The 137,224-nt window shown below is 47.2% G+C and overlaps 32 protein-coding genes across 32 annotated transcripts; 11 read left to right on the forward strand and 21 right to left on the reverse strand.

The window, feature by feature from the left end:
- Positions 1 to 14,295: 14,295 nt before the first annotated feature.
- LAJ45_07626 (uncharacterized protein) lies at positions 14,296 to 15,627 on the forward strand (the record flags this gene model as incomplete). Its single annotated transcript, XM_046117182.1, has 2 exons — positions 14,296 to 14,509; positions 14,576 to 15,627. The coding sequence occupies 2 exons, from the start codon at positions 14,296 to 14,298 to the stop codon at positions 15,625 to 15,627; spliced, it is 1,266 nt and encodes a 421-aa protein (XP_045969478.1).
- Positions 15,628 to 15,997: 370 nt separating this feature from the next.
- On the reverse strand, positions 15,998 to 16,873 carry LAJ45_07627 (uncharacterized protein; the record flags this gene model as incomplete). The annotated part of the gene is made up of 3 exons (XM_046117183.1): positions 15,998 to 16,380; positions 16,492 to 16,783; positions 16,862 to 16,873. The coding sequence occupies 3 exons, from the start codon at positions 16,871 to 16,873 to the stop codon at positions 15,998 to 16,000; spliced, it is 687 nt and encodes a 228-aa protein (XP_045969479.1).
- A 633-nt stretch (positions 16,874 to 17,506) lies between these two features.
- LAJ45_07628 (uncharacterized protein) lies at positions 17,507 to 18,618 on the forward strand (the record flags this gene model as incomplete). The annotated part of the gene is made up of 2 exons (XM_046117184.1): positions 17,507 to 18,058; positions 18,187 to 18,618. 2 exons carry the CDS (start codon positions 17,507 to 17,509, stop codon positions 18,616 to 18,618), a joined length of 984 nt encoding a protein of 327 aa, XP_045969480.1.
- A 3,950-nt stretch (positions 18,619 to 22,568) lies between these two features.
- Positions 22,569 to 23,604, forward strand: LAJ45_07629 (uncharacterized protein; the record flags this gene model as incomplete). Its single annotated transcript, XM_046117185.1, has 4 exons — positions 22,569 to 22,595; positions 22,660 to 22,846; positions 22,913 to 23,285; positions 23,343 to 23,604. 4 exons carry the CDS (start codon positions 22,569 to 22,571, stop codon positions 23,602 to 23,604), a joined length of 849 nt encoding a protein of 282 aa, XP_045969481.1.
- Positions 23,605 to 24,504: 900 nt separating this feature from the next.
- On the reverse strand, positions 24,505 to 27,063 carry LAJ45_07630 (uncharacterized protein; the record flags this gene model as incomplete). The annotated part of the gene is made up of 8 exons (XM_046117186.1): positions 24,505 to 24,610; positions 24,685 to 24,935; positions 24,996 to 25,781; positions 25,833 to 26,106; positions 26,175 to 26,552; positions 26,603 to 26,676; positions 26,730 to 26,951; positions 27,004 to 27,063. 8 exons carry the CDS (start codon positions 27,061 to 27,063, stop codon positions 24,505 to 24,507), a joined length of 2,151 nt encoding a protein of 716 aa, XP_045969482.1.
- An 857-nt stretch (positions 27,064 to 27,920) lies between these two features.
- On the forward strand, positions 27,921 to 28,849 carry LAJ45_07631 (uncharacterized protein; the record flags this gene model as incomplete). Its single annotated transcript, XM_046117187.1, has 2 exons — positions 27,921 to 28,660; positions 28,711 to 28,849. 2 exons carry the CDS (start codon positions 27,921 to 27,923, stop codon positions 28,847 to 28,849), a joined length of 879 nt encoding a protein of 292 aa, XP_045969483.1.
- A 1,832-nt stretch (positions 28,850 to 30,681) lies between these two features.
- On the reverse strand, positions 30,682 to 32,388 carry LAJ45_07632 (uncharacterized protein; the record flags this gene model as incomplete). The annotated part of the gene is made up of 8 exons (XM_046117188.1): positions 30,682 to 30,874; positions 30,924 to 31,308; positions 31,362 to 31,538; positions 31,592 to 31,888; positions 31,947 to 32,026; positions 32,103 to 32,108; positions 32,188 to 32,286; positions 32,363 to 32,388. 8 exons carry the CDS (start codon positions 32,386 to 32,388, stop codon positions 30,682 to 30,684), a joined length of 1,263 nt encoding a protein of 420 aa, XP_045969484.1.
- A 592-nt stretch (positions 32,389 to 32,980) lies between these two features.
- On the reverse strand, positions 32,981 to 34,253 carry LAJ45_07633 (uncharacterized protein; the record flags this gene model as incomplete). The annotated part of the gene is made up of 4 exons (XM_046117189.1): positions 32,981 to 33,200; positions 33,253 to 33,399; positions 33,463 to 33,917; positions 33,984 to 34,253. The coding sequence occupies 4 exons, from the start codon at positions 34,251 to 34,253 to the stop codon at positions 32,981 to 32,983; spliced, it is 1,092 nt and encodes a 363-aa protein (XP_045969485.1).
- A 1,283-nt stretch (positions 34,254 to 35,536) lies between these two features.
- LAJ45_07634 (uncharacterized protein) lies at positions 35,537 to 37,932 on the reverse strand (the record flags this gene model as incomplete). The annotated part of the gene is made up of 8 exons (XM_046117190.1): positions 35,537 to 35,891; positions 35,961 to 36,361; positions 36,419 to 36,549; positions 36,607 to 36,705; positions 36,757 to 36,807; positions 36,858 to 36,893; positions 36,942 to 37,172; positions 37,227 to 37,932. The coding sequence occupies 8 exons, from the start codon at positions 37,930 to 37,932 to the stop codon at positions 35,537 to 35,539; spliced, it is 2,010 nt and encodes a 669-aa protein (XP_045969486.1).
- A 360-nt stretch (positions 37,933 to 38,292) lies between these two features.
- On the reverse strand, positions 38,293 to 39,031 carry LAJ45_07635 (uncharacterized protein; the record flags this gene model as incomplete). Its single annotated transcript, XM_046117191.1, has 8 exons — positions 38,293 to 38,343; positions 38,396 to 38,410; positions 38,477 to 38,497; positions 38,551 to 38,607; positions 38,676 to 38,752; positions 38,813 to 38,838; positions 38,905 to 38,966; positions 39,029 to 39,031. The coding sequence occupies 8 exons, from the start codon at positions 39,029 to 39,031 to the stop codon at positions 38,293 to 38,295; spliced, it is 312 nt and encodes a 103-aa protein (XP_045969487.1).
- Positions 39,032 to 39,255: 224 nt separating this feature from the next.
- LAJ45_07636 (uncharacterized protein) lies at positions 39,256 to 39,938 on the forward strand (the record flags this gene model as incomplete). The annotated part of the gene is made up of 4 exons (XM_046117192.1): positions 39,256 to 39,516; positions 39,620 to 39,677; positions 39,740 to 39,803; positions 39,872 to 39,938. The coding sequence occupies 4 exons, from the start codon at positions 39,256 to 39,258 to the stop codon at positions 39,936 to 39,938; spliced, it is 450 nt and encodes a 149-aa protein (XP_045969488.1).
- A 287-nt stretch (positions 39,939 to 40,225) lies between these two features.
- Positions 40,226 to 42,164, reverse strand: LAJ45_07637 (uncharacterized protein; the record flags this gene model as incomplete). The annotated part of the gene is made up of 6 exons (XM_046117193.1): positions 40,226 to 40,294; positions 40,357 to 41,370; positions 41,428 to 41,672; positions 41,729 to 41,803; positions 41,901 to 41,934; positions 41,994 to 42,164. The coding sequence occupies 6 exons, from the start codon at positions 42,162 to 42,164 to the stop codon at positions 40,226 to 40,228; spliced, it is 1,608 nt and encodes a 535-aa protein (XP_045969489.1).
- Positions 42,165 to 44,015: 1,851 nt separating this feature from the next.
- Positions 44,016 to 48,830, reverse strand: LAJ45_07638 (uncharacterized protein; the record flags this gene model as incomplete). The annotated part of the gene is made up of 7 exons (XM_046117194.1): positions 44,016 to 44,235; positions 44,289 to 44,626; positions 44,686 to 45,019; positions 45,075 to 45,325; positions 45,400 to 48,029; positions 48,083 to 48,242; positions 48,300 to 48,830. 7 exons carry the CDS (start codon positions 48,828 to 48,830, stop codon positions 44,016 to 44,018), a joined length of 4,464 nt encoding a protein of 1,487 aa, XP_045969490.1.
- Positions 48,831 to 52,088: 3,258 nt separating this feature from the next.
- On the reverse strand, positions 52,089 to 53,623 carry LAJ45_07639 (uncharacterized protein; the record flags this gene model as incomplete). The annotated part of the gene is made up of 5 exons (XM_046117195.1): positions 52,089 to 52,433; positions 52,493 to 53,156; positions 53,215 to 53,244; positions 53,325 to 53,445; positions 53,524 to 53,623. The coding sequence occupies 5 exons, from the start codon at positions 53,621 to 53,623 to the stop codon at positions 52,089 to 52,091; spliced, it is 1,260 nt and encodes a 419-aa protein (XP_045969491.1).
- A 1,326-nt stretch (positions 53,624 to 54,949) lies between these two features.
- Positions 54,950 to 57,777, reverse strand: LAJ45_07640 (uncharacterized protein; the record flags this gene model as incomplete). The annotated part of the gene is made up of 10 exons (XM_046117196.1): positions 54,950 to 55,162; positions 55,219 to 55,457; positions 55,519 to 55,633; positions 55,693 to 55,846; positions 55,903 to 56,040; positions 56,093 to 56,311; positions 56,368 to 56,581; positions 56,648 to 56,701; positions 56,756 to 56,964; positions 57,032 to 57,777. The coding sequence occupies 10 exons, from the start codon at positions 57,775 to 57,777 to the stop codon at positions 54,950 to 54,952; spliced, it is 2,301 nt and encodes a 766-aa protein (XP_045969492.1).
- A 48-nt stretch (positions 57,778 to 57,825) lies between these two features.
- On the reverse strand, positions 57,826 to 64,032 carry LAJ45_07641 (uncharacterized protein; the record flags this gene model as incomplete). Its single annotated transcript, XM_046117197.1, has 8 exons — positions 57,826 to 57,847; positions 57,921 to 57,971; positions 58,473 to 58,897; positions 58,951 to 59,520; positions 59,577 to 62,033; positions 62,096 to 62,665; positions 62,720 to 63,577; positions 63,634 to 64,032. 8 exons carry the CDS (start codon positions 64,030 to 64,032, stop codon positions 57,826 to 57,828), a joined length of 5,352 nt encoding a protein of 1,783 aa, XP_045969493.1.
- A 1,988-nt stretch (positions 64,033 to 66,020) lies between these two features.
- LAJ45_07642 (uncharacterized protein) lies at positions 66,021 to 67,357 on the reverse strand (the record flags this gene model as incomplete). The annotated part of the gene is made up of 4 exons (XM_046117198.1): positions 66,021 to 66,215; positions 66,341 to 66,468; positions 66,709 to 66,819; positions 67,198 to 67,357. The coding sequence occupies 4 exons, from the start codon at positions 67,355 to 67,357 to the stop codon at positions 66,021 to 66,023; spliced, it is 594 nt and encodes a 197-aa protein (XP_045969494.1).
- Positions 67,358 to 70,585: 3,228 nt separating this feature from the next.
- Positions 70,586 to 71,425, reverse strand: LAJ45_07643 (uncharacterized protein; the record flags this gene model as incomplete). Its single annotated transcript, XM_046117199.1, has 5 exons — positions 70,586 to 70,600; positions 70,680 to 70,700; positions 70,952 to 71,144; positions 71,240 to 71,330; positions 71,392 to 71,425. 5 exons carry the CDS (start codon positions 71,423 to 71,425, stop codon positions 70,586 to 70,588), a joined length of 354 nt encoding a protein of 117 aa, XP_045969495.1.
- Positions 71,426 to 71,697: 272 nt separating this feature from the next.
- Positions 71,698 to 72,019, forward strand: LAJ45_07644 (uncharacterized protein; the record flags this gene model as incomplete). Its single annotated transcript, XM_046117200.1, has 2 exons — positions 71,698 to 71,731; positions 71,811 to 72,019. The coding sequence occupies 2 exons, from the start codon at positions 71,698 to 71,700 to the stop codon at positions 72,017 to 72,019; spliced, it is 243 nt and encodes an 80-aa protein (XP_045969496.1).
- Positions 72,020 to 74,517: 2,498 nt separating this feature from the next.
- On the reverse strand, positions 74,518 to 76,700 carry LAJ45_07645 (uncharacterized protein; the record flags this gene model as incomplete). Its single annotated transcript, XM_046117201.1, has 4 exons — positions 74,518 to 74,754; positions 74,883 to 76,362; positions 76,432 to 76,556; positions 76,617 to 76,700. The coding sequence occupies 4 exons, from the start codon at positions 76,698 to 76,700 to the stop codon at positions 74,518 to 74,520; spliced, it is 1,926 nt and encodes a 641-aa protein (XP_045969497.1).
- A 1,371-nt stretch (positions 76,701 to 78,071) lies between these two features.
- On the forward strand, positions 78,072 to 78,813 carry LAJ45_07646 (uncharacterized protein; the record flags this gene model as incomplete). The annotated part of the gene is made up of 3 exons (XM_046117202.1): positions 78,072 to 78,177; positions 78,234 to 78,490; positions 78,550 to 78,813. The coding sequence occupies 3 exons, from the start codon at positions 78,072 to 78,074 to the stop codon at positions 78,811 to 78,813; spliced, it is 627 nt and encodes a 208-aa protein (XP_045969498.1).
- Positions 78,814 to 79,730: 917 nt separating this feature from the next.
- LAJ45_07647 (uncharacterized protein) lies at positions 79,731 to 80,879 on the reverse strand (the record flags this gene model as incomplete). The annotated part of the gene is made up of 1 exon (XM_046117203.1): positions 79,731 to 80,879. One exon carries the CDS (start codon positions 80,877 to 80,879, stop codon positions 79,731 to 79,733), a length of 1,149 nt encoding a protein of 382 aa, XP_045969499.1.
- A 3,136-nt stretch (positions 80,880 to 84,015) lies between these two features.
- Positions 84,016 to 88,329, forward strand: LAJ45_07648 (uncharacterized protein; the record flags this gene model as incomplete). The annotated part of the gene is made up of 6 exons (XM_046117204.1): positions 84,016 to 84,031; positions 84,155 to 84,478; positions 84,577 to 84,734; positions 84,863 to 86,668; positions 86,759 to 87,263; positions 87,317 to 88,329. 6 exons carry the CDS (start codon positions 84,016 to 84,018, stop codon positions 88,327 to 88,329), a joined length of 3,822 nt encoding a protein of 1,273 aa, XP_045969500.1.
- A 3,447-nt stretch (positions 88,330 to 91,776) lies between these two features.
- LAJ45_07649 (uncharacterized protein) lies at positions 91,777 to 94,947 on the reverse strand (the record flags this gene model as incomplete). Its single annotated transcript, XM_046117205.1, has 2 exons — positions 91,777 to 94,201; positions 94,406 to 94,947. The coding sequence occupies 2 exons, from the start codon at positions 94,945 to 94,947 to the stop codon at positions 91,777 to 91,779; spliced, it is 2,967 nt and encodes a 988-aa protein (XP_045969501.1).
- Positions 94,948 to 98,469: 3,522 nt separating this feature from the next.
- Positions 98,470 to 99,846, forward strand: LAJ45_07650 (uncharacterized protein; the record flags this gene model as incomplete). Its single annotated transcript, XM_046117206.1, has 5 exons — positions 98,470 to 98,524; positions 98,595 to 98,636; positions 98,731 to 98,748; positions 98,817 to 99,713; positions 99,773 to 99,846. The coding sequence occupies 5 exons, from the start codon at positions 98,470 to 98,472 to the stop codon at positions 99,844 to 99,846; spliced, it is 1,086 nt and encodes a 361-aa protein (XP_045969502.1).
- Positions 99,847 to 103,070: 3,224 nt separating this feature from the next.
- On the reverse strand, positions 103,071 to 103,628 carry LAJ45_07651 (uncharacterized protein; the record flags this gene model as incomplete). Its single annotated transcript, XM_046117207.1, has 1 exon — positions 103,071 to 103,628. One exon carries the CDS (start codon positions 103,626 to 103,628, stop codon positions 103,071 to 103,073), a length of 558 nt encoding a protein of 185 aa, XP_045969503.1.
- Positions 103,629 to 108,623: 4,995 nt separating this feature from the next.
- Positions 108,624 to 109,358, forward strand: LAJ45_07652 (uncharacterized protein; the record flags this gene model as incomplete). Its single annotated transcript, XM_046117208.1, has 1 exon — positions 108,624 to 109,358. One exon carries the CDS (start codon positions 108,624 to 108,626, stop codon positions 109,356 to 109,358), a length of 735 nt encoding a protein of 244 aa, XP_045969504.1.
- Positions 109,359 to 113,843: 4,485 nt separating this feature from the next.
- Positions 113,844 to 115,039, reverse strand: LAJ45_07653 (uncharacterized protein; the record flags this gene model as incomplete). Its single annotated transcript, XM_046117209.1, has 3 exons — positions 113,844 to 114,319; positions 114,377 to 114,604; positions 114,682 to 115,039. The coding sequence occupies 3 exons, from the start codon at positions 115,037 to 115,039 to the stop codon at positions 113,844 to 113,846; spliced, it is 1,062 nt and encodes a 353-aa protein (XP_045969505.1).
- Positions 115,040 to 116,535: 1,496 nt separating this feature from the next.
- LAJ45_07654 (uncharacterized protein) lies at positions 116,536 to 120,690 on the reverse strand (the record flags this gene model as incomplete). The annotated part of the gene is made up of 12 exons (XM_046117210.1): positions 116,536 to 116,609; positions 116,679 to 116,958; positions 117,256 to 117,354; positions 117,430 to 117,556; positions 117,646 to 117,771; positions 117,840 to 117,961; positions 118,032 to 118,121; positions 118,196 to 118,341; positions 118,402 to 118,493; positions 118,688 to 119,270; positions 119,342 to 120,149; positions 120,232 to 120,690. The coding sequence occupies 12 exons, from the start codon at positions 120,688 to 120,690 to the stop codon at positions 116,536 to 116,538; spliced, it is 3,006 nt and encodes a 1,001-aa protein (XP_045969506.1).
- A 1,687-nt stretch (positions 120,691 to 122,377) lies between these two features.
- Positions 122,378 to 123,151, reverse strand: LAJ45_07655 (uncharacterized protein; the record flags this gene model as incomplete). Its single annotated transcript, XM_046117211.1, has 3 exons — positions 122,378 to 122,479; positions 122,547 to 122,943; positions 123,039 to 123,151. The coding sequence occupies 3 exons, from the start codon at positions 123,149 to 123,151 to the stop codon at positions 122,378 to 122,380; spliced, it is 612 nt and encodes a 203-aa protein (XP_045969507.1).
- Positions 123,152 to 126,925: 3,774 nt separating this feature from the next.
- On the reverse strand, positions 126,926 to 128,492 carry LAJ45_07656 (uncharacterized protein; the record flags this gene model as incomplete). The annotated part of the gene is made up of 6 exons (XM_046117212.1): positions 126,926 to 126,995; positions 127,213 to 127,237; positions 127,378 to 127,386; positions 127,441 to 128,115; positions 128,176 to 128,323; positions 128,400 to 128,492. The coding sequence occupies 6 exons, from the start codon at positions 128,490 to 128,492 to the stop codon at positions 126,926 to 126,928; spliced, it is 1,020 nt and encodes a 339-aa protein (XP_045969508.1).
- Positions 128,493 to 130,270: 1,778 nt separating this feature from the next.
- On the forward strand, positions 130,271 to 135,688 carry LAJ45_07657 (uncharacterized protein; the record flags this gene model as incomplete). The annotated part of the gene is made up of 6 exons (XM_046117213.1): positions 130,271 to 130,784; positions 130,910 to 131,393; positions 131,464 to 133,357; positions 133,416 to 133,854; positions 133,908 to 134,107; positions 134,165 to 135,688. 6 exons carry the CDS (start codon positions 130,271 to 130,273, stop codon positions 135,686 to 135,688), a joined length of 5,055 nt encoding a protein of 1,684 aa, XP_045969509.1.
- Between the last annotated feature and the right edge of the window lie 1,536 nt (positions 135,689 to 137,224).

Raw genomic sequence — 137,224 nt, forward strand, 5'->3', positions numbered from 1 at the left:
AATTATTAATTTAATAACCTTCTTGAGTTAAATGCTCTTGAGACTTTTTGTCAAAAGCCTTTTTAAATTGATAAAATCACCTACCTTAGAGATATAAGTGGTATTTATAAAAAATCTACATTACTTGTAATCTTTAATGATTCTATTGCACAGAATCTTTACCATGTTTATGAATTTTACCCACGCCTCAAGAGGATTGAATTTTTTCCAATAAGTCAGTATCTTTTTTATGAAGTCCTATAGAAAAAATAGCTTTAATTCTTCAATTAGTTTTATAATTAACATTAGGTTGGATTAAAATAGAAAAAGAACCCTCTGCATCTCTGTAAAACCCGTTAAAAATCAAGGATTAATGCTAGATTGATGAAGAAGTGGCTCGTGGGTTGTGATTGAAGAATATGTCCTTTTTTTATTTATTTGATTAGAAAGGATTTTGATTTGATAATTTCTTTTCGAGAGAAAACCTCATCCATCTCAATCAGACCATACCAGAGAGGACCGGAGGCAACAGACAACCATCAAGAGACGCAAATCTTTTCGGAAAGAGATTTCATAACCACTGATATCAAAATCCTTTCTAATCAAATATAATAAAATAAGGACATATTCTTCAATCACAACCCACGAGCCACTTCTTCATCAATCTAGCATTAATCCTTGATTTTTAACGGGTTTTACAGATGCAGAGGGTTCTTTTTCTATTTTAATCCAACCTAATGTTAATTATAAAACTAATTGAAGAATTAAAGCTATTTTTTCTATAGGACTTCATAAAAAAGATACTGACTTATTGAAGAAACTTCATAATCTCCTCTTGCACAGCGCGTGGGTCACTATATCAACCTTACCTAAACAATTCGAGTCTCAAGAGAATTACTGTTGTCAACTATCGAAGAGACGTTGCACAATCTAGCTTAATCAACGATTTATCAACAATAATAGTACACCTTGTAGAACTGTGCTAAATATATAGTTATAAGTAGTCTCCTCGCTTTCACTCTTTTTTTTTTCTTTCTCACCTTAAGCTCATCATCGCTAAGCGTAGGCTGATCTCTTCAATTCTATGTGGTATTTAACAAAGGGCCTCTTTTTGCACCATTCAATCTCTAACAACAGCCTTCATACCAAGCCGCAGCACTTAATAGAAATGCGTATTCCTCTCAGCACACGCGCTTTCAACATATAATAAGTTAAGTGAAGCGGAATACGTTCGGTAGAAGCCTCTCTTAAGCTTTACGGATCGCTAATCTCTCTAGCTATACTTCTTTCAACAGAGAAGCATCCTCCTACTGCGTTTCCTTAACCCTCTAGAAAGATAAAACACTATGTCGATTAGAGGCTGGTATCTAACTCGCCAATAGAATGCCTATTGCTATTTACGTGTGGGTATCGAAATTCCGATACTCTCTCTCTTGCCACTGGACACTAACTTATGAAGTAAAGTGTAGGACTCGTGGGCTATTATATCGAATCTCGTTCGGACCAGATGAGGAGGACTAGTTATATCATATCCTCAAACCGGGAACGATATTATAGTAGCCTCGCAACAGCCAGATCTAAAACTATAACCCTCCATTATCGATAAGTAGCTGCGTGAAAGACCTAAGATAATTTCACAATCAAGAGATTTTCCGACCGATCCCAAATATTAGCGAACGCACATAAACAAAGCAGAGGAGTCACTCTCCTCCCCTTACTTCTTCACAGCCGCAGCCAATGGTACTCCCTGCTATATTCCCGCAGGATCACCGAATTCTCCCCCAACACTCAAAGATTGGGTCTTGAACCTGGCCTTCGCAAACCCCCGCCGCCCTCGCAACCTCTTCCAATCATGGTCCACAGGCCCTTAATGCAGGCTCCCGACCACACCCCAATCAAACTACGATTACCCTCTCTCCCGGCATGACATACCTCACCACACACACCCCCGACTGGAAAAGGCCCCCTGGCCCGCAGTTGTAACGGGGACTATGGAGCGTAGAGACTAATGGGTGCCGAGAAGAAGTGAGCACTTAACTGAGGTCGCGAATAATCAGTGGCTACATTGAGGGTTTTATTCTCAAGGATCTATGTCCCTTTAAATGGCCCACGTTGGCTTCTATACTCCAGGGTATTCTCAAGATGATGACAACTTAAACCGTTTATGAACTCCTTAGTGAAGACGACGCTTGTCGTAGAAAAAAATCTTAGTTATTACTGGGTAGTATAATTTAAGCGAAAGAGAGTTTCTGTGGTGAAAAGATGCTATGAAAGGCAAAGGGAATGACTAGTAGAAAAGAAGACAATTCAGAGCACATTATAGCGACCATATAATAACTCCCTTATATATATTCACTCTTCTGGAAACTGTTGATGACTAATATCTTGCGCTAACGGAAAACCGGAAGAACATAACAGAAAACCATCCTACAAATATTACAGTCACAAAGAGCTCAAAGAACACAGCGCATTTTACCTGTCTCTCTCTTTTTGCATTATACCCAAAGATATAAGACCTTATGTGTCCCGAGAGTTGATAATTAATATTAACTAGCACACGAACATTAACATTCAGAAGTTTTAATTAAAATATTAGATATCTAAGTTACAGAATTCGCAGTGACAACCCTGCCGCAACTAATCCCTTCCTCCACCCGATCTCCCAATACCTACATCGATCACTGGTTGGGAAATGGGGTTTGAGGGCGGAGATTGGTGCGAACCTGGCAGCACCCAGTTCCCTACGCCTGGCGCGCGGGGGATCGCCGCTAGAAAACTCGGGAAACCAGAAAAAGAAGTAGTACGCTCCCTCGCCAATAGCGCTCAAATGCATGGGTGGTCACCCACCTCTCAAATATTCGACGGTCTTTAACTCCGTCGCCAGAGCTATATGACACTAAAGTGCTATCTTAGAAGCAGCTACCTAACTCGATTTTGATACAAAGTCCACTGGCTTAGCATATGTCATTTATATTTCTATCTGTATTCCTAGTATGATCACCAGAGCATAATGAATGGAGCATCGCTATTAATAGTTGGTGGGCTAAATGGACCTGTTGACCTACAGCTTCATAGCCGCTCTCACCTCACAGGAGAACATGCATGAGATTGGGCCCATACATGTGAAATATATCGCATCAATCGCAAGAATTAAGAGGCAGAGTAGACAAGCCTACTCAGCCGAATATAAAGTTTCAGTAATGACGCCTACTCCCTCCGAAACTCAACGGATGAAACACAAGTCACAGCGAATATTAATCAGATTTCATATCCTCGCGTCCCGATACATAAACCCCCACTCGAGCTCTCACCGGATGAATTTCTCTGGCTTCTTCGGACCAGGAGCACTCATCTTCCAAGAAGTAAACAGGTCAACATGGGAAGTTCGCTGGACAAAAAGAGTGCTTAGCGCAGCTACTCTCAAACACTCAGCCAATAAGGACGCTGTCATGTTGTAACGGGTCCATAGCCTGAGAGTATGAATTGCCTAGCCTTAAGGTATAATCTCTCATCCCTCAATCCCCGACCAAAGGCGGCTGCCGCTGCAAGCAAATCTTCCTCTCTCTACACAGTATAGTCAGTTAGCAACACCGATTAGCGCGCGAGAGAGATGCTCCCTTGTGAGGGTGATTCTCTACAAAGGGCTGTCCCAGGAAGCGCCCACCTAGCTCTTAGATGTCAACTTTGTCAGGCGACTGACACCGCCTAGTTCCTGCGCTGAATCATTCATGTCATAATTCGCTGGGGAAATAACCGTCTCCTAAAAATACATCGACAGCGGTATTCAAACTAAGATGAATAGCGATATGGTAAATATTTCTGGGCACAGGTAAGCTCGTGATACCGAGTTCCTTAAGTGTAGCACATTCACCTCCATGAAATTGGGATGCACTCCGACCATACGAAATTAGGGACTTTCCCACTGCACGACAATAGTGACCCGGTTTCAGAATTTGCAAAGGTGACGTGTCCATCACAGTTCATGCGCAAGATACATCATAATCGTTTAATCACGTAGAGGTCCGCCAAGCTATACATCAATTTAGCGCTCCAGAAACGCGCCGACGCCCTGATAAGAGGGTGTCACTCCTGCCGCACACATTCATATCCTAGGATTAGCATACAATTTATTAGCTGCGCGTTTTAAATGGCCTAGTTAAATATACTGATTTCATTCCCTGTCGCTATGAAGGATACCCTTACCTCCTGCTAGAGGCTAAAGTAAGAGTTTGATAAGTCGCTCAATAATTTCGGTTCGGCTCGGCAAGAACAGTCGGTACAAGACAGACAGCGTCGCAGAAAGCTCCTTGGGCCCTTGTATTAGTGGAGTCCAATGGCGTAGATCACTCGTACTCCTTGAGGATCGGACCGAACTCGCTACAAATCACTCTCCAACATCTTTTGCCGGGAATACCCCACGAGCCTCTACTACCAGGTCAATTTCAAGACACAGGCGGGCTACGGGAAGCTAGTCAGCCTCGTGGCACAGGTAAATGACTCGTGGGTAAGGCTAGGAGACATCTCCGACAACATATGAACTTACTGCTCAAACGATATACATGGAACACTTGAGTGTTTAGGACATCCATCTACACATCACGCGACAGCCGCAAACGCCCGGCATATCATGTCCTTATCTTTTAGGTAGGTTGTCGCGAGAGCTTCATGAGCTATTCTGCATATAATCATGTTTGCGATTTCCCATGGCGCACCAACGCCTAAGATAAACATGAAACATGTTGAGCCCCTACTGACACATGCCCCATATCCCTCTCAGAAAGAACGAAGCATGGCCAGCAGGGACCAGACATCCAAGCAGGCTCATTACTTCCACTCCTGCTTCAAACTTCGAACTCCAAAAGAGCCTACATTCATTATGTACAGCGTGAGAAGCGTAGGCCACCAGCGGCTGATAAGAAAGCGTACCACTTCCTATACGCGCTCCCATCTCGCTTATACAACTCTGCTTTAAAACGCGGAGTACATCCTCTATAGCGACCACATAGTGCGAACTTGCGCTGGATTGTAGGTTAATTAATGAACATACCCCAAACAAAAAACATTTGCCTTTCTTTCCGTCAGCTAAATACTCTATTGGAAATTTTAGTGCGTTGGCCTAATTGGCAAGCCGTCGTACTACGGATATGTCATGATGCAAGTTCGAGTCTTGTACGTGCTTCCGTACGGCCTTTCGAAAACCTGCTTCAGCTTAATGGCTGTATGAAACAGACCAGGAAAATTGAAAGGTTTTCAATCCCAAAAGGTGTGCCTGGAGATCGCAAGGGCACGCTCTCGCCATATCTATGATGGCGCCACCGATTCGCCTATCTCCACGGCCAGCACAAGTGCTTCCTCATCTCTCTCTAAACTTATTTAGACGGACGCACCCCTAGCATACTCATGCGCCAATCTTCATCTCCTCACACCTCACTATGTCTCACAATCTCGGTAGGGAGTGGCCGATCTCTCACCTGTGCGTGCGGGAGGGGGAAAGCCTCAGCTATTGGGTAGAAATGGAAGAGCTTGGCAGAGAGCCGTGGAGGCAGGGGGGAGGGGGGGACGCACTATGGCAGGCGTACCCAGTCCTTAGATGGATCACCACACGTGCTTCCGTCCCACCATCCGCTCTTATACTACAAGCCGAGACATTATTCCCTCTCCGCTCGCCCTCTAACAATCCCCTGCCCTCCACAAGTGAGTCGTTGAATAACGCCGCGAAGTAATGCATCAAGCCACATCATCCCCGCATACACCAGTCCACCGCACGGAGGCCATTTTACCGATGGGGTCACTGCATGACTCAACCCACTGAGAAACTCAATCCACCTACTTTGAGCACCACCCTCTCGACGACGCTCTTTAGAAGAGGTAGAGACGGCTAGGACGGTGCCAACCGCGCCCCTCCTTTCTGAACTAGTCTAAAAGAAGCAGGGCAGGTATCAAGGTACGCCTTATGACACTGACACAGTTTCATAACTGGAAACTAAACACGATCTCACCACAGGAAAATAGGGAGGTAAGAAAACACTTAAACTCTCATGCTAACATCGCTGCACCATACGACGATACCTTATGCCATCTTCCACGAGAGAGAGGGACTGCATAACCCTCTCCCTCACCTTCTCCTCCTAGCGCAGAACGTATGGGGAAGCATCAGTCCTCGGAATCGAGTTTGAACACATACAGACGATGGCTGACTGTGATATATGTAAACATAGTAGGAGCACCCTGCAAATACTGCAGATATTATAGTATCCTTCATCCACGAACTAAGACTCTTTATAAATTCCCAAGTCAATAATGCCACCCCCCCGATATCTACACTAATATTGGTAGATTCATATATGTATCAATCAACCAGAAATGACTGGTATACAATAAGGTGCCACGAGTCTATCGTTGAACCAAATAAACGGATATAGAATGATATATGGGTGTCGGGTGTTCGTAACGGTACAAGTACATTTAAGAGAAGGACTATTAGCTTCTGAGAGATACTTTCATTTTAAGTTCCACAAAGCAAGTACCAGCAATATCTTGGTTACACAACTGTCATTAGACCTTTCCTTCTATTCCACTATGAGGAGAGAGGTCAAGCCACTTTTTACTAGATACCGGGTGGATCTCGCGTCTTTGCGCGCGGTAAATGAGTGCCAGAAACTATATCTCCTTACCTCTTACTCTTGCGCCCTTGCGGGACTCCGCCTCTCTCTCTCGTGCCTTATATTGCTTTTGAACACTAGAGACAGTACCCGAGAGAGGTGGGAGGAGACCTTTATTCTCAAGCATAGTACATCTCGATTCTTACTATCTACACACAAAATTTTCCAACCTAAGAATTCTTGTCTAACAACTGTGAAGCGAGATATCTTGCTGGATCTAAACTTAGAGCAAGCAAAGAGATTATAACGATTTAGATTAGCCAGACATATAGATCTTCTGTAGAATCGCGGGTCTAGTTGGGGGCGTATTAGCCACAGAAGAGACTCGTAAAAGACTTCGAACTGTTGACGATCTGATAGGTTATCCAATCCAACTGAGGAGGAGTCTCCCTCTTCTGTAACGAATAGGGCTCAGACAACTAGCATTCGAGCCTTGGAATATAGGTCCTGCTGGCACCGCTATAGATTTTAAGTAATACAATACGGGCCGGCTCGCGCCGGCATTGACTCAGAGAAGTTTAAGCGGAGATGAGAAGTTAGCTCCCGAGGATACAAAAAATAATTTTTCTCTGTTTTGAGAGAAAATAACTCAACATTTTGGCGCTCTCAACTCTCTCTTCACTCAAAATCATTTCTTCGATTTAGTTTATTTACGAATCTTCTTTTGCTAACTGACGGTGATAAGTAGTTCGCGAGCGTGGGGGGGCTGCTTCTTCTCGTCTACCTTGTACAGGCGTTACGCGTCGCGAAGCTAGGGATAGTGCTCGGATAGGTAGCATACCACAGTTACTAAACCGGGGAAGATCGGAAGGCGAAATATGGGGATACATTGGAAGGTTGATTTGAACTCTTAGTACATACGGAGTAACAACTTTTTGCTTCTGCCAGAAGAGCTGGGGAGTTTCTAAAATGCAAGTAATTCTACTATTATGAACAAAATCAAAGGAAAAAATAATAAAGCCTTACAAAGAAAGATTTATTATTATAAACTTCATAGAGTGTAGTGAACTTGCTCACGGGGAATTGATTAATACTACATACCACCACACCAATCAAATTAACTCTCATCTCGATAAAGTCAAACTCGACACAATTGCATTTTTCTATTCACTCTTGTGCCAGGAACGCATAATCGCTCTGGATTGGCATATCAGCAGAGGAGCACATAAAGACTAGCATGCAGTTTAGCCCGCTCGCCCCGCACGCACCGTTCTGTAATCGCAAAGACGCGCGAGAGGGGAGTGAAGTCATTGCCGCGCCGATCATGCCAGATGTCTTCTCAGGAACAGACGAAGTACGTCCGCGACACGATGCCGACGACGCTTCTTTGGTGTTTCTTTTGGCTTAAGGTTTATACGTTACTCGCGGCCCCGAGCGTGCTAGCGCCCAGAGGGCAACCTACATACCTTGAGTGCAAAATCCTCGCTTTTGCGGAACGACACTGCTTCGGTCTGCAAGTTTACCGTCATCCGATGACCGGGAAGAGTGAATCGGGCTTTAGGAAAGGACGCATCAGAGCTTTTACATTGTCCTTTACCGATAAGGGCAGCCCAACACACCGGCGCTCACATTCCCGTAATTACGCCGCTTCAGATAGGGTAGTGGGGGGGGGGGACATCCCAGAGCACAGGTGGTTCGGGCAATCCCATACTCTGTCCTTGTGATACGAATGGGGGTAATGCTACACTTGGTACGATAGGGCTATTTCCTAGTGAGAACTGTAACGGATCCAAGTTTCTTACCTCCTTTCTGAAATCAAAGAATACGGGTGCCTGACGACCCTCAATCCTCACAGGCGCTCCTAGTGGCCACAGGAAACTGGCATCAAATAAGAGAGCAGGGAACCCATCTAGCGCAACCTCAAACACCTAAAGCTGTGCGCCTCTCCTCGCTCTTCCTTAGTTCTCCTCTCTTCCTATGGTCTAGTCATAAATTAACGGGTAAGACTGGTACGTCTACATAGTTCATAAACAGTCAACCCAGATCTCCGGGGATCTCGTCCGTCAATTCTCATATAGGTATGGGATTCTCTTGTGTTCGAGAGCGCGTGAGCGAGTTGAATAAATATGGTCAGGTTCTTCTCACGACGTCGCTTCATGTCACTACTCTTCATACTATCTCTCTCTTGTACTTGTCTCTTTCGGTTCAGAGTTTGGTACGGGCAGAGTGGCGTTGTTCACATTCCATCCGACACATGCTTAACTCTCACGATGATATTCTTGTCCCCAGAAATAAATTGAAACAATGATTAAAAAAAAAAAAAGAACGACAGAGAAATCATCAGATTCCTGTAAGCTTTGAAATCGCGCACCTTTGTGGGTTGTGTACTTTACATCTAAGATCAAGGTCATATCTGGCTGAAAGGGTTGAGGGGCGGACTCGGAGAGGGGGTAGTCTAACACGGTCTTTAGCCAAAAGGTCGCGCCCTTTTAAAAGCCGGGCGCGCTACGACATAGCTTAAACGTGCAGAAAGGCTTCGAAACCTCATAATGTACAAACACACTGTAGTGAGGTCTGCGGACATACTAAGACCACATTGCCCTTCAGCGGTGCCGGGGAAAAGAATTTACGCGCTGAGGATACGAAGAAGTTCGTGAGCGAGACTGTTGTGAATTTGCAAAGTGATATTATTTCGTGTTCAGCAATCGTTCTTTTGGATTAACAACTGCAAGGATCACAGATTAGGCGTACGATGGCCCATATATTAGCGTTTTGAGAATCGTTAGAGGGGGCCTTGGTTAGTTTTCTGTAATCTATGAACAGCGTGCATAAGTGGGTTGTGTGATCAAAGGAGCTGACATAGGTCGAGGAAGTGTCCACTCTGAAGTTCATGTTTCTTTATGAGCTTTCTTTATAAAGAAAATAAATAAAAATAATGGATCACTTAAATAATTATCCCGGAGATGTTCTCAATGCGCCGAGGGTATGCCTGGCCCCCTGTGTCACAACCCTTACACAATACTGGTAGATCCGGGGCTCCTAGTGTTCTTGAACTTTTTCTTTTCTGCGGACTTCCACAAATCTGAACACGCAGATATGTTCCGGTCGTGTGGAAGTTGCACCGCGCTTCTCAGCGCCCCCTCCCAAGGCATCCTCTCTCCACCCAAATATGTACGTCGCGACACAGGCAAACTCAACGCAACCTCGTATATGATATGCCAGAGCTGCAAGTCTTTGTGGAAGTTGTATTGACTTCTACTCGAGCCGGGGAGGGACCAATGGAAGTTGCAGATTAGGACGTGCATTTTTCGGGTTCTTGTTGCTGTTATTACGGCGAGAGGGAGGGAGGGGTCATAGTATTGCAACACAAGCATTGCGAACGTGAGTCACATTGCGCAGGTGGGGGACACTGTCGGTTAACTATAACAATATGCTTGTGGTTGAGTGGAAGTGCAGGGGGAACGTGGGAGTTCGCTCGAATTAGCACCAGGCTGATGGTTCGTATTTGATTTACGCTGAGGTACTTGGGATTGCCCCTTAATCTACTTTATACACTTTGATAGATTCAAAGACCAGGTTTACTGACAGCTCCCTCTTTCATTTCAGCAGTGGGCGCTTCACGAGAAACTCGGAATTGATCACAAACAAACTGCTTAAACACGCCCTTGCTCGTTTCGAGAGAAGATACTACACTCATATTGTATGAGGACCCAGTCTAGAATCCAAGTGCGCGCCATTTAATACACGCGGGAGGCTCTCCCTCGGCTTGTCAAGAACGGACGGATCAGAAGGCAAGGGATATCTCTTCTCAAATAGCACTCGAGGTCACATACCGGTGCTGGCTAGTTTACACGCTTACGCTTATTCGTGAGCAACAAAGCGTCCCACGCCAAAACTAATTTATCTCTAGATATATTTTTGTGTTGCTGGGTATCTTTTTTGTACTGGAAAGGACCTAGGGGGCCCAGTCAGCTCATAAGATCTGAAATGTAGTTCCCCACCGGGTGCCACTGTTAGGTAGTAGTACAAGTGAGTTACTGTAGATTTGGATTGAAGGGGGCTCCCATGGAAGCAGGAGAGATGTTTGCGCAGGGGCTTCGCGTTCGAAGTAATCAAGCGCCAGTCTGGTTGTCGTGAATCTGGATAGGCGCCATTGCCCATCGCCACCCAAGACATAAAAAAGATCGGAGAGGGGGGGGGGTTATATAGAATATCAACATTATCTCCTTTATCTGGAGCCCTAAGTTCAGAACAAATAAAATTACATCAACTCCACCGAGCAACATAATTAGGTTACACTATATATAGGACATATTATAGTTGTAACCCTGCTGGGGCTGGTCATGGGGTCGAGAAATGGCCTGCTTATGCTTGAACAGTGGAATAAAGATTCTTTGGCCTGCGGAGCCCGGCCATGGAGGAACTTAGGCTAATAGATGCAGAGAGGTCTAAGTTATGATAAATTGTTTAAAGCGGCCCCCCTCTCTCTCGAGAGAGGGGGGGGGCTGCATCCCCTCTCCCTCCGGGAGAGGGGACGCTCTCAAGGATTGTGCAGATCTAAGACATCGTACCGAAAGTCGTATTAAAGAAATAAAAAAGTTTAAACTGTGGTATTTTATAACCGTAAAGGTTATGACATATTCACAAACTTTATTACTTAATTACCAGCGTCCGCCTCACCCCCGACCTGATTTTAGCGGGGAACAAGCCAAACTAAAAAAAAAATAATTTTTGCCTAGCTCCGCTGTCCCGGCTCCCAGCATACTTCGTAAGCAGGGGTGGTATATATTTTTTTAATCTAAATATTGGTCAGCATGCCCTAACGAAGTTGTGCATGCAGACCAAGGCTGGAAGGGGCGCTTTGCAGGCTCGGGTTTGCCACCTAACGAAGGCCCCCGACCAAGGACTCTTTTTAATAAAAAAAAAAATTAAAAAGAAAAGTTGTGTAACCATAGAAATGTAGACATAGATATGTAGTTGTAACTTACTACGCGAGCAGGGAGGCTAGGGGTGTTCCTCCGGACCTCCCGGGAAACGAACGGTAAATATTAAGGGTGCAGCATTTATATTCAGACCTGGTCTGAATATAAATGCAGAAAAAATCAAAAAAGGGGTGGAGTGATTTAAGGAAGGTTCCGTTATAGGTAAGGTGGGTTGAGCTGTAAACTCAATAGCGATAAGCTTTTAAAGGTTCGAGTCCTTTTCTTCCTATTATACCCAGATTACCTTTTTTTATAATCGGCCCTTCGCTTGCAAAGCGACCAGGATACTACTAAAGGGCTGCTCCTCACCCACACCCCTTCACCCCCCGATCCAAGTGAGCGAGGCTAGGGGGGGGGGGGTAGGCTACAAGGTATATATAGATACAACTTGCTACGCTGGCTAGCCTGCGAGGGGGGGGGGGGGGGGTGGTAAGGTAATAAAATAGTTTAAAGATTTATTCCTTGTCTCTCCAGTGGCCAGCCCCAATACCGCAGCAGCCCTGCGGGCTTCAAGGAAGCTGCGCCCCTTCGGGGTGCACAACCTCCGGAGGTTGATGCGACCAGTCGCATCATCCCCACCCCCTGCTCCAGCCTCATCTTCCCGGGATGCAGTCAATAAACTTCTTCCCTCTCCCTCTCTCCAGAGGGGCCAGTTCCAGTGGAAAAAGGGAGGCTACAGGGGTCTGAAAATGGACCAGGAAAGCAGGGGGGAGGCTCCCTACCTGCTCGCCCCTCCCCTCTCTCTTTTTTTACCCTCTCGGGCGCCTAAGGGGCCCAAAAAAAAACTTCTCTCTCTTTCAGAGAGAGAGAGAAGGCTGTTCGAGAGAGGGGAGGCTTTAAAATAGAAAAGGTGGTAGGTGCAGGGAGGCTAGGGAGGCTAGGGGGGGGGGGGGTAGGGCTTTGCTGCGCTGTGTCCAGCATGCAGTCCTTTTCCTATTCACAACTTCGTTAAGCAGCAGGGAGACCCTACAGGGACAGGAACAGTAAAGGGGGGGGGGGGGTAAGGTGGGGGGGGGGGGGGGTGAAGGATTATTTAATTGGCGCTTCGCTGCTTATCCGAAGGATGTGCTGCATGCAGCCCTGTGACTGAAAAATAAAGGGGGGGGGGTTTATAATGACCCTATCACCTCCGCCCTGTCTATGCCCACCTTACGGAGCCTCCACCTTCTCCCGAGGGTGGAGAGGAAGGGAGGGTGCCCTATAAGGAAGGGCGCTTCGCAGGCTCGGTTTTGGGACCTGACGAAGGCCCCCTTTTCTTCGGGGGGGGGGGCGCCCCCCCGACCAAGGACTCTTTTTTATGCTTCCGAAGGAGCCCCTCCTTTCTCATTTATTTCCCTGCTTTGCTGGGAAATAAACGTAAAGGAGGGGGCCCGCCCTTGAGGCCCCTCGCCTTTTTCTTTTTTATTTTTTTTAACAAAAAAAATTAAAAAAGAAAACGTATAAATGGGCCCTCCAGCAACAGGGCGGAGCCCTACGGCGCCGCCCCTCCTTCTCCACCGTACTACGCGAGTAGTAGGTGGGTGGAGGAGGAGGGTTATATTAAGCGGGGGGGGGGCAAAATTCAAGATGAAAAGGGCGCCCCTTTTCTTTTTAATTTTTTTGGTTAAAAAATTCCAAAAGAAAAGGGCGCCCCTTTTCATATTTATTTTTTTTTTAAAAAATTAAATATGAAAAGGTTTTAAAACCGATGAAAAGGCCCCCCGACCAAGGACTCTTCGGGTCGGGCGCCCCGAAGGGGCGCCCCTCGATGAAAAGTTGTGTAACCATAGAAATGTAGACATAGATATGTAGTTGTAACTTACTACGCGAGCAGGGAGGCTAGGGGGGGGGGGGGGAAATAGAAGACAAGGGGGGGGGTGGCTGCTTAGCCTCCGGGAGCCGGGTATACGTCCACCTTCGGAGAAGAGGGTGTATAGCGCAAGCATGCAGTACTATTCGGGAGCTATGGGTCGGCTTGTTTCACTATTAAGTTAGCGTCGCCCGGGGCGGAGCCGCGGAGCGATGCATCGCGGCGCAGGCGCCGCGACGCTAAAAAAGAATTCAACTTGCCTTGTCCCCCGCAGATCTGCGCAGTCCTTGAATGTCCATTGCCTCCACCTAGGACCAATTGGGCGCATGCATGCACAACTTCGTTAGCGGAGCCAAAACCGAGCCAGTAGCTGAACCAGTTCCCTACCTACATTTTCCAACCCACCCATCCATCCATCCAACTACACGCAGCCTTGGTCGTAGTTGAAAAGGATGGGTGGGGAAGTGTAGGGTCCTGCCCTTTCGGGGCGCAGGAAAAGGACTGCATGCTTGCGAGCGGTCGCATGCACGCGGAGCCAAGATCTGGGGGGGGGGGCAGCCATGCAGGACTAATACCTAATACCCAATTGGCGCTTCGCATCCAAGTTCCCTCACCTTCATGCAAGACCAGTATTGGTCTTGCATGAAGGTGGGAGCCCTAGGGGGGGAGGAGTCAGGGGGGGAGATATTCCGTCCTTGTATTCCGTGTATGCCCTGCATGCAGGTACAAGCCATGAACTAAGGTGAAAAGCTAACTAAATTAAAATAATTCCCCTTATATCTTGAGATCTTCATATAATAGAAGCACAATACTTTATACTTATTGAGGACATTCCTCTTGGTATAACAGAGTATAAACATCCCTCCGGAGATGGCGGAATACATATGTGTTAATGAATCTTTTTTTGAGGTTTCGAATTCTTGGCTGAGTATGCGATACAAGTATGCCAAGCTCCCAAGCTGTCCCATCCCCATACAGGAGAGCTGTAGCTAACACCCCCAACCTTGACCCCTCCCACCAGACCGACTTTAAAACCTTCCAACGCCACCACATTGCCGTCCGCCGGCGTTTCACAGACTTTGTCTTCCTGTACAAGGCGCTCTCGCGCGAGTTTCCGCAATGCGCCGTCCCGCCGCTGCCAGACAAACACAAAATGGGTGCGCTCATCTCCAAGACCCTCCAAGCCACCGCTCCTCGCGCCGCGCCCACTGACTATCTCCCAGAGTACGTCCGAGGGGACCGATTTGGCCCCGACTTTACCTCGCGCAGAGCACACTCGCTGCACCGCTTTCTGAAGCGCCTCACGCAGCACCCGGAGCTCCGCAGAACTCCGCTGCTGTTTATCTTTCTAGAGACACCGGACTGGAATGCTCACATGCGGAAGAGGCCTGCGAGGGGTGCTCCGGCCAATGCTAACGACCAGGGAGGTGTGTTTGAGGGGTTGACAGACACATTCTTGAATGCTTTCAGCAAGGTGCATAAGCCCGACCGGCGCTTCATTGAGGTAAGAGAGCGCGCAGATAAGCTAGACGAGGACCTCGGCCATGTCGAAAAAATCATTACCCGTGTGGTCCGCCGCGAGGCCGATTTAGAATCGGACTATGCAGACCTATCGAAGGAGTTCTTGAAGCTGGTAGGCCTCGAGCCGGAGCTGGCGGGACCCATCGCGGTATTTGCAGGTGCAGTGCAAGCGACAAGTACGGGATTAAAGACATTGAAAGAACACACGGACCAGGACTACCTCGGCTCACTCAGGGACATGGAGAGCTACATCGTTGCTCTCAAGTCTCTTCTCAAGACCCGGGAGCAGAAGCAACTCGACTACGAAGCACTGACAGACTACCTCACCCGCGCCGCCGGGGAGCGAGACCAGATAGCCTCCGCGCCCACCGGAACCACGGGACTAAGCGGGCCCACGGGCTTCCTGCGGTCCAAGATCGAAGACGTGCGCGGCGTGGACCACGAGCAGAGCCGACGCGACCGGATACGGAAGCTCGAGCTGAAGATCGAGGAGCTGACGCGGGAGAGCGAGAATGCGCGGAACGTGACGGAGATGTTTGACGAGGAGGTGGTCAAGGAGGTGGCCAACTTTGAGCGGATCAAGAGCAACGAGATGAAGGATACGCTGGGCGGGCTGGCGGCGGCGAATGTGGACTTTTACAAGGGCATGATTGAGACGTGGGAGCGGATGCTGATGGAGGTGGAGAACGATGTGGTGGAGCATGAGCAGCAGCAGCAGCATCAGCAGCAGCACCACCGTGAGGTCTCGCCATAGGAGGAGGGGCTGGTTCGTGTGGGTGTGGATGATGCGGATGCGGGCGTTTGGGATTGGGATTGGATGGAATGTTAATGGGGGCCTACGAGGGCCAATATTGTAGTTTTATCTTTACAGGACCTCGGGGGGGGGGGGGGGGGCTGAGCTGTAGCGCCTCTTTTTCTTTCTTTCCACTTGTTTGTTTACGATTGTTCTTTCTCTCATTTGCAAAAAGGGTTGTTTCTTCTTCAACAGGATAATGATGGGTCTACTACATGTTGCTTTTTATCTCCCTCTTTCCTCTCCACAGTAGTCATCTAGAACCTCTCGAAAATAAAAAACCTCACAGATTCTATTTATATTTACCTATGTACCTCCCACCACCTCCCCTCTACGCCCCAAACCCCCCCACCCGATCCTCCACCCGAACCTCTATCCTCCCCTCCTCAATATCCCTGCCACCAACCCTTATCCCCGCACGCATCACATCGCCGGCCACCACTTTACCAACACCCTTCGGCGTCCCCGTGAGCACAAGGTCGTCCTCATACAGCGTCGTCACGCCCGTGACGTGCTGCAGCAGCTTTGGCACGCCGAACAGCATCAGCGCCGTGCTGTCCTGCTGCCGCACCTCCCCGTTCACGCTCAAGTACAGCTCTGCGTCCTGCGCGTTGGGGATGAGTGACTTTGGGATGAACCCCGAGACGGGGAGGAAGGTCTTGAAGCCTTTGCAGAGCGTCCAGGGGAGGCGCTTGGATTTGGCGGTTTCTTGGTCTGGGATATTCACGCCCTGGTGTCAGCGCACCGCCCCACAGAACACACAGAACACACAGAACACACAGAACACACAGAACACACACAGAGGGGGGGAAGAAGGGGCCATACAGTTCCGCGCCGTCATATCAATCCCCACACACCACCCCTTCACGGCGTCCAACGCATTCTCAGCAGTCAGGTCGTCAGCCTCGCGGCCAATGACGGCGGCTAGCTCAACCTCGTAGTGCAGGTCCACGCCGCGCGGGCACAGCACGGGCCCGGCGTTGGGGTGTAGAAGGGTGCCGGGGGGCTTGAGGAAGAAGAATGGGACGCTGGGGGTGGTGTTGTTGAGCTCTTTGATGTGGTCGGCGTAGTTGCGGCCGATGCAGGCTATTGTGTGCGGGGTGCGGAGAAGGGTGCGCTGTGGGGGGGGGGGGGGTTAGCGGGGTGTGTGGAGAGGGGGAGGGGGAGGGGGGGAGGGGGGGAGGGGGGGAGGTACGGTGAGTGACATGGTGGGGTGGTTGGTGGTGTAATTGGGATTGGAATTGGTGGTGTCGTTACTAGTGGGTGTTGATACTGAGACTGAGACTGAGACTGAGACTGAGACTGAGACTGAGACTGAGACTGATATTGTGGGGTAGAGAGCGGGCGGCGCTTCTAAATTTGTAGCTGGCTGGCTGCTGCGTCGTCGTCGGGGGGGGGGGGGGGGGGGAGGTGCCGAGGTTGTTTCTGCTGAGCGCGGGGTGCTGCCCGGGTGAATTTATAGCCTGGGACCGGGGAATTGGTAACGAGTTGCAGCTTTGGGGATGGGGAGAGTATTACGATGGGTAAGAATTGGGTAAGACTAGCTAATGGTAATGGGGTAATGTTTATGGATGCTCTAGCTAGCTGCAGTGAGAGCTGTTTCAGTAGCTGCATCAACGGAAACTGCAGTGCAGTGCAGTGCTGCAGCTGCTGTTTTCTTCACTCCAGGTTCAGATCGCCAGTGGTGCCCGTGTAACCGCCAAGGCCGTCAGGCTCAATCTTCAATCTTCAACTTCACTCCGATCCATCCACCTCAACTCTCACCACTCCACAACCCCACAACACCACCACTTCTACAACACCCACCCCCCCCCCCCCCCCACAAACACACACACACACAATGCCCTCCACCGAAGCCGACGCCGCAACCTACGCCACCACATCCACCACCGACTTCTACACCCTCCTCTCCATCCCCACCACCGAGACCTCCCCCAGCGCACTCCGCAAAGCCTTCCGCCAACAATCCCTCAAATGGCACCCCGACAAGAACCCGGACCCCGCGGCAGCAGAGACCTTCCACCTCCTCACCGTCGCCTACGACGTTCTCTCCGACCCAGGCACGCGCGCCGCCTATGACGCCGCGCGCAACGCCCGCCTGGCACGGAAGCGCCGCACAGAGGCCTTCGACGTCGACCGCCGCCGCATGAAGGAGGACCTCGAGAGCCGCGAGCGCGGCGCGAAAAAGGCACGCACCGAGGTCGAGGAGGCGGAGGAGGCGTTTGAAAGGATGCTCGGGAAGCTGCAGAAGGAGGGCGCGGAGCTGCGAAGGCGGCGCGAGGAGGCGCTGAGGGCTGCTGCGAAGGAGGCTGAAGTCGAGGCTGAGGAGGAAGCGGAGGCGGAAGCGCCGGTGGGCTCGACGAGGTTCACGGAGCTCGACCGGACGCTGAAGGTACGCTGGAAGCGGCGCGGCGGCGGCGGCGGCGGCGGCGGCGGCGGCGGGGAGGGGGCGGCGGGGAGGGGGGCGGGATGACGGCGTCGCGGATCTCGGCGCTGTTTTCGCGCTTCGGGGAGGTGCAGGATGTTGTTGTGCCGCCGCTGACGGCGCCACGGGAGGGCGAGAAGGAGAAGAAGTTCCGCACGGCGCTGGTCGTGTTTGTGTCTATTGTTTCTGCGCACGCCGCTGTCTGCGAGGCCTCTTCCGGGGGTCGCGGGGGGGAGCTGGCGGTGTTTAGGGATGTGACGTGGGCGTCGGGGAAGGAGCCGGATTTGACGCATGAGGTGGGGAAGGGGAGGAGTGAGGTGCCGGAGGCGAAGGCGGGGCCGAGGTTTGCGTCTTTTGGTGGAGGAGGTGGTGGGGGTGCGGGAGTGGGGACGGGGCAGGGGACGGACTATGAGAGCATCACGTTGATGCGCATGAGGGCGGCGGAGAAGGCGAGGATTGAGGCGGAGATACGGCGGCAGGACGAGGAGGCGGAGGCTGCGGGGGCGGAGGCGGAGGCGTTGTCGTAGCGGGGGGTGTTGCTTTGTGGTGGTGGTAATGGGTTAATGGTTTCATGGTTTCATGGTTTAAATTAGATTCCCCTTTTTCTGTTTCTTTTCCTCTTTTCCTCTTTTCTTTTTCTTTATAGCTGGCTGGCTGGGGTTCGTGCGTGGGTCGTAGTATAGCTATCATGAAATCTATATAGCTGACGAGCTCGTAAAGACCAAGAGACCCGCATTCATGAATCATCTACACAGTCTGGTAGAATTATTGCGGAAGTCAGGACTAAAAGAGTGGGCTTCTTGGTCCGGCCGTGCTTACTGCAAAAAAAAAAATGCATTTAAGGGCCAATAGGACTATCGGGTCACGGGGGAACCCACTTCTGCAATAATTCTACCAGACTGTGTACCATACTACATCTACTATACTGTATAAGAATATGGTCTGAAAGAGTTTCACTAAACCGGCCTAATCCACCATCCGGCCCTGACATGGGGGAGACAGACAGATTGGCCAAATAACGAGCAGGATACTCAGGTAGTTTAATCTGCGATTGTAGGCCAGCAGCTCCAATCGATATCACACACACCCCACCTTGGCCCTCCTCCCTCACGCCCCTCCAAAGAAAAGAAAAAAAAGAAAAAAAAGAAAACGGATAAAAATCCACAAAAAGTGATGCTGCAACCATACGCTCCCCCTCACGGATCTGCAGGCTACCATGTCGCGACATTTAAGCTCTGCTAACCGTCGTCGCACCCCCCCAGGTCAGGCAACGCAATCACTCCCACCCCCGGAGTCGAACCCACGACCTCCGGACGTCTCCGGGACCCAATCGTGTCTGGGCGGTCATGGTGGTTCAACCCACGCGGTGTAGCAGGCGAGGCGTCTACCACTAGACCACGCACTCGCCCGCACGATTGTTAAGGGCCGGAAGTAATATCTAAGGGGGTGGAGGTAGAGAATTGTGTGTGGTGGTCCATGCACTCTTTGGGGTGGTCATGGGTTATCACTCGGTCGATGGTGGGGTTCTACTTCCTGCAGTATCTTATTGGGGGATTCGCAATTCCTTTTTACTCCTATAGGATACATATGACCCCCCATGGAGCAGATGATGCAGCGCTCTCGGCGCTCGATGAGGGACAGTGCTAGAGTGGCACTTTGATAAGAAACGTAGCCCTCTCCCCTCTTCCCACACTTCTTCACCACGCAAAACAACACAACACAACCACCACCCCAATTTTCTCCACTCACTCTCTCTATCTCATGGTCCTAACTATCCTATGACTCGGGTTTGGGTCTGTCCTCCTCTTTAGCCCTCCCCCAGCTCTTGGGTGCCGGCCCTTCCCTTGGGCTTCATCTCCCCCGGAACCAGCGTCTCCACAGCATGACCAACGGGGACTATATTTGAATCATGGCTCTCTTGGTTCTGTGTGGTTTCGCCTGAGTCGTCTGTTTCCATCTTTGGTGTCCTTTGTTTGGCATGGAGAGGATTATTTGGCCATACAGGGAGGTCTGTAAGGGTATCCGGCTTTTTGGGGTTGGGGGTTGGCTGCTGGGTTTGGCTCGTAAGGTTCGCCAAAGATCGTGGGTGGCTCTCTGGGGCTTTACGGTTCTATCAAGTGGGGAATAATGGGATGGGGTGATATTATAATTACACTAGGGGTATCATAGTGGGATTTGGCTTTTGAGATTCTTGTGCGGCCTCTTCAGGCTGTTGATCTTACTGGGGTTTGGTTCTTTCGACCATTTGCTCCGATCCTTCATAGAGTGGTAACCTGGATGGACATCACTGTCATAGTGAGGACTGTGGGTTGTTGGCTATTGGGATTCCCGTGTGATTTCTCCTGTACAGCGGGGTCTAGTTATACCAGTACACGTAGCCTTCATCTGGCGCGAAGAGGGACCTGATTGTACAGGGAGATCTGTAATGAGTATCGTGTAGCCCTTTGAGATTGGGGTTTGGATTTTTGTGGGTTGGGTTCGGTTCGTGGGGTGGCTTTCTAGGGCTTTACGGTTAACTTTTGTTAAGTATTTAACCAGGGAGAGGGGGGGGGGGGGGAATAATCGTCGGATTTGGCTCTGGGGGGGGGGGGGGGGGTTTCCTTGTGTAGCACCATGAATAGCACTGGGATATCTTGACTACATGTTTAACACTAAGGGAATTATCGCGGGCCTTGTATAGAAATGGTTGTATTTGACAAGGAGATCTATAGGAGGTACATATCTAGGTCGACTCTTTCTCTTTATTTGCCATTGCTGTTTTGTGGAGCCTTGTGCTGTGTATGGAAAGATATGTCTGTAATATAGCAAGAGGAGGAGGAACAGAGCTCTGGTACTGAGCTTGCTAATGCAGGAAGCGGGTTGCAAAGTGGGGGTCCCGAGTACCGGGTTAATTCCGGGAATAAAGGGGAGTAGCGAAATATGTATATGTATACCACGGGGAAACCGTTTATGATAGGGCAGGGGAGAGTTTAAAAGTTGTGTCCACATGTGGTACTTATGTGTAACACAGGTTCGGACTTCTGGGCATAGGATCGACGTATATATATCCTTGAGCTCATGATAAGACCTCAAATGGAGTTCCTCAAGGTTGTCTGTACGATTGAATCTGGGGTTTTCTCTGCAAGCTTCGCTGCAATGAGGGGATTCCTCTTGGATTTAAAGCATGGGGGAAAGCATTTCCATAGCAATGAAGCTTAATTGGCCGATCATGATGCATCACTCGTGGCACGAGACACTAATGAAGGCAATTTAAAAAAAGACTCTCACTAAATCTAACCGCACTTGTACGTGGGGGGGCTTATAGGGCTTGAGAAAATGAGGTATATTCAGTTGAAAACGTCTTGCAGTAGACTTATTTGTAAGGTATTTCTTGCTTATTGGTGTCGAGAATGGGCCCTATTGAGTATTCAGAGGACTGAGAGAGCCTAGCTATACCTTTCTTCTCAAAACCCAAGCTAGAGTTGTAATGTTTAGCATAATGGAACCAAGGTGTGGGTGAGGTAGATATCGTGTTCCTCGCGAAGTCATTATATAGCTCTCTCAGATGAGATAGATTGTCAAAGACATCCATGGGAATTAAGCATGAGACCCGTTTCCCTCTAGAACGCGGATAGTTCTATATAGAAGAGTCGCACGTCTTTTATACATACGATACTACGAGAATATGCAGTTCTTCAATATGACTACGTGTAATTCTGCATTTTCCAGCTTGCTTTCTTTGATGTACTAATTAAGTGGTTAACTTGAAGCCTACTTGAATTCAGGATCAAGCTTGAGTAAAGAGAATATGTTTAGGGATTGTTAGAAGACCGTATGATTGTCGTTCACCCCGGATCTCTCTATTAAAGGGTCGATTAAGCTTCAGATAACGATAAATAGACCCACTACTAGCCACCTTGCACAATAAAATAGGTAACTTAGCAGCAGCACACGCATACGTGGATATTTTGGAGGAGATGATGAGTACATGCCACGTAAGTACGTTAAGATTGAGTGTACCTACAGCACCGGTTTCTGATCTTCTCATCTTCTTCTTGGATTGACATCCGGCAACTACCAACAGCTACTTAATGACGCAATGGAAAGGTAAGTCTTTAACGACCTAATTAATCTAATTATATGCTTCGTAGCTTCGTATTAATTAATTATCCTAAAGAGTCTAGATATTCCGATGCAGGCACGGTCGTGAATATACTCAAAGCATTCACACCTTGATACAAAGACCGTCGAATCAACCACCAACGACAACTATTCCCAACAAACGAAACAGCTTCAACTTCAGGAAAGATCGGCGTCCAAGACCAGCTACCCCGGTATATGTAATCCCTCGTGCATAAGCCTCGGGAACAACCCCAGACGCCCAAGTACTTTAGAGTAAATACCCCACACACACACAGACCATGGTAAGTACTATACATAGCTCCATGTATTCCTATATCACTCCTACTTTCCTCTGCCCGTGCACAGATCCCATAAGATGACCGCTCTATCCCCTGCCTCCGCGGTACCTCTCCCCCCCCCCCCCCGCCTTCCCCTCCCCGCACTGCAAACCCCGCTAACCCACCCAGCAAGCCATCGCCAACCTCCGCAACTATGCAGCTCCCCTAACCAACATCTACACCGCCCTCCCCCTCACCCGCCGCGCCGCTGTCCTCCTCCTCCTCTTCGCCGACCGCCGCGGCGACCTCAGAGTCGTGCTCACCGTGCGCAGCGCCAAACTCAAGAGCTTCGCCGGCCACGTCGCATTCCCTGGAGGTAGCTAGCTCTCTCTCCTCTCCACTCCCCCGTACATACGAGCACAGCTCCTAACACCCCCCACAGGCAAAGCCGACGCCGGCGAAAGCGCATTCCACACCGCGCGGCGCGAAGCCTTCGAAGAGATTGGTCTCCCGCTGGACTCGCGCGCCTTCACAGTCGAGCACCTCACTGAGCTTCCGCACTCGCTGGCCGTCACGAACCTGGGCGTGCGCCCGTGTGTCGCCTTCCTGCACTGGGACCGCCGGAGCAACGTCGAGGAGGCGCTGGTCCCGCGCGTCGACGAGAAGGAGGTGGCAAAGGTGTTTACGGTGCCGCTGGAGCGCTTCCTGGGCGTGCGGTACGGCGTTGATCCCGCGCGCGGGGTGGACCCGGAGGTGACGGACGGCGTGGGGTGGTATCAGGGGAGCTGGGTGCCGTGGAATGGGAACAAGTGGAAGTGAGTTTTGCTCTCTCTCTCTCAGGCTCCCGTTCTCCACAACTCTAACACCTGTAGAATGCACGAGTTCCAAGCACCAGTCTGGGACGCCGCCACCCTCACGCGCTACCGCGTCTGGGGCATGACGGCGCGCATCTTGGTGGACGCTGCGCGCATCGCGTATGGGCGCGACCCCGAGTTTAGCTTTGTGCAGCAGGTGGGCGACGAGGACATGATCCGAGAGCTGCTGGAGGAGGGCGAGCTGAGCAAGCCGAAGGAGAAGGTTGAGAGCAGCATGATATATAACAAGGCCGAGAGGAAGAGTAAGGAGAAGTTGTAAATTGCCCGTAGTCTCTGGATTGTTACGTTTTTTTTTCCCTAGATTGTTCTGTTTTTTCTTTGGTCATGTGCTGTCACTCGGCTGTGTTGGTGGTGGTGTGTAACGAGTGCTTGATTTTCAGGCTTGGTGATGTGTAGTATGTGGAGGAAATGAGTAGAACTACGGTACTGTGGTAGAAGTAATTACTGCTTGTCAAAATGGTTGTCGTATATACAAGTTCATCCGGCGAAGGTGGTCTCTGCACCACCGCCAATACACTTATCCCCCGTGCTCCCCGCCCCTCCTTTCCTCGCTAATGTATCTCCCTCTACGACCATACCTAATTCGCATTATAATTCAGTAGCTGTGTGGACACGACAAGAGCAAAGGCCAGAAAAGGAAGTTCACCACTATAAATACCCGCCATATAATATGCGGGGAAATATAATATCAATGACCCCACACATCCACTTTCTCTATATATGGATCTCGCTCTCCAGCTATTCTATATTCCGTTTGGAAATCAAGAAAAATGAGCGTCCTGGCCCGACCTCGACCATTGGTGTAACTACACCATAGTCTCTTTTTTCTTTCTTTCATATGAAGCACCAATATCGGAAATGTAGTCCTGTAAAGAGGAAGCTACGGAACACAAAGATCAGGTCTAAATGTAGCTATATGCCTAGACCCCCGCTCGCTCTGGTATCATGTCGATCATCGTGGGGCTTTACTGATATGATGCATTATCTAAGTTCCATTGCTACATTCCCTCCCCATATCTCCTCCTCTTGCAAAAAAAAAGGGGGGTATGCTCTAATCTTACAACCTAACATAAAAATATAAAAATAAAAATAAAACACGCTAAACGAATTTGTTTTCGATTCACCCACCCCTGATAGTCCCATTCTGCCATCTCTGCTCTTACAGCCCCTTCCACGCCAACTTTGCCAAATGGTCTGCCTTCTTCTTGGTATGCTTGACCAGCCCCAAGAACCGCATCTCTGCCAACGCCCTGTAAAATAACGCTCTAAGAAATACAGCCCCATTAGACTCTACCCTACATTCATGTACTTGTGCGAGAGGGGGAATATTGGTACTTACTGTGCAGTCGCCTCGTCGCAGTCCTCGCCCTCGTCGCCGCCGATTACTTGGTAGAAGGCCCTCCACAGGTCAAAGATGTTGATCAGCGCGCCGGATTCGAGGTATAGCTGGTATATGATGCTGGCGGGCGGCTGGGTGGCCTTGATGCCGACTTCCTCGCCGCTCTCGTCGGTGCAGCACTCGCAGCCGAGGTAGTCTTGTGGCGCTGATAGTGCTCGTTCGACGGTTGAGCGGGATCGTGGTGCGAATACCTATAGATGTGCTTTGTTAGATGACTGGGCCACGAGTCCATGGGAAGGGTGCGTGCGTACATCACGATGCGGGGATATCAGATCGTAGAAGAATAGCTCGTGTAGGAATAGTCCTTGTAGTCCCTTTAGGTGCTCCTTGAAATAGGACTCGGCGACGTCATGCACCTGCTGGACCAACTTGGAGTACTCCGTGTCCTCCTTTGTTAATGCTGATTTCTGCTCCCCGAGCTGGATCCGCTTTGATACAGCCGTAGCGCGAAGCGAATCTTTCGTCACATTAAATTCACTGTTGAGGGTTTTCTTCCCGGAGCTTTCGGCTGCTTCTACAAGGGCTATAATTCTCTCACGTAATGGGGCCACATTCTCAACGAGATAGGGTACCTGTACCTCTTCGGTGACTTTGTCGAGGAGGTTTAAGAGCGAGGTAGAGTTCATCTTCTTCATTGATAGTAAGAGATCTCGAACCAAGGTGGTGCCACTATGAAGCTCTCCCGAAAGGACCTGTGCGTATAGCTCATATCGAGGGATCCGGTTCTGGTTCATCTGGCAGCTACGGGCGATCTCAAGTACCGTTAGGGCCTGGCCTACACAAACTGCATACGAACGGCAACCGGCAGCAGATGCTATGACAGTTGAGCGGACGTGATCATTGTCCCCGAGAAGCTTGCGAACTTCGGTGGCGTCTCTGTTGTTGAGCTTTTGCTCAACGTATCTTTTGAACGAAGGAACATTCCTGATAGCTTCAATGTGTAATGGCGTCAATACTTCCCCTAGGCTATCCAAATTATCCATAAATGCAAGAATGATGCTGAGAGGGTTGGCATAGAAATGTGACATATATGCATACTTTTACTCGTTAGCAAGAGATAACATGTAGATATTTACGGTGCGCCATACCTTAAGCGCGCCTACGAAGGCCTGAATGCTCTGGTTATGGTCTCTATACCGCGCAAGCAAGAAATCACAGACTGTTGGGCCAAGCCTCAAGATCGGGTTTTCTCCGATCATCGAGTCATTGAAAATCTGTGCGAGACATTCCTCAGCACGCTCTACGTCGAACTTGTCGCCTTTCATCAAACGAATGGTAGACTTTGGGAGCTTCTCGTGGAATATTTCAACGGAGGTTGCAATTCCCATGAGTAGAGTGAAGGGTATGCGATCCATGTAGGCGCTGTTTTGTCGGGTTAGTATCTTTTTTTTTCTTTCTTTTTTTCCTAGAGAAAGCCTCAAGATGCAAACCTGAATAGAGAAACCAAATCCGAGAGGATGGTTCCATCAAATGCTTCCGTGTCTTGTATCGCGATAACGACCTTCTGCCCTTCATGCAATTTGCACCAGTTTTGCAAGATCTGAAGGTCGTAATTGAGAAGCTTCGAGCCCTTGCGCCCCACAATCTCTTCCTCTTCATCGTCTATACCTTCGTCCTGTTGCGTAGCATCTCTGATCAACTTTTTCAATATGCTCTTCAAATTCGTCGCATCTTTTGAGGTGAGGATAACAACCGGCCCAATCTTCTCTTCGTCCCGTATACGACTAGCCAGTTGTTCAAAAAGGGGAGTATGCGATGCGATGTTTGGGCCAGTCAAAATTAAGGCTGTAGGTATTTTCCCATCACAACTACCAGGTGTTAACAGAATACATGCGACAATCTCAACAAGATCAATTACCTTTCCGCTGTAGGGCTTTTAACGAATCCGGAAACATCTTCGAGCGTTTTATTGTTGAAAGATTGAAGAATTGCCTACTCCGGTGGTCAGTGCTAATCACTCTTATTATTATCACACACTCCCTTACATTTGTCCTCTCCTGTTGCTCCCCCCATAGTCGGCAATACGTCTCATATCTCAACTTGACCGTTTCCTCCTTTTCCTCTCCATTGAGCAGAACTGGAAATGGACATTTGTTGCTTGGTTCTTGTACACTTTCTGTCTCGGTTTGTTTGGTTTTCCCTTTTACTGTGCGGCGACGTTTAGTTGGTCGGTCATCTCGGTCTTCTGGCGTGTAGACGTAGCAGGCCTGTTACAACAGTCAACACAATTGAACTAAACGCATCTCTAAGAGATATTACCTGATGCTCCTTGGAGTCAAAGTCATCGTCCTGCAGCTCTTGTGACGACAATCCTTCCATGCTTTTTTTAATTTTTTTTGGCTTTGTCGCGGTTTTTGAGCTTGGTATTGACACGCTCACGCGTATGGTCGTGTTACAACCCCGACGTTGCGTCTAAAGCAACCCTAGCCCTTAATAGTGCCAATTAACACGTGCTTGCAGACGTCACTTCTGCTTGACTAAACCGCGATTCCTTTAGCGTCCTCCCTTAGACATTGGTACCAACCCCTGTGAGCGCGTTTAGACGATTCCTCTGTGTAACAGGGCTGAAACCAGGGATTTGGAGACTGGAAAATAAGTTACCGTAGGTCATGGTTCCAAAGAGAAAGAAAAACCGTTCACATATCCCCTCGTAGTACTCACCATACCCCACGAGCGTACGTAACTAGTAGCACTTGGTAAAGAATTCCCGTTTTCTGAATAACAAAATCTGAGCTAGGTGTGCATGCAGATAACTGGAGCTTTTGGATGAATATTACGACACCAATATCCCAAAATCGATTAAGCGTATGAGTAGATAGATACTATTCCCCAGGTGTCATGCTATCTTCTCGAATTTCCAATCTAGGATTATTTAGACTCCGATAGTGCTAGGTGGCTTTGATACGTTCTACATATACCTTACCTGTAGGCCTACCTAGAGTTCGGCATTCTTACATCAAGGAGGTTTGACCAACCGCATCTCTCTTTACTCCACTATATTTTTTCCACCAGGCCGGTCAATCATTAATCTACAATTCATACTTCTGCAAGTGGATAGTTCTTGCAAATCAATATTATTATTTCCTATGTAAGTAAGTACCCCCCCAATATAATACAGCCCGAAATTTTCCAACTGCCTACATGGCCTAATAACCTTAATTTTAGTTTTTGACCTAATGCTTACCCTCCCCGGTTTACCCCCCGAGATCCTCGTGAAAATCGGGTGCCAGCTTGATGCCAAAGACCTTTGTCGTCTCATTCGCGCAAACAGAAGACTTGCTATGGTTCTTTGCCCAAAACTTCAGCGGATGGCAATCGATTGTCCTGAGCTGGGGTTCGCCGCCCTTCTCTCAGCAGCAAGCAACGGAAACATACTGCTCGTCAAATTGTATATTAATCATGGCTTGAATGATGCCCGGCTACAGCCTTTGAAAGGGATGAAAAGGTTATATGATTTGCCTGATGATTACACACCATTTTTTCCGGGGTTTCTGTTTTCAAGGAACCACCAAACTGCATTTCTCACAGCGGCTATGGAAAGTAATGAGACTACTGTCAAAGTAATATATGAGACTGGCATCCAGAAAATCGTGTCAAGGAACTATCTTCGGCAAAGCGCTCTCCATATGGCGGCATCAAATAAGGATATCGGTCCCTTGGAGTATCTTATACGGAACGGCGCCGATACAAATGCTCGTGACCGGTATAAACAAACGCCTCTCCACCATGCCGCGGCAGGCTGGTCCGGGGCTAGCCACAAGCACTTGAGGACGCTCATACGAAATGGAGCGAGAGTCGATGCATTGGATTTTCGTAAACGAACACCACTCCACATGGCTTGTATTGGGGGTTCATGGCCAAAAATCAAAACACTGTTAGAAAACCAGGCGGATATGTCTATCAGAAATGATACAGGGTACAGAGCAGTTGATTACCTGACAGAGTTTATGCATTATAAAGTCAAAGTATGGCCAGTAATGAGAAGGTTGACAGAACGGTTCCGGAGGTGCTACCAGAGGTGCCGCTGTCATTGAAGTCTTATAATTCGTTTCTTCAAGGGCTTGAGAAGGTCGGGTTGGAGGAGAAAGTTTCTCGACTCTTTTAATGTCGGAAACTATCTATATCTTATTGTTATGTTATAACACCAACATCTCCATATACCAAATCAACGAGTACGCCTAGGCTAGAATGAAACCACAATGAGACCGGTACTCTATGGCGAGATAATCCCATGGAACCATTAATAATTGACACCAGATGTATCGTTTTTAGATGTACATTAGTTAGTCATAAAGAAATAAGCTCGGGGATTTCTCAGTATATCCATCTTCAAAGCCTCCCGTTCGCGCACCAGAGGTACAGACTTAAGATTCTCAGCTAGGTTCGTTATATCTATTTATCATGACTGTATAGGTTATCACGGTTACCAATGATTAGTATTTAGATACATTTCAACCACCAGTAGATTGTAAGACACGAAATTGAAAGCAGAAACAAACCACAATCTAAGGGCGCCCAGAACCCAATCACTTTATAACATAAAAGGTATGATCACAGAGTAATTATTTACATAAAGTTTGTAGGGATGACAGTGCCAAGGAGACCAAAATCAACTTCTCAGGGCGGAAGAGACTGTGGCCAAAACCGAATGATAAATCATGACTACTAAATGCAACCTTTGGTTAGATTTAGAGATCTAAAATTTTCTTTTTCCAAATATATGATGTATATAAGCTCGGTCACATCGCATTCATACTCGAAAAGAGCATACAATCCAATAAATTTGAGTTGAAAAGGCTAACCCTTTGTCGATCAATGCGGTGCCTATCAATAGGATCGAATAGGTATGTAAATCTAAAAGGAGTAGCTACTATGTACTAGTAATACTGCAGTAGCTACTAGTAGATACAAGTAGAATTCCAGTAATAAAATAAATGTTATCTACATGGATTCTCCACGCGGTTTGATATATGAGATGTATATAAGTATTTTAAGCCTAGTGTGGTCCACGAGCCGGCTCGAGCCCAAATTCTGATATGGCTCGACCTGCTCGTGGTATTAGTGCTTGGGCTCGGCTTGCTCGTAGAAAGCTCGAGGGCTTGAGCCCGGCTCGAGCCAATGGATAAAAATTAACGATGAATTGACTGATACTCTAGAAGTACATATAGTTCTTTCATACCACAAGGCCTGCTTTAATCGAAAATCTGAGAGTTTGTCGAGTGACAATCCGTGATCATTGAGTGGATCCATTGTCGCTAAAGGTTGAACTGAGGTGAATTGCGTTCTTATATAGATAGATCCTCTAAAATACTAGAACTCTCCCGAATACATAAGTGAATATGAGCACTGTGTAAACTCCCGCTCTGTCCTAGTACCATCCAATTGCTACTAGAACCCTCTATTACCTCACGAGCCGGCTCAAGCTGAGCCCAGATTTGGGCTCGAGCTGGCCCGGCTCTTGAGGGGTCGGGCTCGTACAGGCTTGAGACAACGGCTCAAGCTGAAAGCTCGAGGCAGTCTGGCTCGTGGACCACACTATTTAAGCCTGAAAAAGCCGTTTTCTTAAAAGAGTTACTGTCCTGCCCTAACAATCAATCTTGCCGGTGTGTTGGCCTGCTTCTCACGGTCATCTAGATTTTTCACACTGGAAATGATTACCCTAATTCGGATTGCTCTTCGGATAGGGATACCTGAGCTTATAAACGAACTATATCTAATAAAATACACCTAGGTTGTTTATCTTTAGCTAAAAGGGTTTTCTATGCCTGGTAAAGCCCATATGTAAAGTGGTTTGGTTTAGACTTCGTTGTGTTCTTGCGATGGACTGGCATGAGGTGAGAGATGTAATATTTATCTAGACTTTGTTTCCGCTGCTAAAATAAAACGCCAACCACCAAATAAAATTATTTTCTCTACGTATGCCTTAGTTGATAATTCTTATTTAGAGAAGATTACGTTCAGCCTCAAACTGAAAGGAAGTCCAGGGTCTGTAATCGCAACCTCCTCGCCACTATCCATTAGGTCTTTCAATTTTTTATCAAGATTTGGCCTCGTCATTTCCATCAGCTGTGGCGGCCCTGCATAGTAAAGTTTCCGGCGTTCCGTTGAGAGGGTTGGCTTTTTAATTTGGCTACATATTATCAGCATCGGGTATTGTGTGGGGTGTTTAATGGCCTTACATGTCAGGCTTCTCCTTCAACCGCTCAATAAACTCATCCAATGTCCACTCGCCACTCGCCTCATAGTCTGTCGCCAAGGTTCCACAAACAGGGCATCCCTCTTTCTTCTCATGCTCAAAAGTATGAGTATAGACGCCTTCATCGCCCATATACATCATATAATTATTCATAAAAGGGCTGCAACTTGTTATAATCTTCAAAGCCTCATTGCAGCACGATGCCGCAATGATGGCATTCGTGGATGCGATGGCTGGAATGATATTCTTGACGACTCCTTGAGTCATGCTGTATGTCACACCGGTAATATTGAATTCCTTCGCACGCTCAAGAGCTTTTTCATAAAGCCATGTGATGTGTTCTGGATCATCGTTGTCAAGTTTTTTATCTGGAATTGGTAAGTGGCTTGTTTAAGTGAGATCGATGTAGGGTCAATATTACCTCCCATGATCCGTGGCCACTCTAGGATACTTGCCCACTCGATGCAATGTGCCGGTTGGCGGGGTATAGACGCAAGTGTACACATTGGTACTGCAGCCCTCGGGGTCAGCATATCTAGCGAGCATTCGTAACACGAGCTCAATGTTGGTAGGATGACTCTCGACTGTCCCTTAAACCCTATCATCACCACAATTAATATCTCACCTTCCCACGTGATTATGAAAACTCACCCTCAGTACCGCCATCTATCAAGGGCTTTAGGCTCTCCTGATTCTCCGGATCGACCATATCAACCAAAGTTGCGTTAATCCATCTTCGAGCCTCCACTGAATCTAGCCCACAGATAACCAGCTGAAATTGCATGTAATAATCGGGCCCTTTGTCCTGGATAGCACCGTAGTATGGAGTTATGGTAACACCCTTCACACGCCTCATTACGAACTCGGCTGCCACAGTAGCTTTAGGCTTGCCTACATCTGCGGCCCGAAAAAGAAATTGGCGGTTCAAGTTGGAGACATCAATTGTATCTATAACATATTCATGTCAGCCGAGCCATACACCCAACCTGGACGAGGCAAAACAAACCCATATCAATAACATGGATGTCCGTAAACCCAGACAGCGCCAGATTTTTGAGAACCTCGCATCCTAGACCCCCAGCCCCGCTTTGACAAAAGTTAATATCTAGCTCATGAGGCTATAATCTATTCATAGCTTAGGACTTAGACTTTATATACATACATAACCCTACCGCAACCGTTATTAGCTATAACCATTCGAATAGCTTAGCGGGACAGGAAGTGTTTCGCCCTCCCGGGGGTCTTACAGAATCTTACTCTTCGCCAAAAATGCCTTCTGTTCGTCTGGATCATAGCCCTCCTCTGTGAACGGTCCCACACGGGAGAGAATTCTATTGAGATGTTTCCTGTTCACCGGGGTTATATTAGCTATCTAGGGTGTTCAAATTAGCTATCAGAACTAATGGGTCGTGAGTGCTTTACCATTTGGGGTGATCAGCAACGGGCATATTCGTCTTGTCTTTTGATTTTGGTTATAGGTGAGTAAAGTGGGTAAGATACAGCTCGCTCGGCAATCAACGAAGTTGTCGTCTACATAAGCTTTGGTGGGGCTGCTTGGGGCTGAATAGGTGATTCTTGGCATCGATTGGTACTCTAGGTACATACAATAGTACTACCTACTTCTGGAAACCTCAAACTAAATCTACTGCACCGGACAGTGCACTCTAGATACCCCCCAGCAATACATAGCATTTTGGCAAACATAACTACATGCAGGTGCATAACTCAAAAGATAGAAATAAAGAAGCGGACTTTGCGGGTATCATTGTTAGGGCGCTTCGTTACCTGATATTCTAGAGTAGGCCACCGTATCTACTATTGCACCTATTGATAAAGATGCTATGAATAAAGAAATGAAAGACTAGAAAATGGGATAGATGCTACTCTGAGCTCAACCACAACATATTTCATAGGCTCATTATTTCGTGCAATTTTTGCGATATCGTAAAATTCAATTACAAGAACGCCCGCCCCACCCATGAACATTTTCATTGATGTACCAAACAAACAAAAATTCAACCGTGTAGAAGCATTGTTAATTTAACGCTTCTTGACAACTGGTTTCGGCTTTGCTTCATCGTCCTTAATAGGATGAAGCATGACCTTAATTGGGTATTGCGGGTTGTTAGATTGATGACCTTTGCTCCAATCATAAGATATAGCGTAGGCGAATATGGAGCCATTTCTATTGAATGCGGTGGCAGGGATCGTTCCATTGACAGAAGGATAGCCTTTGAGACGATGCTTTGCGTCCTTGTCCCTGGTAGGGAGTTAGTGAATTTGCGCTTGCCAAGGTAGAAAGAACTATGTACCAGAAATGAAAAGTTCCATCTGAACCGGCAGTTGAGAATGTGCCGTATGTTGGATGGAAAGAAATGGCGTTTACGGAGAAAACGTTGACGTTGGCCATGGGAGAGCCGACGGGGGCTTCCCGGTGACATTTAAAAGAGAAATTCATGCTGTGTAGCTATTAGCGGTGTCCACTACAAAGAACAGTTCAGGGTTGGAAACAGATGACATACTTTGATTGCTTCTCGTCCACATACTGAATCGCACATCTTCCCTCGATACTCCCTACCGCAAATCCGGTTGCATCTGGAAAGCAGCTCACAACCCTAGTCTGCCATTTCAACGGGCTTGGGATTGTCTTCCAGATCGCAGTAGGATTCGCAAGATTGACAATTTCAATCTGCTTCTCAGCTAACCCAACAACCATCAAGCTCTGCGCGACATCTAGAGTATAAACCCTCTCAGATAATTGCAATGTAGCCACAGGTGCTTGTTGTCTTAAATCCCAATACTTCAAGCTCTTGTCCCAAGACCCCGTTACCAACATTTCCGCTCCGTTCGGTGGCTGGATGAAACGACAAGCTCGAATAGGCTGATCATGGACTGCTACCTGGGTGCTCACGCCAGATTGGAGGTCGTACATGCGAGCTGCTTTGTCTGCACCTCCAGAAATAACTTTCGATCCGTCCTGTATGTTTTTTCAGTACGTATCCAACCACATGTGGTTCAAAGATCGGAGGAAACGCAAACTCACTTTAGACCAAACTACCGATAGCACAGGACCTTCATGATCGTACGCGGCCTTTCCAACGGAGCTCCCAGTATCAGAAATTTCGTATATTCTAACCTTCTTGTCCCAACTCGCAACAGCTAAGTGTTCCGACTGCGAAGAAAACGAGATGTCGGAGACACTATCCTCTGGCGGCGATGAGAGCTCTATATCTTTGCTTAAGTCGCCTTGGTTGTTTGCGTTGGCAGCGGCGGAGGGGCCAGACTGAGCAGTATTTCCGCCGAAGAAAGCCATAATGATTTGTTAATTCTTTGCGTCTTCCGTGGGATAGGAGATTGTTGGTAAGGAAATGGGGTGAAAGATGATGGCAGTGGTGTTGCGCGACTGAACGGGCGCGCAAATAGATTTACGCGCTGTGACTAAGGTAACAACAGCCGCACACCTAACCCTGATGATGTCAATGATTGCTTTTTCTACAGAAGGTACGGTGCAGCCAAAACCAGCCGGCCAGAGCAACCGACTCCCCTTCACCCCATCGACTTTCAACAACGCAACACTTGTCCAAAAATATAAAATGGGTCTAATCATGGTTGTAAACATCCCCATAAAAGGGGATTTAAAATAATTAAGAACTGGCTGCACTATGACCTCTCAAACATTTGGTGCAATCTGCCCGAAAAAAAACATAGGTGTGAAATAATAACTTTAATAGCTTTATGCCAAGGCGGCCACATTAATTTTGGATAATTCTTACCATATTTGGATAATTAGATGATCATTATTACCCGATTAGGACTAGTTTCTGGCTTGAAAAGAACATGAGGGTTGATTTTGACTGTCCGGCGCTGTACCATCTAGAAATTCTAATTCCCTCTTGACTCAATATCAAACATGGATAATTACATATGTATAGCTGCTATACATGGGTGTCGATCTAAGGGGACCGTCCGCACAGCCAAACCCTTACTCCAACCCCAAATTTCCCTAAAGCTCAGAGAACCTTGGTGAGGGCCCCGAATTAATTTTTCGACCATTTGTCCCATCAATTGAAAGCTGGAGAAGCTGGTAAGGTCTTCTTGCGTTGCCACACAGGCCCCTTATACTAGACCGACAGCCCTAATATTTAACCGGAACTGCTTTGTACCTTTGTACATACATGTTAAAAGAAATTATAAATTAATACGATACAATTACCGTGCTGTAGATACTTAATACCACATTCTGCGAGCCCGGTTAGACACGGTGATAGTCTATAGCCTCAAGTACAACTGGTTAGACTTCTAAGCCCAGTGTAGGCAGAGATAGTCGAGTGATCTCTCATGATTAAAGCACATTAAAATTAACACTCACGTGCAGAGCCATCGATAAAGGCATGCCCATTTATTATTAATTAAATATAAGGGTGCCGTGAAGGCGTCTCCTCGCCAGAAACCCCATCAGTCTAAGTAGTCTAAGCCATAAAAGAAAAGAACAATATCCTAAATAATCTTTCGAACTCCGTAAAAAATGAATAACAATCATCAGTAAACCAGGTAACTGTCGTGCATGCATATATATATATAGCACACCAATAACTACTAGTCAGAACTCAAGTCTGAATCGCAAAGATCCTCGAGTCGGCCGCGTTTCTTCTCGGCTACTGGGGCCACCGTCTGAGTTGCATTGATATCGAACCAAGGGCCATCCGCCTCGTCGTATATGTCTTCTATATAGTCATTGAAATGCAGCTTCTCGCCAAGATCCTGGCTTACATCTAGGATTTTCCTAGCTTCTGGCTCGCCCACATTCAAGTCTTCCATTATGAGACGCACACCGAGTTCTGGTACTAGAACTGTCTGGATAAATGCACTTACACCTCCTTGCCCGATTAATCTGTCCTTTTTAGCAGCATCACCGATAAAGGACCCGAGCCTTCTTGTGATTTCGTGGAGCCTATAAAGAAAGGTTCAAAATAAGTAAAGTGGTGGATTAAAAGAACTGGGGAGTGGTAAAGGTACATACAAAATTGAGGAGCCTCTTGGACCATAATAGCCGGGGTATTGTAACCGAACATCTTTACGTAGTAACATCGCTGCATTACCTCTTGTTTCCTTTTGCTGTAACACAAGCACATCCCTGAATGGAGATGTAACTTTATTCGTGACGATGTCAACCAGAATCTGGTGGTGGCGCTCTACCCTTTTCTTCAGTTCTCCCCAATTGATTACAGGATACCCCCTCTTGTCCCATTGTTCTTGGAATCCTGCCTCCTTATGTTCATTGCAAATTATAGACCATTCTGCCATCCGGATTGGCTTGAGCTCCCCGTCGTCATATCTCCAAGCATCCAATGTGCCGATTGGGAGAACCTCATTGCAGATAACGCAGAGGTCGGGTATGCTTATTGCTTTTCGCTTTTTTGCCTGTTCCCGCAACTTAGTCTCTTGTAGTATAAGACTGATCTCGTCCATGTGCCGCACTTGAGAAGATGATTGTGATTCGTTAACAGAAAACTCAGCGTCATCTAGCGATGAAAACCCGCCATCCTTTCCAATCCAATCTTCTTTCGAAGTCAAGTCAATTGCTTTCGACGCCTTTCTTTTTTTCGAGTCTGTCATCAATTAACATGTGGGGCGGGCCAAAAGATACTTTGAAGTTCATTTCATACCTTCTTTCTCCGAACCCTTAAAGCTAGCAATGTCATCGTCGGAGTCATCTACATAGTAAGACCGTGCTTGTAATTCCTTTTCTTCGAATTTATGGTTGTCTAGATGTCCACATCAGCTTTTGCTATTAGTAATTAAAATTGAAATCTCACGCTTCAGATTGGAAGAATTGTTGGACGGCGCGAATTTTGGACTTTTTGGTTCTGGTGTTTTGCCTTTAGATAGTTTATATATCTCCGTCGGATCCTTAAACCCAGAAAATTTTGATTGCGGGAATTTTCCTCCGTTGCTATAAAATGTAAGTTTCTATGTGCTGGAGGGCGTAGGTGTAGCATACTATCTTTTTTGGGCGGCAACGGTGGAGGAATTCTAAACTCTTTCTGGGAAGCAAAAATTTTGGCAGAAGCATCTTCCTTGATTTCTTTCTCTGGAAGTGCAATGAGCATAGTAGGATCCCTGAATCCAACTGGCTGCGTAGTGCTAAAATTTGATGACTCAGATTTAGATTCTTTCTTTTTCTCGTCCTCGGAGTCTGAGTCCAAACTTGTCTTTCTTTGAGTACTTTTTCCTATTCAAGAGTCAATAATGTCCATGAATGGCAATGCGGTAAATAATTACATACGGTTTCGGTCACCAAATGTCTTCCTTTTGTACGTTAAGGGTTTCTTCTTGGTCGGCCCCATATCCCAACCATTCCCTAATAATGGTTTCTTTGCCATTTTCTCAACCCCTTCGGTATTAAAGCCTGCCCCTCGGATGTGTTGTGGATTCATCCGTCTTCTTTGTTTTTCTCTTAGCATCATTTGTGTTTCTTTTTTCCACTCCTCATCCTCTTTTTCTTTGGTGTTTTTGCTCTTCCATACTGTTGGTTTAATATCTCTGCTCTGTTGCTCATCCGCGAGTGGAGTGTCGTCGTCCGAAAGGTTCCCCAGCAATGATTTCGTCTTGGGCTGTTTAGGTGTAGGAAAGTCTTCAACATCGCAGTAAACGTCCTCCGGTTCATCGCTGGCTTTCGCGCTGAGAGATGGGGTTGGAAGGCGAGCGGGGGCGCTTTGTGATGATCTGGTGACAGATGGTGCCCGGGTGCTTATGGATTCGTCGTCTTCATCGTCTTCTTCGTCCTCGAAATTTACCAATGAGCCATTACCTCCTGAAGCGAACCTACTGTTCTGGACAGATGTTCCCGGTTTCTTTGTATTAGTATCTCGGGATTCAAGGCCTGTGGAGTTTCTGAAGGTAGATAACAGCGAACCCTTCGGTCCATCTGTCGCCCGCATTCCTACTCTCCTCTTCCCGCCGGTAAAATCGTATTTGGGTGAATTGAGCATAGGATTCCTGTGGAGTTAGCCTGGCCAAGAGAGGTATCCGTGGATATGGGGTGGTGATCGCTTGTATGTAAGTTGTATGTAAGGTCCTAACTTCACACTTTAAAGGGTACTCTAAGTGCGGCTCTAAGGCTAGAACTCTGCATGGACGAGCCCACGTGACCCCTTAGATTGTCCGTTGCCAAGATGATCTGACAGTGTAGGTACTAGTAGAATGAATAACAAAAAGACTTGCTATGATCCCGTTCTTTTAAGGATCAAGAGAACATTCTACATCTGTTTTAATTATTTTGAACTGCTTGCAATTGATTTTATTACTCAGATCTCTACACAGAAAATGTCCACGAACTCCCTTCAAGCTAGCTAGTTGACCTGTCTGTATTTCAGGCCATAATAAAATAGTCCATAAGTAGCCTGAATTGTCTGTCAGATAATGTATTCTATTTGGGCACGCAGGAAAACTCACCAGCACGCTCAATCCCTTTACATTTCAGATTCTTGGTTAGTCTAACAATCAGAAAGATGCATATAGACTTCACAAACTTACAATTGGAAGAGGCTTGCCAGTCTGTATAAAGATATTAGTCTAACGAATATCAAACTTGAATTTGTCTAGCCTACCTTGATGGCCCTGGGAAGGCTGGAAGCTCCTAAGATTAACGAAGCAAGTAAAGCTGTCTATACGTTGTAAAACAGTTTGGTCAGTTTTCTTCATCGGCACTAGTCATACGTATTTTCTAGTATACCTCGATACCGTAAGGCTGTCCGTTCTTGATGCGAAGCCCTCCGTATCCGTAAAGAGCGCCAACGCCCACACCGGCAACTAGATATATCGGATCAGTAACACTTCATAGATGCGCTATCAGAGATATTGGAGAATTACCGACGGACGGAACAGAGCCTGTGCGACTATTTGTTTGTTTCCGGACGTGTCAGATATCAGATAGCCTTTTGTCTAAGGATTTGGTCTCATACATGTATCCCATAGTTCCTCCGAAAGCGCACAAGGCACCCAGGATGAGAGCGGGAAGATCAGCCTATGCAGGATATACTATGTCAGAAATCTTCCGCCAGATTTAAGAAAATAGTTCAGCCCTACCATTGTTAATTTGGGTTGGTGTTATGTTTGTTTGCGCGGGGTTGGAAGTGATGAGTGTTATCGTTGGTAAACGAGTGGTAGGGATATTCCGAGGGAAGCTTGCAACGCGGCTTCATGACAACGTCGCCTGTACCATTCTCCCATCCTAACCCTCGTCTACTCCAGCGTCAGTAAAATCCACACCAACAACTGCAGAACCATACCGAAACCTCAAAGAAAAATTTACAATGGCACCCAAGAAGAATAGTACTTCTACTGTCAACACACCGGCGCCCTCTACACCCTCTGCGCCCGCGACAACAGCTGCTTCCGCACCCTCAAAGGCTTCTGCTTCATCCTCAAATAACCCATTCACCATCTTTGGCAAGGTCTACCAAAATTATACAAGCACCACAGCTCAGCGTACTAAGCTGATTGATGCCTTCTTGGGCTTCTTGGTTATCACGGGAGTACTGCAATTTATTTATTGTGTGATTGCAGGGAATTATGTATGTCGCATCAGCTCTTAAGGCCACGATAGCCTTTGTTTTCCCGTAGGATGGTGAAACAAAGCTCGGAGACGTTCTTTCACTAACATTTTGCAATAAATAGCCATTCAATGCTTTCCTAGCTGGTTTCTCTGCGACTGTGGGTCAGTTTGTATTGACTGGTATGAACCGTAAACCCGGCTCTCTTTGCGCACTATTGATCAACTAACATCAATCTTCTCAGCTTCTCTACGTATACAATCCAACCCAGTAAACAAAAACGAATTCTCTAGTGTTTCTCCTGAACGGTTTGGCTCCCCTCCGATAACTTTTCAAGCTTTATTGAGAAAATGAGGCTCACGGCATTCTATAATAGGGCATTCGCGGATTTCGTTTTTGGCAGTGTCCTCCTCCACCTTTTCTGTACCAACTTCATCAATTAGATCTGAGTATAACTTTCTTTCCTCTTGGTTCGTTTTTTGTATTGTATGGATGTTTAGGTCTATAACTTTAAAAGCTTCAATGGGACACCAAAATTCCTGTTCTACGGAAGGATAATATATGAAGCTTAAATTACGACACATATATATGCTGATTGGCCTCATCTAATGAATTCAATTGAATAACCTTTTATAAAGTATGCGCAGTGACTCCAATGGCTGGGCATATTGGGTGAACTACTTGTATATACATGTATAGTTGTGTTATGTCAAGCCCTAAGATCCGGCCTCTAATCCAGTTTGAATACTTTCCGAATCGCAGCTCCAAAACGTTTAATAGCTTCAGTCATGGCAGCATTCTATATAATAAAATCTAGTTAGAATTAATTATCCATGAGTAGGAGCGAAGACCATTACTAACCTCAGCAGCAGCAAACGTAGCTCTGAAAAACATTTCGTCGTGCTTAGCATCCTTATCCGCCGAAAACCAACTTCCCGGAGAAACCAAGACATTTTCGGCTACAGCTGCGAGGAAAAGTTCATTCTCAATTGTGCGGATAGACTTGGCCCCGAAATCGGGGTGCTTTTCGACCGCAATCTTGATCCAGTGGAACATTCCTGCCGCAGGAGGCGTCCAGCTGGCAATTTCTGCAGGCAGATAGTCCTCACACGCGTGCAGTAACACATCTCTTCTTTGCGTATATTCCGCTCTAAGGTTAATTAACCAATCCAGATAACCAGCGTGGCCCCATTCTTCGTCCAACAGTTTATGGAGAATCACCTGCGCAAATCCGGATGGATTCTGAACAGAGACTTCGTTATGCCTGATCATTCGCTCACAGATCTGTGCAGTTGCGGTAATCCATCCCACTCGAGATCCCGGTGCAAGGACCTTAGAAAAAGAGTCAACGCGAATCACACGCCCATCGACATCCATACGAAGAAGAGATGGAACAAGAGATTTGAGGAACTCTTCGCGGTTCTTAGGCAACGGTACAGCAGGAGCATCTCGTCCAGTGTAGGGCTGCATTTGAAGAAAGTAGTAAGGCTCGTCTTCAATGATAATCAAATCATGTTTTTGAGCAACCTTGTAAATTTCTTCTCTGCGCTCCGTGCTCATAGTTGCACCAGTTGGGTTCTGCCCTGATGGAACTGTGTAGAGTAAGAATGGCTTTGGCGCACCCCGAGCACCCTCATCCCAATTCTCAAGGAGCTCATCGAGGGCTTCGGGGAGCATTCCTTCGGCATCCAACTTCACGCCAATCATTTTGCAGCCCAACGGGAGAGCAGTTTCTACAGCTGAAGTAAAAGTGTACTCCTCGGAGATGATGAAGTCTCCTCTGTTTAGGAACATGCGGTAAATCATGTCTAGGGCAGATGTACTTCCAACACTTGTGACGCACTGCCAGTCTTGATAAGGAGGGTCGTGAACGATCTAGAGGTGATTAATTAGCATTTCTCCTCTGAATACCCCTTGAACCCAATGTCCTACCTCAGTATGCTCAGTTATCCATCTAAGGATTTGAGCTGATCCTGTTCCTTGTCCATAGTTGAGTGAAATCGAAAGATCAAACGCAGATTTGCCTTCTTTAACGTCATGCTTTCCAATATGCATAACTTTCCCCGACTCTAAAGTTTCGGCTTCCGAGAACTTTCCAATGGAAGGGATCTTGACATCTATGTACTGGAAGGGGAAGTAACTGCTCGAAGGAAGTCCACCACCGAGAGAAATCATTCCTATGAGCAGTAATAAGCTAAAAATCTTATATAAAGAGGAAAATTCTGATGCATACCAGGAATAGACAGATACGTAGCTGCATTCTTCAAAGTTGACGCCTGACGGGATTTGCTCTCTCCATTCAAACGGTCTACAACACCCATTGTTATTATGGCCCTAAACCCTTACAAATCTAATGATTGAATTGTAATATTTTGTAAGCTTTATGTAGCTAAGGAATCACTCACGGTCCCATTTCTTTGACATTGGCTTCCATGTAGCCTGTTTGAAATCGAAATCAGAAATGCATAAAGAAGGGAGGCAGCAAGGACAGAACTTACCGTTGATTTGAAAAATTCACTGCTAGTAGATGCAGCTACTCCTCCCTTGAAAGGGCCAGATTTTGATCGTCTTGCAGCAACATCGTCACAGGTAAGAGGATCCGGAATTGTCGCGGCGGTGGTATCGCTGGTGGCATGAACACCAACTTCTTGAATGCTAGGAGGGGACATGATTGCAGAGATGAAAATTTAAAGCTAATTAACAGAACGGAAGAACAAAGGCTCGGAGGCTGCGGGGAGGCAGAATTTAGTGTTCAATTTTCGGCTAGTGTAGGCTTTAAGTCACGGGGACGACTTATGACTAGTAGAAAGTAGTCTGTATTTAGACAACCTTCAGGTAACAAATCGTATAATTGGTGTGAAAAACGAGATGATGGCCAGTACAAGAAGAAAAAAAGAGCGAAGTCGAAAAGGACGGAGGGAAGAACAAGATCTTAAGAAGAATGAGAAAGAGATCCCATGATATACGATACCAGCTAAGAATTACCTGTATCGACGCAGTAGTACATGGAGTTACTAAGAATGTGTGAGAAAGTGCAGGATGGGCACGCAATTGGCTAGCAAGTGGCCTCCATGGCATCTTAAAGTGCGAATGCAGGGCACAGATCAAGGCCGTCGAAGGCATGCAGTGTATTGATTCGCTGTAGTCACCCATGTAGGCTTTATCTTACTTAAGGTCTATCAAGAACAACCACTCACCTAGAAGCTCGGCTCCCTGCGGCATTACGATGACCATCATCCACACCAGCGGCATTCCCGAATCTCTCGCTTCAAAACCCGGGAGGCGCCCATGCATAAATGTCCGGAATTGGCCGACTCGATCCGACCGACCCCTGGAATGTTATCTACGCTGTAGCATACTTATTATGATACGTACCTGCTACTAGATCTGATACTTAGAGTACATGTCCTGCATGTATGTAGGAGCTGTGGAACGGTATTTCTCTGACGTTTGTGGACGCGACTGATATTGCATGCCATACAAAAATACGCCAAGCTCATGGTTTTGGGTGTATGCAATAATAGCCCAGTTCAAAAACGTCAGCGAAATACTAGTAAATACACGCCAGCCGACCATGCGCGCCCACGGGGCCATAACACACGCACCTACTCTAGCTTGTGCTATCCCGCGTCCAATAAACTGATACAGTCCCGCGGCGCCGTGGAGCTGCACACAACGTCTAGCTACTCTAGATGTAAATTCTAGAGCGGGTAACTTCGGGTCATAATATATCACTCGGTCACTTCTGCAATTGACTACTGGCGTGTCGACATAAAAGCACACGTACTTGTGGTAATACAGGTTAGAACGAGGTTTACCGGATTAGTGATGCCAATTCACCAATCGCATGCGTATCATGTTCGCACGCATTGGTACTGAGAGCTCGGATAATAAGTTGAACTACATGTAGCCAGCACACCAAGCTGCTCGTCCCGCGGCCGCTTATGTTTCACGCAGCGGAAAGTATATACGTTACATAGCATACCGAAGTAAACACATCTATCTTAAGTACATGTATCATAAGAACTTGGTATATTTCATGCAACTGCTCCTATCTCAGTAGCTAAATACATAGGGTACAGGATTAATATCCGTAAGCAAATATGGAACACACTCGAACACTGTTATCTCAGACCTCTCTTAAAATATAGCAATTTCCTAGATACGAAACCCAAGTGATAAAACATTCGCCTTTCTACTCCAACCTATAGTTGCATTATCGCAATCTAGCTACTAACCAAATAACATGCTCAAATAACAGCAATCAACTCTGCAAAGAAAAAAAAAAAGGAAAAAAGGAAAAAGAAAAAGGAAAAAAGGAAAAAAAAAGTAATTCCTAGATAAGATCTCCAGCATTTATTGTACAACATTACCATTAACTAATTAACAAGCAAGGAAAAAGAAACCGATCCGAAACAAATAGAAGGACAACTAGTTTAACCGCAAACTCAAAATACAGCGACTAAATAAGCCAAAACAATAGGCACTAATGCCAGCTAGAAACTGTTCTGTTTAAACTTCTAAATTCCTCCTTTGGAATCGCAAGCAAATAAGCTAATGTGTTGATCGCCGGAACCAGAGCATGCCACCATCATCCGGTGGGGGTGGAACGCAAGCCCTGTGACCGGACTTGAGCGGTTTTGATATAAAAAGCTACTATAAGGCCTTATTGTCGAAAGGGGAGTCTCGAAGGTTGAGGCCCCCATATTCCATATCTTAACGTCGTGATAAGTCGACCCACTGTTATTCCACTTCATTAGCTTTTGTTTTATCTTCGTTACAGTTATACATACGTTGCGATAACAGGAGCATGTTCATGCACACTCAAACTCCTCATTCCCTTAGTATGAGCCAAAAAGCTTTTGATTGGCGAATCCATCCTAATATCCCATAACTTAACCTCACCAGTTGCGCTTCCACTGACAAGTTCTCTCATGCCTCCTCGTTGCATATGAACCTTTACAATCCAGGCATTGTGTTCTTTCCACCTCTTAACCATACTGTCTCTTGATGGTAGCCGGCGATCGTAAATCCGCAATGCTCCATCTCCGAAACCGGCTACGAAGACGTTGCCCGCAACTTGCTCGGATGTTAAACTGGTGATACACGACCCAGAACGTGCCGGAATATCCTATATTCATATGTCCATTAGTCATGTTTCTCTTGTATAGAAGCTCGAAGACAACTCACGCTCATACACATCTCCCTAGGCGCATCCCAAACCCTGATGACTTTTACGTCCCCACCCACAAGCATTGTGCCTCTCCCTTGCTGCCATTCTGCGACCAGCCCTGAGCTTCGTCTTGACGGGAGCAAATCTGTAAGTGCTCTCCAACTAGACACCAGTTCCACATCCTTTGAGCTCTCATAGTTTCTATAAATTCGCACGACACCCTCGCCACTGCCGGTCATCAATAGTGCAACGTCATCTTCGTTCAAAAATTTGATCTCAGTGATTTTTGTTCCAGGTGGGTTCCCATTTGAAAAGTAATTCGTCTTAACACCCTTATCCCAGTCCCAGACACTTTATCAACGTTAGCCATCTAGATAAATCTCGATTACTAGTTCTGGGGACTCACGAAACACCATCTTTATCATCAACTGCTACCAGGTGACTTTCAAACTGATGAAACATCAACCTCATTGGTTGACTGACATTATTGAAGAACCCCTTGACATGATCCCATCTTGAGCTCCCCGCCCGTTCCTTTTGCGGCTGCGTGTCAATTATTATTCTATCATTTCTAGTCCTTCGCCATAATCTCTGGTTGTAATCGACACTCCCCGGCTCATCAGCCTCATTGGGTTTCATTTGGGGTTCACGGAAGTACTATTAGTAATAAATAACACATTAGATATATGAACTTCTATTAGTTAATTTGTTCTGGAAATAACTCTTCTTACCTCGATCGACCACTCCATAAATTGACTTTGAAGGGGAATTGTTGGTTTTTCGCCGATATCTCTAGACTGGAAATTCCTGGGTGTTGGTTGTCTAGCAGAGTGATAGGTCGAGCCCGAACTCAACGGGTCGTTGGCGTCTGGAGGGCGGTTCCATTCTGGGCTTCTTTCCCCGACGCTTGATTTTGGCCCTTTCGGCGTTGATGGTGCTGAGCCGCCATTTGACGCACTATCACCATTCGCGTACCCAAGTGCCAAGTTCTTCAAGCTCGCAGCAATGCTCGCAGATCTACGGAGTGAACCTAAAAAGTAGTTCTCACGTTTATCGAGGCCTGGCGAGTCTGGCGGCTTATTGCTGTTGTCCTGTACGTTGGCTGTAGGAAGTGTAAGACTGAAAGCTCTCAGACTAGCTCTCGAAATCTCATCAATGATTTCCTGCGTTGCGCTTCCCAGAGGGCTATCAAGAAGTGCAAGATGAATGTAATCGACGACAATTCCGGCTGATTGCGCAACTTCTGGGAAGGGGTCCACTGAGAACATGAGTAGCGCTTGCCATACTGCCCCGAATATCGTTTCCTCTGAAATTCCAGATATTGAGTCTTTCTTTTTCGGCAAAGCTCCATTAGTCCCTAACCCAGCCCCTCCTAAAGAACCCGGTCCAGATGCTACTCGGTTGTGGTGTCTCTCTCCCCCACCAGACTTTGCGCTAGTCGTTTCAGTTACTTTTGCAGAGTACATGCATTCCTTCTCCTGCATCATCTGTTCAAATGCAGCCACTAAAAATTTACTCTCGTTTCGCTTCACAAATGCACTCAAAAAAATAACCAGCTCTTTTCTGACCATGTTACTTCCATCAGCCGTCATGACCAACAACGCACCCGCCACAGTCTGTTCGATTTTAGCAACCTCTTCGCTCATCTCCGGGATCCCAAGGAAACTAGTAAGTGCGTACAATACTGCTGCTCTGACTTCCGGAACATTATCCGTTGCTAGTTCACAAAGTCTTAGATGCGCACCCTCGCGGATCCCTTGCCATTTGGCATCAGGGAAATCAAACCAAAGCTGTGATAAGCAAAGGCAGGCCCATTGTCTTAAAAGTGGGTTATCATCTCCAAGATGTGCGAGACATGCACTCATCACGTTCGGAGGCATGCATACTACTTGGCCCTGGTGGAAACCTCGACAGAACATGGCCAAGATAAAAGCGCACATAGCACGATGCTCACTCGCGTTTCCAACCGGGATACCGGACGCAGGACTGAGAATTTGGATGAAGTAGCTGTAACCATTATCTTTTAATAGATCTGCCTGACAGGATGCGTCGACGGCCAAGATCCTAGCCCAAATAAAAACCATGACAGGCTTCAACTCTTGGGCAGCAGACTGGAGCAATTTCAGGACATAGGGAAAGATGCCTATGCTCAGTGCAAGATTTACAGCCCAGGGGCCCAAATCAAGAAATTTACTGAGCAAGATCAAGGCCCGGAGACGATGAACTTGACTTAGCAGTACTTGTAGTACAATGGGCAACTGATCTGGAGGCTTGCGGTCAACTGCACCTTGTGAAAGATACACCTCGAATGCCGTAAGTTGCTCTGTAAAGAACCCAGAATGTTGATATTCATACGGTGGACCGCCTTCCGCTGCATCATTCAGAGCAGGAAGTTGAGCAAGAACCATTTCAACTGCCAAGTCCCATGACTGCCATAATGGGTGGTGGTGAGTGTCTGGTAACGCAGGGGAAGAAATAGGATGGCATTGATGCACCCTCATAATCCTTTGGCTTAACAAAAAATTTCTAAAAAGAGCTGCTACCATCAAGTCTTGTCTAAACAGCTTTTTGAAAAGCGGCCGGGGGAGAGTATTCCAAGCAATGGTATCAGTGATTGCTGTGAAGATCCAATTAAGCTCTCCAAGTGGTGTCCTTCGTTCCTGCAACCTCCCCGGGATCTTCATTGCCATATCCACAGTCAACTTAGACGGGAACGGACTTCCAGGCAATGGGTTCGATGGCAAAGGGTTTTGCAATACAAAGAAACGAACTGCGATCTCAATAGGTGTTGTCAAACAACAGGTGAAGAGATCAGCTGGTAAATCCGGATTCATCGGCAACGTTTCCTTAGCTCCACAGGCTGCAAGTTGTATGCAGTCACTATACGAAGGCGTCGTTATTGCGCTTGGATCCTTTGCTCTAAGTTCTGCATTCTCCTGCTCATGCTTTTCGATAAATCTATTAAAATTCGTAACAATGTTCCCGGCATCGCTGCAGTCATAGACGAACAGACTTGGAGCACCAAGCCAGCTCTGAAGATCATATAACGAGATTGGAATATATTGGGTGAAATTTTTGTTGAAAACCCATATTTCTCCACTGGATGTCGGTTTGGGCACTCCGTGACCATTGTAATGAAAGAGAATACGCTCATCTTTCGCATTTCGCCGCAGAGAGCAGCAGAATTTCTTCGTGTCTTCGACGAACGGGTCTAAATGCTGTTTATACCTGGTTCGAATGCTCAAGGTCTCATATTGCTGCTGCAAATTCTTGCCAATCTTTTCCAGTGGCTTTGCAGTGGGATGAAGAGTTGTATCGACCCAGCATTCAAGCTTTGCGCAGGGATTTGTCTTAACGACATCTTGCCGGGAATTAGCTAATTTTCGGTTGATTGTCTAAAGGGATGGTTCATACCGGGAGGATCAACGCCGATGTTCAAACATAATACCAAAGCAGCCGAAACAGTCTTCAGCCGGTCGCGCATTCGCCATTCCTGCAAAGGAAATGTTTGGTTGTCCTCTTTCGGCTTGCCTCCAGTCTCGTGGCGCTTGTCGGTATAATACATATAAAAAACCTGTCGCCTCGAAAATTTAGACGCGGAACCAAATCAAAATGTGAAGCAGAAACCAACCTGCTCTAAAACCGCCAGATAGGCCTCTGAGTTGTATTCGTCCTCGAATCCATGTCTCATTCCTTCATATTCATGATCCACGATCTCTTCGCTTGGACTCTCGTTCTCAGAATTCTCCGGCGATCCATGGAGAGTGGCGGGGGTAAGGACTCCAGATCTTGGAGTTTGTGGAGTTCGTGCTTTTCTTCTTCGAGAACTTGACCTACTGTTTGGGCGCGTGTTCGGTGCGATTAATATGTTCCCGGAAAGGGTCTGCCGAAGGAGCTCTGCTGAAGACTCATGTGCGGGGGCAACAGACGAAGCGGTCGAGGAGGACGAATTCTGACGTGATATTGCAGTTGTGGGGTGTGAGGGACCACTTGTAGGATATGGTTGTTGGTGGTGTTGCTGCTGCTGCTGGTGTTGCTGATGATGTCCGTTCACTCTGCCATTCTCCCTATCCCCATTTACGTGACTGGGAACGTCGCCACCGTTTATCATCATGTAACTATACGAGGAAGTACCGTTTACACCGTGACCGCTACCGTTCATGGTGGTGTTAGTTGTGGTGTTCGAAGCTTGAATGGGGTTGGGGGTGAGGTGCGGCTGCACGAGCGGATTGGGAGGAGTGGGATGCGGCTGTGGCTGTTGTTGGTGATGATTTTCGCTGGCTAGCATATGAATATTCCGCTGGAGCGGTGATGTGGGCGGTGGTATGAGCGGGTTTAGGATGCTCTGATTCTCAAGATGTTAAACTGGATGAGTGGAGAAGGAGACAGTCGTCATCATCAATTCATGTGTTAATTGTATTTCTTTTTAACTACTGCCCGGGTCCACTTTAGATGGAAGGTCGGCCTGAAGGTATTGTTCGGGCTCTTCTCTTTATTCCTTGAGTATTCGTTTCCTTATTCCCGGGTTTGGTCCTCTTGCTTTTAGGTTGCCAGTGTATTATGGATACTTGGGTGGATAATAAGATGAGAAGCTGAGATGCAGATAGTTATAGCCGAAGGTGAAGTACACAAAAGGGGATCAGATAAACGTGTCTTCCGAGCCCTTCCTTGATCGTTCTTTACAGTTGACCTGAAATCTTACTTAGGGTTCGCGACGTCGTCAGCCGCTGACATCCCACTAACGACAAAGGCCCTTCGGATCCGAGGAGCTTCCTGGGAGTAGTTATTAAATGAGAGATGCTAGAAGGAAGAATGAAGAAAAGATTCTCAAGTTACAACGAAAATGTTTGATGACGATGCAGCTGATCACTGCCTTTACTAAGCCTGGGATTCGTTTCCATGAGGCTCTTTTCTCCCAACCACGACCACCACCATGATTACCTACCCTATCAGAGGTATCTCCAGACTCATATATTGGGTAAAAATGACCCTAAAAGACTTTCAACCCATCTGTATTTTCCTCTGCCGACCTACAATTATTCAGGGGATCATAACCAATCACTCGGCCATTAACTTAGCACCCAGCTCATGGACCTGGAGACGACCGGCTGCGTCAAGTTGAGAAACTAACATTCTGTGTGAAGGGCTTACGATAGTTAATTGTAACAATGCCCTGTCCTTTGACGAGAAAGTTGGGCTTATCTCTGATAACGCTGAAGTCTGTGAGTTTGGATTTACAGACTTCATATACATTCTACTACCAGTACCTGTTTCACCCATAACTATTCAGGTCGCCATAGCACCTTTCTTCAGATACCCTGACGACAACGTTTTAGGGACACCCACGAGCCATCAAAGACATACATACTTCACTCCTAGCAAGGATACATATGCGGAACTACATGCGGCAATAAAAAATAAAATAAAATGCACTCTAGGCTAACAAGAAGCTACATATTAAGGTGTTGCTTTGAACCCACATTTATCTACTTGTGATGATATCGAATAGAGTATTTAAGTTGTGTGCTTAGCTGTGCCACATAGCAACATATCCGCAGGGATGGTTTAAGTACTCCAGGATGGGTACATACATGTACATATACCTACATAACCGAAAGTTCCATTAATAAGAACCGAATTGGCGAAATTTTAAAGGGTACGGTTTGTGTTTTCCGCCCTCATAGGGGCGCTCGAATCCAATGATATATAGATATACTATAAATTTAATTATCACAGGCTCAAATAAGTGGGTATATATAGTCTACATCTATCAAAACGTAATTCATCCTCGAAGTACTCATGATACGTACGTACTTGCAGATAGGTATGTGTGTATACACGAAGTTTGAGTGGTTATGTAGCCTCTTCAAACTAACCTTGTATCGTTTGTGAGGTAAAATTAAAGGCGGCACTCTATTGTAGGCTATGCTGTGCAACAAATCCCCAAAACACAGAGTAGTATTTGTATAATACATATTTTTAGTCATCCATCAATGAGAGTATTCAAGGCCCACTTGTAACCATATCCGTTACACAAAGATGTTATAATACCAGAAAGCATAATGGCCAATGGTTAGAAGCCCGCTTTATTTATTGGTTCGATGATCCGGCATATATGTAGGACATTAGTCACTCTAATGATATACACGACGTTATGGGTGACATTTATTGCATATCACTTTAGAGAATGGACTGTATGTATGGAAGTTCTATATCCATCATACAACAAAGACTGGTGAATTCTCGAGAACGTCGCTACTAGAATATATAAACCCATTTATTTTAGTCTATCAAGTAAGTCTGGATCTGAATTAAGCGAACTCCCATATCCCTAGATCATGGGTTTTATAAACAAGAGTTATCGGTTGCTATCAAGACCAAACTCAATACATGTATTTGGGATAGTTTCGTGCGCGGTTGGTAGACGTGGGTATATTTTATGAAGATCAAAGTCTTCGCTGTTTGTAGAAGAGTGAGGTTCTATATACTTGTACATACATACCCATACAAGATCTAGAGATTTCATATTTATAAGATTTACTAACTAGAATCGCTTTCGCTAGTCGGGGGTTGATCACCGCAATTCAAGAACATTCCGTGCAGACGAATGCCAAAGTCAGATTGTCCCTTCTTACTGAAGGACTTAAAAATGGTTGTTCCAGTAGGTATGTTACTATATTCACTATCATTATGCATATTCTTAGCTTTCCTGGAAGGTTCCGGTATGGACTGTTACTGTCGCATTCAGCTAAGCAGCATCCTCTATTTGCGAAATTCTTCACGTACTGGCCTTTTATATTATAGGAAATAATCATTGGTATAGTCGACAGTAGAAGCTTCCAGCATGGCCACATAGTGATAACCAGCCCAAAAAATAGCGAATGAGGATATTGAAGCGAGTGATGTGCTATGATCGCAACTACACACCCTATTAGTTATGTACAATTATATACATACGTGTAATTAGGCAAAAAACTGTTGAAATACGAAGTATGAAGCCATTTGGAAAGTGACTGTGGCCTCCCAAAACCAAACAATAGTATAGCATTAATACCGAGTTGCTATAACTGTAAGGTTGCATGCAATTAATGAATTAAATAAACAAACAAAAAAATCAATACCGAGGCCATGAGATTTTAGGCCATGAAAAGGATTTATGGCCACCCATTCTGGGCATCGACATGTTAATTGTTGTAGACTCCTCAGTAAGGAAAAGAGAAAAACAACACCAGTATTCTGATAGAATCCATAACTACATCATGTACTTTACATTTGCACAAAACTGTTGAAAGAGAAAATTACAACGTTATTCCCATACCCAATCCTAATAACTCTAAAATCAAAAGGTATAAAAAAAAACTCCATTAAAATGCCGCACAATCATTTACCATCGCCTTAGTTTCCTGTACCTCCTCTGAATTCACCGCCTTTCTCTTCTTCCAGTCCCGACTCGTTCCCGACCACCTGTTCTCCTCGGTGTCATCCCGCCATCCCAAGCTAGTGATCTCGAAGGTGTACTTGGCACAGGGGTTCCGGGCATGAGTTGCTGTGATAATTGCTGGTCATATATCTGCTGTTGTAGTTCACGATCCCAGCGTGAAGTCATAGGTGTCGGCGGTACTCCATTTGGGTACGCTCCATATGCTGAAGGAAATGACTGTGTCGGGTGATAGTTTGGCATAGGATCAACCGCCTTGGCCCGGTAGAACCCAAATGCTGTATTTGATATAAACAAGCCTCCGAAGATCACGAGGAGGCAAAAAAGCTGCATATTACAGTCAATATCCAATCATTATCATAATATCCATAGGGAACATGATTCACCATAGTTTTATAACTGATTCCTTCAACAAATCCATCCACGATCCCGGCAAATGTCTCTGCGCTTACTCGTGCTCTCCCGACCATTGTCGGATCCCTGTTCATGCATCTTTCCCATGCACTACATACTTTCTCCATAGCTGGTACTCTCATTCCTGGCGCGCAGCGATTCTCAATGTAGTCTCTGCTGCATTGACTGATCTCCATTAAGATTTCAGAGGAGTACTCCTCCACCTTTACATCGACGTCTGCCCGGATAGTGAGATAGAAACAAAACACGGCATAAAGAACCAGTAGTAGTAATGAAAGATTGAAGAATAGCTGAAGGTAATGTGACACAATTAGCGGCAGGTCACGATGGGTTGACACAAAAGAGGCCGCAGCAGATTCTGCTGTGCGGCGCCATGACATGCGAGGTGGGGGCCGCCGGCAAGGTGAGCCGTCATCTTCATCTTCTTCCTCATCGTCCTCATCCGATTCATCTGAGTTTTCAACCTCTGTATCATATCCAGAGAGGGGCGTAAAATTTTGTGTTGAAATCTGCGTCTGCGGTCGCCGTCTACGTGCTTTGGTTACAGCGGCAAATAGTTGTCTTCGCGGCTCGCCCCTCTTGAGCTCTCCGCGACCAGTGCTTTGTGAGGTTGTAGTTGATGGTAGAATAGGCTTGCTAATTATACTTTTAAGCTCCGACCGAGCGGTTTTTGGTTCAGGAGTTGGCGCCTCACTGTCTAAATCTGGGGACCGGGGGGTAGCTTCTGAGAATATATCAGAATCCTTCGATGGTGTGTTCCACCCACCCCGCAATAGCTGAAAGCTTGGTGTTTGGAAAGCCGACTGCGTAGGTCGTGTTGAGTGTGGAGTCGTCGGATTTCCTGCGGCGAAACGGAAGGTGGCAGTAGCTGGGGGAGTATGGGGGGGGTTTATAGGGGAGTATGCGAAGATTGAACGGCTTGCTGCTAGATGTATGTCAGTACATACAATACGATACAGCATGGGAGAGGGAAAGCAAGAAAACAGGAGGGAAGGGGACTGACTTTTCTTTGCGTCATAGAAGGGTGATGCCGGACTGATATCAGGCGTCTGGTCATATTCAAAGTCCATAGGCGTTTCATTACCTCTGCGAAAGCCTGCCATGATATGTAGAAGGGACGGGGTGTATGGCTTGGTAGAAGCAATTGTTGGATAGGATGAATGGCTTGGGGCTTACGAGAGGGGTGGGGGGAGATGTTGACACAGTTCAAGTGAGACGCGAGGAAAATTGTAAACATCCCATCGCGTTGTGGCGCTTTGCAGCTTAACAACTGTTGATGCGGCTGAAAGGAGGCACTAACTGAAGGCATGGTTTATTATGTGAAATTATACATGTACCGCCAAAACTCGAAAAATTGGCTATCTCCGGCCAGGGATTATCACTCGAGTGATTGGTTGAATGGCATTGATCTGCATCAGAAGTTTCCCATACAAGTAATTTTGATCTAGTTATGGCGGTATACATGTATTCTCGGATAAAAATCTATGATCTTAAATACGGGGGAGTGGTAGAGAGATTTGTGTTGAAGCTATGCACCATACTCAGGCTCACCCAAAAGCTGGGTACATGTAAGCTTCTATAGTAGGGATGTACATAACAGCCTCCGGGGTATGGACTGTCTAGGGTACATACATGTATGTACTGATGGGATAAGGACTTAGCCCTTTTGCTTTGAACAGGTTCGTTCTTTATTTATATTCCTATATCTAATAAAACCCTTTTCAATTACACTCCAGTTATAATCATGTATGATCTACCAAGTTATTCATAAAAATGATCAACTTGGGGGTGGTCCGTGTCCATAGCATGGATTCCCCCTCCCCCCTTTATATCTTTTTTGGGATCGAGTGATAATATATGAATATATGTACTATATGCAATCATGTAGGTATCTAGAGTAAGTGGCAGTTCGCAATAGCCTAGTCCCTTTAAAATTTAGAAGATAAAAGTGGCCCAAACCGCCGATAATATTTTTGTTTAAAAAACAGCGAGCGGCTATCGTTCTCCGCACTAAGAGATTTACGTGATCTCCATGGTTTGCACGACAGGATAGCCAGTAATACATAGAACCAAAGTATAGCTACAGCAGTCTCTCGCTATAAGAATATTATTTATAAAGATAGGATCACCCGGTCCTGTCAACCCTTTTAATTATTAATCCTAGTGATAAGAATATATAATTTCGGTCCGGACGTACGACCTAGAATCTCAATATTGCATTTGAAACCTACTAACTACACTATATACATGCAGCTAAGTTCAACTTGACTTGTAAAAAGAGAAACCCAGCCGAACACCGGCCTAGTTGCACCCTAAATTGTTCTATAGAGCCTAATAAAAAACGTCATTCGCGAACATGATGCAGATGAAGAGAAGGGAAAAAGCAAACAACACCCCACGCTCACGTATTACCACGCCAAACCCCCATCCTACCTAGTAGTGATACGATGAATGAAAGGATGTTTCAGTGCCTCAGCTGGTGTACACCTCTTTTCTGGATTCAGGTTCAAACAGCGGTCCAACAGGTCAATAAAAAGGTTCAGATCTCTGCTTTCTGCATCCGTCATACCTGAGGCAGCGGAAAGCAGCCTGGGCCGGAGTTCACGAGTTGGTTTATTAAAGTTCAAAGTTTTGATAATGTCCTAGTGAAGGGAGGGTTAGAAAGTTTCTTAAAGAAGCGGGCTATTCTGTCACTCACCTTTCCAGTGATTTTGTCTTTCTCGATACTCCTAAAATTCAACATATCGTCGAAATGTAGCATTGTAAATTGCCCCTTTCGTAAAAGCTTATGCGGAAACTTTCCTCGACATTCCATTATTGAGCGAAGCATCTGATTATTTGTACGCCCAGTAAAGAGAATCTTGCCAGTAAAGAGCTCGTAGAGAGTGCAGCCTATAGACCACATATCAATGGCATAATCGTAAGGAATACCCAGAACTGCAAGATATTTAGCAATTTGTGGAATAATGGATTTGGGGGGGGGGGGGGGGTGACCCACTAATTTCGGGGGCCCTGTAGAATCGACTGACAAGGTAAGGAGTAATGTCATTTTCTGACGCATCAGAGGCCGATCCTAAATCACAGATTTTCAAACTGCTACAGTTCTCATTTGCCTAAGAAATTAAACAGGGTTAATAGGATATTGCAGGTATGTTATGGAAGTTGAGCTTACCAAAACATTATCAGGCTTCAGATCAGCGTGCAAGATGTTGCACTTGCGCATGAGTGACAAACCAAGGAACATTTGTTGAGCATATGACCGTACTGCTGCTAGACTAATACCCTCATTTCGGCCATACTTCTTCAATACCTCTCTGAGATTGATGCTACAAAAAACATTAGTGATTGACCTGAAGCCAAGAGAACCAAGCGGTGGACATACCTCAAGTTTTCAAAAACAATACAAAGATGGCCCTTGTGTTCGAAATATCGTTCTAACCTGATGAGATGCTTTTTATCCTCGGGATCTGCAGCACACAGCTTCTTTAATATTTCGATTTCCTTTATGCCGGCCTTTTTCCTGTAGATATTGTCAGTTATGTCCTTAAAGTGTTTCAAGATTAAATTATTACATTGTTTCGTTGTTTCGGATGATCTTGATGGCTACCTGTTTATTCGTGGTTTGGTCAAGCGCCCTAACAACCCCCGAGAACATACCCCTTCCCAAGTTTGTCTGCACATGATATCGACCATCAAGTAGTTCCGTAGGGATAACACGGTAATATCCATCTGGATCATCCCAATTGTCCAATAAACTAGCATCTAGTTGCTTCGCCGCGGGATAACCGGGACTGCCTTGGCAGTTTCAGGTTCTTTCTTAGTAGACTTTGGCAATGGGTCCGCAAACATATCATCATCACCTTCTGCAAACATATCAAAATCATCGTCATCTGCTTTCTCTACTGGTTTTTGCTTGTTCTTCTCCGAAGCATTCTCAGGGAGAACATCTTTGACTGTGGTCTTAGTTTCATCATAGGAATCGGAAGAGACTTCCTTTATGTGTCTGTGTTCTTGACCTCTTTTTGCATCCTCTTGCATGTCTATGGTAGGATCATAGTCGGCTGCCGAGGGGCTATCAATATCAATAGGGGAGTGCAGGGCAGGGTTATTTATAGGTGCTGCGATACCGTCTTTTGAAATGGTAAAATCGCCTGGCGTATGTTCTCGTGATGACGGCGTTGCTACTATATATAAGTAACCACATAAATAAGGTAAAAACTGGCAATTGATCTCACCAGGTGTAGCGCTACCCTCTGCTGGAGAATTGGGTGTCGAATCAAGGCCCAATGCCGAAACAAGCAATGGTGTAGCTTGTCCCCTATATTTAGCTTTAATGGCCTCTCTTTTCTTTCGCCGTTCCTCAATTAAGCTAGCTTCATCAACCGGTTCCTCAATTTCAATTTCTTCAAAATCTCGTTTGAGTACACCGCTCTTTTCAACGTTCCTATTGCAACAAAAGGTCAATTTCGTAATGGTATGGATCTAGTTGCTGACGGGGTGAAAAAACAAACCTTCCGTTTGTCGTCTTCTGAGCTCCCGAGAACGACGACGTCCTATCTGACACTTTGCTCCGGTTTTCAGCATCTCGTTTTGAAGGGTCGGATAAATCTCCCTGTTCGCTCACTGATTGTTCACGGGAATTCCTATGGCTGCCGTTGTGCCTTACTGTATCTCTTTCGTGGTACCTATTGCCATTCTCACGTCTGTTATCATCATAATGACCCCGACGACCACCTCTACCATCACCTCTCGGTCCTCGCGGCGGGGAGCGACTCTGTGTACGTGATCGCTTTGATTCACGATTCTGATATCTCTCGTCCGGGCTGTCATAGGGCACTCTATTAAATTCCCGAGGGTCCGACCGATCTATATCTGCATACGAAACTCTCGAGCGACGTCCATAATTGGGATCATTGCCGGCTTCGTAGTGCACACGATGTTGGCGTGGGTCTGGGCCACGGTCGCCCCTGCTATCGCCTCTCCTGCGTTTTTCGCCTCGGGGGTAGTCGTCACTGCGATAGTGGTAGTCACGGGAATCATCGCGGGGACCTTGACGATCACGACGGTCATGGCGGGACGAGGAGGATCGCGCATCGTCGCTGTGGTTGGAAACGACAGGCGATCTCGAGCCTCTATTATTTCTATTGGAAATACGGTCAACGCTGGGGCCAGAGACCGAAGGCAGCGATGGAGGTGCCTTCTCTACTTCTGTTTCGAATATTTCCCCCTCCTCATCGAAGGATTCACTTGATGTCATGATGCTTCGAAAGTTTAGAAGAAATTTCTTCCTTACTTTACTTCTCCGTCAGGTCCTAAAAGCTAATGAGCTTTGGATTGAGAAGTACAGATATTAGCCTCGCGTTTCAAACTCAAAAATTCGGCCTTTAATAGAAGCCCAACCGAAGGTTTGTAACTGTTGCTTCAAAGTTTCGAGGCGGTCGTGGTGGGTGACTAAATGGGTGCTTTGATTGTATACGAGTTGTGATGAGTGTGTGAGAGATTGATAAGGGAAGTGGGGGGGGGGGGGTGTAAGCTGTGCAAAAAAGTTCTAAAGCGGGCAAGTCTAGTAAGACTAAAAAAGAAGATAATCCTCGAACGGGTGTGAGATGATGATGATGAACTGGCAATGCAGAAGATATGAATGGGAGGACGAGCTGGTTGGCCGGTTGTTGTTAGGGATGACTAGAATTATGCTAACGCGTACAATATGTCATTGATAGTTAGAAGAACTTAACATGTCATTATTATAATACATCAAGTAGGATAGTGGTAAATGTAGTTGTGATATCGAAACTAATATTAAACCTTTAAAATCAAGACTTTTGTATGTTTATGTTACAGTTACGCCCTCCATCTGATAAATGATGCCCCTTATTCTGCCTTCCCTTTCTTAGAGTCAACATACTCCTTCGCTTTCCTTGTGACAACCTCTACACTCTTTTCATCGCCAACCTTCTTTTCATATTCCATCCATTTCTTGAATAGCCCTCTAGCTTGACGTGCTGAGCACTTATCTTCTGCCAATGCCTTCTGAATAATTCCCTGACGGTTTCCTTATTATCGTCGCTCTCACCTCCATACTTCATCTCAACATCCAGGAATACGTTCCACAGGTCGTTTTTCTTGTTAAAAGTACCCAATAAGTTCTCAAAAAGTGTTCTTCCCCTTTCAGGATCACCATTCTTGAATTCGAGCTTGGCAAATTTGGTGATAAGATCCTTATGGTTGGATTGAGGAAGGGTTTGCATGGCGCGTTTGAGTAACTCTCTAGCCTCTTCTCTATTGCTATTTGTGAGGAGATAGTCGGCGTAGTTAACCCAGACTTTTGGATCCTGGGAGAATTTCTTGATTATGACTTTGAATAAATCACCAGCTTTCTGTAAAAAGATTAACCCCTCTTCAAATGTGATATCTTACTTTGATAACATACCTCCGTTTTTCCACTCTGGATATAGATACTAGCCAGCCTTTCATGCACATCCTGAGAATCGTTGTATTGACAGGCCCTCTTGAATGTCTCTTGTAGGGTCTCATCATTTCCATACGCATTTTCCATGTTTAACATTGCAATCCAAACATTCAGCTTCTCCTTTTCTTCCCTGACATCAATAGTCTTTATCGCCCTCTCTGCAATCTCCCTTGCCTTCTCAATCTCACTGAGTTGCAACTGGAAAGCTAGGTACTGAATCCAAAGCACGGAATTGTTCGGGTCACCAAGAAGAATCCGTTCGTGGTCAGCGACAGACTGAGGTTCACGAGTCGCCATATCCCCAGTCATGTCTTCCTTAATTTTACTCTTCTTCCTCTTCTTTTTCTTCTGCTTATCTTGGTCGCCGTCATTCTCCGATTCTGAGGCAGCGTCATGCTCCCGCTTATCGAGGATGCTACCAGTCCAGTCGAAACCGCCAGCACTCAGTCCTTCGCCAACGGCGAGCACGGGGGCGTCTTCCATATCAACATCTCCACCTTTATCTGATTCCTCGGCGTCACTGTCAAAATCCTACCGAATGTATTAGCACTAGATAGTTCTAAAGATATCAATGAGTATGTGTATACCTTAACATCCTCAAGATTGATATCACCATCCTCATCACTATCTTCCTCTCCGTCACTGTCCTCATCATCTAATTCAACCCCACCGTCTGAAGCATCGTCATCACTATCTTCATCCTCGAAAAAGCTCGCCTTCAACCCAAAGCTTACCCTTCCCTTCTGTACATCTACTTTTAGAATCTTTGCCTTCACTGGATCGCCCTCTGCATACAGCTTGCCAATATCTTCGACGACACCATCAGCGATCTGAGTTTTGTGACACAGGCCACTGATAGTTGCAGCGTTATCGAGTTGTATAAAGACACCAAAATCAACAACTCCTTTGATTCGTCCAGTAACAATTTGCCCAGCCTTCAATTCCGAGAGCTGAGTCTGCTTCTTGAGCTCACCTGAGATAGCGGAAGGTCGCAAGCTCATCTGAACATGACCCAAAGTCTTCTCAACGGCAACAATTTTACCCTCAACAAGCTGGTCCACGGTGAACATCGATTTCCAGTCTTTCAAGAACGTATCTGCAAGGTCTGAGACCTTAACCCAGGCAGTAACGTTCCCACCAAGAGAAACGAATAGTCCCTTATCAGAAACATTTTTAACAAAGCCTCTCCTAACATCCCCAACGTTGATGTTCGCGATGGTCTGAACTTCCGGGTCCCTAACTGTCAGAGTGGAAGATAGCACTCTTGATGGCCTTGCCGAAAGTGTAATCCGCTTGTTCGGCTTGTCTAAATCGAGTACACAAACGCGAATGATATCATTCTTGCGGAAGTTGCTGACTTTGGCCTCGGAGAAGTCGTCCGCGATATCTGTGAGGTTTATTGGTCCAGAGGCAGACTCGCTAAGTTGAACGATGACCTGGCGGTCCGAAACCTTAGTGACTCGGGCTGGTACAACCACTCCTTTACTAAGCTGATCGTATGTTAAGGTTGAAGCGGATAAGGGCCTCGCTGAGAGATTAAGTTTTTTGTGCTCGGTGTCTACGCTTAGTACGCGGGCCTTGAGCGCAGAACCTATAGGGAAATTTTTGGGGAGATCATTAAGCTGCGAAACGTCCTCAGACAGGTCGAGTCTCCTAATTCTACCACGAATGTCGGGCGAGATATTCACCCATACACACTCTTCGGCTATGTTGTTCACAAACACGACCCAGCTAGAGCCTTGGGTGACTTGATCGATCGTCAAGATGTTTAAGCTCCCCTTCGCAACAACGCTTGGCTTCGCGGACAACTCAAAGATCGGCGTCTTTGTGTTGGATGTCTTATGTGTTATAGCTAGGAAACGATGATTGCGAGCATCATGAATACCGAGGATTTTAGCGGGAATCACGTCGCCCTTTTTGTAAGACTCGAGGGGACTCTTCTTATTTTTGATGCTTTCCCACGAATCGAAAATCTGAGAGACGTCAATACGGCCTTGAATATTGTCTGCAAGCCTGACATTAATCTGGGTCTGCTGCACAGATACGATAACCACTTTCGTGACAGTTCCGGGAGTAAAGTCGGCGAGAGAGGTCATCTTCTCATCTACAGGGTTAATAGGAGTCACAAGGTTTGGATCCTTGGGCTCCTTGGGCTCTCTGACTTCAAGTTCGCTTTCGGGTTTCAAAGAGAGGAAAAACCTCCTCTTCTCTTGGTTGACCCGTGTGACTTTCGCGGTTACTGACTGATCTTTGACGTATTTGAAGTCAGGTAATGACTGTACTTCAGTCGGAAGATCCTTCTTGACAGCCAACCCGACTAGACCACCTGCAAACGCCACGAAAACCCCAGCGAGCGTGATGTTGTAAACCCAGCCCTTCACACTCTTCCCTTCTTCAACATCCTCAAAAGAGCCAAGGAGTTCTTTACTCTTCGCAGCCTTGGCAAGACTCGGTTTCATACTCAATGTGATTAGCCTCCTCTTTTCATTCTTCGCCAAAACCACCAAATCACTCAGCGTTTGACCTGCCCTCAACTTCTTGAAAGCATTTACATTCTTTTGCCTACTCCCATCAGTCAATTGACCAACGATCAGTACCCCCTTTAATCCACCCTTAATCTCCACGATTAGATCATCATCACTCTTCTCAACCACAGTCCCACTCACAAGACTGCCAGGTTCGAGTGCCTTCAGTGCCTCCTTTTGCTCCTCGCCAAACGAGTTAGGGTCTTTGCAAGATACCCTCATCTTTTTGCTTTCAGGATCGACAGAGAGAATATGTACGTTGACAGACTGCCCTACTCGAAAGTGTTCTTTCGGGTCTTGGATGTACGCCTCCGACATTTCAGAAACAGGAAGGTAGGCAGAAACCCCGGCGTAGAATTGGACGATAGCGCCTTGGGCCATGATCTTGATAAGAGTACCCACAGAGCGGATGCCAGGGGTAACGGACTCATAATCGGAAATAAGAGGGGCATCCGAGTTTACGAGTGTCTTCTTTAAGGTGAGGCGGAGCTGGCGTTTCTCGGGATTTGTAGAAAGCACCTACATGGGTCCCGTGATTAGCCTTTAGATCATCCAAATATAAACGGATCAATCCAACATACCCTACATCGAACCTCAACTCCTTCTCTGAATTTCTTCTCTGGGCTCTTCAGTTTCACATCACTTAAGTGATCTTCCGAGACAAACCCGCTGATTCCGTCCGCAATATTCACTGTAACCCCACCTCTTTCAAGGACTTTTTGGATTTTGCCCTTCACTGTCTCCCCAATCTTGATGTCTTCAATCCTCAAGTAAGGCTGCTCTAAGACCCTCTTTTCCGTAGATAATAGATATATCCCATCCATAGCGTTAAACCCAATAACTCTTGCTTCGTGAATTGTTCCTAGTTTGTATGGGCCACTATCTTTGCTCAAATCGTCAACCTTTGTTTCCGATGATACTCGTGAGATGTGAACAAAACCCGGAATTCCCGAAATGCCGGTTTCTAAAAATAAACCAACTTTAGGCTTTACATCGATGATCTTTGCTGTAGGGAGAATGGTTGCGATAGGGAAAGTGGTTGAAAGGTCTTTTTCGGCGGGAGGAGTGAACGCGAGAATATGGGGGAGAACTGAAATGGCGACCTTCTGGGGGTCGGAACTGGGGAAGGTGATAGTTACTCGTGCTTTGATCTATTTATATTAGTGAATAGAGTAAAAACCGTAGACTTAGAAAAGGCTTGATACCTTTTCTCCGATCTTGAATCTCTCGCCGAGCTCTTCCGGTTTCCATCCTGCAATATGGAAATAGTCAATAGTGGCATCAAGCATGCCCATTATCTTGCCAACAAGACCACCCTTCTTTCCAACCTCGGTAACAAGGACCTCGACGCCTGTTCCGGGGAGAAAAGCATTGATTGTTGGCGCCTGGCTGACCCACCAGGCACCCTTGCCCCCGGCAATTTTTCCTTTCTTACTAGGCTTCTGTTCAAGATCCGCAGAGAGCTTTATAATTTTTCCATTAGATCCAATTCCAGTGACTGTACAGAGCAAGACCTGTCCCTGGGTGGCCTTAGCCATTGTAAAGTCATGACCAAGTTCTTTTTTTGTTAAAAATCCTTTGATACCCTCACTAATGCCAAGTTCCATAACTAATCCGTGATCTTCAACACTGGAAATTGAGGCCTGAACTGTGCAGCCTACTACCAAATCGCCAGGTGTGAGTCCAGAATTAGCGAGTGATGGATCGAGGGAAAGTTCAATGCGTCGTTTGGTTTTGTTCTGGTCGCCGGAAGAGCCGGCTTTCGTGGCGACATCTTCGATAGAATGAACGACGTATGTGCGAAGATATTGGCCAACACGAAACATTGCGTTGAGATCGAAGGCATCTTTCTCATCTTTGGATAGAGATCCCTTCTCTTCTTGCTCCTCTTCGCTGGCCTCGTCTTCAGACTCATCAATAAGGGATTCGATTTTTTTAGTGAATGTCTCGGAAATCGAGGTGAGTGGGACGAAGCCAGTAAGATTATTTGGCAATGCTATCGCTAAATCCGTAGCATTGATTTTCGAAATGCATCCGAGGATTAGCATTCCGGAAGCCAATCTCTGCCGTCACAGAAACCTTTTAGTCAAACCCCAATTATTTTCGCATTAGAACTTACCTTGAAACTCAATCCCTCTGGATACGGGCCTTTGTCCTCTTTTTTTTGATCTTCCTTCTTCTCCTTCTTTTCTTCCCTTGACCTTTTTGGTTTCTTCTTACCCTTCTTCAGCGCTATCCCGCCATCTTCACCACTAGTTTTTCCAGCACCCCCGGACTCAAATAAAACGTCTCTGGCTGCCTCATTCGAGACCTGCTTAAATTCCAAAGGTGTCAACGCACTCGCGCCGCCTCTTGGAAATGAACTCTCGTCATCTTTCATAGACCGCAGTGTTGAAGGCGCTGTGGGTGCTGCGGGAGCTGTTATCGCAGCGGATTCGGATTTCTTAACATGAGGTTTTTTTGCGGGGCTAGATTCGGCGCCTTCTTGAGGACGCTTTCGTTTCTTTTCGGGTGCCATTGGTGGTTTCTTCTTTAGGTGGTCGCAAATTTACTTCTTTGCGAATCGAGGTTTTCCGCCGTGGTGTTGCGTGGGAAACTACAGGTACGTTGGAAATTTTTTTGGGTGCTCACTCGGAAGAAGCCTAGCGCGCCAAGACCCCACCTATCGGCGAACCCTAGACCCTAGATTTTACTAGCACTACTAGCGATGCCGGAATCTTTATTGATCACGTGACACTCGTATTGGATGGATTTGTGAAGGCAACCGATCACATGATCAATAAAGATTCCGGCATCGCTAGTAATGCCATGGAGCTCTTTAATGAAAGCCTGTCACCATAAAAAAGCCTAGATATAATGTATTCAATCAGAATAACATAAGACTGCGGTATTAGCTATAGAATCCTGATCACCACTTTATACATGTGCACGCGAGCACAATTCCGTACTTCCTATTAAATCCCTTTCTTAGTACTGTATTATATGCGCATGTGCATACAGTACAATAAGCAGTCTCTTTCCCGACCGTTAATTAACTTTCTACATTAACCATGAAAATATCTATTTACGTGAGATTTCTTAGCTAGCCAGTATATATACGCACTAGCTAAAGTGACGTGCAATCGCACTCTGGGTGTAGTATTAGTACGATCGTGCATAATCATCTGTATTCTTTGAATTACTCTAGGTTAATGTCAAATGAAAGCCAACATCACATAAGATACATGTATTCTTGCTCCATTCATTCCCTCATACGACTCCTTCATGTCATGTGCTTCCGGCCGCGGAATACTAGTTGATATCAGATATTACACGGAGACTCCAGAAACCCTTATACTCCATAATGATCGCCAGTAATTGTCAATGAGATATATACAATGCTTAATACGAATAAAGGAGGCTGTCATTGAGTTCAAATCGTGAAGTAAAATACAGTATTCAGGCTTAAGTTACTACATACATGCCAAAACACATTTAGCTATTGGCTCGTCCCATCTATACAGTCAAAAACTACATGTATGCGTCCAATGCCAATGCCAAGACCAGACCACCAATACAGTAACTCTATGTAGGTACTAATATCATTTTAGGTTTAGAGTAAATCTTGGTTGCTACACAAAACAAAAAGGTGTAGTATAGATCATTGATACATGTAGTTAACACGAGGAAACGTTCTCGAAACAGAGAAACAATGAACTCCGAGCATAGAACCCAGCTTTATTGCAGTAGATTTCCCATATAGACTAGAGAACGATTTGAATATGGGTAGCTATGACTAACAACAAAAACTCCATTTGTGTGCAAGAGATGGCTTCTATCATACATACACCACAAAACCTAAAAACCCCCAAAAGTGAAATAAGATCTCAGTAATCAAAATGCTAATGAAGCTAACGAATGTCCGTCCCTCTTTTTTTCCTTCTTTTTTTCGTTTTTTCTTGACTTCCTCTTTTTTCTTGCCCCGTTTTGAGTTTTTTTTTCCCCCTTCCCACTCTTCACCGACTTCAAAGCCAAAAACTCCCAATAAAAATGAAAAACGAAAGCAACAAATGAAATAGGGTAAGCGGGTGATAATGAAAAAAGAAAAACCAGCATTATGTCTTGGATTAATAGGAAAAACCCCCACCAGGAAACGAGATGTGAGCGAAAGTCTAATAAGTGACAATAGAAATCCGGTTATGAAATGCTCTTCTTTCAAAGTTGAAAAAAAAGGAATAACCCCCCTTTAAAGAAATAAACCTTTTTTGTGGCGTGATAAGCGGTCGGTCGCCCTTCTAGACACACTTTCTCGAACATATTACACGTCCCAACCAACGCCCACCGATGGGACTCCAAAAAACGTGCCGCTACTCCGTCTTCCACACGACCTCGAGAATGGTGCGTATGTGTTTATGATTGTCGAGAAGAGTAAGAAAATTCGTAATCGGCCCTTTCGCTCCTCATATGGTACAACGACTCCGCCGCCTCCAAACAGGCACTATATCCTGAAGTTGGTCCTTGAACACGCTAGTAGGGTCCGTCTCCGTTACCGTAGACATCGTTATACTGATGGTGTTCGTCTCCTTCCATTGGTGGGGTTAACGTCTGGTTGGCGCTCTCGGATCTCCCCCTGTAGGTGGATGATGATGATGTTGCTGTGCCAACTGCATTCCCTGTTCCGTACCCCCCACCGCCCCTCGACCCCCCCTCTGACTGGTTCCTCTGAGATTGCGACTTCCCATGCCAATCAATTGTCATGTTCAACCTTCTGTTTTCGACCAAAATATATATGTCGGGGGAAAAAAACAAGATAAGAAAGAAAAAAGCTTAAGCTCGGGTCAACTTACTTCGCGATACTTGGCGAGGTATATCTTCAAGGCCTCTGCGTAGTTTTCGAATCCCAGGGATGTCATGGCGAACAGAATATCTTCGCCGTTGACAGTCTTGCGTTTTTCTTGTTGACATTTTTCGGATGCTGTGACGCACGTGGCAGGGAAATTAGCCGATTCGTCAGATCAGATGTCAAGAAAACATTATTCGTTCCTGAGCTGAGATATCGATGCGTGTGCAGGGAATCGCAGTCTTGTATAAAACAAAATTCCCTGCCACCAATGAAACATCTCCTCTCGAGATATGTCATATATATTGTATATAACGCCAACACCACCGGTAGGAATTAGGACAAAAAAAATCAAAAAAGTAAAAATCAACATACCCTCGCTGGTTATAAATGATATGAACTCGCTCACACATTCCTGCATGCATTCCTTTGCTTCCTTTGCAATTTTGGCGTTCTCTGGCAACGCTGTTTTCATGATTCGAGCAACTGGAGCAAAATTTCGAATGTCAGCATCTGCGAGTACAGTTTGCGGCGATGTCGCTCTCTCTTTTTCCAAAGTTAAGACCGGCAAGTCAGATCTTGAGCAGGTTGTAGGCATTATTTCGAGGAATATCTTGACTTTCCGTATGCCTTGCAGTGTCCCGGAAACGGCCCAGCGCGGAGAAGCAACGCTTTTTTAGGGATGGAGGGGTGTGGAAGGGAAGGGGGGGAGAAAGGGAGTAAATCCAACAAATGGGAGGGGAGCGGAGTGCGGGGGCGGGGGATGGAGGCGTTCCTTCTTTTCCCCTCACAAGCATAAATAAACCAGGGCATGGCAGGCAGGCAGGGCAATTAAGATACGCGAGAAACTTGACTTTGACTCACCATTTGCAATTGGCAGCCATCGGTCCTGTTCTTTGACCTCGAAATCAAACACAGGCGGTGGTTGCGACGTTTCCGGCTGATCTCTATCCATGTGCTCCTGTTCGTCAGGCGACTGTGCTCCGACTTCCACCTCCAGGTCCTTCGAGGGGGAAGCCGACATGATGTAAAGTACTGTCGCTGTGTTCACACAAACTGGCAGTCAGGGACAGCGCGTTAACTGTGCTAGCTAGCTGGTTCGCTGGCAGACACGTCACTGGTATTGGTTGTCTGGTGTGCGCTCTTCCCGAACCACTGTGCTGGTAATGGGCGGAGGGGTACGCACTTGTGACGGCAGTACTGGTGCGGGTGCGGGAATGGAAAGAAGATGTGTGGGTGTGGGTGTGAGAATTAGAATCGATGTACTGGGAGCGGGGGACCAGCGAGCAGCCACGCGCACAGCAGCAGTAGGCAGGATGAAGCAGCTAACTACACTATGGTCTCTCTCACTCAATGCAGTGCTATATTGGAAATGGAGGGGGGTGTTTGGGAATGCCGGCAGTAAGAGGTATGTCCTATGCACAATACCTGATATTGATACGTAGGTAGTTGTGTCGCGATGAAGATGCGGTGGTGTGGTAGGTACTGGGAAGAAGGAAAAAGGAAAAAAGGAAGGACCCCGTATAAACCGAATTGAAATCGAAATGGAATGGCGGTCAACGAACGCGTGATACTGGAACCAAGCACACAGAGCCTCAAAATCAAACGAAAAAGCGTGAATAACAATACTCAAACAGCAACAAAAAAAACTTGGTGCTTCTTCCTCCGGAGTCCCTGCTGAGAGAAAACTGGATGAGATGGATGCAGAAGCCCTCCACCGTGTCCTGTCTACGAAAAACAACAACAAAAAATAAAAACAAATTCCCCAAAGCGACAAGTCTAAGGTCTCAGCCTGAAGTTCAACCAGTGGACAACACTCGCGCGTATTTTCCTCTGGTGGCTTCCTTGATACGTTGGTGTGTCCTTTCATGTCCAGGGTAGTCCTGTGCAGGCCCTGTGTAACAGAGACAACCCGAATAGAGTACGTCCACCTGAGACCTCCGTATATTATGTGGTCGTTGTGTGGAACGTCAACCACGAATATCTTACCCAAGTACCAGAAAAATGCAGTCGATACTCATAACATTTCCTGGTAGATCTGCCAGGGGACCATTTTTTTTCGGAGCCGTGACGTTTGATAGGTTATCGTCTGATGGCAGGACACGTTATGGTGGGCAGCGAAATTCCGTCACTGGAGAGTGGAGGTCGTCTCGAGTTCCAGAAGCCTCAAAATCCCTTCCACGCTAGCCAAACTAGAGTAACTACTCGCACATAAGACTACATGTACTAAAGTACAATCACGATATGAGTAGATATGAGAACGACAACCGTAATAACAGATCTCCCCCCCCCGTCGCATCATCTCCCTTCCTTTCACCATCATCCATCCCTCCATCCATCCTGAAACTCCTTCGGCATCATCACTCGTCTAACCTACGGAACAAAAAATAAAAAACAGGTACGAGAAAAAAAGGTACAGCAGCAATTTGTTTGGTCCGCAGCAGCAGCAGAGTGATCAGTAATAATCATGAACCGTTTGGCTTGAACTGCACGGCATGATGATGACACGACAGGCGTCCCGGCATGGCATTCTCTGCTTTGATCTCTCCACAATTGTCCGCATACGAAACTGACGAAGCAAAACATACACCCTGCCAACAAGAGCCGACGTTTGAACATGAGCCCCTAGTTGGACATTTTTCTTTGTAAACGAACAGTTGTTTGCGTGGCCAAGTGACCTATGCCTAGCCTTTTAAAAATAAAGATATTCTAAATGATTCACGGTCCCAAATGCACCTAAGGGAAAAAAATAAAGACAGGCTCTGCAATAAGACCTCCGACAGCGATATCAGCATATCAATGCGTTGTAGAAGGAAAGGCAGGGTCAGTTGCTCTAACAGATAAGTACGGCAGAATAACGCCTTGCTTCTTCGGTTCGGATGATACAAATCAATCAACGCGATGACGGCAACAAGCTGCCGCCGCGGACTTCCGAAACCCAGAACCCCGCTTCCCGTGCGTGTTTCAGCCTTACGGTTTGTCTAACGACGTGCAGGGGAATAAATATTCTAAAGAACTCCACAAGTACACCTCACACTCAAAACCTCGAGGGAGTGTTTCAGGTTTTAGCTCTGCTTCCTTCAGACACAGATATTCGCCAGTTGGTGTGTGCAAGGATATTTGTTTTGAAGGAACATGTATGTGAGGATGGTCTGCACTGCAGAAAGGGGAGGAATCCTATCATTCACTCGGTCGAAAAACTTCCATCCAATTCCTTTGTGTCGGGTCCGGAAACATACCTGGGAGGGACGTGCGTCGATCACTCTGAGACGAACACCAAATAGAGGGAGAAAAAAAAATCATCCAAAAGACAGGAAGAGGATGATGGGTTTGGTCTGCATGTGTGGGGCGGGCGGGGGTGCTCTACATGCCTACATACGTACAGTACGTGTTGTGCAACCAAGATGAATAATTATGGGCCAACTAAGAACCGAAGCTTTTCTGTCAACCATGCTGGGGCCAAAAGAAGGGAAGAAGAAAAAAAACGGACCCAGAAAAAAAAAGAACGGCATCCAGAAATCGAGAACTGACAACACATCAATCGGCGTGTCTATGTCTAGTACATTTAAGGTGCATTGTACCCAAAACAAGGTTGAAAAGGACGAACGAAACGTCATCGGCAGATATTGGAAATAGTAGCCTTTGTTTTTTCTAGCTTTCTGACACCTTTGACAGATCGTGGGCGGCTCAGCCACGGCCAACTCAGCAACATGATGGATTTTTTTTTCTGTGGCCTTTGGCACTGGGCTCCCCCACACATCATGAATTATGGTTCTGGGTGGATGTTAATCGGACAGCAACCCCTGTCCATGGCGTTATCCGATTTCACGATAGGCGGCTCAATCTGCAGCCCCTGCGAGGAAACCCGGGAGTCTGTTCACATCATACAAAGCTCATCGCAAAAAATATATACGAATAGGATACAAGGGACTAGAGTAGGTACCAAAAGGATTATATCATGCAAGGTTCCGAAAATCATCTGCTTCACAAGATGCATCATGTAGGGGTTACTTGTGTTTCAAACGAGAGCTGAAAAATGTATTCTTTTTTCGCTGGTTCCACGCCTTCGTCAGGGTCTAGTAAAGACACAGGGCAAACCGGCAGGCAGGCAAGCAGGCCGGCAGACAAAAAACGTTTACTCTACAACTGAAGCAGCGAGGGGCAGAGTCATTACAAGAAACAATTGCGTTGTTGTTCACCGTCGATGACGGCACGGACATACCAGAATAGACTGCATGCCCGTGTGTACAAATCAATTATGATCACTCTAAACACCCAGGTATGCACAGGTAAGTCCTTGGTCGTGGTTGAGAGATCCAGTAAAAAGACGAGAATCACTGATTCACCACTTGTACATTATTCTTGGTCTGTTTTCAATTAAACTCGTCAGCGTTGCTGCACCCAAACGAGAAAAGGGACCGGTATATGAGGGATTGGATGAAAAGATTGGATAGCAAAGATCATGCTCTGATCGGAGAGAAGAGCGCATCAAGGCTGAGCGCAATTGACAAGTGATAAGAAAGAATGGGTGAGAAGAATAAAGGGGTAAGGAATCATGATGACAATCATCGAGATATTGGCGAAGCAGAAGCAAAGGAAAGGGAAGTGCCGTCCGTACCTTCCACTTATCCATCTCTTCCTGTTTTTTCTTGTACTCCTTCACCAACCCTTCCAGAACACTTTTCAATCCCTCTGCATTAGTCTTGAGAGCCGGAATTACATCCGCGACCGTCCTTTCAACGAGAATCCCATTGATCAGGCGGAAACATTTTCGGTCCTCCGGGACGGGCGCGAGGGTCTCCAAGACTAGTCTGCGCCGTGTGAACATCGCATTGTCAGTGAAATGACAGGCGAGACACAAGGCAATTCAGAAAATGCCATTGTGATGATCCTAAGGGGAACAAACTTATGTTCTTCTGCCTCTTGCTCAACGTCTCCGATTTTCTGCGCAAGTTGTTGTAGAGTATTTTTGTAGTTGGTGTACTGAAGTTGTAACTCTGTCACGCACTCAATTTCCCCATTAGCAAAGTTTTACACAAGAAAGGGTGGGGTCCGTACCTTGCTGCTTCTTCGCAGCTGCGGGGGTGGCCATAGCTCTTTAGCACCTCGTGAGATGTTCGGTCGTAGGCGATGCTAGTCAGGGGGAGATTCTCGCGTACTTTTAGGCGGGGCAAGGGCAAGTTGCGGGCAGAGGTTCCAAAAACGCGGCTCTTCTCTAAAGCTCCCCGCGATGAGCTAAGCACAGTCCTTGCATGGTGGTCTTGGCGGGATGCATAAACGCCTCTCCCGATTCAGCGGTAAAGGCTCATCCTCAACCTCATCTGCAATTGACGTTGAACATCCTCTGAGAAGCGCCCTAACAAGATGCATCCCCACCTACATACCAAAGACAACAGAGGTATCTATCATTTCTTCTCCATCATTTTTCCCAATTCCCAATTTCACTTGCCACAATAACTGATCAATACGCCACTTAGGTTGTGAGGAGGTGATGGCAATCCTCGATGAGTGCCATGCACGCGGATTTCTCTGGAAAGCATCTGGAATGTGCAACCAAGCAAAAAGAAACGTCAATAAATGTCTCCGTGCGGAACGGCTCGAAAGGACCAAGAAGAACCGGGAGGTTGCGAAGGTCAAGAGGGCGGGGATTACGGCGAAGTGGACGGATATTGACGAGAACTCATAAATGCCGAATGAGACGCTCAGTGATTGGTTTGTACATGGCTGTATATTTCTTGAGTGTTGCATTTCATATGGAGTTTATATACGGGTCTGATTTTTACTCATGGATTTCGTGCTTGGTGTCCCATCTCTCACCTCAATATTTATTTCATACGAATTTGGTTATTTTACTGTGTATTAATGATGCTGTGCGAAGTTTCACTGTTATCGGCCACTCCGGGAGATCCCCCCCTCAGCAGATTATTTCCTGCAAGATACCCAACAATTGTAGTAAGCTTCTTACACGCGTTCATCTCCATAAAACGGCATCTTGGGAAACTCAAAGCCTATCCCTCTAGAAGAGCTACTGTTTATTGCATTTCAAGTAGTTTTTTTTCTTCTACATATTCATTTGTTTTATCGAATTCAATGCAGTTATATCTGCCACTTATGCGTGGCTCATGTCATCTAAGATCCACCAGTACAGTGCTACATACATATGTAACTCATCGCAACACCAAATTTACCATTTGTCCTTTGATTTCGATCTTTTGTTTTCTACAATCACTGACCGGATCGAATTAGAGGGGTCTATACCCACCATTAAAAATTATTCCTTATGACGAAATATCGTTACAGTATATACAATCCAATTAACTAAACCCTCGAATGCCTTGACGGCACGCACTGACTATGGAATTTTAAATAAAATGGCTGCGGCCATCTCCGCCTTATCGTCCTTCCCTCTATCGATGCGATGGTAGCGCTCTGTTTCCGATTTCCAACATGGCAGGGTCCAGCTGAGCTGAGCTGAGCATGAGCGAGAGGAAATACAAGCAATTAGAATTAGAACGTGGCATGATAGGCTTCAATAAGTGCAAAAGAGATGAACAAGGATGGCCGTATGGATGGCGTACCTGGCCCGTGGAAATTAGAATATGGGCGGATATAGCTCCAATAGATGATGAGTAAGTTGGTAGTTGCCAAGAAACCATGAAATCAAGAAATCATCCCTTCAATTCGATTCGATCTTGTATTTTATAGTTCTACGGGCGTTATATTAACTTTTGTGAGATATTTAATTTTAACCCTCTAAGTGTGGTAATGAATCATGATTTGTCACTCGAGAATATCGGGTTGTCAAGGTTTTTAACCCCAGTTAGTGGGTCATTAGTAAGTGCATTTATCGCAACATTGGAGACCCATAAAATACCTACCTCCATACCCTAACCCGCTCAGATAATTTAAAGGAAAAAAAATTGCTCTTACATGCTTGGTTGTGAGTGTAGTTAACGACGTAAGAATTTGGCAAAACTTCCCTTTTTGCCGTGGCAGAAAGAACACTGATTGAGGCACATCGATCTACACTCGCACACAGCTATCCATCACTTCTTCTTGGCCAAACACACCGCTCGAATTGCAGATACCCGATACCTAGCCAATAACTTATGATATGGGAGAATATATTTAGTGTAGCCATACATGTGGTGCTGGCGTCCAGATACAATCTATTACCTCCCGCTAATCTTGTACCTCCAGCCACAAAACATCAAAATATAGCAGCTCCAAAGGGGTTTACTAATCCACATATAGTTCCACCGTTCAAAATTAACATGGGAAAATGCCACGAGGAAGGCGGTTTTATGTATGTACATCCACAGCGAGGTCTTTATGGCAGTTGCGACAATTCGTAGTCATACCCTATAGCTTGTAAACGGATTATTGGATGTTGGGAATTATATGCCTTTCAGCGCCCACACGGCAGGCATTAATATACTAAAATGAGATGGCAGGCGTCGCACGTCTGCATACTGATATTGGGAGCATACTTCTCCCTTGATGAGTAGGAAGAGTCTCTATTTATTTCACTTCAATGCGCTTTATGGGCTGTAGGTTACCGATTGTTCACGGACCCCAACCGCGCTTGGATCACAAGCAATAACTCATGATAGCTTTATCACTTGATGCAGCGGTGATTATCATAAGGCGATAACTTCCGGCTACATTATACCAGAGGTCCCTTCCTTGCGCATGTAACACTACCCATTAAACCAAGTATATAAATATAGACCCATGCTCTAAATGCATGCAGTATCCGCGTGATAAACTTACTTATCTAGTGAAATAGTCAATTAAAACCCACGGGTTGCCGGGCCCGCCTTTCTATACATTGAATTCAAATGAGTTGTGCTCATGGAATATTACTTAATTTAATAAATTCAGTTTTATGAGTCCATGAGTTTCTCTAACAAACCAAAGCAATGCGAATAAAACCCCATGGTAGCATTAAACTGAAATCCGTCAATATCTCTTGATCCTATATTAACCATTTCCTTTGTCCCTGGTATCCAGGTATAATACACGATCAAGCGCAAATATCGAAGCCACCCCACTATCCTTACCCGTTTTCGACATCCTTGAAGAGAAGTAGTAATTGGTCGTTTGTCCATCGAGCAAATGGCCACGCTATATTTTTTTGATCCTTGTAGGCGAGATGTGTAGGTTGGATGGATGTTGACCAAATTATTTTAAGCTGACCGCCCTCAAACGTTTAGCCAAGCTCCGGTCATTACCGTTTTTGCCGTCTCCGCCGCCAAAATGAAAGCTGGAGGGCGAATCAAAAACACGTTTTCTAGGGGCGCTCTCACCGCTCTCCCGGAGTATCGTCATCAGAGTTTGCCATCCGGGCATTTGTAAGAGTTGATGCCCATCAATAACATCGTGACCAGTTGCCACCTTTGCTAATAACTCTTCTTCTTTCTATAATGAATTTTGTTTTTCTCTTGCCCCTTCACTCCGCATGTGCGAGGACGAGGCGATGAGAATTTGATCATCAGCAATCACTCGATAAAATACTAACCAGAAACGGCACCCGGTGTAACACTAACCTTGTCAAGAATACCCCAGTTTTTCAAAAAAGTTAGAAGATGGAAATCGCTGACGACATCTATCCCGCCTTGTGGTTCGTTTCCGCTTGAAGTTGTAATGCCTAATTGTTTTGCCACTGCGCGGTGGTCCTGAGATGCACCCGTGAGTTCCCTATTCTCCACGGGAAACTGACCAAGAGGAGCCGTGAACATCGGACGCTTTTCAACAGGGAATCCATGCGTCAAGGTAACTAGTAGATATTCTACCGGGAAACTTGGCTTTGCGTTTTCTTGGACGTTGGCTCCATATTCGTTGATGTGCCTATAAAAGACCTCAGGAATATAACGTGACCTATCATCCTCTTCTCTAACCATCATAACTGATGGGTCCGCGGAGGGTTCGATGATGTCTGCACGGACCATTTCGACTGCAGTGTTGGAGACTTGATAGGATGACACATTGATTCCGCCATCCTCATCTCCAGAGACAACGCACGTAACAAAACTGGACCCAAACCAGCCAGTTTCGGACCACTTGCTTGGATGGGGATTTTCAGCCTGGAGCCTAGCTGCAAACACAATCTCGAGGGAAGAAAGATAGTAAGAATCAATGTGCCTTTTACAGACTACTTTACCCGTTTGAGTCCCGTCATCGAGCAAATCGGTGTAGATCACACCGACTTTTCGAAGGCCGCACAGTGCTGCAATCTCGTTTACATCCTTCTCTCCTTCCCAGGGTAAGGTTAACGTAACACCATCCATTTCGTTCACCTGTGGTGGCTCATAGATTGCATCGACAACCGCTTTAATCCCCAGTGGGATTTCAGAATAGGGTTCTAGACGTCCGTAAAGATAACCAATTCTTTGACATCCTGTTTGTCTCCAAAAGTTTATAAAGTTATCGATCAGCGCTGGATCGCTGAACTCCACATGGTCTACCATCCTAAATGTCTGAGGTTGTAAAGTAATCGCAGATGGTTGGCACTTCGTACAGATACCTTCAGGCCACGCAGGGTGTCCTGACGGACAATCCTTGCGAACTCTGAAGAAGGGCTCAGATAGAGGAGGCATGTATGAGGTCTTTAGCTCAGGTTTGTTGGTACTAGCATTCGTCTTCCTCAGGTAGGAATTAAAGCTTAAATGCTTGATTTTCCTCTCAGATAGATAGCCCGCATCGTATGGTTCCAAAGGCATGCAGTTATCACACATTCCCTTCGCGCCGTGCTTGCATAATCTGTCTCGTGGCCTAGGGATCTTTCCATCTTGTTTTTCAAGTAAGTCATCGACAGGGTCCTGAACAACAGTTTCCCAGGGATTAGGGGTGTTATCGTGAGAGGTGTAGTCATTTGTAGTTGTAGTTAAACGATGCGATACATCGTCAGATGCCCGGATTGGCTGGCCATTAAGCCGAATACTGGCGGGTTGATTGCTAGTGGTAGAGGGCGCTTGTATTGGGACTTCCGAGACTTTGCCGTAAGAAAGAAAAAGCTGATCTCCATGACTGAAATCCCGGAAATCAAGAAACCGTAAGCGACCATAAATATTTTGGGGAGTTCTAGTGAAAGCAAACCTCAACCCAAGATCAGAAATTAGCATTCCTTTCAGTTCTCGTAATGGCCTTGTCTTCCCATTTGCCGGGCGATCAGAAATAACGATCGAATTTGAATCAACATCTTTTGGTAAATTTTCAACAAGCTAGGATGGTATTAACTTCGGTTGTTTATATGCTCTGAATATATATTCCCGAAGGGTTACCTTTGTGATGAGAACAGAAGCATCATCTGTTGGTTGGATGTCAATACGCCAAGAACCATCAGGTGAACGGAAACGTAGGATCATAATGGGTAGCGGAGTTTTTGATGAATTTCACTGATGGAGTTGATATAATAATAGATGGCTCTGCGTGGGTGTTGAAAGTGATTAAAGCAGATGAGGCGAATGGAGGGGAAGGTGAAGGAGGTTGCTACAGTAGAAGCTGTTGGACCCTCGTCGTAGGCAGCGTCATTGCTTCCCTGCCAAGAGCCTATCATGTTACTTACTAATCGCAATTGAACCATAACGGACCCAAACATGATAAGTCACTCGATTTTCGATATCCTTTTTTTTTTTTTTTGTTTAATTCATGAATTGCATTTCGATATCCTTCATCTGTATTGACGATACATGATTTTACCTGTTCAAAAGCTTTTTACCTCTAGTTAACCTAACCTTCACTCCACGAACCATTTTCACCCTTTGTGATCCCCCCCCGCCCCGAAGTAATATTTTTGTATATTACTTGTGTGAATTTCGGGCGTGGACAGAAGTATATTTTAGTGAATTTATTCGTGACGTAATAAAATTACAAACAGAAGAACAATAAACATCTGTACGTAGATCCAGATCTGAAATGTACTGTGTAGCACAGACGTAGATACATCCTATATACACATACGATGGATCGATCAGACTAACAAATGCTTTATGAGAGCAGGCTCTAGTTATAGTTTGGCCAGCCAGGAAACCGCCCAAAATGACGCTCGTGGCATGTTATGCACTATAAATCTATTGTCATTGATGTCCTATGGCCACACTTACACTTGCGAGCCGAACCGTCTTGACTAGGGCTTCATTGTTATTAGAAAATAAAGCCGAAGTTTTGACCGGTGGCAGTAAGATACATATGTGGTATCTGCACTTGGTTAAAACTAGATGTATACTTTCTTTGGGACAACAATTGTACTGTTTATATTTTATAGTTAAATATTGGGACTAATAAATACCGAGTGATCTCACATGATTATAGGATACATGTATGCGATCCTAAAATAGCACCACCGTATACAGTACGAATGAAACATCAACCAGAACCATAAAAGCAGGTACATACATGTACATGTACATAAAAATAAACACCAGCTATAAGCTTACACCCCTACATCCCCAGCTACCGGACACTACATGTATGTATCCAAGAAAGCGCAAGCGTTACCCTGACACCGCCGACTAGTCAAGTCACGTGTGACTAAAAGGCGCGAGAGGACACATTTAGATTTTGACCTTCATTGACACCTCCAAAGCCCCTGCTACCTCCACCAACTATCGATCATCTTCCACTCTACAAACAACTTTCGCCATAACAAACATATTCACCATCTTACAATACAGAACGATACAAAAGGCCATACTATACTCTCTTAATTCTCTACTGCTATCGCTCGAACTACGGCAATGAGCAGCACTACTGCAATATCGTTAATAGCACCTCTGGTGTACATTACCGTCCTCGTCGGCACCCTGGCAGTCTTCTCCAGTCTCTATCGTAAACGAAAAGCCAGTAGGTTGATCTTATATCTTTCATCCATCCGAAAGCATGGACTAAATGTCGGATAGATAAAGCAGCATCCTTGAAGCCCTGGTTCGGCCCTCACTACGCCCGCGATGTCTACCTAACTCTCCTCCACCAAGAAAATACAAAGGTTCCCGACACCATCCTCAAAGCCGCTCTTCTTCGTCGTGCAACCGAAGACATCCGCCGTATTATCGCGCTCCGACAGGCAAAGGGGTCATTGCAGCAACTTCTTCAGAAGGGGAGCATCAGTGATGACTTGTGGACCCGGTTTACTGTAGCAGAGGCAGAGATCGAAGAGGTCCGTTACCAGCTAAAACCCCTAACAGCGTGAGATATGTACTGATAAATTGCATACAGGAGCTCCGTGACGTAGTATTGGAGGCAAATGCATTCAAAGAGGGTTGGGGTAACACGATTTTCCAGACCGCAAACGAGATGGCAAATGCTCAACGTATCCGTGACCGGACCGATGAAGTGACCAAGCAAGCCGAGGCAGAGAGGAAATGGTGGGACGAAAAGCGAAAGCGAGCACAGCGTGAGTTGCTTGGTGAGGTCAACTCGGACGAGGATGGCGTTTTGGTTGAGAGCGCCGCAAAGAAGCAGGCGAAGATTGGAGCTTGAAGAGAAGTCTTGGTGGGACGGGCCAGATAGAAAAAAGCGAGGTGGATATTGGTGGTCTATTTTACTCGTGATTGGACCGGATTTTATCTGTCAAATGCATAAGAGGATAGAAAGGGCCTGGGCCTTTTTGATTTCCTGTTAACTTATCTTTTTACTTTTGTTTCTTCCTTATTTAGGCGGGGAAAGGTTATCAATTGTATCTACGCCTTTGTATTGTTCCTCAATTTCTGGTATTGTACGGGAATGTTATGTATTAATGGGAGTTTTTTTTTTTTTTGTGGTTGAACTAGAAGAAAAAAGCAATAATTATACTTTGACTCGTGTTGGGGTGATTGTTCATGTCGAAACCCAAAACTCGAAACCCGGGTAAAATTACAGAGCTCTCCTCGGATAGGTAGGGAAACGGGGTAAATATATGATAGTGATAAATCTATATAATACCTACATTAAACTATTGAGAACCCAGTATTCCATCATCAAGCATGAAGGTCCCCTCACTCCCCCACCCAGTGCGTGGAAAAATAAATAACACTATGTAAAAGTCTATCTAAAACGAAACGAATAACCACCAGATAAACATGTTAAACAAGCCCGGCCCGTGTCGTGCAATGTAGAACGCCCCGGCTTGCCCCTTCAAACTTTTTTTTTAGGAGAGAAGCAATGAAGGAGTAAGCAAAACAAAACAAAAGAAATGAAAGAAAAAGAAAAGAAAGTTGAATCGACGATGCCCTGACCAACCCCCACTAAAAAGCATAAAAAGAAAGAAGAAAAAAAGCTAACCAAATACCGCCGTTGAGCCAGCAAGTGGACTTGAGTAAAATAAATGTTAAAAAAATATACTGTCAAATAAAAAATGTAAAAAAGGAACGAGAAGTTAAACAGAGCAAACAAAACGCCTAGACATCAAACACCTAAATCTAAAACCTTCCTTTCCCGTAAACTGCTGTAAGAACACTAATATCATCCCATTTCCCTCCTTCAACTGGCAACCCCTCATCAACGGCCCGTTCCATGTAAGGGCTCTCGCCAAATGGGTCAATCGCGACTTTCTTCGCCGCCCTAACTAGCTGTTCCGCTATCTCCGGACCAGTTGAGCCGGCGTTTTCCTCACAGATAGTAAGGATCTCATGATCCCAGAGATTATCTGGAAGCCCGTCACTGGCCATGATAACAATGTCGCCATCTTCAAGTTCGATGCTCTGGACATCTGCATCAGTAGCGGGTGTATCGGGAGAGTTGGTTCCTAGCTGCTTCGGGCAGTCAAACCAATGCCACTGCTCTGTTGTTTTTAGGACAAAGTCGCCAGCAGATGGACGGTAGATCCAGCAGCGAGAGTCTCCAATATTGGCAATCGTGAAAGTATTCCCAGTGAGTGTACCAACACATGCTGTGGTGGTTCCTTGCCATACTGAGCTGGTAGACTCGGTGGTTGCATGTAAAGTTGAATGGTATGCCTTTGTCAGACAGTGAACTGGGTCAACGATGCCTGGAGCACCTTCAACCTCTAACGCAAAGAAGTGAAGCATTAATCGTGACCACAAGGCTGCATGCCCAGCAGACCTCGTATTCCAAGCACCGACACCATCCGCCACACCTAGGTAGGAACGTGCGTAAACCACTGCATCGTCGCCGTTGGTGATTCCACGGAGATAGGAAGCTCCTTCAGAGCGAGGAACTCGGGCGAGACTAGAGCTTAATGAATCCGGGAATGAAGATGCCGGGGGTGAGTTGAACGGGATCGGGAAAGGCCTCGGCGGGCGTTTGGCAAATAAAGAGAATGAGGGATGAAATATGTTCTGCTGCGCAGAACGAGAGCGAGGTATTAACGCCGGAACATGTTGTTTATTTGATGGGGTGACTGTAGATGAGCTAGTTGATGAGGTAGCTGTTGAGATAGGGGTGGTGAGTGTTTGGAGGTGATTTCTCTGTACCAGAGACCCAACTGATGCTCTGCTGATATGTGAAAGATGAGATGCCCTGAGTACTGGCTTCGGAAGCAGTCTTCCTGTTAGGGAGGTGAGGGTGTTTGTTGTGGCTGACAGAGATGAGGTAGAGGGAATTCGCATGACTGGCTTTTCCAGAAACGGTATCTTCGAAGAAGGATGGAAGAAAGAAAGGAAGAAATGTAATAAATAACGGGGGTGTCGACGGAGGAGCGGAAGTTGTAAGTAATAAGAGAGATGAATGATCTTCTAGATCTCGTGATGCAAGGCGCAGGAGATGTTCACTTGTTTGAGTTGAGGGTAGGGAGTTGTTTGAGTGTTTGCACTAGGTTTAGGATGGGATAGGGAGACTCAATAGACAAAAATGTTTAGGCCAGGGGGCGTGAAGGTGGGGAAGGCAAGAGGTAGGTTCACAGATCCTCAAAAAGCTGAGAGAAAGATTTTCCTTTTGTGTTGGGGGGAAGTTCGTGTTGGGACAAGCGTAGAATAGAATTATGGGTGCCGTGGGGCATCTCCCAAGGAAAAAAAATAGTTTCCTTAAAGCTGAGCCTCCACTTCGCCTGCCCTTGCCTTCCCTGCTCCCTTTCACCCAATTGTTCGCTTGTCTTTGTCTGCCCTAGCCCTTCCCACGCCTGCCTGCACGAAAAACAAAAAAGCCTGGATTTCGGCTCGATGTGCAGTAATATTGGCCTCCTTGGCGATCCATGCACGACGAGCTGAGCTCAGGAAAAGAAACGTTAGAATGCAGTCTCAAGCCTCGGGCAGCTTGCATCATCGGTCCATCATTATCATCTTCCTTATTCTCGAAAGAATTATGTATTTTCCAGATTTTCCAGAAGCAGGATCTTCCCGAAGCTCTGGATCTTGAAGAATGTAACGCTTTGATCAACTCAATTTTCCCACAAACGCCGCGCCGTTTTCACATCCCGATAGCGCCGTCTGTTCGCCGGGAATAATCTTTTTTCGGTTCGGCTCAACCGCTTCGCCTAGCCTATGATATGGAGCCACCGGATAGGGTGAACACGAACAGCCTGTTGCAAATGGCGTGCAGTGAACACCTAGAAGGCTCCGTGATATCCATCTCAACCCTGTCTTGTCTGAGGAAGTTACTCCAGCTTCAATACGTGTCGGTACCTCTCAAGCTCAAGGAGGGACCAATGTCACAGAATCTGATACGGGCGCTCCACTGTATGGCACTGTATGCTAAGCAAAAGTAGGCATCGATATGCCTCATATGTCGAGCATTGGGCAGAAATACAGATAGAGTACACTCAGCTTAACAGCCAAGTACGCAGTAAAATTGATATTCGGCCTTGCATTTCTCTTTGGAGCGTGGAAAATATGATTACCTATCGTAAATAGTCCTGGTTCTTATTATGCTACACACTTTATGTGATGTAGGTACATACTTTCAACATACATACCGCAAACGAATCGTACACGGAAGCTTACGGAAAATACGGAATGGTTTTTCCCGCTGTGTTGTGCCAGTGCTGCTCTCGGCACCTAGGCACAGTTACAATTTACAAATACTGATTTGCCTACACACATGCATACTGTGTCCAGATCATTGTTTATTCTGCTCACGCCTGTCTCGAGCATTCTCTCGAGGGACTAGCCACATAGCCTTGGGCAAGAATTGCGTAGCCGCATACAGCTTATTGTCTTTACCGAATGTCCAGTTACTGGACAAAACTGATAAAAAGCTTGGGTCGGATGGATGATGTGATGTGATGAGTGAATGAGTGGGTGCGGAGGTTTTGCTGCGCGATGGCCCAAAGTGGCTTCGATTTTCGACGGGGATCCTGAATGACATGCTGCTGGTAGATAGTTGTTGGCTGCTGAAAATAGCCATTACGCGGTCATATTAAGACGGGATCTTGAAGTCCCGCGTTGCCTCAAAGTTTATTCTGATTGGAAATCCTTGATATGGCCTTGGCTTGGTAAAATACCAGCCCAGGGAGTAAGCTGAAGGTATTTGCTGAAATTCCTCAGGGTTTCTTCTTACGTGACCGCCTTGGGTTTTGTCTTGTGGAAGTTGCGACTGCTTAGAATGTAGGTACCTACATCCCCAAGAAAAGACGCGTAGAGTTGTCTTGGCTACCAGTCCACTATGCCTCAGGTGGAAGATGCGCCAGCCAATTGGCGACTGCCTTTGCTTTAGACGTAAAGTAGGTAGAGCAGGTGCCGTGCAGTACCTACAAGTAACCTCGACTCGTATGGGTAGAGTATGTAGACATTCACATGTATGCACAGGTAACTCACAGTTTGTGGTACTTTGTACCTCCCAGGAACCCCGGAGTCCAGGGGGAGGCTCACACGGCACGAAGAAAGTGGGGAGATAGAGATGGGTATGGGTAAGCTACATCTGCACACATTACACACACATATGTACAATACGAAGGGTGATGGGGTGGTAGAGTAGGAAGGAGCTGGTAGAGATGTAGTTGTTTCCTTCTGCATCTAGACAAGTTAGGTTGTATCAATATACTTTACAGCTTGGGCATCATTTTCATTTTCTCTCCCTCGGACCAGGGGCCAGTCCGGATTCTTCCCAAAACACCAGCCGCTCGAACCCAACGATCTCTTGTTCCCTCGTTTTGCTCCGGGACATCCGTCCACTGACTGCATCAACTGTCTCGCGGCGCTGTTCTCCCGTTCTCGCTTCATCCACTGTCGCTCTTGCTGCCTGCTGCTCAATCATCCCGTGTCAGGTTATCTTTTCTGATTTGCCTGCTTCTTCTGTCATCGTCCTATTTTACTACTTACACCCTTCGTTCCTGGTTTTCGCCCTTGATTCCCGTTTGCACTTCATTCTGTGGGAAGTTGTAGGATTGAAGGCGCGTCGTTTCATATTCTCAGCCTCTTTCTACACCTGCTTCTCCTCCTGCACCTTTCTCGTGGCTACCTCTATGCAATCTGGGGTAGGATATCAATAATTATTTTACTGTTAATCACTCGTCATTCTTGATTCTCTCGCCTGACTCCCCCCACCAACAAGCAAGTGTCACCCATTCAGCCCCAACCAGCCAGCCAGGTACAATAATCTGACCGGACCCGGATCTCACCTACACTACCCTACACCCTTTCATTTAGAGAAATCCAGCCTTCTTCCTTTGGTGCCTGGACACTACTCTACTTTGCTACTCAACTCTCAGTTCAATCCAACATTGTTTGCGAAAGCGTTGTCAAAGAGTGCTAGCTTTCTTAATATTGTGCAACAGTTCGATAATAACTTTGTTTTTTCAAATCTGTCATAATGACTCGTTCCCGCTGTGAGTTGCGACCCTCCCAAGACCTTTCTAAAAATAACCCAACTGCCAGTAGCCGCTGGCCATTAATGTTCCTCAAGCGAAGCTTTAAGAATGTTAAAAAACTGACAACGAACAAAACCGCAGCCTGGTCCGCGTCTTTCACAAATCTTCTCACTTCAAAATCACCAAGCGAGGAACCTAAAGGTCGATTACGTCGCGACACCTTTACCTCGATTACCGAAGCGCACATCGCATCTCCATCGCGAGACAGCCCGCACCCCCCGCAAAGCAGAACGAGCAGACCGTCCTCAAGACCTATGAGTATTGTGCAGCCATACCAACCACCGCTACTAGAGGTGGAGCGGGATACTTTACCAGAGCTGCAGCCAATATTTACGTTTTTAAATAGCCATAGCAAGAAGCTATACACGGAGGGGTATTTCTTGAAATTGAACGATTTAAATCCTGGTATGTTTTTTCCCTGCGATCGGCGTGGCAGGATGAGGTTATACGGCACTGCTGCGGCGGTAGAGGCGTGTAAGATGAAGCTAACGGAATCGGGGTAGATGGGAAGCCAAGTCATGACAGAAATTGGCAGGAGTGCTTCGCGCAGCTGGTAGGGACTGTGTTATCGTTATGGGATGCGGCGGAATTAGATGCGGCAAAGCCGGGGGAGGAGGTTGTGCCAACATTTTTGAACCTCACAGATGCATCGATTAAGATGGTAGGGATATGGCATTTCCCGTCTATGCAAGCTGGAGAACGCCAAGCCACTGGTAGATCTAAAGTGTCTCAGGCGTTTTCTCTAGTTTGCATATATTATCTAAAGAATCATTGACTAATGGCATACAGATTGATACACTTCCAACTCGATCATCAGATGTTCCTCCGCTCACTAATGTCCTTAGTATTTCCACTGCTGGCCGAAACCGATACCTTTTTCATTTTAATTCCCACCATTCACTCACGCTATGGACTGCCGGTATCAGGCTGTGCATGTTTGAGCACTCTTCTCTCCAGGAAGCCTACACTGGCGCATTGATCGCCGGAAAGGGTAAGACACTCAACGGTATTAATACGATAATCGAGAAGACTCGCTTCAAGTATGAGGATTGGGCAAGAGTGCGATTCGGCGCCGGTACACCATGGCGTCGATGTTGGGCAGTAATCACGCCTCCAGACGAAAAGCAAGTCAAAAAGCAGAAGGCACTCTTGAAAAAGGCCCAGAAAACAGGATATACTTCTATTCCTATCCTCAAGGGAGATATCAAGTTTTATGAAAATAAGAAGAGCAAGAAATCGCAGCCAATAGCGACAATCACCGATGCCTTTTCAGCATACGCTATTTATCCCCAGAGTAAGCCGCTGATTGATCAGAGCACCCTTGTCAAGATAGAGGGAAAGATCACCATTAATTCAGACCCACCAACAATGAGTGAGGGATTTGTGTTTGTGATGCCAGAGGTGCACCCGGCTGTCAGTGGGTTTGAAATGATGCTGAAGTGGTTGTTCCCCACGTTTGACACCTTTGCACTGTATGGACGCCCAAATAGGTTGGTTCCAGATATCAATGACGTCAAGAGCTTGATGTTTGCAATGCCCAGGGAACGACAATATGGGTACCTGGAAGTGGCAGATATCGTGTCATTAATTGTCTCTGAAGGGACTGCTATCAACACTGAGTCGGAGTGGAGGGCTAAGTTGAAGAACGCAACTTACGAGAAGATGAAAAACGAATCGAGGACCGCAAGGCCTAGGACCAGTCTTCCAGCTGGGCAAAGGTTTCCCGGCGGAACTTTCGATGGAGACTCTCAGAGATCAAGCTCTTCTCTACCCATTCCGGCATCTCAACTTCCACCACAGCATGTTCCGTTGAATACTCCCCCATTGCCCTCGAACAATTATCATCAACGTTCAACATCTGAGTCTACAGGGTACATGCAGTATCAGAAGCAACAGAGGGCTTCCCCTTCACTTTATTCTATGGCAGAGGCCCAGCATGATTCCCAGCAGAGTCAAGGTTTAGCTCGAAGTGATTCTGGATCTTCTGATTCTAGCTTATTCCAAGGGCGTCCCATTGATCCTGCTGCACGTCGTCTTCAGCAACAGACGGAACAACCAGCCTTTTCGGAAGTTCCAGCAACGCCAACAATGACCCATCCTCCAAGCTCGAGACCAAACCAACTGCCCCAGTCGCCTCAGCAGGCTCCACAAATCCAGAGACGGATTTCTAACAATACACTAAATGAGATGGGAACTTCAGCAGCAGCAGCAGCATTCTTGAAAGAGACAGGGGGTTCTATCTCGCCCCCCTCGAACCCACCACATCTATTACCTAGCCAGAAATCGCAAATCACTGCGCAGAGCTCACTTGGAAAACAAAGCCTTGAGCCCCCACCAGGGTTTGAAATTCAGAACTCGCAAGTTTTGCTTTCTGGGCCCCCCCCAATGGGCGATTCGAAGGTTGCGTACGAGGAAGGGTACGGCTATATTGGGCAGCCTCCCCCTTCACAACAGTCGTTTCAGCAAGTGCAGCGTCAACATCAACAGCAGCAGCAACAGGGAAGTGGTCAGTCGGATATTGGTGTTCCGGAGGGACGTCGTCCTAGATTCTCATGGCAGGACACACCTGGAGGTACCCTTATCCAACCAGTAAAGGTAGTCCCCTACACCGTTATGGAAGGTCTGGAATCACCGTCACCACATATTCCTACCCAAATTCCGCGCAGGTCACCTAACGCTCACCAGATTCCGAGTCTCCAAACCCAGAACATCTCTAGAAAGCCGACCAACGGCGCAGCCTCTGCTGACGATACGCCAAAGACAACAGACAGTATCGAAAGCCTTGCGAGGCATCTAATGAGTCAAGAGGCGCTTGACAAAATTGGAAGAGATAGCGATGATGTTACTTATCAGGAGGAGGACACTTTTGATCGACGAAGAGCCAGTAGATTACAGCAGATGTTGAGTGAGAATGCCGAGAACAGCGGAAGTGAGTATGGGAGTGAGGAAGAAGAAGAGCCTGATTATTCGAGCGTACACACGAGAGAGGAACCACCAAAAAGAGATGCAGACATGCCAAGAGCGGGAGTAAAGAAAGTTGTGGGGACGACCATTGAGCCGGAGGTTGTGGTGGGTGACGTGCATTACAAATCAACTGCTGCGGAGCGAAAAGCGTTGCCTGCTGATATCCCCAAAGTTGATTTTGGGACGACGATAAACCACGGGCGTAGCTTGAGTGCGGAGAGTAGAGGTATTGGTAGGGGGGTGGGCAGCTCATGGAACCCGATGCTACTATCGCATCAGGTCTTGCTTCTCAGGGTACTATGTTGGGCGGAAACCGTAGGGACTCATTCCAAGCGTTGAATGTGGACTGGTCCGAACACAACCGTGAATCTTCCAGGTCTTCTGCTGGTAGCGAAAAACGTGATTCTTGGAATAGGCCTTCCCCGGACTCCGGAAACGAGCCTCACAGTTCTGAGAGTAGTGAATCAAAAAGACGGAGCATGGTCTGGCAACCCGGAATGGTGCCAGTTGCTGGGGGGCAAAGATCTCCGGATCGATCAGCAGAGCAATACGTATCTGATAAGGCTACTGCTGCTGCGGTACAACAACAATCAAGGAGTCGTTATATTCATCAGCGAAAAGCTTCCGGCACCCCCTCACCAGGAAGCCGCAACATGTCCAGCGAATTGCTCCCCACATTACAAAGACACAGTTCAGCCTTCATCCCGAACGGTCTGGTTTCATCTGCTGCTGACTTGTCCGCACATCTTTCTGCGCGCGAACAGGAATATGTTGCAAAGCAGACGGGGTCAACTCTCCTCCATCTAGACAATGGGAAAGGTAAAAACCAACCGCCTCACCAGACTGGTCTTCTTGGCGCAATTGAGACAAGAGAGAAGGAGAAAAAACTCATGAAGGGTTCATGGTCGGGTAATGGCAACAGCGCAACAGTTCAACAAGCCATTGCCCAACGACAACAGCTCAAGCAGCAACAGCTCCAGCAGCAACAGCTCCAACAGCAACAGCTCCAACAGCAACAGCTTCAACAGCAACAGCTTCAACTTCAGCAACAGAAGCTTCAACAGCAACAGCAGCAAGCTCTGTTAAGGGAGAAGGCCAAATCCCCGAGTCCGAGAATGAGCAGTTACGGCGCATACGAAGGTGCAGCAGGCTATTTTCCTCAAAATGCGTATGCATCGCAAAGTCAAACATTATTGCAACAACAGCAGTATCAGCAGTTCTACAACCAGCAACAAGCGTATGGTCAACAGCAATATGGTAATGTACAGGGGAATGGGTTCGTGAGGCAGTAATTTTGGATCAGAGTGGGGCCAATGTTTGAATGGAAGGTGTTTCGGTTCGGTTCTCTAATATCTTTCTGTTTTGTTTTTTCTCTTTCATTCTCTTAAAAATTATCGTCCAAAGCTCGAAACTGGGTTTGTTGGTGTTCTTTCATTTCATTTTCATTTGTTCACTAATCTACCCTCTACAAGCTGCGTATCAGAGTTCTTCACTTTTGTTTTCCTTGCGTATTTTTACAGCGTGCGGTGTTCTTTTTTATTTTTTTCTTTTGTATTTTGCTTTGCTTTGATTTCAACAGGTTGGATGGAATTAAATTTGGGGCCAGGGTTATTGTTATTATCTATACGGTAAAGGCACGGTGCGGTAGCTAAAAACTAAACTTTAACTGCGAGGGGGAGGGCGAATATGCCTAAGTGTTTGTAGTGCTAAATGATTGGGTTTTCTTTCAAGCTAGCATACTTTAGTAGCTTAGGTCGTATCGCTCTAATAATCCTGTGAGAGTATGGGAAATGTGATGGAAATATGTGGTGGATATTTTCTTTTTCATTTCCATTACCATTCGATGCATTAATTTGAAGAGATAGGAGGGCCGGGGATTGGTTTGAATCTCGTTTTGTTTCTTGTTTTTATTTTCAATTGGTGTAGCGCGAAGAATCTTCATGTCTCATTTGTTTTCGATCATTTGCTCTTGCTTTGAAATTGTTCGTGTGTTTGTGTTTGTGTGTGGGTGTGCATCAGGTCTTTCTCTCTATTTTTCTTTTCGTGCTTTCTATTTCTAATCCATGGATTGTTTAATAGCTATAACTACAAGACAATAAACTGGATAGAGCCAAATCATGTGTGCTCAGTATCACTTTTCCTGAAGACCCGGTGATCAGGCCCTGTGGTAAAAGATAGTGTGATACGAAGGAAAGAAAAGGTGGAGTTATGTCTCATGACGGTCATACAAAGTTTGAGTTTTTGACTCGGTAGGTTCAGTGAACAAATCGAGAGATTTATTGATTTCATTTATTACTTGATCCTCTGCTAGAATAAGTATTCTGAGCCCATGACCATAAACCATTTGCCGGGCTCGTGTGGCATGATACACAAATTCATTGCGCATCTCACAACGCTCACAACGTAAAGATGTCCTAAATCCTGAATTCTATCCACGGGCAAAAAAGTTAGCGTTAATTCTCTCACAAAACTCAATTGAAACCCGCTCCTCCTGCACCAAGGGAAAAATGAGAGAGATTTCAAAACACATCTCAGTACCCAATGTTCTAAGCACCGCCCCCCACAACGGGACTTCCCCACAATACCCACGCCGCACTGTAACCACCCGGGAACGAAGAAAGTCAAACCGATCATACATTTCCCGAGCGGGTCGGGCAGGGCGCTGATGGGTGAAGATGGATGGTCCGGTTTTTATGTTGTAGGGGACTCATACGGCTCTTCCTTTCATTCTTGGGAGATACTCATCATGGTGTGTTTCTCTCTTCTCTCTCTTTTCTTTTGATGAGTGGTAGAAAGGGGTGAGGGGCGACTTACAGATTGTTTGTTAGTTAGTTTCCGTGATGATGATGTCGTTGGGTGATGATGTCGATGGTGGGTTTGGTGAAGTTGAGGATGAAGATGTTGTTGCTGGTATTTGGAGGAAAAACCTTTTTGAGCCCCAGGAACAGACTGGGCTTGGCAGAATTAGGGTGCCAAGAAAAGATTGGCATTTGGGGGGTAATGATCGGAGCGGCATGTCCTGTCAGGTCCTGGTTATGGACTCTCCCTCTTTTCTTTCTTCTTCCTTGTTATAAGGGTAAGTAAGTGCTTTGAGCTAATCGCTACTGGTTGTTGTAGTGGGGTAAGAGGGACGTCCTTTGTGAAAAGTCACCGTATACACGTACGAGAGATTTGCAATACAAAAAAATCTTCATGAGATGGCAAACTGAGAATCATGACCAGAGAGATATTAATTTTCTACTTCCGGTTAACTTATACGCGCCGCCCAGCTCTTCAACTCTTTGAACATATTCCATGCTATCTGCCTGATGACACTTTACCAACGTACAAAATCACCTAATTGTATGTACAGGGTTAGGGTTACTATGTGGTTTTTTAATAGGATCGACTAAGGGCTGGGGCTGCGTGTTCTCCCTTCCTCATTATATGAGAGGAGTGCGGCTGGAAGTAAGGTGGAATTGTGTTGTTTCTTATTCGGATTGATTGATTGATAGTTTCTTCGTTTGTCATCACAATTAGGAGTACAGTTTATAAGAGGCTGAAGAGACTCATATATATATCATAATTGTTATTACAAGAATAAAAGAAACAAGCTCCTTTTATACATGTAGTGAGCAAAGACACCATAAGTTTATCAGACAACTAGACTTGTTGTCTTGACACAGCAATAACAGCAAGTAGCAAAGACTACAGAAAACCCGGTGTGCCGGTGTGTCCAAGTGGCAGTTGATTTTCAGTTAGCCCGTTGGTTACAGCGGGAAGGAACGAGTACTACTCTACTCGGGTTGGATGTAGACGATCTCGAAATGTAGATACATACGTCCACCTAGATATGCACCCGCCCGTCCTGCCCCGGCTGTATGCAGTTAAAGTGTAAATCAGATCTAGGCCAGTCGATCCTATACACTGATTCCAGTACTCTGGCAACACATCATCCCCCGCGTTCGCGGGTTGCGTCGTTCTTTGCCACCCTACCGAGTGACGCCCCATGACGCTCTAGCACAACGCAGTTTGACGCCCGCCGAGTGACCGTTTATGACTTCACGAACCCTTAGCCCTTACCACTCGACACCGAATACTGGCACTTAACACTCAACGCTCTATGCAATAGTCTATTTTACTCCATTTTAAATTCCCCACCGCCCCTAGCTCATTATTTCCGATACACATACAGTACACATTTCTATTCGATCTCGCCTGGACACATCATCCCTCATTCATCCGCCCTCGTTCCCCCCTTCCTCATCCCTGGAGGAGAAATCATAATCCACTCCCGAAATAAGAAGGGAAAGAAGACAATAACCACCACCACCCCGCCGCCCCATGAAGAAAAATTAAAAACACACAGAACCATAACTAATCTGTCTCTCCCCCCTCGAAGAGAGGGAGAGGAAATAGGGCACCGATACGAGACTTTATGAGACCCAATAAAGACGTAGGGAATAAGGAGAGGAAGAAAGGAAAAGAGAAAGGAAAAAAAGGAGGAAGAGAAAAAAAGACTAGAATATATAAAAGGAAAAAGAAGAAAAAAAGACAACGTAAAAAACTCCCAATGTCAAAATGCTTAATTCGATTCGATTCGATTTCCCACCCTTCAAGCCTTGCCACCCTTGCCTTGCCTTGCCAGCCCGTCCGTCCGTGCGTACGTTAAATCAATGCATCAGTAGAAGAAGAAAGAAGAAGAGAAGACGAAAAGAAAAAGCAATGAAAGCAAGCTAATCATTACGCCACTCCCTCATCTAGTAATCCATCTCCAACGGGCAATCGACACTGTCGTGGCCGTCCCTCTCGCACATGGCGCACCATTTATCCATTTCCACCACGCCGCTCTCCTTGCCAGCGACAGGGCCAAAGCTGCTGTCAACGCTGACCATTGGCGGTGGTGCGGGGAGGTGCACGCTCTTCTTTCGCTCTTGAGCGCCAATGCGTCGTCGCTCCTCCTCCTCCATGAAGGATGCGGAGCCGGGCGATACACCGTTGCCGTTGCCGTTACCGTTGATGTTGAGAGGTGGCTCGATGTGGTCGCTATCGGAGGCAATGGTCTTGGTCTCGTCATCGTCGTTGACAATTTCTTTGGCATGAATGGTGGGTGGGGTTGGGAGCGGCTTCTCGCCTTCGGGGCCTGCGGACGCAGGACCGCCGGCAGCGGAGCCGAACATGTTGGTGCAAGTAAGGATATCATGGCCTGCGGTCTCGCAGATCTCGCACCACATTGCCTCCGCATCTGAGCCCTCCGCAGTAATGGGTGCAAGCGCGCCACTGCTGACAACAGCTTCAGGGACGGACTCCTCCTTTTCAGCGCCGGCCATGCTGCTTGCGCTGCTTTGTCTGGCCCTTCGCCAGCTGCCGACGGTCCCGCGTGATTCCCGTTCACTGGCAGTGGTGGCAGTAGCAGTCTCGGTGTCTGCGGCGGAGAATGATGGTCTATGGCGCTCTCCAGAGTTGCGGCCCCACGAGCCAACGATGCCCGGTGCTGTCTTCTCCGAGATGGAGCCTGAAGCACCGGACGCGCGGGTCTCCTTGCGTTTTCGTAGGAACTCAATCTCCTTTTCAAGTTCGTCCTCACGGGAGGCCTTGCGGTCAATCAGGCCCTGGAGCTCATTGACCTCACGCTCCAATTTCTCGCGGGTGTTACGCTCCATTGTCAATTCATCACCGTCACCAGTTTCACCATTGACGCGGCGAAGAGCTCCGAGGTGTACAGCATGGCTTCCGTCCTCAGCCGGAACAGCGTCTCTCGAAAGGGAGTGGATTATCGCCTTCAGTCCGCGGATCTCATCATCCTTCTTCTCGACCTCGCTATCAATGGAGCCGGTACGCATGAGCTTTCCTACGGCAGCGTTCGCTACCGCAGCGGCACTCTTCTCTTTCTCGCGTCGGAGCTCCTCGCGGCAGCGTTCTACTTCACCACGAAGGAATTCTACTTCGCCGCGGGCTTCAGCTTCACCTCTACGTGCGTCTTCGAGACCCTCTTCAAGCTCTGCCACCAATTCTTCGAGTTGCTTGAGTTGACGAGCGACACTCTCCACATCCTCAGTTCGCTCCTGCAGCTCCCGGATCTCGTTCATGAGTTCTTGAACTTTGATCTCGTATACACGCTCTGTCTCGGTAGAGGCAAGCTCCAGGGTATCGATCGTACTTCTGAAGTCAGCACGATGTGCGTCGAACTCCGCAGTAAGAACCTGGATCCTCTCTGTCTTCTCTCTTAGTAACGCCCGTAGCTGTGTTGCATCTGCATCGTCGAAAGCGCCGCCCCGCATGGATATCGGAGACGTTACCGGCGGCGGTTGTACCTGCGCGCTTTGGATTAATGTTTGCAGCTCTGAGAACGACGCCTCCATTTCCAGAAGCTGTGCAGCCTGCTCCTGCAGCTGTCGGTCCCTCTGGGCTAATTGATCTTCCAGCGCCGTTGTAGATCCATTGCTTACGCCTCCGTTGGAATTATCGTACTCGCTTTCCTCCGCGTGAATTAGCCCAATTCCCGAATCGCCCTGCGAAGTCTCCTCTTGTAAATCTTCCTGCTGCCTCTCCGGGTGTTGCCCTAAAGAACTGATGGAGCGCATTCCCATTGATGATCCACTCCGCAGCCCGCTCTGTCCCGAATTCTTTGGCTGCTTCAGGCCCAGTGACGAACCCGAGTGCTTCGGCGTGTGTGAGATCCTTGGAGTAGGGCCGGAGAATCCAGTTGCGGTTCCAGGACGCTCCGGATGCGTCGGCCCACCGTTTACTGTAGAAGCGATACTGCTTGCCCTTGGTCTACCGTAGTTTATCTTTCCCGGCATCTGACTTGGACCCCCAAATCTCCCTCCCATGGCCGAAGAGACGTTTCTTGGCGTTCCCGGAGGTTGCAGGCCTCGTGCGGCGGGAGCGGGAGTGGTCTTGCGGACAGGGCTTTCCGGTCGCGGCAGTGATGGGCGGGATGAGGGCGCGAGGCCGATGCCGCTTCGGGCGCCATTGTTGTTGTTGTAGCCGAATGGTGACTCGGCGCGCCGGGGAGTAGGGTAGCTAGGTGGTGAGAGCGCGGAGGTCCCGGTAGGGGAGTTGAGCCCGAGGAGCGTTGGTGTTGGTGGGGGATTCGAGGAGGACGCGGAGTTTCGCTTCTGTGCGCGCGCGAGTGGCACAAAGATCCCCGAGTTTGGGTGTGCGGTGGTGAAGTAACGTACACTAATTCCCCGGGAGCGGTGCTGTTAGTCACGATAATGCCCATCATCGAAAAAAAAAATGCAACATTGAGCTACCACGAAAAGAAAAGAAAATAAAAAATAAAAATAAAAGCACACAGTAACGGTGTAATAAAACCCGTGTGTTATGGGCGCCAAACAAAAAAAGGAAGAAAAAAAGTGATATAAAAGAATTGTGAAAACGAACCCGTCGACTGCACCATCGTTCTTCCCCCGACCTGCCATATCAGGGTCCAACTCCACGCCCACAAACACACCCGCCTTCCCCTTGACGGTCCCAATGAACTTCACCGTCCCATGCATGCCCCCGGGGGTGTTGACCTGATCCCCAACATCGACGTCAACCCCCGCAACCGGCGTTCCTCTCCCTCGCCCTCTCAGGCCATCATCACCACCCCTCGACATGCTTCTCGTAGGACTTCCCAGACCAAGCCCGTACCCCATGGTCCCGTCTGGTATCGATGCTAAAGAGTTTTGTGTCAACTGGTTCAGCGAGGCCTTCCGGGCCAGCATAGTACTTGGCGACAGCAGGGGCCCGTTTGAGGACTGGCTTGTATAACTCGGGGCGGGCGGCAGGCCGCTGTTGTTGTTGCTGCTGCTGTTGTTATTGTTGTTGTAAAATGTGTTTGCTGAAGCGTTCGCGAACGGTGTGTTGAGGTGCGAGGGACGTGGACGGTTGAGGCCGAGGCCGATGCGGTTTTTCGTAGATGGCGTAGAGGGGGTCGACATTTGTGCTGGCCTATATGATGAGATGGGGGGAGGGGGACGGGGGGGTGTGCCTCCTTCTTGGGGATTTGACGGAAACGGGAGTTAGGGGCAGGGTTGTTGTGGCTCACTGTCCAAGTTGGTCCCTAGGGCGAGGTAGGTACCGTTAGGTTGTGATGAGAGGGTGTGGACGCTTCTGGGAATGAAGGGACGGTGGTGGTGGTGGTGGTGGTAGGTGGTAGGTGCAGTTGGGTGAGTGCGTTATTGGATGACGATGAAAGGGTGAGAAAGGGCTGGGCCGGGTTTCGTTCGTGATGATGCTTTCCTTTTCCACCGCCCGGATTGATATCCTGGCAGGCTGTGATCCTTGTTTAAATGATATGCCCAGCAGAGAAGAGAGACCTATATCTGTCTGTCTGTCTGTCTGTCTGTCTGTTGCGAGGCAGGCAAGGAGAGTTGATCGATGATGCAACGTAACGTGCCTGGCAGGAAATGCAATTGATTTCCTGTGCAACGGGGCCGTTAATTGGACAGGACCAAAATGAAAGCCAGTGGCGTATATATATCAGGTCAGCTATTCAGTCACGAAGGCGGATAGACAGACAGAACGAGAGGCAGACTGGTATCTCGCGCTATCACTCGTTCCTTCGTCACTTCGTGGTAGTCGTATGCACTTTGCCCCCAGGTGCAGGAAGGCCCAGACAGAAATGGAGAAGAGGGAGAAGGTGGAAGAGGTGGAAAAGTCAAGAACGGAACTATCACTCGCTCGCTCGCCCCCGTTCCCAGTTCAGGGTCCACAGCTAGCATTTTAGTTCCCCCCCAAACCCAACCCAATTCGCAACTTGCAAGACCTCCCTCAATTGCCAAGAAGTCCCGAAAAACCAACCCAGGGGAAAAGCTTCCGCTAACCCACTTCCGCCCTAAACTTGCCTTTCCTTCCGCTATCTCCTTCTCCTTCTCCTGCAGATCTACGGCCTACGCAGGCCTTCTATGTATGTCTGGGTTAGACAGACGCAACTGGCTGTTCTCACAAAACAGCTACAGCTGTCCTAGCTCACGAATGAATGAATGAAGAAGAAATTAACAGCTGTTTGCCCGGGAGTCTACATGCTTCAACGTCCTGAAAGCCCGCCTAACGTACGCATCATGCCATCGTAACCTACATGCATACCATCTACTCATCTATCCGCTCCCCTTTTTGCGTTGCTGCGATGAGATGAAGCAAAGCAAGCAAGCAGCAGCAGCAGCAGCAGCAACAAGCAAAAGAAAAGCACATAAGGAAGAAAAGGAGATTCCGGCTCCGATTCTTTACTTTTTTGATACGCGCACGGTCCTCGACGCGCGCGCCGAGACGTTCCTTTTTTTTCCTTTCTCTCCTTCTTCGCCAGTCAGTGGACATCCCGAGAAACCTTCCAGCCACGACATTGCTACGATTGGCTTCCTGCGGGCTTCTTTGGGATTCTGGGAAAGGGGCTTCTTTTGGGTGGATGCGGCTTTTCAGGAAACAATGTTTTCCTTTTTTTTTGCCCTAACTACATACAGACGGAAGACACCCACTCCACTGGTGGGGGGCGAGTGAGCGTTTTTTGTTGCCCTGGGCATTGTGTAGGCATGCTATGTAGGTGAGGGAGAAGTATTATGGCTTCCTCATCTCTTCTACATACTTCCTTGAAGTGGTCTCTAGTACTCTAGAGGACATACTATGCAATCCGGATCCCCCAATCATGATCACGGACCACCATACGTCAGTGTCCAAGCGCCCCCCCTCCCCGCCGTAATGGCATGGCGTGTCAGATAAACATTGACACCCAAGGCTCCGGAAGACCCATGCTCAGCCTGAGGTAGAATGGACAGGAGACGAACACGACACTGTGGAGATATGGACCGGTGCACTTCCGCCCCCCCCCCCCCCCGGGTCGTCGAGTGATTGGCTGTGATGCGGTGGAGGGTTTTCATTTGCCGCTATGAATATATACCCTGCCATGTCAGATGTGATAATCTGAGCATGAGTAATAGTGTATCTATGTGTCTATCGGGGCTGCGGGTCTATATATCTCAAGCCTTCTGTTGTGGTTAGTGGGCCGTGGGCATAAATCCAGCCTTCGTAGTGCTTCTTAGCTGGAGAGGCCTAGGGCTGACTACTGGCGTTTTTGAACTGGGCCACTATTGCATACACCAAAAACCATGAGCTTGGCGTATTTTTGTATGGTATGCAATATTGGTCGCGTCCACAAACGTCAGGAAAATACGAGTATATACCTGCATACAGCAGCAGCTAGCAGTAGGACTCCAGGTGTAAGCCGAGAAATAATTTCCCTCAACCCACAACTTGTATGCGGAAGAGGGCTCTCGAGCACCGGCCAGGCGTTTTCTGGCGGATATGCGGAGCATGCAAGGAGGTCTTCAACTAAATGCTTAACCCATTAGCTGTCTCCACCCACTGAAAAGCTTAATTCACTCCCCTTGGCGGAGAAAAAAACGTTATTTGTAGAACCATGGTCAAGTAAGGAGGCGTTGTTCGGTGGTATGTAAATCTAGAATTAGCTAAGGGCGGGCTGCAGGATTTGCTTTATCGTGCCCCTTGCTCGATGGTTATCGTGGGGTGTTGAGTGTAAAGGTTTGTAACTACAATTTGGGTGCGGTATCCGGGCCGGGGCAGGATCTGATGTGTGGGTGGTTTGGCCCGGTGCAGTAGGATTCAAGTGCATGCAGCCCATCACATGAGAATGTGAACTAAACCAGTGTACGTGTATGGTGTTTGTCTCGTCATAAAACATTTTGAGTCCATCGGCCGAACGAATCTTGATGATATCAGGTAGATGTTTGGCTTGGCCATGGCCAAATACAAAACCAAATGTTGTAAGTGTAAGTTCGAACAGCTTAGCAACGGTAAGAGGCCTCCGGGGCTGCACTGTTGTGTCCGTTCAACTCTTCACTACGCTGGATTCGGACCGGCCCCAGAATCAGCACCAACACGGTCTTGATCTTTATGGTGTTACTATCAGGAGAACGAAGCTACATGTAGATATACTCAAGATTCGGGCCTTCAGCTAGGACTATAAACTCAATCTATATACTCCGAATCGTTCCAATCTGACTACAGTTGTCATCGTTATTAATTCGAATGTGGTAATTCCATATTAATACCACTCGAATTATTAGCTTAGTTGTCATGAAAGAGGCTCTGCGTTTGGGTCGGGGAGATCGTTTCATCATCAATTCAGGTTATGTACCTATAGCTAACTAAGAATCAACCTTTCGATCGAGCTATTTCATAGAAGCTTATCCCCATCACCATATATCACCTCTTTACTGAAATTTAGTCAAAACTATCACTCTCAGATCACAGGTAGCGTACCGTGCAAATTCGCCTGCTCCGGGGTGTTTTCGGTGGGCATCTAGTTTCCCCGGATTCTAGTCGCGGGTACGGCAAGTTCCGAGACAGTGGGCCCTTTTCTTGCCCGAGTCCCTTTGCAACAACGTCAACCCCACCATCCAGAGTATCACATCAACCACCATCAATCACTCCCCCCACCACCACACAATATGTCAGAGAGCTTCGAACCCCTCCAGAATGACCTCTTGCTCCGCGCCGCCAGAGGTATTTCTCTTAGGTGGAATTGAATCTCTACGGATGTCAGCCAGCTGACATGTGATTGCTAAATTGACAGGCGAGACGGTCGAGAGGCCGCCCATGTGGGTGATGCGTCAAGGTGAACCCGCACTCCAATCCATTCCACTGCGGTTTATGCAGGAAGGCTCTCATATTTAGATGCCGAATCTCTAACTAACGCTTCACTTCTCTAGCCGGCCGCTACCTCCCTGGTCCGCACCTCCACCTCTCCCCCGATCGGCCCCCCCGCCCACCACTAACAAACCACTCCCCCATATAGAATACCACATAGTCAAAGGCACAAACGACTTCTTCGCCGTCTGCCGCGACCCCGAGCTCGCATCAACAATTACCCTCCAGCCTGTCGAGCGCTATGCCGGCCTCCTCGACGCCGCAATTATCTTCTGTGACATCCTTGTCATCCCCCAGGCCCTCGGCATGGCCGTTGAAATGATCGATAAGAAGGGCCCCCACTTCCCCGACCCCCTCCGCGTCCCCGCCGACCTCGACAAGCTCCGCACAACCGTCGACGTCAAGGAGCAGCTCGGCTACGTGTTCGACGCAATCACCCTCACGCGCAAGAAGCTGCGTGGTCGTGTCCCCCTTCTGGGGTTCGTGGGCGCCCCTTGGACACTCATGAGCTACATGATTGAGGGCGGTGGAAGCAAGATGTTCATCCACGCGAAAACATGGATCTTCAAGTATCCCGAGGAGAGTAAGCACCTACTCGCGCGCATCACCGACGTGTGTGTCGAGTTCCTAGCGCAGCAGGTTGTGGCCGGTGCGCAAATGATCCAGGTATTTGAGTCGTGGGCGGGCGAGCTGGCGCCGCGCGACTTTGACGAGTTCTCGCTGCCGTATTTGAAGGAGATTGCGGAGCGATTACCGAAGCGTCTGAGGGAGCTGGGTCAGGAGCCCGTCCCGATGACTGTTTTTGCGAAGGGTGCGTGGTATGCGTTGGAGAAGTTGTGCGTGTCCGGGTATCAGGTTGTGGGCTTGGACTGGACGCATGATCCCGAGGAGGCGTATAAGGTTGCCGCCGGCAGGGTCACGCTGCAGGGGAACTTTGACCCGAATATTTTGTATGGAGGGAGGAAGGCGATTACGGAGGCGGTTGAGAGGACGGTACCTGCCTTTGGTAATGGGAAGAAGGGGTGGATTTGTAATTTGGGACATGGTGAGTTTTGGATATCTTTGGGGGGAGGTGTGCCGTGTGCTAATGTGGGTGTGATTTAGGTATTACGCCGTTTGTGGACCCGGAGGACTTGAAGCACTTTTTTGAGGAGGTTCATAGAGTGGGTGGGAAATAGAGTGGATAGAGGACTCAAAATAGACTTGCTTCCGTTGTGGAACGGATATCAAGTTGCTAGATGAATATAAATCAAAAGTCTTTTAAGCTTCTATTCATTTTTCTGGTCTTTATCAAAAAGAGCATTGCTTTCCATCGGTGGTTCATCCAACGATACCACCATTGAGAATAAACCACAGCTAAATGGTGGTGGCTCTTAAACTCCAGAGTTCGTTTTCTAAATGTCTCAACGAGGTTCTTTGATCAACGTGGGCGCCCAAATTACCCAGAGGTGTCGAGGTATTGATTGATTGATTGATTACTTCATTAACTGTATGAGGTGTCGAGGTAGATTTCCGCCGGTATTTTGGATGGTAAGAGGGCGTAGAGTTATGTAGCTTATAACTTTATTATTGTAAGGATCGTGCTTCCCAAACCTTCCGAAGTCTGGAATTAACCAAGCAGTCGAAGCTTTTGCCCGGGACCCGGATAGTACAGAGCCATGCATGATTATTTTGTGCTGTTGGGGGACGTTATGGGTTGGATGGCTCCTAAACGTACCGTACGATCTTAGTCAAGTGCGAGTACAGCTCACAAATATTCCAAGATAGTTTGTATGAGCCTATGCTAGAACGGGATATTTTACGATTCGATTTTATCCTTATTGCTTGGCGTCGAGTGATATCTCATGATTAACTGCGCACCACGTTAGCGATGGATACCCGGGTAGCTCTGAAATTAACTGGAGGACGTAGGGGATGGTAGATTCAAGAGTTCTGTGGATTGATAGTTGATATAGCATATTCGTGATCGAGGATTGGTTGCGCCGGTCTACTTTTTACGGATAGCCTATATGTACGAGCCCCCATAGTTAATAGTAGTAAAGGAAACAAGGTGAACATGGGGGTTGGGCGTGGCCCAGCGGTATAGAGCTTACACTCTGTACCGAACTCGTGAGCGTTCAACCCCCCTTCCGGACGTAGAAAAAGACGTAGCAACCGAGGCTTAGGCGGTGTTGTGAACTTTTTTGCTCTTTTTTGTTTTGTTTTGTAAATTATTGAAGTCGAGCGGGTTTTTTTTTATATTATATATATATACTAGAGGTTTTCCCGTTTTTACCAACCGGAATCATTTCATAATGCCCATCTTAATTTATGCTGTCAATTTAAACCGGGTTGGTGAATGAAATAAAGCTACTCTGGCCTGGAATCTTTTTGGCTTTGAAAGCACTTTCCCGGCCGGCCGGGCGGAGTATTAAACAGAACAATCATTTCATTAAAGGGCTGTTCCGACATATTCCAGTACACCCTTAACGTTCTATGTAGGAAGCCTGGGTGCAGGGCCAATCATCACCGGCCCGCCATTTGCGAAATTTCTTTTCGTCCTGATCTTTTATATATTAGGAGATGTATGGTGGGGATTGGTACATGTAGTGCTGCTTGTCCTGGGGATACATGTATTTATTATGGAAAGGATCTAAAGCCACATACATTGGCGCAAGATGACATAGTTTTCTATGATCTAAAATAAAAAAATAAAAAAAATGTGATCGAGCTATTGAATATATATCACTACCGCTGTCTTTAGCAATGTCGTAGGACTGCGGTAATACTATGTACTGTACTTTGTTAAAATACGGCATAAGTATTCTCACAATGCCATACAAGTACCCGTACTGATGCCGCTGGCGGTATCAATTTTTACCTCCATTTCTGGTGCTGTGCGTAGGAGCATTGAAAATCAAAGGGTTAGGGGTTCTGCTTCATCTTGGCACACTGTGGCACACTGCCAAGATCAAGTATCACTTCCGGCGCAGCAGCCACCATGGGCGAGTGGTCTAGTGGCTAGACTGCTCGTCGGGTTAGACACCGAGTGTTTACCAGTACACGTAATGGTCCTGGGTTCAAACCAGGGGTGGGGATAGTACGGACCACTTATCTATGGTAAGCCCGTGCAGTATCTTTTGTTCTTTTTATTTTTATTTTATTACCGTAGTAAAATATGTTGGGAAATTATTTTGATTTTTTGATAGTGATGGGGCTGGGAATAGACAGTAAACTGTGATGTCCTGCGTCGTGTGTTGTTGTAGCGCACGTCTACCGAAATTGTGTCATTTTAGACCTTTTCCGATTTATTTATGGTGGTTATTATAGATCACCACATATCATGTGCTTTGTAACTGCTATGTTGTCTGGACAGTTTACTTTGGCCTTTAGGTTAGGGACAGCCGGTTCGCTGATGTGGCTGTGACAATAAAAGAGATCTTCTTTGATGCTTTTTCTTGCTTGTTTTAAGAACAATATCTGAAAAGCTTCTTGTATCCTCTAAATTGCATCAATCGGTATATATATAAGGGATAGGATACTTAGCCTCTGAAACCCGGCATAATCGAACCCTCAATTAATGGCCGGTGTTGCGGACAAAAGGGGAGAATTTTGTAAGCAATCATTCAATAATGGTGAGAAGCGGCAATACTAATGATTACATATAGGTAGAGACACACCAGGTATTACATACCAAGAGCTACGATCCCAGATAATACGAACTTAACAGGCCGTCTATGATGCCTTCATTGATCTCTGATCATGAACAAGATACTTTCTATATGTAGTCGAGTGATACCATATGATTGAGCCTGCCACAACTCCACGTAAGTCAGCGGAATCCACCGCCTCAATGTGGTCTGTTTGCAAAAAGAACCAAGAAAATAATGGCGATATCCATGACAGAACGCTGGCACTATATCCCCTTCACCGCTGTATTGCGATGCTGGCTAGCCCTTCCGTCATATATTACAAATCAATGACCACCGCGACCAGCTAGACTGGAAGAACTTCCTATTCGCCGCATAAGCGAGATCTGTTTGCTGTCCGCACAAGCTCCCGTGGTGACATAATGGTGCAGACGGGCGGGTCGGGATGATGGCGGGTTGGGATGATGGATGGCTGCGATGTGATGTGGAGATGGATGGCACGGCGCGCGGTGGAACAAGCAAGGGGATTGGTGTGAGGAGTGTCTGGGAAATGATCAGTGCAAGGATGTTTGGGCAAATCGCGTTGTGGGGATGTTTGTTAATGTTAATGGGTCTTGTGGGTGATATTGAACTAGATTGTGGGGAAAATGGTGATCATGAAAAGAGAGAGAGAAGTTTATTGTAACTTGTACTCTTATGTAATGCGGGTTGGTGCATGTACACTTTATTACTACACGTACTACTACTAACTAAGCTCCTTCTAGCTTGCCGGCTCAAAACTCCTCATCGCTAGTCACGGCCTCCTCTTCTTCTTCCTCCTCTTCAGTTCCTTCTTCTTCTTCTTCTTCTTCTTCCTCCTCCTCCTCCTCCTCAACCGGTATCATCCAGACCCCGCCCCCCTCCCCCCTCTCGCGCTCATATGCATCAAGATAGACCCTATCCGCCCAACCCATCAACCCCTCTGCCATTTCATCCGCCGCCACCAAGCTGCGGTCCACCACCAAAAACCTCCTTCTCATCACCTCCTCGGCGCCATCCGGGAGCTCGTCCAGCTTGAGCCCGATCTCGACCAGCCTCATACACAGCTCCTGGGTTCTGACCTGGGCGCTCTCAAGGGTGCGAAGGGCTATAGTCGCGCGCTCTTTCAGCGCGGCGGTGGTGGCAGAGGTCTCGTCTATGGCCGTGAGGGCTTCATGCTGCGTGAAGAGAGCGTTCTCAAGGTGGGCGGTGTTGAGCTCGAGGGTGCTGATGGCGGTGGGGAGGGCCTCCAGGGTGAGATTCTTGGGGGGTACGGTAGGGTCGAGCATTTTGCTGCTGGGGGGCGGGAGCATGGTTGCGGTTGTGGTTGTGTGGAAGCTTAAGGGGGGTGCGTGGGTGAGGGGTGAGTATGAGGGTGAAGTGTCGAGGGGGGAGTGTCAAGTGGGTTCCAGGTAAAGCTGGGTTGTGGGATGGAGAGTTTTAGTGGTGGATTGAGTGGGCGTGAGCACGGTAAAGACAACCTGTAGGTTGTGGTTGATTCCATTGTTTTATAGGGATGTGTTTTTTGGTGTTCTACGTGCTTGGTTGGGTAGGATGGATCTACTGTGATTGATTCTTTAATGACCAACGACATCTATATACTCATATCTACACACAAGCACAAACACCATGTTATTTCAAGATATACCTCGTAGAACAACTTGTATCTCCCCAAAGTTGAAGTCCAAAGGCTTCCTCCGCAGCTTTCAAGACGCCGAGTGATATTCCATGATGACGTCTTGGCACTCTCCCGATCGCGCAGAGCATAGGAAAAATCAAAAAAAAAGCCAGAAAAAAAAAACTCTAAATGCGACGCACCCATAGACAGCTAGGTGAGTAATACATGATCTCTATGGTAAGTACATCTAAAATGTACACTTGATAGATCCATGGTGATTGATTACTCTACAACTTGCCTCTCTGAAGTATCACTCGAAGCATTCGCACGTGGAGACTGCAGAGATAATGCTCCGAGATGAGCATGCAAACTGCAACTGCAACTGGGGGCCCTGAAACAGCGCTTGCCCACTGCCGATTCGCCGCGGTATGCAGGGTCATGTCGTTTTTCTGCTATTGGTTCGTGGGCGCGCGCGCGACTAAGCTAATCGCTTGGGTGGATGACGAGCTACCGGCCTGGCTGGGTAGAGAGAGTACTGGGGGCGTGTACCTACATGAGGGAAAGAAAAAAAAAACCGTTATGCCTCGAGTAGGTACATCATAACGGGTAGATGTACGTCAAGAATATTGAAATGGATCACTGCCAATCACCGCGGGCGGGAACTAGGCGGGAAAAGGGAAAAAAGGGAAGATCGACCCCTGCCTGCTTATCTCTAATCAACCCAGCAACAGCTCACCAGCACAACAGATACACATAATGTTTGACCCTTATTTTTTTTTTCGTGCTTTGAGTTGTCGATTTCACATTTTTGTACGTACAATCAATGAAGGCAGAAAGCTGTCTGTTGTGGCAGAGTTAACCTTGCTTTGTATGTGGGGGGAAGGGTTAAAGCCTCACTGTCCAGTGGTGAGTGGTTCAATCAACAGCACGTTCAAGCCACCATGAAACTTCTGAGTTGCTGCAGTGCCAGCAAGCCCAACCTGTCTGGCACGACCACGCCTCACCCGACGGTTTTCCCACACAACCCCCCACCACCACCACCTGCTTCTTCCCTTTCCGCGCATAGATTTGATATCAGAACGTCCGCAACCGAAACCTTAACCCCCATTGAATTAAGGTACACTATGGGCTGCCCGCTAGTTAGCTGCTGCGGCGGACGGTAGATATGCTTTATGGGTGTGCGTATGGCACGACGAGACGCTCAGCGACGTCATGAGTCGGAGTCATGAACTGTCAACTGAAGGAGGCGTTTGAGGCTCGGTCTCAACTACATGTAAGGGCCATGAAGAAGTGGTGGACGAGAGCTGGGGACGGTGGCACTGGGAGGGAAAGGAAAAATATGAAGCAGTAATTATAAACATGCGAACCATGGCTCATGATGCAGTTGTTGCTGTTGTGGGGCTGGGGAGCTAAAAATGGGGTTTCTCGGCGTGGCGTCGCTAGCGCGGGTGTCAAGTGTTGCGGCTCGAGTTAAGGGTTTCAAGCGTTATTGAGGCTCGCTCACACAAATTCGCGGTGGCACTAGCGAAGCAGCTGGGAAGTTCGTAAAAGGAGAAACAAAACAAAAAAGAGCACCTCAAAAATGCCCTTTCAGGCCATAAAGAAAGGGGGCGGACTGGTGTTTCTGCCAAGTGACAAAAAAGGAAACAATTAACAATGTTAAGGAATAATCGGCGACATGAGTATTGAAATCGTTGATAGGGATCGATGAGGCAGACAAAGCATCCCCGCACACCGTGGCCTTAGGCGCTAACGGGAAAGGGAGGTCGCTATTTTAGACTAGAAGTCACGGACAGGTGGCTGATTGGGTCACAAATATAAAGCTTTAGAGCTTCGGTATCCTCTTGACAGATCAATCAATCAACAGCTGGCTTTTCGTCTCGTCTCCGGTTCACGGTTGAGCCACTCAAGACTCTGCTTTGTGACAATCATGAGAATAGAAGAACCTCTCACAGTGCACAGCCTCCCACCCTTTTCTTCCTTCTCCATGGCTTTAATACCATGATCATGGATGTTGCAGTACTGCAGGGTACATACAGATGGTTGAGGGGGTAGGTAATATGGGCGCGTATATTCAGTCGGCTTGCCTGGGGCAATAGGCCGATTAACCCGCAAGGCCCGCGGAGCGTCAATAATCCTTGGAAGTCTAACGGTGGGATCGGTGTTACTATGAGATCGTGAGGGGGGGAGGATGAGTAACTATTTGCGGGGGCCGGCGATGGTGGGGAAAAATGGTATTCCTTGATAAAGGAGAAAAACCTCGGAAGAACGACCGTAACGGCCGGGCTTAAGTTCTGGAAAAGCTGCTGAGATCGTGAACAGATATGGCTTACTTCATGGAGTGCTCGGTTGTGAAAAAGGTTTGAAACTTCAAACCTGTAGAGTAACGCTAATGTACTGGGTAGCTACTGCAGCTTGCTTGCAGAAACTACTGTATGTTACTTACCTCTCACTACCTACCAGCTGCTGCTCAGCTTGCTTGGTGTCGCTGGTACTATCTCTTATTTGCCTCTGCGCGGATATCTACTCCTTTACTTCTAAACATCAAGAATGTTGTACATGTTTAACACTCTTTTGTTTCGTCTCTACCCAAGCTGAACGGAGGTGCGGCCAACCAGTCAAGCACCCAAGAATGATTGAATAATCACACGCTTTGGCAAGCCTAGCTGGATGAATAATTCTGAAACAAGAAATACAGTGGTCCCTGATCATCACTACTACTCTCCACCCCCTTGCGCTCGAACCTACCTAGACCATCTCGCCACCCCATGAGGTCGTCGACGCTTAATGTGTAAGGGCAAAGCTAGAGAAAGAAGGAATACTGGGGAGAATTTGAGATGCAACTTTCCTTACGGCGGGGAGTCCCGGAAAAAAGTAATACCCCCGAAACCGGGTGCTCCGAATAGAGATATCGGGAAATGCGCGCCGTCACGAGTTCCTTCACTTATAGTACTCTTCTAGGTGCCGTAATATATCCTTGTTAGGACCAGGCTGCAATAATAAATTTCATCATGACCATTGCAAGTTTTCCTCTTCACAAGCAATGGATGGGTTCGTCCGCATGTTTGCAAAACAAAATGATTGGGGGACAGGATCTGATAATTATTAGATACCTGACAAATTCGGACAAAAGTCCTATAGAACACATGAATATATAGTTACAGGCAGGGAAACATGCTGGACTTTCCTGAGGCGGAGTATGGCAAATACAGAAACAACAGAACGAATAAATAGAGGACACAAACCTTGACACACAGGTGTCCGTCGCGCGCGCGTGAATGCGTACTATATACCCACTATGCGTAGTTGCTCCATACACACGTTGAACTATAGTAACTAGTAGTTCAAGTAGCGGGAAGGTGGTTCCTTTTGAGAGCGATCCAACAAACTCCCGGGGACAAGAAAAAAAGAACCTATAGAAATCCCGGCCGTTTGGCGATTGTTTATCTGCTATGATACCAGAGACAATGGGCATCGCAATTGTTGCACCAACAAACTTCTCGCACATCACACTAGCTGGGTAGCTGGGGGGAGAAAAACCTTCTCTTGTTACCTCACCCCTGGTGCTAAATGCCCCTTGTTTCGCGAACTCAATAGTACAATTTGCCGGCACGGGGTCCTGATTGGCCATGAGGACGAGGTGTGATATGCAGATGCGAGGGCAGCTTGGGCATGGGACGAAGAGTCAACCAATAGAACCTGTCAGCCCCCTGCCGCCGTCGTTTCGGGCAGCGTGGTAGTTGCACTAGACGCACCCACCACACTTTAGGCTGCCTGCGATGATTTTTTTTGGGAGTGTACTGCGATGTTTGGCCGCCCCCCCCAGGAAACTAAAGGGAAAACGACCCACCCCCACACCCAATCCGCAGGCTCTCCCTTCTCGATCCTCCATTTAATTCACTCCTTCTTTTCTTGTCCACCTGCACAGCACCCCCGACACCTTCTTCATATTCGCTGTGTACTCTTCTCCGACGGGCCGGGTCCTCTTCCATTCATTCCTTTCGTGCTCCTCCGCTTTACACCATTGTGCATCGTCACTAGCTAGCCAGGACGCCCTTCATTTTTTTCTTACCTTTTACTTTCGATTCTACATTCTCTTCCCACCCATTGATAGCTTACTTTACACGTTGCTAGCCAACGTATCGATCCACCCTCAGGAAAAAAAGAAGAAAAAAAAAGGGAAAAATAGGAGCATATTTCCAGGCGGAAGCTTAAGAATATATACGACTTCAGATCTTGTCACATTGCAGGTTTCGAAATACCCTCCTCCTCCCTAAATTGCCGTCGCCTTGTCCACTACACACCCTTTCGGCCATTTCTCTTCAGGAAAAACCCCGCACGCACGCAACGCACTATCTTGACTTGCTCCGGCGGAATCTCGCAGCGCCTCCTCCTCCACCCTTTGCAGATACTAGTAGCAAGTCTCGGCGGGCCTTGTAACTAAAAACCCGTCTACCTACCAAACCTAATCTTTCCCCACCCCGCAGTTCTTTCCTAGATAAAAACGGGGAATTACGCCTTCCTGAGTGAAACGTTCAATTCTTGAATATATATATATACTTTATATATATTCCACTCCCGGAAAAGCGAGGAAAGGAGACTTAGCTCAGGATATATATATATTTTATATATAACCTCCACCCCTACGTCAAAAGCTAAACCACCTCCAAAAACCACCTCCACCTACAAAATGGCTCTCGGAAGATCAATCACCAAGAAGAGCTCCAAGTACGGCTTCTCCTCCGAGAAGTCGGAGCGCCGCTCCTCGATATCAAAGATCCAGATCTCGTCGCCCGTCGAGCTGATATCCACCACCAACATGATCTCCTACACCTCGCCCTCGCTGCGCTGCTCAATGTCCCACAGCTCCATGTCCTCCAACGGCTCCCCCACATCGCGCAGCTTCCCCTCATCGCCCTCCTCGCCATCATCACCCTCATCCCCCTCCTCCGGCGAAGAGACCGACCTCTCCTCCGCCGAGGACTCATACAGCCCAAAGCACAACCACCTCTCAACATACTTCTCCCCCTCCGCCATCCCCACGCCCCCGCCCCGCCGCAGCCACAGCACAAAGTCCAGCAGCGCCAGCGGCTCCTCGTCGCGGCGGCAGCGCCCCAGCATCGACACCTCCACCTCCCCCGCACCGCTCGCCAGAAACCCCTCGCGCAACAGGTCGGCCCCGCTGGCGTCGGCGACGATGCGCAGCGGCGGTAGCCGCGCCTCGCGTTCGAACTCTAACCCGTTCGGTGCGGAATTGGCGAAGGTGGCGGAGATTGCGGAGGAGATGGGAACGGATATTCGCGACGCGGAGGAGGAGTTTATGTATATGCACGGCCTGCACAAGTTCTCGGCGGTCGACTATGCGAGCGAGATTGGAGGCGTGTTTGAGGATGAGCTGCCGGTGATGAACGCTGGGTGGATATGAAAAGAAAAAAAAAAAAATTCGCGATCGACCCTGAATATCAAATCGGGGTTTTTTTTCGTTTATTTTTCATTTTTCCATTTGGTGTTTTTCTAATTATGGCGCTATTGTGTGGGGTTCATGTCTATTTTTTTTAAGGTTCGGTTAGATGTGGTTCTTTTGCGATCACTTACCCCTGGCGAGCGGTGGCGGCAGAAACGGCATCTCTTTGCTTCTTTTTGCTGCCGTCCCGATCATTGGCGGAAAAAGCGACTCTTCGTGATTGGTTGGAATTATTCTTTTGACACTCATTTTTACCCCTTCTGTTTCTTTGAGTTGATCTCTACACTTTTTTTTTTCTTCCTCTTTTTGGCGGCATTAGCTTTTGCTGCCCTGACTTTTGCTTTTTCGCTTTTTTGTTTTCTGTTCCGGGGGGAGAATTCCGAGTAATTGTTTTTTTTACTCAGCGAAACACCCCCCGGTTTTGTACTTTACTCAACCCGTTTTACCCCAGAGCTGAAGAGGAAGAGGAAGAAGAAGAAAAAAACATCGATTTACGGCTGGCTTGGGGAGTGGGGGGAAACTTATTACCCCTTGTTCACGTTTGGACGAGCGATGCCGGTTTTTGGGAAGGGGGGGTTTTTTGTCTTTTTTTCGTTTGCCTTTTTTTTTTTTTCTCCATACCCGCAAGTTAATCCTTCTTCTTGGATGGGAAAAACGGGATGTCTAGCTAGCCTCTGGGTTCTCTAGTTCATCTCGCTTTTCCCTTTCTTTTCTTTCTTTACCAGTGCGGTAATCGATCGACGATTTTGATACGTCTTCTTTTTTTTTAGCGGGTTTTTTTTTCGCGTTTTTGTTTATTTTACTTACTTCACCCACTCTCATTGATATACCTTATTTTTTATGTCCTTAGCGATGATATTTTATTTTTTTCACTGCTACCTGGAGTGCAGCATCTAGGAGCCCGAAGGGAGGAACGGGAGGGGAAGATGAGGGGTCTGCAGAGGGCTATTTGTAGTACACTGTATATATGCATATAGCTATTATAGCAGATCCGCCATTAGTTTAGTTTAGGTTAGGCTCAGGCATTCCCGTAGCAAGAATATATACCCGTTTTATCTTACATCTTTGTGCATCTAGGGTCGGGGCTGGCGGTGGTGGTGCATTGTGGTGAGGAATATATTGCGTGTTGTATACCTACCCGTCGAGCTGCATACAATCAGTCAGGCCTTGGTGCTGCACCAGCTGAGAATCAGGAGCAGGATCGTTGAGGATCAGCCCATGGGCTGAGAGCGCTGAGGTGAGAATTTGTCAGTAGGGGCATAGTACTCGTTTACCACGAAAAGAACCAGAAAATGCAAGTGACGGAAACAGGAATAGTTTGTATGAGAGATCACCACCACTCCATACAAATAATCCTTGCCCTGAGCAACTGCATTTTCTGGTTCTTTTCGTGGTAAACAAGTAGTATGTATGTATACTGCAGCAATAATAACAAATAATGTATGTACTCGGCCGCCTCATTCAATCTGCGGGGTGGGGGCCGTGCTATTGGTTCCCTGGGCGACTATCGACGACGTCTTGTCTCGTCTCGTTTCATTAATGTCCGCGGACGGGCAGATGAACGAACGGTCGGACGGTCGGACGGACGTTAGGTAGATCCCCCAGTGTTTCGCGCTCGGGCCGAGTGGGCATGAGCGCAGGGCATCTGACACGTGCAGCGATGTAGCTTGTATGTACATGTAGGGACAAACATGTACATACATGTAGCGTTTTGCTTGGTTTACGCTACTCCCTGAGCTAAGCCGAGATTGGCGAGCCCGGGGCCGAGTGCGATGCTTTCGGCGTTTGGCGGGGTGTTTCGGGTTTGAGCTTGAACGGGTGGCAGTTAACGTAGGGGAGTAGTGGGAGATGTAGTCGGCGAAGAGGCAGCGTGGGAGAGAGAGCCAGATAGTGGGGATTCGGGATGTAAGGAGAGAAACTGGTACGAACGTACGGACGTGACTACGATGTAGGTAAGGGGAGGCCCCAACGTCTAACCCACAGCTGCGAGTTTATTTTTTATTCGGGACCGATGCAAGGAGGACTTTGCTCTAGGCCGTGATGTTTAGTAGTGGGGGCATAGAGGGGTAGCAGGAGTGGAGTGTTGGAATGGTAGGGCTAGGGGCGGAGTGGCAAGATCGGCAGACGGTAGTGATTCATGGTGTATCACTCGGTGTCCGTTTGTGGCGTAGGCTGACTAGCTGCATAAGTTCTTGGTCTGGACCCTGCGCATGACATGACCCGCGCGTAAAAAAACAATGCGCATGCTTATTTCTACCCGAAGAAATAAAGCCTTAATTTTCCTGCCCTGTGCTTGTATGTAGGAGAGCGCGTGTGCTGTGGTAGTGAGAATTCGTGGTGGTGGTGGCCGTGGTAGGTGTTTAATATATATCTATCAGCGCAGCCTTAGGATTACAGTGAGAACTTACACGTTGTCACACCTAGACAACCCGAGAGGACTCATCTAACTCTACCGGTAGAGGGTGCTCTGCTCCGTTAACAACTGCAAGCTCAACTGGCTAGCCAGCAGAGTTCGCAGACCACCAATGGTGCAGATTTTAATCCTCGAACATGGATGAGTTCATATAAAACTAAGTAGATTAGTGTCTTTCTTTCTTCATTAATAGATTAATGTCTTTATCTAGAGTAGAAAAGAAGCGATGAGCGGTGCTTGTTAGTTGGGTGAAAAGAAAATGAGAGAAGCAGAAGAAGATCCTATTTATAGCTCGCTGTCGCGTTAGAGAACAACTTGCTTCTATAACAAAAGTATAACTGGCCAGAAAAGATGACAGTTGTAAAGTACACGTAGTTATCCCTAATAACAATACCACAAATAACAAATATCCTCATGATCACGAGCAAGACGCACGACCAATCCCCTCCATCGGAGGCCATCCGCGGATATGCAATCCCCGATCATGAGTATGTCAGAGTAGCTATCTATCGATCTAGAACTCTTACCACCCCTCCACCTCTTCCAGCCGATTTAGAGACCCGGGTATCCATATATAGCTAGCCATCGCATGTATGTGGCCAGTGGTTAATCATGAAATATCACTCGACGCCGACAACGCAACAAAAAAAATGGACCAAATAGAAAAATGCCCTGTATACCCCGGCGGTGTACACTCTCCAGTATTACTCTTAGCTACCCTTCTTCTGTAATTTTCAAAGGTACCTCCTATAAGAATCATCACCCTATATGGGTACAACTTCTCGGTCCTTAGTGGGCCCTTTTATGCATAAAACAAGATACAAGTACTACATTCAATTTTATTACAATTAACATTTAATTTCTTGCTCTTTTACTTTTATCTATATACCTACATCCCCGTAAGCGGCCCAAAAAAATATTTCTAAGCAGAAATGGAGCAACAGGCCTCGGGGGGAATCGATCGAACCCCGTCTCCTCTGGCAAACATCCTACTAATACCCGATCGGGCGCATTATTTAATTATGCTACCGGAACTGTTGCGGGTATAGCGGCTACTGGAGCGGATGGTAATGGCATATCTAGAGAGATAAAGAGATCGAGCTGGTGTCACTCCGTCTCGGCGTCTGCTTTAGGGTGGGCGGTATTTTTTCGAAGATGAGGCTTAGTAGCCATAGTGAATGTGAGGTCAGCTAGATCTAATCAGTCAATCTGCATATATCTATCGATATCAATCAATCAATAACGCGCCATGCATATCTTATCGGCCAACCAACCAATCAATTAACCAAGCTAGCTAGATCTGATTTACCAGCCGTACGATCGCGAGTGATGGCGTGTGACGATAAGCAACCCTACATATCTATGAGTAGTATTGAGAAACTCTCTTTTCTTTTCCGAATAAGGATAGCCAGAGAGACAATCAAACCTGGTGTTAACGACAAGTACGTGTGCTAAATAGGGTTAATATTAATTTAAAGAGGCAAGCTGTGAATTTTGTTATGGTTGGGAAAGCTATTAGAATATATGTCAAGACACGTCACAACGGCTACGTGGTTGTAACCGGTTCAGCATATGTGTTAGTTTTGGGCCCCTATAAAGCTAAGCTGCGGCACCGACTTGATCCAACCATCATCATCATCATCACTCGATCTCTCATATTCTTGCATCTACAATTTAAAGCAATAGAGCGTCCAGACCCCAGAAAGCGCGACCTCGATCACAAACAGCCTGAAACAGTGTCACCCGTGTAAGGGATACTGGTTGATATGTGGCGCGTCATGAGTGATCACTCGGCACCGAAGAAGGAGACGGCCCGTACCCTCATGGCCAGCTACTACATATATTTGGATTGTGTCAATGGCGTTATATGTCTCTTCTTTTTTAGTGAGTGTGCTCCATAGGATTGTAATGCAATTACTAAAAATAAGAACCTGTATGCACGAATGCCAGAATATTGGATAAAGTGATTAATAACTATAATTTAAAACTACAGCTATTATACATTCCTTATGTGCACCCGCTCAAACTACCACCTAATATCCCGTCCCAAAAACGCCCCTCAGCTTCACCGCCACCAGCTCCCTCGCGACCCTCGCCACCGGCGTCTGCCTCAAAGCGTTTACCGACCAAAACCCATGGAACGTTCCCTGTGCCCTCAGCTCCGTTGTGTCGACTCCAGCCGCGGCCAAATGCTGCGCAAACACCTCGCCCTCATCCCTCAGCGGATCCAACTCCGCCGTGATCACCAGCGTCGGCGGGAACCCCTCCAGCTGGTTTATCGGCGCCAGCAGCGGGGATGCAAGAATCTCGCTGCGGCGGGAGACGTCCGGGGTCCATGCGTCAATCATCCAGCGGATAAGCGCAGCAGTAAGGAACGGCCCGTCGTGGAAGAGTGTGTAGCTGTCGGACTCGCAGGCGAGGTTGGTGACGGGGTAGATGAGGGCCTGGTAGAGGGGGAGGGTTGTGTTGCGCTGGAGGGATAGCAGGGAGAGCCCGATTGCCATGTGGCCTGCGTATAAATGTTAGCCCAACTCACCCACTTCTATCCTGGGGGAGTGAGAGATACCTCCGACACTGTCGCCAACAAACGCAACCTTCTTAGCATCCATCCCGTACTCTCCCGCATGCGCATACAGCCACTGCAGTGCCGAATACGCCTCCTCAATTGCAACCGGATAAACCGCTTCTGGCGCCCGCGTGTAGTTCACAAACACCACTCCCGCACCTGTGTCGTGAACTAAGCTCACGACCGCCTGTTGGTATACCACCGGGTCGCCTAGAATCCACCCACCGCCTATAATACACAACCAATGATCAGCAATCCACTTCTATACCAACAACTTAATTTGTAGTGATCAACCTAAAACTCACCATGTAGATATAAAATCGCCGGCACCAACTTCCTCCCTCTGTGCTTCGGGAGGTAGATATGCAGATTTAGGTTCCCCGTGGGGCCCTGCGGGACGTTGAGCTCCGTGTATACGACCGAGCTGAGGCCCGGGTTCGTGGGGATGTTGAAAGCGTCAAAGGCATCGCGGGCGGCGGAGTAGCTGAGGTTGTTCAGCGGGGTTTGAGAGCCGAGGTTATCTGCGACTGCCTGAGTTGACGGCTCGAGAGGGGGGACAGGCCCGAGGCAGGAGGCGGGGAGGGTGTTGTTGCATTGGAGGGCGGTGGTGGGAGAGAGGAGGAAGGACAGGAGGGGGAGGGAGAGGAGGAAGAGGAGCTGCATGGTGGAGATTGTTAATGGGTAGGTTTGGATTGTAGGTTGGATTAATTGGAGCTCTGATTAGTTGAAGCTGGAGATAGCTGCAACTGATGGGGAGACAATAACAGCGGGATAAGCAGCTTCTTAAGTACTTCGGGGCCCACCACTCACCGTACCTGCATCCTTCCAAGTAATAAATTATCAATCAATCAATTTACCTATGTACAACTATACAAATCCATCCATCCATCCATCCATCCATACACCCTCCTTCCCCGCCCCCCTCCACACAGCCCGCGGAGAACTTACGAAATAGCTAACCAACAACCCAATCAAACCTGTACCACAGAACGCCATACATACAAACCGTGCCGCAATGACTCTGTTCCCCCCTTCAATTTCCTCTTCCCATACATCTGATGTACCTTCCGCAATCAACATTCTTTTGGATTTTCTTGGGCTGCAGTTGTAATAGGCAATTAGATCCTACGATGAATTGAGAAGTATATCGAGGCCTAGATTTTGTCTAGATGTTTGAGTTGTTTCTAATAGCACAGCACACAGTACACAGTTCATAGTACATAGTACACAGAGTAACACTAAGTACACTAAGTAAATGTACATACTCGCACTTGCATGACGGGGCTGATATTGCATTGTATACATCGACTTGGCACGTTCTGCAACACCGCCAAACTCGAAGAACTGGCTATCTCCGTCTAGGGATTACCACTTGGGTGATTGGTTGAATGGCATCAATCTGCTTTAGAAATTTCCCATACATATAAGTAATTTTAACCTAGCCAATTTTTCGTTATGGAGGTGGCTTACTGCTGTGTTCACAACCGTCAGTATTTGTTGTATGTACACGCACATCACATACATACACGATTGGCCGTTCTCTATATGTAACAAGTAGTAGAGGCACGTCATATCATACATGTACAGTGATCCTCGATTGAGCCTCGGGATATATTTCTTTGATTACAATTACAACTACAATTACAATTCCACTAATCACAATTATCTGGTTCTGAGCATTAATAATTCACAACCCCTCCATTCCCATTCCCATTCCCATGCGCAATATCTCGGCAATCTACATCTAGCCATGTATGTACATAACGTCTCACTCTCCCAAGGCGTGCTGCTATAGGAGTCACTGATATCGTAATCACCCGCCCGCCCGCCCGCAACGCTCACTTTTTTTCCTGTGCGACAAGCCTGTTCCGAAGCGGCGCGGGTACCTACAGACGGTGCCGTCATTGTGCATGTACGGATTGAGGGGGAGGGGAGCGAGTGAGTGGATTTGTAATTGGGTATTGGTTTGTTGTTGCTGCGCCAGAAAACACTAGCTTGGATTTGGTTGGGGTGGTAATGATAATAATGCCTTGAAAAAAACGGTAATGATAATGGCGCTAGGCCCTAGGTATATTGGCGCTTTAACTAACTCCCCACCTCTCCCCATCCCTCCCCACCCCACCCCACCTCTCACCCTCCCACCCAACCCAACCCTACCCCTACCCCGCCGCTCCCGCCCCCTGCAACCTCTCCAACGTCTCCTCCGCAACCCTAATCGCACTCTCTGGAATCCCTACGCCGCCCCAACGTCAGCACTCTCCCCACCCCACCCCCTCCCTCTCCCCAGGGTCAAAAAACCTACCCGCCAACAACGCAACCTTCAGCGCATGCGACTGCGTATTCACGCCCTTTCGCAGCTTGTGTATATACTCAAACGACCCGTCCTCGGCCTCCTCGAGGTCCGTACAGTAACACCCGACACTCTCGAACCCGGGCCCGCGCACCATCTCTGCCAGCTGGTGGAAGTGCGTGGCGAAGAGTGCGCGCGAGCGGTTGATGGTGTAGAGGTGGTGCAGGCAGGCGTAGGCGACGGCGAGGCCGTCGGCGGGGGTGGTGCCCCGGCCGACTTCGTCCATGATTACCTGCCAGGGTTAGGGCGCAGCTTATAAATCGGATATGGGAGAAATGGTGGAAATGATATATATGGTGGTATATGGGAGTGGGGATGGAATGTGAGGGCTTTTGGGGGATCGGCAGACGTCATGCGTGCCCTGTATGCAGGGGATAGACTGCCGCACCCATCTTGACAGTTCCCCCATCCGGGTATGCAAACACCTCCAACTACACCGTGCTTACAATACCCTCGGTCAAGGGGGGTGGGGGTAGGCGAGCGAGAAAAAAAAAAGAAAAAAAAAGATGGAGGTTTTAATCAAACTCACAAAAGACCTCGGCGTCGCCTGCTTCAATATCTGCGCCGTCTCCAGCATCTCAACCATAAACGTTGACTGATCCCTAAACAGATTATCTGCGCTCCCTACCTGTACTAGGTTAGAGTCATATCATACCCCCCCCCCCCCCCCGCTGCCGCCTCCAACATAGAAGAGAAAACATACCCTACTGAATATCCTATCCACGATGCCAATCTCGGCGTACTCGGCAGGTACAAACGAGCCCGTCTGTGCCAGAATCGAGATGAGCGCGTTCTGGCGCAGAAATGTGCTTTTTCCCGCCATATTCGGCCTGGTGATGTCATTCGAGTCAGACGACGACAATGATGAAGAAGAAGAAGATGAAGATGAAGTAATAATCGGGGTAAAGGGTTTTCAAACCCAGTCACGATCCAAAGTCGCTCTTTATCACCGACAAAACAGTCATTGGGCGTAAACGTCCTTCCCTTCGCCCGGAGCCCGGCCTGGACCATCGTATGTCGACCGCCAACAATGTTATGGGTCACCCTAGAACCTATTAGACCAGATACACGGAAAGAGAACGACAAAGTGGGAGGAGTTGAAAGATATCGAACCCAAGATTCAAGATAGGCCTGACGAGGCTCTGCTCTTGCGCCAGCGCTGCAAAGGAACATGCGATATCAAGCTCATCTAGTACGGTTGCATTCCTACGCAGTTTCAGGAGAACTTTGATTACCTACTCTCCTCCCCCGCCGCGCGGTCAGACTGATAGCCAGGAGCATAAAGAGTGGGCGGGTGGGACATACAGCTTCACGGAGGTTCTTGAAAACGTTCTGTTCCTCGCCTCTGATCTGTTGGCGGAGTATGTCCATATCGCGGCCGAGTTCTGTCCATTCCTACATGGCCGGATATTTTTGTCAATGATGATTATGATGCTTACGATATGGGTGGGCGGTTGGGTGGGTTGTACCGGTAGGTGGAACGAGCGAGTGCTCTTGCTGATACTGACTGATTTGGCGTTTTTGAGGATTTCGTGGGCTGCGTCGACGTCTTTACCTTTCACGTGGCAGATGTGGCCGTATCCGGGATTCCATCGCAAGGTCAATGATGGAACATCTACGGTCCGAATCAGCACATGCACATGTGAATGGAGCAAGTAGTAGTGTGGTGTGGTACTCAGAGAGTTGCGTAGGTTCTCCTCCATTTCATCTCGCTGTTTGTCCAGTTTCTCCAGCGTCTTATGGAGCTTCGCCAGTGTAGGTGAGGCACTGAGACATCACAAAAATTACTACTGAAAAGGGGGGGCAGGGCACCACCCCCCTCAGAGCACAAGATTGAATAAGCCAATTTGATACGATAAAAAGACGTGATGGGAAAGAAACAAAAACAATATATCTCTCTAACACAAATGATTTCTCTCGCAGTAACAACAATAACAAGGCTATGGCTTTCAATGGCAAACCTTTTCTTCATAATCCACGCCTCCTGCCGCTCCTGATCCTTCCCCGATAACATCCTGCGTTTCCTCAGCCCCGCGGCCGCAGAGCTCAGGATCTCCTTGGTCTCAGTAGTGCATGGGTCCTCTAGGGCACTTCCACTGCCCTCCTCGTCTTTGATGTCTCCAATAACCTCCTGAACCCTCGCAATCATCTCTGCAGCCTCCGATTGCTCATTGCGCTGCTGCTGCATTAGCCCTTCCTCGTCTATAGATCTAGTGATCTTCTTGGCAAGTGTTAGCGGGATATCCAGTCTTTTGAGAAGCGCCCCCATACTCGCCCGATGCAGGCGGTTGGTATCGGATTTGTCTGAGTCTATGTTGGAGGTTAGTAGCTCCTTAAGGTCGTTAGTAATATGTATGGTTGTTGCCAGGGCTATCAGGTCGTCCGCATCTCCTCTCCCTAGAGTAAACTTCTGGACGATTCTTTGCGAGTCATGGCTCTTTTTGAGAAGATGGGTTACTTTTTCCCGGAGCGTGGGGTTGTACCGGAATGTTTCAACTAGGTTGAGGCGGCTGTCAATTATGTTGATGGATGTGACAGGGGAAGCTGTGATGGTGGTCAGGGATTGGAAATGGAAATGATTGAAATGCCGGTTATTGAGGAAGGGGTGTGTGTACTTAGCCTGTTGCTTAATAACCGGGTTCCGGATTTTGTTACTGTTCTTTTGACGGTGTGCAGCAAGCTGCCGACTTGTAGATTATCTCTTAGAGTCGTTTTGATTTCCAGGCCCTTCATTGACCTAGAATCAATCAACATTGTGTCTTCAACGGTCTTCCTAATTGGAGGTTGAAGCTTCATATACATGCCCGGCAGCCGAGCCTGAGCATAACCCAATAGAATATTTCCAGCTTCAACCTCAGGGACACTCATAGATGCCTGTACATCCCTCGGAACAGGTGCTTCCAGCATCTGGTTCCAGTCCTCCACAGAGTTTAGAGGAACCACATCACTGCCCGGAAATTTTGGTTCCGAGTAATAGGTTATAAGGTTCCCCTCTCTCCCAAGTTCCTGCAGTAGATCTCTCTGCCCCTCATTACCGCTCTCCATAGGATCCCTTTCAGGAACCACAATCTCGCGGGGGCCAATCCTGGCAATATCACCACTGAGCATGCCAACGGTACTCTGCTGCGTGAAGAAGTCACCGGTGGATAGATCTAACCAGGCAAGCCCTACTTCCGTACTGAGTGATGAGATTAGGTCAGGCAGCGGGGGCATTGACACCGCGAGGAGGAAGTTGTTTTCGTAGGGGTTCATGAACTTTTCGTCAATCAGTGTTCCGGGGGTAATGATTCGTGATACTTTCCTGTCCCAATCGAGACCGCCCTGATCCGGGTTCTTAAACTCCTCACTGATCGCGACATAGCGCTCATGTTCCTGTACCAGAGCCTTCAAGTACCGGTCCAGCTGATACAACGGAAACCCAGCCTGCCACACCACCGCACACCTCATCAGCATCCCATCCCACCACCATACCAAACACCCACCACCACTACACACACAAACCTACCATAGAAACCAGCACCTTTCCCCCTCCCGCCTTCTTCTTCCCCACCTTGAGCCCCAACAACGGCCCCACTTCCTCCGCATGCTCAAAATACAGCTCATAGAACCCACCAACCCTAGTCAGCAGCACGCACTGTGGAAACTGCCTCATATTATTCCTCGCCTGTTGTATGACCGTTGAGTAGCTCTCCCCGCCCTTCTCGCCCTCGCTCTCCGGCAGCGGTGGTAGCCCACCCGCGCCCAGGAGGCCCTGTGGGAGCTCATCGAAGCGCACCGTCGACTTCCGCCTCGCGCCGCGTGACTGCGGCGGCTTCCGCAGCGGTGCTAGTGGTTGCCATTGCAATTGACGCGCCTGTGGGGTGATATTGCTGTCCGTAGTGCTGGAGGTGAAGAATCTGTAGCAGTGTTGTGAAGGGCGCAGATGTGGTGCCCGGGGACGCGAGGAGGCCAGTATCGAACGCATGGCGTGTGGTGGGGTGCGTTGGTAGGGTTTTGGTACCTGCGCTCAGGCTGCGTGTGGAAAAAGCCAATTGCGGGAGTGCCCTGTGTTGAAGCCAAGTTTTGCAACCCTAACCCTTGAGATATAGGATGTTGTTTTATTGATCACGGCTTTGGCCGTCTGGGGGCAGCGCAGAGCTAGAGTGAAGTGACTACAGTCTCCAATAGACTTGCAGAGAAGGAAGAACGGGGTTTGCGGAATGAAAGGTTGTTTTGCGTAGCTTGAAGCTTGGTTTGTGTGGTGGTATTGAGGATTCGGAGTCTAGTCCACGAATGTTTCCAGAGTGCTTCCTTCTTGACGCATCGTACACAGTGATGAAGTTAACAAGAGTAAAGAATACCTCAGTAGTTTGGTTTAGACAATTGGTCACTTGGTGTTGATAATTCGTCTAGGATAAAACGCTCAAAGGCTTTAAAAAACAATCGAAGAAGACAACATGTCAAGACAACTACATACAAGTATGTAGGCAGATTGGTTGGGAAAAAAGCGACAAGCAATATAAACAAGCTTAATAAATTAAACTTCTGCGCCTCTCCACCACAATACCCCACAACCACAATCAAACTATTCACACGCCCCATCCAGCCCGCTAAAACCTCCAAATAGGTCTAAAACACCAAACCACGCCATCCATCAATTCCTCCCACATCTCCCATACCCGCAAAAAATATTCTTGATCACATCCTATCACTCGACTTCTTACACCTCACACAAAAAAGAACTCGCCCCACCAAACACACCCCCTCCCCCCACAATCTGCACACACCACCCAACCCGTCTAAACCAACCGACATCATGCATACCTGCATATCTCCCTACCTACAGCTACTCTTCCCTACTTGCTCTACGCCATGATGCAGCCGCCAATCACACGTTTTCGTGCCGAAACCCCGAGAATATCGCGATCTTGCGAGCAATTGCGAGATACGATGCCCTTCCCACCTAGAGTAGAGATTCGATTCAGGCCCGGTTCGGTCCGGAAATATGTGGAATGGATGTGTGGATGCATCCCTGTCGTTGGGCTGTTTTTGGCGGGGTGCTGGTCGGGCGGAAAGGCTTCGCTTAGGGGTCTGCTGCTATCTTGGTTGCTTATGGGAGGCGTAGGTCTGGATCTGAGGTGGAGATTTTACGACTACTAGCTTTCCGTTGTAGGCTGTTTCCTCTAAGACATGCTAGAGTTGAGCAGGCAGAGAAAGTAGAGTAAGCAGACTAGCAGTGTCGCACATAACTAATGGAGGTCCGACCACATATAATTCATCACTCAAACAGGAACACACTTCTTGAAAGTTACTTTAATTGGTATCAACAGTAAAAGACGCTACGCTATTAAACAAAAACAAAAACAAAAAGCCAGCAATTACCAATGCCCGAAAAGACCAAAGGGAAGCAAAAAGTTTACATCAGAAGGGAAAAAAGATAAGAGTTATACACCCCTTCTGCAACACCTGTACATTATGAATTATTGCTCTTATTTTTATCCCCTTTAGATGATGTTGCACTTGGCAGGAAGCCCGCAAGGGCCACCCTCCTCATCAACATCTCTCTTCTTCTTCTCTGGGACGACATCCTTCTTTTCTGTGTTTTCTGCTTTTGTTGTTGATGCTGATGCTGCTGGTACGGCGGTTACTGACTTTTCGGGGGTGCCATGCAGTCAGGCGAAGTTGACACGAGCGACAGTCTCGTAGAAGGACTTGCCATGGATCTGAGCAATCTCGAGCTCCTTCGCTGAGGGCTGGCGGGAACCATCGGCACCCTGTAACAGACGCAATCAGTAATCTGAAGGGGAAAACTTAAACCTCACAAACAAAGAGAAAACTTACAGCAAAGGTACCAGCACCCCATGGGGATCCACCGCGGACCTCCTCGTTGGAGGCAAGGATGGGGAAAGCGTGCTTGTATCCGAAGGGAACGTAGATGATTCCGTGGTGGGCGAGGGTGGACATGGCGTTCAAGGCAGTAATCTCCTGTCCACCGCCCTGGGTGCCGGTAGAGATAAAGAGACCGGCGTACTTTCCGGAGAGAGCACCCTCACCCCAGAGGCCACCAGTGGTGTCGATGAAGGCCTTCCACTGGCCGGGGAAGTTTCCGTAACGAGTGGGGATACCGAAGAGGAAGGCATCGTAGTTCTTCAGTTCCGGGGCGGTAATAATGGGGTAGTTAGGCTTGGGGACAGCGTGCATCTTTCCAAGAACCTCCTCAGGAAGAGTCTCAGGAACCCTGAAGAAAGAAAAGATTGTAAGTATTAGGAGATCAATCGACTTTTGAGTAGCTTGCAAGCAATGCTTCAATAGTAGGAATTGAGCATAACTCACTGGAGGATGGTAGCAGAACCACCAGCAGCCTCGATACCAGCCTTCTCGGCCTCAGCAAGCTGAGTAATGTGCCCGTACATGGAGTAGATAATGATAGCGACGCGGGGAGCCATTGTATTAATTTGGTGTTTTCAAAGACTAATTAACTTTCTGGCGAAATGGTGAAAGAGATGAAAGATCAAAGATGGATGATCGAGATTGAGAGCTTGGTGAGTTGGATAGAGAACTGTCGAGGACGGGGGAATAGAGAGATCTTTATATATGGGAATTCCATTGGGGCCACCGCCATACCGGCCGACACTAATAATTGACTTTTTGCCCCGCTGTCCTCTAGATCCCCCTTCCGGGATCCAATAGTAGTGCTAAGAGGCTAAATTTCCCACACGTGTAAGGTGCCAGAAATTTCTGTTTGATCGCTATACTATTTGCATACTGGTTTCTGGTTTGCAGAAATTGTTGATTACGGTCTGCTTAGCAGAGTCTTGATGATCAGGAAGGGGGACTAGTCTTGGCGCACCTCCCGGACGCACGTGCAAGGGTCCTAGTGGGTTTTTTTTTTCGGTGGGGAGCAGCCGATTTGTCACGGTTGCCAATCATTTCATCAGTGCCTACCAAGCCAGCCGCCTTAGAATTTTTTTTAGACAGTGGGGCCCCTCTCCCCAAGGGACTCAACTTTAGTGGGTGGTCCCTGGCGCCAGCGCCGCTTACCTGTGGTTTGGTTGACAAGTACTTTGTAAAGAGCGAAAGATTGCAGCAAAAGCTTTTTTTCCGAGACGTCTGTCTCATGTGGTTCTGGCCGGGATTCGAGAGCGCGCAAATTGATTGCGTGACAGCTTTTTTGCTGCCTGCCCGCCAGCTTAGGTATCATGTCGTAATCAGCCTCTTTTGTTTGAAATTGGGGGGGTGCGATTTGAGAAGCTTGGTATGCGGGCCAGTGTCTCGAATGGCTTACGAAAATATGTCCGTTTCTTACAAACACTCAGAAAGCCAAGCCCTTGCATACACAAATGCTCTACTTGCCGACGACATGGGATCTAAAGATATCGTTTTCACATGGGGGTACGGCGGTACCTAGAGTGCTCTACCTCAACACTGCCAGAGCTTGTCGTCTCGCTTGTCGATAGAGGAAATAGAGAAGGTAGAGCAAGTACATGCATCTAGATAGCGAAACCGAAGGCAGCGGATGAGGGGCCGTACCCCCTCCCCGCACTCATGAATTGATGATGCTTACGCTGTATCAATAATTCATTACCATACCACGGAGAGGCCCAAGAGACAGAGCAGAGACGTCATTCAAGCTGCAACTCGAACCGAAGGGTGCTGATCCCTGCAAATCGACTGGTTATCAATCTGCCTCCTGGTCAATGATATCTACCAACCAGATCTTGGCTCCCCCATTCTCCCTCCCTCTCTCTCTCGCTCAACCGGGGATTCCATCTCTCTCTACACCCTCACTCCACTTTCGATACACACATCTCCGTTCCTACCCATCGGCGCATATATACATCCTGCGTCTACGTTTTGCCTGAGGGACACCAGATAGACAGACAGACAGTATCACACTCTCTCTAGGCAGCAGCAGTATACTAGCAACAGAAGTGCACATAAAAATATGAAGCTCCTCTCCAGATACTTATCAGAGTTCGCCCTCGCCTCACCATTACAGCACACATGAAGACTCGTGTCTACCACTTCTACCTACATATAAATTGGTGACATTTCTAAACACGAGCAAATTTGCGTATGGGCCAAATCCTGCATGAGACCCTTAATTTCGGCGGTATGCAGACCCAGTTGTGTTTAGAAATGTTACGAGCCCACGAATACTCCATCAAGCACACAAATCGTGAATAATCCACACACCCCGTCAGGTATTGTCACATAGAAAGTGTGCTGCAAGCATTACAACCTCAGGTCATGCACAACCACACACCCACAGCCTAATTTAAGCATAAAGTGCATATATAAGCCGACAACATCCGCGACTAAACTGTATGTTTGATATCCGCCCGTTGAAGATATATAGAATGGGGATATCCGGCTGCGGCGGCAGCGTATTTGATGGTGCGGCAGGTTGGTTTCGAATAGCGAGTCTGTGTGGGAGAGGGGTAGTTATGCTACACGCGTTGAGGGAATTCTAGTATTGCCCTTATCGATGCCAGTGCTGTTAATTACTCTGACTGCTCAGTCGCTTTTTGTGACTTTTGGAAACTGAAAATATAGGTTTACAGTACCTCCAGGCCTAGCCCGGAAGATAAATACCACACCGTACCCTCCCTTCGTACAGAAGCGTTCATCACGGAGGAGCTCCTTATGCGGTTTTTACAATACGAATCATCATCAGGAACATTCAATTGCATATATACCATAAAGCTCCTAGCTCTGTATTCAAGCCCACCGGAAGCTTAGACTAAGTCCGCTACTGACAAACCATCGCCTTCAACCTCCGATACTAACATTCTAAGGATTGAAGCTAATCATACCAGTTCTACAATTTAATTTCTCGGCGCTCAATATATCACTTTTCAACAGTGAGCTACTACATGTATTCATGTTAAAACTCACGGTATCAGAGATTTAGAGAGATAGTAAAGAATCCAACATGCGAAAAAGAAAGAGGAAAATTCAATTGTTTTTACTAGGAATCAGAATGTTTACGTTTCCACAGGATATCCGATGGCTCGAATTACTTAGGTACGAGTGATATGTCAATGCGTTTACTTCGATCGTCTATTTGATCCAACAGTGCCGGTATTACTATATGTATACTTATATATATGTGGTCGGCCCGTGGATCCAGCGGCCCAATATCTACACGTAGCTAGCACTAAGATCCTCATTCTCTCATTCCTGAACATTGATGTGGTTTATCGTGACGTCGAAAGACCGCCGAGCTATACGTAAGAGAGGACTTATTACTCAGAGATCACCGTCATACGCCCTTACTGTCAAGATATATCCGCACCATTAATCTCCCACAATTATGTTGGCTAACTTGGCAACAACCCCCATCCACCGCCCTGGTTGGGCCAAATTATATTTCACATGTCAATGATGCCATTACAGATCCATACATAAATAATAATAAAAAATACTTGGCAACGCCTGGGCACCTAGAAATAATTGGCTGTCGTAAAATAGTAGGGACACAGACCCTTTGAGGTTGTGCGAATCACCATCTATGACTCGGCCATCAAACTCAAATTTTGATTCGTTAATAAACTAAAGATTCTGCACTTTCCCCCTCCCATTTTTATCAGGCACTACCGCCGCCGTTACTAGTGCACTGTGGTCGTTGCGTGATTGCGGTGGCCAATTGAAGATAATGGCTGGTGTTGATCATTTACCTTTCGTGGGGGTTGTTACTTCTGAATATAAGAATATTAAATGATGTAACCAACCAGATCTATGCGTAAAACAGGCGATCCTACTCACACCTTTGACATATATCGAGTGATGACTTGTGACTGCCTATAATAAACAAATATATGTGGTTGCCCGAATTGGATCAGAATAGTAAGCCTGGTTATAATAATCGATACTGTTTCGATGGGTTGCATTATTTGAGTATTGGTATGATGAATTGAGATTATCTAGCTACATTTTAATTTCGACCTCTTACGTACTGTAAAGCAATGTTGGTTGAGGCTTCTGGGATTTTCTTTGGAAAAGATTCAGCAGAGCATATGACACGGAAATTATAGAAAAATAGTCATTCATCAATTTATTATTTGAATTATTTACTCTATCAGGTGTTGCCGATTCAACGCTCTTTATGTTAAGTGATTTGGATATCGGAATTATAATAATCATTTTCAACTCCATCTATAGAGTGCCTAGACAACGAACATTGCCCGACGGTTGCACTTCACGTATCTTGACAATAGTTATTCAGCATGGGACTGGGTGTTTTCGAGTGATATGGTCGGACAGCTTTCTGCGGGGGAATCTATTTCACTATTCATCAATTAGCATGTTTCCAACAAGAACTGCGGAAAAATTGTAAATGAGAAGAGGTTATGGAGGCGTCATGAAAAAATTAGAGTGTTGTTGCGTTTTTATCTTCAACAGATTTGTAAAACCCTCAGGGTTAAAAATATTATAATCCTTCGCCATGGTTGGGTGTAGGGTATAGGGAAATGGATGATAGAAAATAAAAGAGTAAATGACTAACCTTTTAGCATGGGCATATATTAATGCTACATGTTAGTGTTAGTGTTATAGGTTACGTATCATATCACAAAATTGTATAGTGAAATAATCGGGCCCAAAACATGATTTGTTTCCATTGGTCGATATATTATTTTAAAACGTTTAAATGTTTAGTCGAACATATCACCGAAACCACCTATTGATTGTTAATTACTAGTCAACTTATCAGAGAGGGATTTGGATAGATTACCCTCGTCAGACTCCTCAGCCTCCTCCTCGGGCTCATCAGCCTTGGCGGCGGCAGGGGCATCGCTGGAAGAAGCGGCAGCGGCGGCCGGAGCGGCAGCAGCGTATGCATCAGGGTTGGCAATGCGGTCCTTGAGCTCATCAATTGCCTCCCAAGAGTACTCGGTTCCAAGAGCTACAGCAATAAGCTTCTTGTAGCTGTTGACAAGGGAGTGGGCAACTGAGGGAAGAGTTGGGTAGTTGGCTGCCAAAGAGATGGTGGCAATGGTGTTGACAGCAGACAAGAAAGTCTTGAGAAGCTGGCTCTCCTCAATGTCCAAGACAGAAGGGGCGAAAACCTGACCCTGGTCGTAAACCTGGGCAATACCCATTCCGTAAGTGAAGGGGGAGATGTTCAACATGTTCAACAAGGTAGCCTCGGAAGCTCCGACCTTTGAACCAGCTTCGACAAGCTTGAGGTCGTTGGTGATTTCAATGGTACCACGGGCAATCTTGGTTGGGATACCGAGAGCCTGGAAGAAGGAGGTCTTTCCGGGTTCCATACCAGTGTTACCGGCAGGGACATAGACATCTCCGGGGGCAATGGCACCGGCACGAGCGGGGGCAGCGACCTTGTTGGCGAAGATCTTCTCACGAATGGTCTTGAGGTCTTCGTTGGTGAAAACGAAACCAACATTGCCTGTAATTGATTACTGTATTAGGAGAGATCGAAAATTTGTAGAATGGGGGGGAGGCTGACCCTTGACGTGGGGAAGAAGACGCTCGTACTCGGGGTAGTCGGCCATCAAGATACGGAGGGCACGGCGGACCATGGTGTTCTTGCCCATAAGGACAACACCCTCGCCTCTCAAGGAGCTACGAATCTCGTGCATCTGCTGGGAAGAGACCTAGATCGAAGAAAATAAAGAATTAGACATCTCCGAATAGACATGTGAATTTTTGGATTGATTGAGAAATGCTTACATTGTCGACGGTAACGATGAAAATACTTTTGTTGTCTTCGAGGAGACCCTTCAACTTCTCGAAGTATTCCTGCTTGTTAGTCTTGACCCCCATTTCTTCTTATTTGATGAAGAGAGGATATTTAAGGTTCAAGATAGTGGTTTTGTGTATGTATTTGGTGTCGATTACCGAAGATGAAATTTCGTCACATCGGTTTGACTACCTGTAGTTGTGGTGTGTGGTCCCGTGGAGGACTGCCGAGGAGGGAAAGTCTTAGGGCAGGCCCTAAATACAACCCTGACCCTGATCGGGGCTTAGTAATCTGACAGGTGACGAGGATCCTTGGGCTGTGGATGGCGGCGCCCAAACAAGAGCCACAGGGACCCGATCGGGGCCAGCCTGGGCAGAGCCGCTGCGTGTAGAACTACAGGCTCCCGCAGAAGAGGCAGAACATCATTATCCCTGTAATATCATAAAACACCCTTGATTTACATCGTGGGAGACTGTTATCGTGTTGTTCAGGAAAATAATTATTATGCACGAAGCTGTCAACACTCTCGTCTTGAGTCTAACAGTGTCGTTTTGTCCTGTCCTTGAAATTTCGCAAGGTGAAGTTATGTTAGTGTGTGTCTCTCCCGGGGACCTTAGCGTGTAACATCGGAGTTCAGGTTGCTTTCTCTGGGCGTCCGCCGATCTTGGACGACAGGTGTTCCAGGGCGCAGAACGTCCCAATTCTGACTGAATAAACTCATTATTTTACGACGGACTTCGATTCAGCGCTGATTCATGACTAGATATCTCGATTTCTTCTGTCGTGTTTGAGCAGTTGAATTCTGTTGGTGTTTAGCATTATGTCGCGTCCGAGGTGGCACGTCGATATATGTAAACCGAGTCGCAGCAGCAGATCCCTTATTACTCTACTGTCTTGATGGTAGTGAATGTTGCATTACACAATTGCACGCGACTTGAAAACCTCAAGATGTAAACTACACCTCACTTATCTTAACAATAATGAAGACATTGTAACGGTTTTTATACTCCGTCTGAGTAAATACATGTAATATCTGACATTGTTCTTTCCAGCTCGCATGGGCATCTGGCCGATTCCCGCGACTCCCTGACGTGTGGCCGGGCCTGAATTCTCTCTCTCTCTCTCTCACTCTCTCTCAACGCCTCCCCACCCACACCCTCTCTACCACATATATCTCACTCCTTCCTCGTGTTCTCCGCCCCCCCTCACATTCCTTTCTCACCCCTCTGTTTCCCTTCCATTCATCGAACGACCTCAATTTCACCCAACCCACAACCAATAGTTTATAGGTCTTATGCTTGAAGTGCGATACTGAAACTGTTAGAGATACAAACTATTGAGCCTGGGCACATTAGTTTGGTTCGTCTCTAGGACTTTCCACCTTTCGCTTGGGGGGGTGCCATAGCCCTATAGCTGGAAGGGACGTATCTAGTCCGTTTTCTTTGCTTTGCATCATTTGACTGGGCAAAAGGCACTACTGTTTCTATAACTTCCCTCTAGTCCCCCCTCCTCTTACATAAACCACACGCATTGCTTTCTTTCCCTTGAAGAACGCTTTACTTTGCATCTTTGTTATAGACCTATAACCTCACATATTCTGCGCACATCTCTTGGGCTTTCTTATTTCCGCTATTGCCTTACTATTTTATCATCTCTCCTTTGGATCTAGCCCCACTCCCACATAGTCGTTCATTAATACGGCAAATCCGCCGGGTTGGTACAGCAGCACCTGCCTGGCCCAACCCAACTGGCCCACTTACTTCCTTTACTTCTTCTCCCTCACTACATCCATCTTCCTCTTCCCAACAGTCAAACATTCTACTTTTCCATTTGACTGTTGTTTCTTTGATCTCAAGCCTCGATGGCCGATCGTAAGTCGTCAACGACTTCCCGCGCTCCCGCTGGCAATGGCGCATCTACAGAAGCACCGAATTCAACTTCAGCCACCCAGACCCCGAGCGCTTCCAATATTCGGTCCACGTCTCCCTATGGCACACGTTCTCGGAATCGTGGATCACGCGTGAACTATGCCGAGGATAAAGATAATGATATGGACTACGAGTACACAACCACACCTGCGTCCTCTAGTAAATCACCTGCTGGGGCGGTTGCTGAGATTGTTGTGCCCACAACTACCTCATCCAGGAGGGCATCGGCTGTGGGGGGAAGTTCAAGCAAGGATAAGGAAGGGGCGAAGGAGATCACTGCGGTAGTCGCAACCACAACAGCAACGAGTAGTAAGAAAAGAAAGAAAGAATATATTGCGCCCGTAATGCCGAAGGATATGGGGTTGTCAAATATGCTTAGCTTTGATAGCCCAAAGTTGAAAAACGGGCAGTTAATTGCAGACGACGGTACAACACTGTCGGTAAATGGTTCGAGCCTCAGTTCTTTAAACCCAAAAGCCTGTTTTTCCGCAGAGAGTTTCAAGATTGCTACCGCATCTATGATTTTTATTCAACTATGAAGCTCTTTGGTTAACCCATTCAATGTGTTGCAGATCATATTTACCTCGTCTGCGAACCTCCAGGCGAGCCCTACTATCTCGCAAGAATCATGGAGTTTCTTCATACAAACAATGATCCTACCCAGCCCATTGATTCTATCCGTGTCAACTGGTACTACAGACCAAAAGACATTCAACGGAAAGTTACCGACACGCGCGTCCTTTTCTCGTCAATGCATTCTGATAGCTGCCCACTTGCCGCCATTCGTGGCAAGTGCTACATTCTCCATCGATCGGAGGTCGAAGATGTCGACGAATTCCGCAAACGCCGGGATAGCTTCTATTTCGAAAAGATGTTTGACCGGTATATTCACCGTTACTACGACGTCATACCGACCAACCAGGTCCGCAACGTCCCTGAGAAGGTACGGAAAGTATTGGTCGATCGGTGGAAGTATCTCTTAGTGGAACCACAAAGAGCGAAAGAGCTCTGTAGTCAAATGAAGGAGTGCAAACGATGCGCAGGGTTTTGTGCTAGGTACAATTCAATTATCAATTCTAGCTTGGGGTGCTAACTGTACGGAAATGCTGATTTTATTGATCTTTAGCAATGATTCTGTGCATTGTGCAGTTTGTGGAAACACGTACCATATGAATTGTGTACGACCGCCGTTGTTAAAGAAACCTAGCAGGGGCTTTGCTTGGGCATGCGGACCTTGTAACCGAGCACAGGAACGAAAGCTTGAGCAGCGGAATACTCCGACTTTGACGAATTCCGCCAACGGCGACGCTGATGAAGAAAACTTTGACGACGAAGATGAAGACATGTCCCCCGGTGGAGGAGGAGGTTGCAGTAGCGGTGGAATTGAGACAGAAACTGCCTCCGAATCAGCAGATATCGAAAGGGTTCCGACTGCCGAGCAGGCACATTGGGCGCAAATGTGGCCGATGAGGTACCTTGGCCAGCATTGCCGCGTTGAAGATGCACTCGACCCGGACGATCGTATTTTTCCCAGAGCGGCGTCGCGAATTGGCCCTCGGCATCAAGCAAATGTTAACGTATGGCATGGCCGACCCGTTGAATACGTGAAACCAGTGGAAATTAAAAAGAAGTACGTGAAAGGTGGCAGTAAGAATGCCAAGAGCGCAGCTGCAGCGGCGGAAGCGGAAGCTGCTGCTAAGGAAAAACGGCCTAAATGGGTTATGGATGAACCTCCTGGATATATCAGAAGAGGTGAAGATGATGGAACAACTTCAACATTACTATTCAAGATTCCCGAGGACGAATCGAAAGAGGAAAAGCTCCAGATTGTAGACGAATACATGAAAACTACCCGCGATATTAGTCGCAGTCTACCCGGTTCGACTATAGCAGGCCCTGGGTGCGATGGATCATCGGTAAACTTCCAGGATAAGGCCATCGAATTGCTCTATGAACATGATTTTGATGCAGACACGTCTCTGGATTTATTGAAGAAGGTTCATGTCAACAAAGAGCTAAGAGAACCAAAGCTGAAGCCAGATGAGCTGAAAAGATTTGAGGAAGGTGTGGCGAGGTATGGAAGTGAACTTCATAGTGTTGCAAAATACGTGAAAACAAGAAAAGAAGCAGAGATAGTCAGGTTTTACTACGTTTGGAAAAAGACCGAAAAGGGAAAGCAAATTTGGGGAAATTTTGAGGGACGGAAGGGCAAGAAGGAGGCGAAGATGAAAGACAAGGATACCGGAACGAAGCTTGTGGACGATGTTGCTGATGATGAAGACGATTCCGCTTTCGACGGTAATAAAGCCATCGATAAGAAGCGTGGATTTGAATGCAAGTTCTGCAGCACGAGGAGTAGTAGGCAATGGAGGCGAGCACCGGGAGTGCCACCGGGGACATTAATACCGGCCGACAAAGGTGGGAGCAGCAAAAAGAAACAAGGAGAGGAGAAATTTCTTATCAGCGCGCTATGCCGACGCTGTGCAGAGTTATGGAGACGTTATGGTATCCAATGGGAGGATCCCGATGAAATACAAAAGAAGGTCAGCGCTGGAGGCGGTAGGGCCTGGAAGCGGAGAATCGACGAAGAACTCCTCAAGGAGCTCAATGCAGCCCAAGAGGACGCGAAAGCCGAAGCCGCAGCAATTGCAGCAAGGACAGCTAGTCCGCAACCCGTTGCCTTCGGAATTGCACCCATTCCGGAAACACCAGAAGAAAAGAAAGAACCTCCGCGTAAGAAGCTAAAGGTTGAGACAAACGGTACCAATAAGAAGGGTAAAGAAAAGGAAAAGGTAGAGAAGCCAAAGGAGCCGCCCCCACCGCCGCCGGAGCCGCCCAAACCGAAGCTTTTGCCATGTGCAGTATGTGGAGACCTCGAGCCACTCGGAAATGCACATCTCGTATGTAGAGATTGTAGGATGACTGTCCACAGGGGTTGTTATGGGGTTGGTGAAGTTAGAAGTGCCAACAAATGGGTTTGTGAGATGTGTGCCAACGATAAAAACCCCACTGTATCAACGGTATATTACACCTTAAAACTTCGATGTTTGTTAGATGTGTTTGCTGATCATGACTTAGAACTACGAATGTGTTTTGTGCCCCTGTCATGGCATCCCAGAACCGGAGGAGGTTACTGATCAGAAAAAAGAAGAGCCACAGCCTAAAACCTCTGATAAGAAGAAAGGGAAGACTGGAAATGAAAAGGAGAAGGAGAAGGAGAAGGAGAAACAGGTCGTTATTACTAGTAATCATCATGAGGATGGCCGGAAGACCAAAGAGGCCGATAAACGTCGTCCTCAACATCCTAGAGAACCACTGAAAAAGACTTCCGGGAATAATTGGGCACATGTCATCTGTGCGGTTTGGACGCCGGAAGTCAAATTTTCAGATGCAAAATCAATGAAGACAGTTGAAGGGGTTGGGACGATCCCGGCATCGAAGTGGACTCAGACATGTAGGGTTTGCAAGGGTAAAGACAACGGTGCCTGCGTTGGATGCCAAGTCTGCTACGCTAGTGGTAAGTCTTTTGCTTTTTCACGGGTGAGAGGTGGCGACTGATGGTAAATATAGTACACGTTGGATGTGCACATAAAGCTGGATGGCATATGGGATTCGACGTTCAACCAGTCAAGAGTTCTAGGAGGGACATGAAGGAGATTGTCAAGTTGGGAAGTGAAACGGGTGCTATGACCGCTGCGGTATGGTGTCCAGAGCATGATGTCAAGTCTACTATTCATCCAATTGGTGAATTCGTAGAGGAGACTGGACAGGTACGAGTTAACCTTCAAATACATGATCAATTGATCCGGCTGACAGTCTTGTTATAGAATGCTCTTCAGCTCTATGTTACCACTTATAAACAGGCTGATTTGGGGCTCACTGGAACCGTTAGAAAAGCCAATCTCATGACAATCTCAACCAAGGCGTCTCAATCCCACCGAAGAAACAGTGCCGGGGGTTCTTCCGCTGCGGGTATAAGTGGCAAAGAGATCACTTGTTCGCCCACCACTGTTTATATTAAAACCGAGGGTCTGGAGGATAAGATTGGCGGAATAGAGGGTCTCCTCAACGATCACGTGGGCGGAGATGGACCCAAAAGGTGTTTCAGTTGTCAAACTGATATCAGTCCGTTATGGTGGAAAATGCCAGTTCCATGCCCCAAAGAGAATGGCATTGCACACTTGACGAACGGGAGCGCTTCCCCAGCAACTAACGGAGTTTTGATCAACGGTGATGCTACTGCGCACGATAATACCCACCCAATCCCCCACTCCCGTTCTCACGCCGTGGGGCTTCTGTGCAATCGATGCCATTGCAAGGAGGTGTCAAGGCCTGAATCAGAACGACAATCTCCGTTTGGAGGGATTAATGGGCAACAGGAACAAAGCAGGTACACGCCTTTACCTCCTCTACATGTATTTTTGGCCGCACAGCAACCCGCGCCGCCTCCCCCGCCTCCCCCGCAGCCTATTCCTCCTGTTAGTGCTATACCAAGCCCTATACACCCTGTCCATATGCAGTCGGGGATGCCTTCTCAGATCGGACAACCACAAATGGCTCAGATGCCACCGATCCCGCAACAGATCCCTCACCCGGGCCCCCAACCCCATCCTCTGTCACACCATTCAATACCCCACCAGTCTCCTCATCCCCACCCCCATATGTCGCCGCTTCAACCACCGCCGCACATATCGCCGCACTTGGCACAAAGTCACATTTCTGTGCTGCAGCACCATGCTGCCCCGCCCCCGCCTCCCAACCATGTCTCCCCACATATTCAACATATGTCGCCCCACCAACCACATGTTTCTCCCCGGCAGCCACAACATGTATCGCCGCACCAACCGCATGTGACCCCCCATCAAACCCATGTGACCCCTCATCAGGCGCACCAACCGCTTCAGCCACAGCATGTTCCGCATGTTCCAAATCACCAACCCTCCTTGATGTCTCCACGAAATCCTCTGCCTCAGCAGATGCCCTTACAACATATGGTAGCACATGCGCCACACGTATCGCCTCATTTGGGCCGTACGAATGCGGTCACTGTCACCATGCAACCGGTGCCAATGATGCAGCAGCAGCAGCAGCAGCATCAGCAGCATCAGCAGCAGCAACATCAGCAACATCAGCAACAGCAACAGCAGCAACACCAGCAGCAGCAGCAGCAGCAACAGCAACACCCACAACACCAACAGCAGCATCAGCATCAGCAACACCAACAGCAGCAAGGGCTACCGCCGGTAATATCTCAGGGGAGACCACAGGAGCCTCCTCCCCAACCACATCCACCCCAGAGAGTCATGTCGGGGGCTTCAGGAAGCCCGGCATTGGCAAATCTCTTGCATTAATTTTGATCCTAGATTCTTGTTCTGAGAGTAATAAATGGGGTGTGTTTTTTATTTAGTATGTTCTATTCTCGGGGGTTTTTCTTCTCGGTTTATTATTCATGATTTGGTTTTTTTTCCCTCTTTTTCAATTTCGAATTTTGATGCGCGTATTATTACCCTTCTTCCCTCTGTAATTTTATTCGAAACGAGACTGGTTGCGAAGGGGGCCATGGGGTCATTTTTTTCCTTTCTACTTTTCATGGGATCTGTTTGGATGGAGCTGCTGTGAGTTTGAATTTATTTTTAGGTCGGAATTTATATTCCCCTCTTTTTTTTCTTTCTCGGTTTATTGCCTCTTCTTGATATCTACTTTTTTTGCGTGCGAAGAGTCAAGTCTTCTTTGTCTTTTTACCTATTGGAGTATAAGGAGCTAGATCGTACCTACCTACCTACCACTATCACCGCCGTTCGCGTTCATAAATTCACCACTTTCTATATATCGAGGCGATATATTTGATCACAGCTCATCCATCATCGGGGCCACGGGGGGGGGGGGGGAGCAAAAAAGTTTTTAAAAAGAGAATTTGGGTCTATTTTCTTTTTTTTCTTTTTTTTACTTTCTTTGTACCTGGGTCTGTCCTTTTTATTTTTTATTATATGTACCCAGCTATAACAGCACAGCAAGTAACAACTACAACTTACCCCTTTGTACTTTTAGACTGAGCGGGAGAGAAACAGAAAAAAATTCACGTCATGTATGCTGTCACGTCAAACCCCAAACCCAAACCCAAACCCTGGTTTCTGGAAATGATCACTGAATAAAAAAGGTGGTTGAGATCCACCCCCATCTGACTCAGATGTGATGTAACGGCCCGCCGCCACGGGATATCGCAGATCCACGTGTGTGTGTGTGTGTGTGTGTGTGGGTTGGGTGGGGGGTGGGGGCGGCAGTGCGTGTGTGCGTTGCGTTAAATGTTACTACATACATACATGTAGTAACGCTTACTGCTGCCGCCCGCAGGTCACGCATATAAGTAGGGCCACAACGTCTTAGTAGGTTGGAAATATATACTTCTACATGCAGTCACGGTTGCAACAATCAATTAGTAGGATAAGGTACCCGTCCTCTAGATAGAGCACGTACTGTACGTATGCAATATTGCAACGTTTCTATATAGCCTAATAATAAACCGCCAAACAATGAACCCTACCTACCTACCTGGCTGCTATCTACCTACATAGCTAGCTAGCTAGTCAGCCAGGCAACCGTTGGTTACATGTATTCCCAGGCGCCGCTGCTCATAAATTAAGGGGCCGGCTTCAGCCCTGATAACGACAACGGGCATGTTTGCGGTGTGGATAGGTAGCTAAGTAGGTTAGTTAGCTACATGTAGTTGTGGTACAACGGTATGGTTGCCGTTAAGGTGACAGATATGACAGATAGTAGGGTGCAGGCAGTATAGTAGTAGATAGAGTAGATAGTGGTGACTCTAGGTATGTACTCTAGTTGTAACGATAGTTGGGTTGATCTACACGATATTAGGCATCAATGGGGTT

This window comes from Morchella importuna (genome assembly GCF_003444635.1).
Source record: "Morchella importuna strain M04M26 chromosome Unknown Morimp01GS025, whole genome shotgun sequence".
NCBI lineage: Eukaryota > Fungi > Ascomycota > Pezizomycetes > Pezizales > Morchellaceae > Morchella > Morchella importuna.